Source organism: Mustela nigripes, chromosome 3 (assembly GCF_022355385.1).
Source record: "Mustela nigripes isolate SB6536 chromosome 3, MUSNIG.SB6536, whole genome shotgun sequence".
Lineage (NCBI taxonomy): Eukaryota > Metazoa > Chordata > Mammalia > Carnivora > Mustelidae > Mustela > Mustela nigripes.
The window spans coordinates 121,489,485-121,633,663 of record NC_081559.1 but is presented as its reverse complement, the minus strand read 5'-3'; the positions used below and the strand labels follow the sequence as shown (position 1 = coordinate 121,633,663).

Here is a 144,179-nt window from a genome sequence, read left to right as displayed (position 1 = left end):
TAAGAAAATTAAAAACAGGGGCTCCTGGGTGGCTCAACGGGTTAAAGCCTCTGCCTTTGGCTTAGATCATGATCCCAGGGTCCTGGGATCGAGCCCCACATCAGGCTCTCTGCTCGGCAGGGAGCCTGCTTCCTCCTCTCTGTCTGCCTGCCTCTCCGCCTACTTGTGATCTCTGCCTGCCAAAAAAAAAAAAAAAAAATTAAAAACAAAAAATACAGAAAAATCAATGAAATGAAAAATTCATCCTTTGAGATGGTCATTAAAACTGATAAACTTCTATTAGTCTGATCAAAAAAGGTGGGGGAAGATGAAAATTACAATCAGGAACTAGGGAGTAACATCTATAGATCCTACAGAACAAAAAGGATATCAAAGTTATTTTAATAACTTTATCACCATAAATGTGACAAGGTGGATGAATGACCAAATCCTTAAAAGGTACTAATTAACAAAGCTTATTTGAGAAAAATAAATAAATAACCTGAATATTCCTGTACCTATTAAAGAAATTGAATTTGTAGTTAAAAACCTTATCACAAAGATGACTACAGACTCAGATAGTTTCACTGGCACACTGTATAAAACATTTAATAGTATCAATTTTACACAGTCTTTCAGACGATAAAAGATGAGAGAATTCCTCCCAGTTCATTTTATGAGAAATCATTATCCTGACACCAAAACCCGAAAGAAAAAAAAAAAAAATACAAGAAAAAACATTACAAATTTATATCTTTCATGGACATAGGTGAAAAAAAATCCGAATAAAATATTAACAAATCTTGGGATTGAAAGATTAGTTCAACATTAGAAAATCAATGTACTTCATCATATCAAGAAACAAAAGAAAAAAATCTGATGATCTCAATAAATATGGAAAAAGGAATTGACAAAATTCAACTAACATTCATGACAATAACTCTCAGCATGGGGCCCCTGGGTGGCTCAGTGGTTTAAAGCCTCTGCCTTCGGCTGGAATCATGATCCCAGGGTCCTGGGATTGAGCCTCACATCATCAGGCTCTTTGCTTGGCGGGAAGCCTGCTTCCTCCTCTCTCTCTCTCTGCCTGCCTCTCTGCTTACTTGTGATCTCTGTCAAATAAATAAATAAAATCTTTTTAAAAATGTTTTAAAAACTCAGCAAACTGAGAATTAAAAAAGGAATTTTTAAAAACTTCCTCAAATTCACAAAGTTTGTGCACAAATAATTTATACCTTGCATCATCTTTAATAGTGAAAGATTAAATGCTTTCTCTCTAAGATCTGGAACAAGGCAAGAACGTGTATTTTCACCTCTTCCATTCATCATCATATTGGTGGCCCTCGCTAGTCAAATAATACAAAAAAAAAATGGTGAGGGGTACATACAAATGGGAAAAGAAGAAATAAAGTTGTCAATATTTGCTGATGATATGACTGTCTATAAAGAAACACACACACACACACAAAAAACACCAAAAAGCTGCTACAATCATTGATTTTAGCCTGGTTGCAAGATAAGCAGTCAACAATTTATAGAATCAATTTTATTCATATATTTTTTGAATAAAAAGAAATTGAATTTGAAAGTGTCATCTTTTATATTAACACCAAAATAAAATCATATACTTTGATATAAATCTAACAAACAGGTCCAAGATCTATATGCTAAAACATACAAAACACTGTTGAAAGAAATCAGAATCTAAATATAAAAGGAGAGGTGCCTGGGTGGCTCAGTGGATTAAGCCTCTGCCTTCAGCTCAGGTCATGATCTCAGGGTCCTGGGACTGAGCCCTGGGCCTGACTCTTTGCTCAGCAGGGAGCCTACTTCCCCCTCTATCTCTGCCTACTTGTGATCTTTCTCTCTCTTTCAAATAAATAAATAAAATCATTGAAAAAAATAAATAAAATAAAGACTCTAAGATAGCTCTAGTCATCAACATCATGTATATTTTTTATTTTTATGTATATTTTTATCCCCAGGGGTACAAGTCTGTGAATCGCCAGGTTTACACACTTCACAGCACTCACCATAGCACATACCCTCCCCAATGTCCATAACCCCACCCCCCTTATTCCAACCCTCCTCCCCCCAGCAACCCTCAGTTTTTTGTGAGATTAAGAGTCACTTATGGTTTGTCTCCCTACCAATCCCATCCTGTTTCATTTATTCTTCTCCTACCCCCTTAACCCCCCATGTTGCATCACCACTTCTTCATATCAGGGAGATCATATGATAGTTGTTTTTCTCCGAATGACTTATTTTGCTAAGCATGATACCCTCTAGTTCCATCCACGTCATCACAAATGGCAAGATTTCATTTCTTTTGATGGCTGCATAGTATTCCATTGTGTATATATACCACTTCTTCTTTATTCATTCATCTATTGATGGACATCTAGATTCTTTCCATAGTTTGGCTATTGTGGACATTACTGCTATAAACATTCGGGTGCATGTGCCTCTTTGGATCACTACGTTTGTATCTTTAGGGTAAACACCCAGTAGTGCAATTGCTGGTTCATAGGGTAGTTCTATTTTCAACATTTTGAGGAACCACCAAGCTGTTTTCCAGAGTGGTTGCACCAGCTTGCATTCCCACCAACAGTGTAGGAGGGTTCCCCTTTCTCCGCATCCTCACCAACATCTGTCATTTCCTGACTTGTTAATTTTAGCCATTCTGACTGGTGTGAGGTGATATCTCATTGTGGTTTTGATTTGTATTTCCCTAATGCCGAGTGATGTGGAGCACTTTTTCATGTGTCTGTTGGCCATCTGGATGTCTTCTTTGCAGAAATGTCTGTTCATGTCTTCTGCCCATTTCTTGATTGGATTATTTGTTCTTTGGGTGTTCAGTTTAATAAGTTCTTTAGAGATTTTGGACACTAGCCCTTTATCTGATATGTTGTTTGCAAATATCTTCTCCCATTCTGTCAGTTGTATTTTGGTTTTGTTAACTGTTTCCTTTGCTGTGCAAAAGCTTTTGATCTGATGAAGTCCCAATAGTTCATTTTTGCCCTTGCTTCCCTTGCCTTTGACGATGTTCCTAGGAAGATGTTGCTGCGGCTGAGGTGGAAGAGGTTGCTGCCTGTGTTCTCCTCAAGGATTTTGATGGATTCCTTTCGCACATTGAGGTCCTTGATCCATTTTGAGTCTATTTTTGTGTGTGGTGTAAGGAAATGGTCCAATTTCATTTTTCTGCATGTGGCTGTCCAGTTTTCCCAACACCATTTATTGAAGAGGCTGTCTTTTTTCCATTGGACATTCTTTACTGCTTTATCAAAGATTAGTTGACCATAGAATTGAGGGTATCTTTCTGGGCTCTCTATTCTGTTCCATTGATCTATGTGTCTGTTTTTGTGCCAGTACCATGCTGTCTTGATGATGACAGCTTTGCAATAGAGCCTGAAGTCCGGAATTGTGATGCCACCAACTTTGGTTTTCTTTTTCAATATTCCTTTGGCTATTCGAGGTCTTTTCTGGTTCCATATAAATTTTAGGATTATTTGTTCCATTCCTTTGAAAAAAAAAATGGATGGTATTTTGATAGGAATTGCATTAAATGTGTACATTGCTTTAGATAGCATAGACATTTTCACAATATTTATTCTTCCAATCCAGGAGCATGGAACATCTTCCATTTTTTGTGTCTTCCTCAATTTCTTTCATGAGTACTTTATAGTTTTCTGAGTATAGATTCTTAGCCTCTTTGGTTAGGTTTATTCCTAGGTATCTTATGGTTTGGGCTGCAATTGTAAATGGGATGGACTCCTTAATTTCTCTTTCTTCTGTCTTGTTGTTGGTGTAGAGAAATACAACTGATTTCTGTGCATTGATTTTATATCCTGACACTTTACTGAATTCCTGTACAAGTTCTAGCAGTTTTGGAGTGGAGTCTTTTGGGTTTTCCACATATAGTATCATATCATCTGCGAAGAGTGATAGTTTGCCTTCTTCTTTACTGATTTGGATGCCTTTAACTTCCTTTTGTTGTCTGATTGCTGAGGCTAGGACTTCTAGTACTATGTTGAATAGCAATGGTGATAATGCACATTCCTGCCGTGTTCCTGACCTTAGTGGAAAAGCTTTCAGTTTTTCTCCATTGAGAATGATATTTGCGGTGGGTTTTTCATAGATGGCTTTGATGATATTGAGGTATGTGCCCTCTATCCCTATGCCTTGAAGAGTTTTGATCAGGAAGGGATGCTGTACTTTGTCAAATGCTTTTGCAGAATCTATTGAGAGTATCCTATGGTTCTTGTTCTTTCTTTTATTGATGTGTTGTATCACATTGCTTGATTTGCGGATGTTGAACCAACCTTGCAGCCCTGGAATAAATCCCACTTGGTCGTGGTGAATAATCCTTTTAATGTACTGTTGAATCCTATTGGCTAGTATTTTAGTGAGAATTTTCACATCTGTGTTCATCAAGGATATTGGTCTGTAGTTCTCTTTTTTGATGGGATCCTTGTCTGGTTTGGGGATCAAGGTGATGCTGGCCTCATAAAATGAGTTTGGAAGTTTTCCTTCCATTTCTATTTTTCGGAACAGTTTCAGGAGAATAGGAATTAGTTCTTCTTTAAATGGTTGGTAGAATTCCCCCAGGAAGCCTTCTGGACTTGGGCTTTAGTTTGTTTGGTGATTTTTGATGACTGTTTCAATCTCCTTACTGGTTATGGGTCTGTCAGGTTTTCTAGTTCTTCCTGGGTCAGTTGTGGTGGTTTATATGTCTCTAGGAATGCATCCATTTCTTCCAGATTGTCAAATTTGTTGGTGTAGAGCTGCTCATAGTATGTTCTTATAATTGTTTGTATTTCTTTGATGTTAGTTGTGATCTCTCCTCTTTCATTCATGATTTTATTTATTTGGGTCCTTTCTTTTTTCTTTTTGATAAGTCGGGCCAGGGGTTTATCAATTTTATTAATTCTTTCAAAGAACCAGCTCCTAGTTTCGTTGATTTGTTCTATTGTTTTTTTGGTTTCTATTTCATTGATTTCTGCTCTGATCTTTATGATTTCTCTTCTCCTGCTGGGCTTAGGGTTTCTTTCTTGTTCTTTCTCCAGCTCCTTTAGGTGTAGGGTTAGGTTGTGTACCTGAGACCTTTTTTGTTTCTTGAGAAAGGCTTCTACCACTATATATTTTCCTCTCAGGACTGCCTTTGTTGTGTCCCACAGATTTTGAACCATTGTGTTTTCATTATCATTTGTTTCCATGAATTTTTTCAATTCTTCTTTAATTTCCTGGTTGATCCATTCATTCTTTAGAAAGATGCTGTTTAGTCTCCATGTATTTGGATTCTTTCCAAATTTCCTCTTGCAATTGAGTTCTAGCTTTAGAGCATTGTGATCTGAAAATATGCAGGGAATGATCCCAATCTTTTGATACCAGTTGAGACCTGATTTAGGACCGAGGATGTGATCTATTCTGGAGAATGTTCCAAGTGCACTAGAAAAGAATGTGTATTCTGTTGCTTTGGGATGAAATGTTCGGAATATATCTGTGATGTCCATCTGGTCCAGTGTGTCATTTAAGACCCTTATTTCCTTGTTGATCTTTTGCTTGGATGATCTGTCCATTTCAGTGATGGGAGTGTTAAAGTCCCCTACTATTATTGTATTATTGTTGATGTGTTTCTTTGATTTTGTTATTAATTGGTTTATATAGTTGGCTACTCCCACATTAGGGGCATAGATATTTAAAATTGTTAGATCTTCTTGTTGGACAGATCCTTTGAGTATGATATAGTGTCCTTCCTCATCTCTTATTATAGTCTTTGTCTTAAAATCTAATTGATCTGATATAAGGATTGCCACTCCTGCTTTCTTCTGATGTCCATTAGCATAGTAAATTGTTTTCCACCCCCTCACGTTAAATCTGGAGGTGACTTCAGGTTTAAAGTGAGTTTCTTGGGACGCCTGGGTGGCTCAGTTGGTTGAGCAGCTGCCTTTGGCTCAGGTCATGATCCCAGCGTCCTGGGATCAAGTCCCACATCAGGCTCCTTGTTCGGTGGGGAGCCTGCTTCTCCCTCTGCCTCTGTTGCCACTCTGCCTGCCTGTGCTCACGCTCTCTCTCTGGCAAATAAATAAATAAAATCTTTTTTTAAAAAATAAATAAATAAAAATAAAATGAGTTTCTTGTAGACAACATATAGATGGGTTTTGTTTTTTAATCCATTCTGATACCCTGTGTCTTTTGATTGGGGCATTTAGCCCATTAACATTTAGGGTAACTATTGAGAGATATGAATTTAATGCCATTGTATTGCCTGTAAGGTGACTGTTACTGTATATTGTCTCTGTTCCTTTCTGATCTACTACTTTTAGGCTCTCTCTTTGCTTAGAGGACCCCTTTCAGTATTTCCTGTAGAGCTGGTTTGGTGTTTGCAAATTCTTTCAGTTTTTGTTTGTCCTGGAAGCTCTTAATCTCTCCTTCTATTTTCAGTGATAGCCTAGCTGGATATAGTATTCTTGGCTGCATGTTTTTCTCATTTAGTGCTCTGAATATATCATGCCAGCTCTTTCTGGCCTGCCAGGTCTCTGTGGATAAGTCTGTTGCCAATCTAACGTTTTTACCATTTTATGTTACAGACTTCTTGTCCCGGGCTGCTTTCAGAATTTTCTCTTTGTCACTAAGACGTAAATTTTACTATTAGGTGACGAGGTGTGGACCTATTCTTATTGATTTTGAGGGGGGTTCTCTGCACCTCCTGGATTTTGATGCTTGTTCCCTTTGCCATATTAGGGAAATTCTCTCCAATAATTCTCTCCAATATACCTTCTGCTCCACCCCCCTCTTCTTCTGGAATCCCAATTATTCTAATGTTGTTTCATCTTATGGTGTCACTTATCTCTCGAATTCTCCCCTCTTGGTCCAGTAGCTGTTTGTCCCTCTTTTGCTCAGCTTCTTTATTCTCTGTCATTTGGTCTTCTATATCGCTAATTCTTTCTTCTGCCTCATTTATCTTAGCAGTGAGAGCCTCCATTTTTTATTGCACCTCATTAATAGCTTTTTTTATTTCAACTTGGTTAGATTTTAGTTCTTTTATTTCTCCAGAAAGGGCTTTTATATCTCCCGAGAGCGTTTCTCTAATATCTTCCATGCCTTTTTCGAGCCCGGCTAGAACCTTGAGAATTGTCATTCTGAACTCTAGATCTGACATATTACCAATGTCTGTATTGATTAGGTCCCTAGCCTTCGGTACTGCCTCTTATTTTTTATGGTGAATTTTTCCACCTTGTCATTTTGTCCAGATAAGAGTATATGAAGGAGCAAGTAAAATACTAAAAGGGTGGCAAAGACCCCAGGAAAATATGCTTTAACCAAATCAGAAGAGATCCCAAATTGTGGCGGGGAGGGAAAGGGGATAAAAAGAGGTTCAGAAAGAAAGAAAGAAAAAAGAAACAATTAAAAAAGGAAAACAAATACAGAAAAAAATATAAAAAGAGAAATATATATATATTAGATAAACTAGTTTAAAAAAACATTAAAAAAGAAAAGGGTAAAAGTTAAAAAGAATTTAGCAGAAGAAGAGAAGAAAAAATTGAAAAAGAAAAAAAAATTAAATTAACTGCAAGACTAAAGAATCATGGGGAAAAAGCCATTAGTTCCGTGCTTTGCTTTCTCCTCCTCTGGAATTCCGCTGCTCTCCTTGGTATTGAAACCGCACTCCTTAGTAGGTGAACTTGGTCTTGGCTGGATTTCTTGTTGATCTTCTGGGGGAGGGGCCTGGTGTAGTGATTCTCAAGTGTCTTTGCCACAGGTGGAATTGCACCACCCTTACCAGGGGCTGAGTAATCTGCTCAGGTTTGCTTTCAGGAGCTTTTGTTCCCTGAGCCCTTTCTGTAGAGTTCCAGAGGATGGGAATATAAATGGTGGCCTCCCAGTCTCCAGCCCGGAGGAGCTGAGAGCCCGGGGTCCCACTCCTCAGTGCGCCCTCAGAGAATAGCACCCACTTACTCCCGTCTGCCTGACCTCCGGCGGAGCTCCGAGTTCACCGAGCCTGCGACCGGTTCAAGGTAACCCGAGCTCAGAGCTCACTCGTCGGCTCTGTCTCTGTAGCCGGCTTCCCCATTCTAATACCCGCAAGCTCTGTGACACTCAGACACCCCCGATCCTTCTGTGACCCTGCAGGACCTGAGGCCATGCTGACCCCTCATGGGCTTCACCCCGGTTTAGCCTCCGGAGCGATGTCCCTCAGCGGAAAAGACTTTTTTTTTTTTTAAGATTTTATTTATTTATTTGACAGACAGAGATCATAAGTAGGCAGAGAGGTAGACAGAGAGAGAGGGGGAAGCAGGCTCCCTGCTGAGCAGAGAGCCCGATGCGGGGCTCGATCCGAGGACCCTGGGATCATGACCTGAGCTGAAAGCAGTGGCTTAACTCACTGAGCCACCCAGGTGCCCCACCGCAGAACAGACTTTTAAAAGTCCTGATTTTGTGCTCCGTTGCTCCACCGCTTGCCGGGAGCCAGCCCCTCCCCCAGCCATCCATCTTCCCCTTGCTTTGGATTCACCTCTCCACCAGTCCTACCTTTCAGAGAGTGGTTGATTTTCTGTTTCTAGAATTGTTGTTCTTTTCTTCAATCTCCCATTGGATTTGTAGGTGTTTGCAATCTTTAGATAAGCTATCTAGCTGATCTCCTGCTAGCTGAAGTAGTCTCAGCCTGCTACTTCTCCGCCATCTTGACTCCTCCCCTGACATCATGTATATTGATAAAAGGATAGACACATAGACCAATGAAACAGAAGAGTCCAGAAATAGACTCAAACACATTTGATCAATTGATTTTTCCCAAAGTTGCAAAGGATTTGCCTTTTCAACAAATGATGCTGGAAACAATAGGAAATTCATGTGTCAAGAAAAATTTCTAATAACATTGACCCATTCTCACACCCTAAACCAAAATTTACTTGACAAGCATCATAGAACTGAAGAGAAAAACCTAGAATTAAGGAAACTGTTGGAAGAAAAATTAGAAAAAAATTTTTGTGACCTTGGGTTGGGCAGAGACCCCAGATACAATATCAAAAGCATGATCCGTTGAAGAAAAAATTAATAAACTGAACTGTATCAAAATTAAAATCTCTTCTTCAAAAAGCATTAAGAAAATGAAGACAAGTCCCAAACAGAAAATATTTGTAAATACAAACCTGATAAAGGACTAGTATGCAGTACATATTAAAAACACTCAAAAGTCAGTAACAGGAAAACAATGAAATGTAAAAATGGACAAAATTAGGAAGATACTTCATCCACGATACTTGAATGGTAATAAAAGCACATGAAAGATGTTAGAATCATTAAGTCATTAGGGAAATACAATTCAAAACACAGTGAGATACCACTGCATGCCTATTAAAATCGCTGAAATGGAAAAAGACTGCAGGGACAGAAATCAAGTCACCGGTTGCTCGTTGCTAGGATTTGGGTCAAGATACTGACTACTAAAGACAAGAGGCACCTGTACAGGTGATGGAAATAGTCTGTGGTGATAATGTCGTGTACAGGGATGTATAGTTGTTATAATTCAGCTGCATACCCAAACACCTTTACTAGATGCAAAATCACACCTCCATGAACCCGACCTTTTAAAAACAGTGATATTAGTGCTTGCTGGAGAGGCACAGGCCTTAGCCAGGCCAAGGACACAGAGCCTCTTTGAAGAGGAAGATAGAATCATCTTTACCCTGGAATGGGGCTGCAGTGGTAATGGTTTGCCAGGGGATCAACAAACAACAAAGGCAGACAAAAGGTACAAAGCTGTGGAGTTATAAAACGAGAGATCTGAAGATAATGGCACAACACATAAACAACTCCTATTGACCACTTAGGATATAAGAATTCCTTTTTTGGGATGCCTGGGTGGCTCAGTTGGTTAAGCATTTGCCTTCGGCTTAGGTCACGATCCCTGGGTCCAGGGATCCTGCCCCCTGTAGAGCTCCTTGCTCCGTGGGGAGTCTGCTTCTCCCTCTGCCCCTCCCCCAGTTCGTCTATCACTCTTGAATAAGAAAACTAAACCTTAAAAGAAAACACTTCCTTTTTTTCAGATTTTATTTATTTCTCAGAGAGAGGGAGAGAGAGCGAGCACAGGCAGACAGAATGGCAGGCAGAGGCAGAGGGAGAAGCAGGCTCCCCGCTGAGCAAGGAGACCGATGTGGGACTTGATCCCAGGACCCAAGCCGAAGGCAGCGGCTTAACCAACTGAGCCACCCAGGCGTCCCAACACTTCCTTTTTTTCTTTCCCTTTAGTAGTTTCCAGGTTTCTTTTCTTTTTTAAGACTTTTTTTGTATTTATTTGGCAGAGAGAGAGAGACAGCGAGAGAGGGAACACAAGCAGGGGGAGTGGGAGAGGGAGAAGCAGATTTTCCGTTGAGCAGGGAGCCAAACTCAGGGCTGGATCGCAGGACCCTGGGATCATGACCTGAGCCAAAGGCAGACTCTTAACGGCTGAGCCACTCAGGCACCCCTAGTTTTCAGATTTTTTATTTTTCCTCTCAATTTCAGTACCTTTTCCAGATAGGTAGATGCCTTTTATAAATTAATGGCAGAGCAAATCAGTGGCTACATCACTGAAATTCAACTTAATTCTCCTGGTTCTGCGTCTAATTCCTACCATGCTGACTTTCCGAAGTGTACTTTTTCAGCAGATTCAGCAACCCTTTCATTAAGAAGATGCTGACCATATATGAAAATCTTAAGGAGAAAAGGAAGTAACATGTACAGAATGGCTACCACATCAGAGGGACTGTAAAAGAGACAATTCACAAACACAAGCGCTTATGTGCCAGACATTGTGCTAAGTGCTTTACAAGTAGTGACTTCTTCCAACCATCATCATAACTATGTGTTAGAATCTATTATTATCCCCATTTTCAGGGAAAACTGAGGCACGGAGAAGTTAAATCGTGGCCACAAGGACATTACTGGGATCTGAGCCCAAGTAAATCACTCCTGGTGGCTCTGCAAACTGGCTCTCTGGGCTTGGTGCCTCTCCACAGATAAACTCGTGGGGTCCCCAGGCACAGAAAGAGGTGGGTATTACGGGATGCCTGGGTGGCTCAGTTGATTAAGCGTCTGCATTGGGCTCAAGTCATGATCTCGGGGTCCTGGGATCGAGTCCCACATCAGGCTCCCTGAGGGAGCCTGCGTCTCTGCCTCTGCCTCTTCTCTGTCTCCCACGAATAAATAAATAAAATCTTTAAACACACACACACACAGAAAGAAAGAGGTGGGAATTATGATCCCAGCTTCACACCTCAGACAACTAAACAGGGAACTGACAGGGAAAGCTGTGCTAACTTCCACCACGCTATATGGCTCTCCAGCAAAGCATCTAGAGATACAGCCAGTTTGGGACTTGTATTAGCATTAGCATACTTTATTCTCTGACACAAAGTTGGGTTACTCTGCTGTTAGCTGACATTTTTCCTACTATTCCAGAGCCACTCCATTTTCCAATAAATGAAGAGTAACATTTAAAAAAGAAAATAGGGGCGCCTGGGTGGCTCAGTGGGTTAAGCCGCTGCCTTCGGCTCAGGTCATGATCTCAGGGTCCTGGGATCGAGTTCCGCATTGGGCTCTCTGCTCGGCGGGGAGCCTGCTTCCTCCTCTCTCTCTCTCTGCCTGCCTCTCTGCCTACTTGTGATCTCTCTCTCTGTGAAATAAATAAATAAAATCTTTTTAAAAAAATAAATAAATAAAAATAAAAAAGAAAATAAACTCAGGAACTCAATAAACAAGAAATCCACGGTAATTATTTCTGAGATATCAAAAAAAAATCTTTTTTAATGTATATCAGCTTCAACTTTTCTATAGTCTTTCATGCAAATAGGCCATTCTATATCCGAAAACAGGCTGAAGCCACACACCAGGTAAGGACTTCAATCTAGACAGAAAGTTTCTTGCTTTTCTACTTAAGATTTCCAAGAGATGTGATCTTAACAAGATAAAGCTACTCTACCATCTGCCACTGTGTTTTTGCCCTCATAATCCTTGTGCCCTCATAATCCTTGTAAATGACCAGCATTAGAGCAAGACCTGGGAGTCCAGCATTGTTACATAATTAAAATAGATTCGTGTCTCCCTGCTATATAGCAATTTAGGGACTGCCTTTGTAAGACAGAATGGACACTTTCTGCAAGGAGACTTGGCAAGAAGTTGTAGTAAAGCAGCAGCTGCTCTTGCATGTTCTGTCTTCGGCTTCAGGATGTTTCCCATGGCCGGAACCACTCTAAGTCATCTCAAAAAGAAGTCTAAAGAAATCCACTAAAGAAATCCAGGGGACCTGAATTTTGAGTTCATGAGATGTTGCAGAATTGTTTGGTAATTTTAATTTATTTGCCCTTTGAGCAGTTCAAAGCATTCCACAAAAAATGGCAAGGCAGAGCCACCAGAAAAGGACACCTGATTTTCATGACAAATATGGTAATACTGTATTAGCTAGTGGAGCCAATTTCTGCATTGCTGTGTGGGCATATACAGCAACACAAATTGGAATAGCATGGACCCTATCCTGTTGGCAGAGTCGCCCCAAAGGAATGGAGAAATCAGTAATTATCCCAATTGGTGCAATACTGGTGTAAAACCAATTCACAATTGATGGCAAGTGAAAGCACTGTGTACCCATTAACATATGGCATGATTGAAGAAATAAAGTACATTTGAAACCTTAAAAAAAAACCCAGAATGGACAGATTTTGTGGAATGTGCCTGTTTGGGCTGAGAATTATCTGCACAATTATAATACTAAGATCAGGATACAGCTGTTTGTGACTAAGCCTAGACTCACCGAATAAGTACTATCCAAGCATTACATCACCAGGCATCTGTTTCCTGTTTTCATTATTCCCTCTATCGTTCTATCCTGATTTCCCTTCACCTGTAGGCCATAGCTACAATTAAGCAAGTCTTGTGTTTGCCTGTCTCCTTTTCCATCTTTAACACAGAGTGACTTAGTCATTGTGCATGAAGGGGAAGGGGAAGGAGAACCTAAGGGCCCTCAAAAGTGCTTGTGAGGCTGAAGGGCTTTTGCCTGGGGAATTCATCTTTACATGACTTACTTCTCCCTCATTTCCAATTATGAACTTTTCCTGTTGAGGCAATACCAGCTCCTCAGAAAGAGCAGTTGTGAACTGAATCACAAAAGGAAAACATCCAGCAGCACAAATAAGTTGAGGCACTAACTTACCTAGAGCAATGTCCCCACACTCTGGCACACAAAAAATGGTATCTCTTCGCTTTGTTTCCGTATCTCATGCCCAGGTACAGAATAGATGTGTTTAAATTTAAGGAAATTCATTTCTTTTTTAAAGATTTATTTGTTTGTTTGAGAGAGGTGGGAGAGAAGCAGACTGCCTGCAGATCGTGGAGCCAGATATGGCCAGAGGGTGACCCTGTGATCCAACCTGAGCCAAAATCAACTCAGACACCCAAACAACTGAACAACCAGGTGCACCTAAGGAAGTTTCTTTCTTTCTTTTTTAAACATTTCATTTGAGAGAGAGCATGAGTGGGGGGAGAGAGGGGAGAAGCAGACTTTATCATAAGGGCATTAGAGCTCAGAGACCCTAGAGGTCACTTAAAACATCTCTTGGATTATACAAAGTGTCACTGCATTTTACACAGTTAAGGTGAAATGACTCCTCTAATGGATCCTATTTGAAAATGGTTTAAGAAAAAAGGCACAATTTTAAATACCCTAATGAAAAATACTCAGAAAAAGTGTTTTTGAAATACATTAGATGTAGTAAGCAAAGTCAGAACAGTGCAACAGGCTATCCCTTTTTTATTTAAAAATAAATAAAAGACCCTAAACTAACAGTGGTTAAGTTACCTCTGAGAAATGGGTAATGGATTTTACTTCTTATGCTTTGTTTTTACATCATTTCAAAATAAGTATCTTTCATGACAGAAAGATTTGGGGGAACTTTTCCCAGCAGTGATTTTTTAAAAAACGTTAAAAAATAAAAATGTATTCTACTCAACATTTAGTGACTCACTATAATCATTAATAAAAACATTTTCTTTGGGGGCACCTAAGTGGCTCATTCATTAAGTGTCACCTTTGGCTCCGGTTATGACTCCAGGGTCTTGGAATGGAGCCCTAAGTCGAGCTCCATGCTCAGGAGTAAGTCCACTTCTCCCTCTCTCTCTGCCCCTCCCCCTGCTTGTGCAAAAGCTCTCTCAAATAAAACCTTAAAAACCAAAACATTTTTGTACCTTGCTGTTTTTCCTTGCAACCTATCATCTCTCTTCCTCCATACATTATACTAAATATCTGTTTAGATACCTAACATGGCAAGTGTAAGAGAGATTTATTGTTAAAATGTTTAGAAAAAACAAGCACAGAGAAAAAGTACATCACTCTTTGGACACTCTTTGGAGTTTTGTCATCATTCCTTTGGAAACATTTTCCTCACCAATATTGATGAATCAATCAACTTATTGACTTAATATTTCTTACTAAACTCAGCATTCCAGAATGGTGAATATACTATTAAGCAAACTTAAGAATTCTGCACTTTTTATGTTGTCTTTCACATCAGCTAATCTCAGGGTTGAAGTTTGGTCAGTACCAAAACAGTTGTCATCCCCCTGCTGGTTGTCTGATATATCCACTCTTACTTATACATCCTAAAGGAATTTTTCAGCTAAGAACATAAGCTACCAAAGTAAAAAGTTCAGCCTCCCCTGCAGAAGAGAATTTTATCCAAGTTCTGGCCAATGAGATTTACACATAAGTTTTGTGTGGCAGCTGCTGGGACACTTTCTTAGGAAAAGTTGGCTCTTATTGATTCCTATTTGGATCATGAAGATGCACATCTCACTCTATGGGTGGGAGAGCTAAACAGGGAGAAGCCATGGGCTCTGAGACTGTGGAGCTGAGCCAGCAATCAGCTCTGAAAGGTCTCAGACTTCTGTGAAAGAAAATAAATAAACTTTTATCTCATTCAAACCACTGTGATTTGTGGTTCCTATCGGTTGAGCCAAAACTAATCCTAAAAACCCAACTCTCACTTGGAATCTCTGAAAAATAAAAAATTTTTAAAAACTTTTGCCTGTTCTTGAAATTCATAGGTGATTATCATAGAAGACGGTCCTAATAGTGATTCTTGTAAGTTCTGGTTCATGAAGAAATGGCTTAATAAGCCAAATTATACAATCCTGGAAAAAAAAATTTAAATATACATACTCTAGGTGCATATATTACTTTATAAATTGAATGTCAGATCAGCAAAATAGAAGGTAAATAAATTAACAAAACAAAATATTGTATCATTTAGGCTTTTAAATTTTTTATTTTAAGAAAATAAACAGCCAGGAATAATTTTGTTTTCCTGTGGAAAAATTATGATTACTCAAGATTTAAATTACTCAAAAATTAATTGCAGCAGGATAAATTGAGTTTTTGTATGGTCCAGGTCAACACATCTTTGCAGAACTATATAAGCTTACTGACTGCTAAATCTTTTACATTAACGGAGTTTAATTTTCACATTACCAGTTGTTTCTATGGCTTATATAATCACTGAAGAGGTTTTCAAAAATCATTTAAAATGACTGAAAAAGGGGCGCCTGGGTGGCTCAGTGGGTTAAATCCTCTGCCTTCGGCTCAAGTCATGATCCCAGGGTCCTGGGATTGAGCCCCACATCGGGCTCTCTGCTCAGCAGGGAGCCTGCTTCCCCCACCTGCCTGCCTCTCTGCCTACTTGTGATCTCTGTCTGTCAAATTTAAAAAAAAAAAAAAGGTATTAAAAAATTTTTAAAAATTTAAAAAATTTTTAAAGAAATGACTGAAAAACAAGTCTCCAGTAACAATGAAGTAAAGTATGTTAGAATTAAACACTTCTTCAAGAAAATGGTTAATGGCTTAATCATTACTGTCTACTCTTACCAGATGAGTTAAGAAAATGAATTCACGGGGCGCCTGGGTGGCTCAGTGGGTTAAGCCACTGCCTTCGGCTCAGGTCATGATCTCAGAGTCCTGGGATCGAGTCCCGCATCGGGCTCTCTGCTCGGCAGAGAGCCTGCTTCCCTCTCTCTCTCTCTGGCTGCCTCTCTGTCTACTTGTGATTTCTCTCTGTCAAATTAATAAATAAAATCTTTAAAAAAAAAAAAAAAAAAAGAAAAGAAAATGAATTCACTTGGAGTTTTCACTTCAGTTTTGCTAGTAAATATTGTACTACTTATTTACTGGGTTTAACCCTTAAGCTCATACCCCACATCTTAATAATCCAGAGTTGAAGACGTTCCACTTTGACACTGGATAGCAGAGCTTCCTTGAGGCTACTGATGAAGATGGGCCACCATGAGTAACTAACTGCTTTAACCTCTACTGAGCGGGCTTAGCAATCCATCCCATTCCAGGGGCACCTGAGTGACTCAGTCAAGGAAGTGTCTTGCCTTCAGCTCAGGTCATGATCTCAGGATCCTGGAATCAAGTCCATCTGGCTCCCTGCTCAGCCACGAGTATGCTTTTTCCTCTCCCTCTGTGATCTCTCTTGCTCTCATCCTCTCTCAAATAAATACCTTTAAAAAAAAAAAAACTATTAAAAAAAACAGTTAATCCCATTCCACCTGCACATTTATTCTGATTTGCAAGAACAGAAACACAAGACCTGGACAAAAAGATCATGAAAAAAATGAACAAGAGATACCCTAAAAGTTACCATCTTCCTCTGGCAGAAAACCAGGGAATTTGTTTCTTTAATTGAGAAAGAACTCAGACAGATTCAGTTCCCCTATGTAGCCCTTCCTTATTCCATTTTTTATTTCAATTTTAGATAAAAATAGAAGACAAGATGTCTTATCAAGACAAGATGATGAGAAATATGTATGTTTCAGTCCATTTTCTTCCAGAACTTTTACAACTCTGCTTTCTTGGAAGGAAATTCATGAACTGTAATACTTGAGGAGATTTTCATCTGTAGGTTTTAGGATTTTCTTATCTGCCATATTCACCACCCATCCAGGCGCAAGACCAAAGAAAATCTGCCTTGGATCCTTTCGAGTACTAAGCATTTTGAAGAGTTCATCTTTAGTGATATCAGGTAAAACATAGCCATACTTCTTGGCAAGTTCAAGTCTCGCCTCAGGAAATTTGGCAGGATCGGCCAGGTAACCACGATTCTTTGCATCAGTATAATACGGTACCAGTGCTTCCGGCGGAAGCATTCGTTTTGGAATGGGTTGTCCACGTAGAAAGAATGGAACAGGTTTGCACAGAATTTCTGAAAAAAAATTAAATAAAAAAGAGATACAAATAATGGCTATACACATATGATTTTATTTTTAATTATTGATTTCTGAATACTGCCAAGAACTTCATTCCAAGAACTTTTTTTTTTTATTAAATAGGTTTATCTTAAGTAAGCAAATTGATATACTTCATTTTCAAATATTTGCATCTTGAAAATCAAAGTTATCCCTGGGTTACCAACAATTACTGAATTTCTAAACACAGGTAACATCAAATGGAAGTCCCATATTTAGAAACAAAAAACTTTCTTATGACATACTGACTGAGGTATATTAGAAGAAATCACACCATTAACAGGAGGCCCTAAAACAGAAATCTGAGGTATCCAAACCACAAGTCAAAGAGCTGGGAATACTTTTAAAATCCTCAAGTAAAAGCTGGTAGGAGACAAAGAGGGAGAAGAAAGGGACTGCAGGACACCTTACCTAGACTTCTGGGGTCATAGAAAGCTGTAGTAACAACACCACCATTTTTTTCGATTGCAGCAATGGCTAATTCTGAAGCCAACTGTACTTCAATATTAACTTTTGCCGTAAAGGTGTCAGCACCCTGTAATAGGTCAAAGCAAAGTCTGTTTGTAGACAGCTTGGCTAAAAGTAAGCATGGCACGCTTCCTTTTTACACTGCATTTTCTCCTCCAAAATGCTTATAATGCAACAGTAAATACCTCTGCATTAAGGTCCTACCAAACAACATGCAGTTGTTTTTTTTTTAATATGTTTTTAAGCCACTTTGTTTTGCCAATTTTCATCCTCCATAAGCAGGGATGACTACATTTTCATCTTATCTATTTAGCAAATAGCAATATAAGCATCCATCCCCAGCACTTCATTAATAGTAGACTATTTAATCCTCCTAACAACCTAATGATGAAATTATTGCTAGGCCAACTTCATAGATGGGAACACCAAAGCACAGAAAGGTTAAGTAACTTGTCAAGATCACACAGCTAGGATTTTTTTTTTTTTTAAAGTTTTATTTATTTCTTTTAGAGAGAGAGAGAGATAAAAAGAGTGAGTCTTAAGTAGACTCTGTACTGGGCACCAAGCCCCACATGAGGCTCAATCCCAAGACCCTAAGACCAGGACCGGAGCCAAAACCATGAGTCAGAAGGCAAAACCAACCCAGGCGCCCCTCACACAGTTAGGATTCTAACACAGGGGTCTAGTCACAGCACCTGTGTTCTTAAACACAACATTCTGCCATACTGAAATGAAAAAAAACCTACCTTCCTCATCCTTTAGTTAGCAAAAGACCAAGAGATTATTAGGGGACAAGTGGGCTGGAATCTTCTGAAGAACAAAACCTTTGACAACAGGGGCACCTGGTAGGCTCAGTCAGTACAGCATATGACTCTTGATCTTGGGGTTGTAAATTCGAGTCCCATTTTGGGTATAGGGATTACTTAAAAATAAAATGTTGAAAAAAAATCTGACAACAGGGGCGCCTGGGTGGCTCAGTGGATTAAAGCCTCTGCCTTCGGGCTCAGGCCATGGTCCTGGGGTCCTGGGATCAAGCCCCACATCAGGCTCTCTGCACTGCGGGGAGCCTGCTTCCTCCTCTCTCTCTGCCTGCCTCTCTGCCTATTTGTGGTCTCTCTCTGTCAAATAAATAAATAAAATCTTTAAAAAATAAAAAAATTTTAAAAAAAAATCTGACAACAGTATCTGACGTTGGAGGGATCAGCCCACTCTAGGAAAAAAGGCATAAGAATACAACAGAGATTCACTTTACATTTGCTATTGATTTTATTACAGACTCTAAAGGACTCTAAAAGAGTCTACTTTTCCCTAGTACAGTCAATACTAAAATATATAGAACTGAACTTTCCAAAATTCTGTTTTTAGTCACTTTTATTACGATGCACCACATTTTACTCTAATTTCAAAACAGATTCTAATTAAAAGATGCTGGTATTATCACTCTTTTTGTGATGATAGAATTTTTCTGCTATTGTGGTGGTTGAAACAAGCTCGCTCCCAATCAAGTTCCTTTTATTAATTATGAAGTTTTCATGTATTTCAAAAATATTCCATCAGTGCTAAGACACATTTTCTCACATTTTTTTCCATCCATGATACTGGCCTGCATTTTCAGAATCAATGGCCCCTTTGACTCAATAAAATAAGGTCTTGTCATATTATTCGTGAATTTTAATAACTACTCTAAATTGCCCAACTATTTCCCTATTCTTGGGCATTAGAGTTAGTTCCAGCATTTTCAGTATTATAAATAGCATTTTTAGGAATGTCTTTTTATTAGTTAGATTTCTTTTACTATTCCTTGAAAACATATGTTCTGAAGTTGGTAATTTTGTGCTGAAAGAGTAAAACAGTCTTATTACCCATTACTTATTGGAAATCAAATCCAGAAAAGGTCAACCAATTTACAGAGCTACCAATGATATGTAACTAACTGTACTTACTCAATTGTTGCCCTGGTATAGTTTTCAGGATTATTTTCCTTATTTAATATAGACACATGCCTGAAAACTGTTGGAATGTAGCATTTATTGGCTAACAAAGTCAAAGATTTTTCCTTATTAATTTACATGTGTATTCCCTTATATAGCCAGAATAGAATACTGAGACTTGAGTATTTTGTATTCTCTTTTCAAATCATTTTATTTGGAAAACTTTTATCCATGAAGGTTCACTTTTTCAAAAGGACTCTAAAAGGTTTTTCCATAAGCACATGCTTCCCTCTAGTGGACACGACATTACTTACATAACTGTATTACTGACTTAGAAAAAACAAAAGTATTAATGAACAAGTTAAATTGTTGATGAAACTCTTGGCTAATTTCTATAAATAGAAAACTTTGTTGCAACTGGAACTGGATTTGATTCATTCCTTTTCTCCATAACTAATTATCATGATCCAGTATTTCCAATAGTGAAAATATAGCAATGAACCAAAGTACTTGTCCTCAAAGAACTTACATTACAGTGAAGGAGGGAATGAAAACATAAATGCCCTACTTGATAATAAAGGTCAGGTATTCATATATTCAAAGAAAAGTACTTTGGGCAAGGTAAAGCAGACAAAAGTATGACTGTTGTGGGGGGTGGAGGGCGGTGGTGAGAATTCTTTTACAAAAGGATGTCAAAAAAGATCTTCCTGATAGGGCACTTAACAGAGAACCAAAGGGACTGAGGGAGCAAGCTGAAAAGATACATGATAAAGAACCCCAGAAACAGAGTACAAAGGACCCTCAGTACAGCATGCCAACTTCCTCAAAATACAATCACTACGGGGCACCTCGGTGGCTCAGTGGTTTAAGTCTCTGCCTTTGGCTCAGGTCACGATCTTAGGGTACTGGGATCGAGCCCCACATCGGGCTTTCCACTCAGCGGGGAGCCTGCTTCCCCCTCTCTCTGCCTGCTTGTGATCTCTCTCTGTCAAATAAATGAATAAAATCTTTAAAAAAAAATACAATCACTACTATGTAATGGTGATATGACAACTCAAAAGAAAAAAATTTAAAAAGCAGAGTACTGATTATATGAAATTCAGATAAAGCCTTCTATTAACACTAAAAAATCTAGCCCAGACTTACCTCCTCTACCAGCTGGACACCATAATCCCGTTTAAGTGGCTGGACAGTCACACCTCTCCCATTGACAAGCTGAGTTAAGTCAATAGGCTGAGTAGGATCCACTCGACCCAAATCAATTAGATATTGCAATCTATTGAGACTCAAAGGCTGATACTGGCGTCTGAAGCTACAAAACAAAGTAACAATTGGAAAACTCAGTCAAGCTTATCTTCCTATAATTTCTTCAAATCAACTCAAAGCTTTGTCCTGTATTTTCCTCCATCAATTTAGATGACTTAACAAAATAAAACCCTCCTGGGACACCTGGGTAGCTCAGTGGGTTAGGGTCTTTGCCTTCGGCTTAGGTCATGATCCCGGGGTCGAGGATTGAGCCCCATGTCAGGCTCTCTGTGGGGAGCCTGCTTCCCCCTCCAGCCTGCCTCTCTGCCTACTTGTGATCTCTTTCTCTGTCAAATAAATAAAATCTTAAAATAAAATAAAATAAAACCCTCCTGAGTACAACAGAAATATAATATTGCTTCATTTTTGCTAGTGAAACAAAACTAGTATTTTTATTTCACTAAAATAACTTGCCACTCTAAGCATTTACTTCACTCATTTAAACAAATTTGTCAAAAATGTAACCCTTTATTCAAATGATGCATTAATGGAGCTTAAAGTAACAAGAGTAGTTTTCCTTTACTGAGTGACTAAAATTTTCCAAATTTTTATAAATATTGTTGCTCAGCCTCTAACCAACCACAGAAGCAGGCATTCCTATCTCCATTTGCAGGTCTGAGTACAAAGTCTGTGCTTTTTTTCCTACTAATCCAGCTGAAATTTCATTACCAAAAATGTTTCAGAGAAACAGCAACAAAAGTTTGTTTCAAAGTGAATTCAAATTTCTACCAAGCTATTTTTTTGTTTTGTTTTGTTTTGGTGACTGTCAGTGAAAATTAGGGATTTTTACTTTAAAAAACAAAGCAATCTCACCTATGACCTTCATTAAACCCATATTTTGGGATTCGAAGGTAAAATGGAGTCTGGCCTCCTTCAAAACCCAGTCTGGGCCGTGTTCCTCTCTGACGCTCTCCTTTATGGCCTCGACCACATTTTCTACCTCTTCTCTGACCTCTTCGTCTTCTTTCCTAGGAGGACAGAAGAGAGTTTTGTATGATCTGCAGCTGCATTTTTAAATTGTATTTTATCTTTTCACCAGATATTTTTTTGTGATGCCATTCATTTATTCAATCAATCAGTACTGGCTAACACTACTATGTGTCAAGCACTGTTCTCGTTTCTCTAACCCCCAAACACTCTTAAGTTAGCATCGTTGCCTCTAAAGAGGTAGTGAATTCTTGTAACCAAAGTCCAAGCTGTGTTTCAAAGGCAAAGTCCCAAGGAGGAGATGGACGTAAGAATTCTGTGATAGACTGCAACTGAAAAAAATCCTAGAATCAAACATCCCCAACAAACAAGGTTTATTCCGTATTCCAAAACATTTATTTTGGAATTGTAAATACATTAGCGTTATGCATGTATATTACTGAAACATTAATTTGTACAGAAAATATTTTTCTAAAATTAACTTTCTCTCACTTCCTGAAAACAAGGAACTGATTCCTTAAAAACGACAGTATATCCCCGTGCCTGGCTCGTCAATGGGCCAGGCAAGCGACCCCTGATCTCAAGGTTGTAAATTAAAGCCCCACATCGGATACAGAGATTACTTAAAAATAAAAGCTTTCAAAAATTAGATAAATAAAAGGCAGTATGTCAACAGCTTTTCTATGTATATCCAGTGATTTGCAGAGGCATTTACCCTAGTCAGTTAAAATCTTTCCCACGAAAATAAAGATACTAAGAACATACTTCATTTTAAATTCAATTTTCACTGAGACTATCATTTTGTAGTTTCTGTGACTTCACTCCTCCGCCCTAATTAACGTAATTATGGTTTAAAATATAAAACTTACTAAGAATTGGGGCCATATGGGAAGACTCTCCTCTATGCAGTTAAGGAGAACAAGGGCTCGGCAACTCTAGTTCATCCCAACACCCTTTTGGAAAAAAGAGCCCCCGAAAACGACGGGGAGGGAATGGCCGCTTCCATCGTCCCAGCCCCCAGCGATTCCCCGCACCGCCACCAGCTAGTTACCGGTTTCCTGGAGCCCGGATTCGGCTTTAGGTTGGCTAAGCTCACACGGGGCAGAGCCCGGAGCAGGTCCAGGGCCCGAGCCCCTGCGCCCTGCACCCTACCAGCCATTAGCAGCAGGGCCAAGCCCCTGCAAGGTCGCGGGGGTGGTCTCAGAGCCCACGTGGTCTCCCGGAGCTCCTTTACGGCCGCAGCACCGCCCCTGTCGTACCGCAGGAATTGCTGAACTTTCTGTCGCACGCCGCGCCAGTGTCCCGGAGTAATTGGATAGCTTCGGAGGTTACGCAACATTGTTGTCTCAGTGTTCCTCGGCGTTTCTAGTGTTTAGTTCACTGGTGGTGTGAGCATAGTTGCAGATCGTGCGTTGGCCCCGTCTCTGAACGTACGTTTTCTCCCGCTTCGTAAATGCACGCATTGAAAACGCTGTGCGGTAGGGAATCTTTGAGTCCGTGTTTGGCCTGGAATATTTTGTCCTGGGGTCTTGTAGTCCTTATGAGGCAGTGTGTTTTCTGAGCTCCACGTAGAGCCTGGAATAAAATAACGTGAGCGCTAAACCATTAGTTTTGAACTTCGTTTTAATTACGCGCTATGAGATACGAAAATAATACCCAAGATCCAGTTTTTTTAAATGCCTGGCAGGGGCGCCTGGGTGGCTCTGTAGGTTGAGCATCGGACTGGTGGTTTTGGCTCAGGTCACGGTCTCCCGGTCCTGGGATGAGCACCGCCCCGCCCCACCCTGGGCTCCTGCTCAGCCAGGTGTCTGCTTAGTTTTTTTCCTTCCCTCCTGCCTCTCCTCCCGCTGGAGCGCGTTCGCGCGCGCGCTCGCTCTCTCTGGAGTAAGTAAATCTTTAAAAAATAAAATAAAATGCCAACCTGTGAATAAGACTTAAACTGTACATTCTTTTCCCTGTTTACCTACAGATATTGCCTTGGCGGAAACACTGAGATAACTAACTTCACTTATTATTTAAAATGTTAGGAGCCATATGGGCGCTGTGCGTCAAATGCGTTGAGTCAGCCTGATTAGATTTCTCTGAACCAGTCCTAGAGGTAGATGTTTGTATTTTTTACACTCGGGGAAGGTAAGGCTCGGCAAAGTCAAGTAGTTGGACCAAGATCTGACAACAAACCGCAGAGCCAGGATTCACTTGCACTGCCTCCTTACAAAGTAGTAGGTTTTTGTTTTTTTTTTAATATAAAATTGCAGCCCAAAACACATACCATTATTTTCACTCAAAAAATAATCAGCTTCCCTATTTTTGTTTTAAGGGAGTATAATACAGAAGACCATGTTCCTTTTTTATTCTTTTTACATTTCACTGTCTTAATGTGGAGTTGTTCTTCTGTTAGTGATAACGAATAGTGAAGGTGAGAAATAAACGTTTGGAGGAGAAGTACTATGTTTGACTAAACCTTTTTGAAGTTATTTGAAATGAAGTGTAAAAAAAAAAGGTGCATTTATTTCTTTAAGCAATATTTATGAGCAAGTCACTAACTTGTTCCTAAGAAATATACATAGATGAAGTCAAATAGGATCTTGCTCCCAAATTTAGGAGAGGAAACTTAACAAAATTGAGTATTTTTTTTTTTTTAAGATTTTGTTTCTGAGTAATCTCTACACCCAACATGGGGCTTGAATCCACAACCCTGAGATCAAGAGTTGCTGACTCCACCAACCAAGCCAGCCAGGTGCCCCCAAATTGAGTATTTTTTAAAAGGTAAAAGAGTGCCTGGGTGGCTCAGTTGGTGAAAACTCTTCCTTCCATTCAGGTCATGACCCTGGGGTCCTGGGATTGAGACCCAGGTCCAGCTCCCAGCTCAGCAGGTAGTCTACTCCCTCTCCCTCTGCCCCTTCCCCACTTCCCCACTCGTTCTCTCTCTTTCTTTCTCACCCCCCCCCAAAAAATCTTTCTTATAAAAATGAAAATAAAAGTTAAATGAAAAATACAAATACGACCGTGAAATAATACACAGTACAGACTATATGGAAATACAAAAGAAAATACAGGAAAATAGGAGCTAGTTCCTGACTTGAAGTGCCTCAATTCAATAAATTTTATCTTTTTTGTTGTTAGAAATTTCGTACACTTCTGGGAAGGAAACCGCAAAATATGTTGCACAATATGCCCTAATCTGTAGAAAGAGTCAATTATTTTCTTCACCTAGAAAGTCATTGCTTGCATTAAGTAGAGTGTTAATACTAATAACATTTTTTAATCAGACAAAAACTTTTATTGAATAAATGAGATACAGGAAACATAAAACTATGTGCTGCATTTCTTGGAAGTAGATGTTCTTCAATGTGTAGGTTACATAATGTTATTACTAGACATCAGTTAATAGTGGAAATAATTGTTAATTGTAAGCTACCTATTTATCCCATATCCAAAATGTTTATGAAGCATATAAAACTATCAATTGGATGAGTATTATCTGTGTTGTACAAACATAAATTAAGGTTGTGTGGTAAGTCAGTCAGTCATCCTAACCTTCACCTATATAAGTATACACCATCATTATTGCATGAGAATATTTGTTAAGCACCTGCAAGACTATATTTTTAGGGGTCATTTTCAGGAATCAGTTCGTTAAGCACCTCCAGAACTGCGATATTACAAAATACCCTATTTAAATCTTCAAGTAGACCTCATAATAAGAAAACATCTCAATAACTTTTATCCTGATTTCAGCCTGAGTTAATAATGACTACTGAATCATTATATAAAAAGAATGAAATGAATCCTGTAAAGATGGTATGATTCAAAATCCCTTGGGAAGGCCTCTTTCCCACACTTCTGAATAATCTTCCTCCACTTATCCAAGGGTCTTTAACAGTCTAATACAGATTAATTCCTTTGAACTCATTTAAAATGAAAATTCTCAAAGTAAATAGAGAGTAAGAGTTGGGGGGTGAAAATAGAGGGATAAATCCATCATACAAGGTACTTTACATGAACCATATGTAATAGACTACTAAGTGAAGAATCTGATCCACTGAATTTACCTCTGTTTCTGAGATGAAAAAGTAACAAAACAAAAACATGCACATAAAACTCTCTTCCTAAGTGGAATAACACATTAAAGAGTATTTGGCAGGGATGGGAACATGAGGAAAAAATTTTTAGTTATTAGATCATTACTGACTTTTAGTATGAGCCAAGAACAAGTCATTTTTAGAATGAGCCCAAGAATAGGCTTATTTTGTGTTTATCAAAGTTGAGAATCAGAAAAAAATGGAGATGAGATTTCCTTAGTGAATAGGGGAGGAAGTCAGAGCGGGGAGTGAGTGTATCCCTTTGATATTGGGAGGAAACAGTACCCAAATGGCTGAGAAGTGGACATGGAAAGGGGATGGAAATAAATGTCACTTTGATAAAACCTACCAACTTTTATCAAAGGTTGGTCCTGACATAGGTCTTCATTCACACTTAAATAGTTCTTGCTTTAATTTTATTAAAGTATAAAAGCATACATTTGTTTGGAGAAAAATAGTATAGGAAGAGTTTCTAATGAGAAACCAGAATTCTCCATAGGCAATCACTTTTAACTTTCCATTTTTATTTCATCTGGTGATTGCCTCCACATTTATTTTATTAAAATATTTTTTATTTTTATTTATTTATTTTTTAAGATTTTATTTATTTATTTGACACAGAGAGAGAGAGACACAAGCAGGCAGAGAGGCAGGCAGAGAGGGGGCTGGAAGCAGGCTCCCCACTGAGCAGAGAGCCTGATGTGGGGCTTGATCCCAGGACCCTGAGACCATGACCTGAGCCAAAGGCAAAGGCTTAACCCACTGAGCCACCCAGGCACCCCTGCCTCCATATTTATAATTTAAACTACATCACTAATTGTTTGATCAATTTTTGACATTGTATATTCACCTGTCTTAAGATAGATGAAGACTTAGATCATTTAAACTACTTTCTAGTATTTTAGTTCTACCACGGTAAATGTATAATTCTTTTTTAAGATTTTATTTATTAGAGAGAGAGCACGAGTGGGCGGGGCAGAGAGAGAGACTCTTAAGCAGACTCTGTGCTCATTGCAGAGCCCGATTTGGGGCTCCATCCCAGGACCCTGAAATCATGACCTGAGTGGAAACCAAGAGTCAGATACTTAACCCACTGTGCCACCCAGATCCCCAGTAAGTCTGTAATTTAAATAACGTGTGTACTTTAGGGGCTCCTGGGTGGCTCAGCGGGTTAAAGCCTCTGCCTTCAGCTCAGGTCATGATCCCAGGGTCCTGGGATCGAGCCCCGCATCGGGCTGTCTGCTCTGCGGAGAGCCTGCTTCCTCCTCTCTCTCTCTCTGCCTACTTGTGATCTCTGTCTGTCAAATAAATAAATAAAATCTTTAAATAAATAAATAAATAAATAAATAACGTGTGTACTTTAAATATCTATTGCTCAAATTTTCAACTATCAAAAGTATACAGCAGCTCCTTACTCCATGTAAGATGAAGATACTGACACATCTCAGCTCTCACACTTTTTTGCTCCCTCTACTTATAACTTCTAGCTACATATTTTCTTTAACATTGTCATGGATATAAACAAGAAGCTACAACAATTACGGTACTTGCTCTTTCTATAGAGCAATTTTCAGTATTTTTCTCTTTCGGGTCCACAAAGAACTGGCTTTCAGACTGATAGGCTTTCTTTAGATTCAAGATCACAGACCCCCAAAATGGTCATCCTATCCCAGTGTTCTAGAAAGCTTACTTTTTCAGTCTCCACAATGACTATTTTGTACCTTCTTTCTCATCCAACAAATTTCACTTCTAGTTTAGAAAAAGAAGTCATGGGATAAGTCATTTTCCACATCCCATCACCAAATGTTTAATCCTTCCTTTCATTGCATATATCCTCTGTATATTAATTATACCTCAATAAAGCTAAAAAAAATTGAAACTCTGTTCTCTTAAATGAGTGCTGTGGTGCCTGGATGGCACAGTTGTTTTAAGTGCCCAGCTGTTGGTTTTGGCTCAGGTCATGATCTCAGGGTCCCAGGATCCAGCCCTGAATGAGGTAGAGTCTGCATGAGATTCTCTATTCCTCCCCCTCTTCCCCCTGCCAAATAAAGAATTTTTTTAAAAGCATGCTTAGAAGTTTTCAAGGCAGTTGACCATTTTGTCCTCAAAATACTTTCTTTGTTCGGTTTCTGGATAGCCCACATTTTTGGTTTTCTTCTTCCATCCTGGTTGATCTTTTCCCCTTTTACTAGGTCCTCCTAATCTGCCCTCTAAATGTTGAAATTTATCTTTTCTATGCAGATATTCTCTCAAGGTGATCTTAAATGATTTATTAATTCTCAGGTTTATATCTTCATCTCAAATCTAAGTTCAACTTGTATGTATCCAGCAGCTTAATTGATATCTTGACTAAGAGGTCAACAGAGGATTCTAGATTTCCAACTCTTTTCCATAGTCTCCCCCAAACTTCTTTGCCTTTATATTCTCCACCTCAAAAATGGCACCTCCACTTCCCTAGTTATTAAAGCCAAAAACCTGAGAGTCATTCTTTATGCCTATTTCTGTATTTTTCCACATGAACAAGCCTAATCTCTTTGACCCACAAATACCATGCTGATTCAACCCACCACCATCTTGCCTAGAATAATGCTACAGCCTACTGATGATCTCTTTTTACTTCTACTGCCACCTCCTTCCAGTCCATTCTCCAAAAGTAGTCAGAATGCCATTACTTTTCAGGTGCTTTACATTGCACCTGAATAAAATACAAACATCTTACCATGGCCTATGAGAATCAGACTGGTCTGATTCCTTCTTGTCACTCTATCCCCAAAATGCTGGGGATACTTCAGTGAATGAAAGAGGTAACTTATGGAGTTGTCGGGGGGTTGGGGAGGGGAATACAATAAATAAGTACAAATAAATAAAACTATTTCTGAGAATAAGGAGTACCATGGAGATAATTAAAAAGGGGATTGTATTACGGTTTAACTGGTATTTCTGGTGTCTTTTAGACTGAGTGGTCAAAGGTTGCCTCTCTGAAGGGACATTTGAACTGAATGACACAAAAGGATTTTTAACATCTTCTAAGCAAAAGTTTATTTCTTAGTTATATTATAATCTTACTGAACATCAGCTGGGAACTCTGGTCCTTATCTAGGACTAATTCTAGGACTAAGGATGAGACAGCAGACACATCCTGAAACTTGAAGGTTGCTGTGACAAATGGAAAGAGGATTCTGGAGGGTCTGACACAGAATGGAAAATTCTGGTCCGGAAGTGACACACTTTTCTTTTCCACCTACCGTGTATTGACTGGAACTACTCACATGACCTCACCACCCCCCCACCAAAAAAAAAAAAAAACTGGGAAGTGCAATCCTACCATGTCTTAGAACATAGAAAATCATAAATATTTGTTATTTATTCATTTATTTAGAGCATGTGGGAGGAGCGGAAGGAGAGGAAGAGAAAAAGTCTCCAGCAGACTCCAAGCTGAATGGGGAGCCCAACTCAAGACTCAATCCTAGACCCTGAGATCACAACCTGAACTGTAATCAAGAGTCAGATGCCCAACCAAATGAGCTACCCAGGCGCCCCCAGAAATATTTGAAAAAACGTTAACAACTACCATAGTCCTTCATGTTCACAATGGAAAATAAAAAAGAAGGCAAGGCACAGATACATGCTTGGTAGTAGCAAGAGTTCTCCCACAACTATATAATGTCATGGTATTGCTAGGTCCGGTCCCTCTGGTAGTTGTAGAATAGAAACAGAAGACAGTTTGGTGAGCCTTTCCAAATCTTTCTGGTATCCAATCCTAAGACTGAGGAAATGGTTTCTTACTATTTTATAGAGCTGGAAGAATGAATCCATAGAATGTTACCTAACTCTCCCTACTAAGGATTTCAGTTTGCTCAGATTCAGTCAAGCTGCCTTAAATTATCTAAAAGTTATGAACAGTCTGGAAATATATATACTCTCAATAACAACATTTCAGAGCAAAAATCAAATAAATGAACACAAGACTGGATCATTGATTTTTTTATGACTAATTTCAAGGCTATTTCTTGCATATTACACATACATTTGGAGAGAGAACAAAAGTTTCATTCAAGGTTATAGATGCCACTAAGACATTCATGTTGTTTCTTTTAACTTTTTCATGGTTCCTTCATCTTAAAGGAGAAAAAAAACACCTTAACCCTTTGTCCTGTTTGAACTCTTTCGATTATGAAATATTTCAAGACTGATGTTAAGTATAACAGCAAGCTGAATACCTAGGTATCTACCACCCACCTTATGAAATAAAATAGTATATATATATAGAGAGAGAGAGAGAGAGAAAGTTGTCTTTTTTAAATAGTCACATTCCTCTTTCTGCCAGCTTCCCCAGAAATAGTCACTACTCTGAGTTTAGAATTTATCCTTCCTATACATTTCTTTGTACTTTCACTATACCTCTATATATTCATTATCAATATATAATACTTTGAAATTTTGGCTTCTGGAAATGATGGGGTAAAAACAACTGAATAATAATTTTTAAAAAGAACAAGATTTTTCTTGTCAGCACACACAACTAACCAACCAGAAAAAATATACAGCATAATGGTTTTCAAATATTAGAAAACAGGCACTTCTCTGAGGAAAATGAAACAAAAGATTTGAGCTATATTATTGCTCCAACTTATAGCCTTCTTTCCAGGCTACTTGCAGGGAGAAGTACCCAAACAGAGCCCTTAGGTCTCCCAGAGGTGAAGAGACAGAGTTCATAGAGGGAAAGTTTACTAGCATTTATAGAATCAAGTATGAGGGATGAGAAAGCTGCACAGGGAGAGCTCCAAATGAGCACTGGTCACACATGTGTTTGAAGAAACTACTTAAGACCAACCCTCCACCCCCCAAAAAAAGACCAGGAGAAAGATTCAAGCAGAGCCTTTTCAGAGCTCAGACAGGGCTAGGAAAACTTTATGTTATCACTAGCACAGGCACACGTGCTTACACACACACACACAAATCTCCTACCACAAAGACTTTCTCAAAATGATACTAAGTGTTGGGACTGAATTAGTCCTATACTATAATGGACCTACCTAGCAAAACAAAAAAGCAAGCCTCAAAGAGACCAACTGAACAAGTAAATTAACTGCATTTTAAAACAAAGCCTAAAAATATTTCAGGTAAAAAAATGCAGAAACTCCAACAACTAACAAAATAACAAAAATTAAAATTCATAATATTTGGCATTTTGTAAAAAATAAAAAAATAATAAATTAAAAAAAGAAAATATTACCAGATATGAAAAGAAGCAAGAAAGACATGAAATTTCAAAACCAATCAAGGGGCACCCGGGTAGATCAGTGGATTGGGCCTCTGCCTTTGGCTCAGGTCATGGTCTAGGTCCTGGGATAGGCCCCACATCGGGCTCTCTGCTCGGTGGGGAGCCTGCTTTCCCCTCTCTCTCTGCCTTTCTCTCTGCTTGCTTGTGATCTCTCTCTCTCTGTTAAATAAATAAATAAATAAATAGTTTTTTAAAAATTAAAAAATAAAAACCAATCAATACAGGGACGCCTGGGTGGCTCAGTGGGTTAAAGCCTCTGCCTTTGGCTCGAGTCATGATCCTAGGGTTCTGGGATCGAGCCCCACATCAAGTTCTCTGCTCTACAGGGAGCCTGCTTCCCTTCCTCTCTCTCTCTGCCTGCCTCTCTGCTTACTTGTGATCTCTGTCTGTCAAATAAATAAATAAATAATCTTAAAAAAAAAAAAACCCAGTCTATATAAATAGATCCAAAGATGATAGAAATAATTGGCAAAAATGTTTAAACCTTTAGAATAAATATAGTTCATATGTCCAAGGAGGAAGGTTGAGCATTTTAAGGAGATACAAAAGAGGCTGGAAAAATCTATTTCCCAACAATGTAAATATACTTAACCCTACTGAACTGTATACTTATAATGGTTAAGATGGTAAATTTTATGTTATTTGTTTCACCACAGTTAAAAACTTTGCTAATCTAAAAGACAACCAAAAAAACAAAAAAAAAACCAAAAAAAAAAAAAAACCACAAATAAATGTCTAGAGATAAAAAATAAAATGTCTGAGAAGAAAATGGTATGGCTAACATTACCAAAAAGTTATATACTATAGAAAAAGATTTACTAACTTAAAGCCTTAATAGAAATCATCTAAAATGAAACAGAGGAAAGACAGGAAAAAAATATATCAGTGAGCTGTAGAGCAACAACAAGTATCCTAACATTAGATATAATTGCATTCCCAGAAAGGAGAAGAGACCATGGGAAAAGAAATTTTGAAGAACTAATGGATGAAATTTTTCCAAATTTAATTAAAACGATTAACTCATATGTCCAAGAAGCACATTAAGCTCTGAGCAGAATAAACTAGAAAACACTACCAAAGTACCTGATAATTATATTGCTTAAAATCAGTGATAAGGAAAAAACTTAAAAGCAGCCAGAAATACAAGACATGTACAGAAAAATGAAGGTAAGAATGACAACAGATTTCTCTTTGGAATGACTGAGAACCAGAAGACAATGAGACAACACTATTAAAATGCTCAAAGAAAAACCATAGCCACCTAAAAATCTATATGCAGTAAATACACATTTCAGGAATCAAAGTAAAATAAAGACTATTTTAGACATATCAAAGCTTTAACTCATTTGATTAAATGTTTGTACGTGATGTGAGATAGCTGTCCAACTTCATTCTTTTGTGTGTGGATATCCAGCAGACAACTAAATTTTGACAAAGATACCAAGGAAATTCAAAGAGGAAATTATAATCTTTTCAGTGACTGATGATGGACAATCAGCCAAATGCAAAAAGAAGTCTCAATCATCATTTTATACCACATGACAATATTAGTTCAAGATTGATCATAATAAATATCCTAAATATAAGAGCTAAAGTGATAAATCTTACAGAAGAAAACATAGGAGAAAATCTTAGTGATTTGGAGTTAAGAAAAAATTTCTTAAATTCTAAAATCAAATACATAAACTATAAAAGAAAAATTGATAAATTTGACTTTGTGAAAATTTAAAACTCCTACTCTTTAAAAGACATTTAAGGAATGCCTGGATGGCTCAGTTGTTAAGCATCAGACTTTGGCTCAGGTCATGATCCTAGGGTCCTGGGATTGGGCCCCGTGTGGGGCTCCCTGCTTTTGGGAGGCCTGCTTCTTCCTCTCCCACTCCTCCTGCTTGTGTTCCCTCTCTCACTATCTCTCCCTCTGTCAAATAAATAAAGAACATTTTAAAAATAAAGAAATAAAATAAAAGACACTTAAGAATTAGAAGTTCAGTCACAGATTGGGAGAAATAATTTTTTTAAAAGATTTTATTCATTTATTTGACAGACAGAGATCACAAGTAGGCAGAGAGGCTGGCAGAGAGAGAGGAGGAAGCAGACTCCCTGCTGAGCAGAGAGCCCAATGTGGGGCTAGATCATGACCTGAGCTGAAGGCAGAGGTTTTAATCCACTGAGCCACCCAGGCGCCCCGGGGAGAAAGTATTTTTAAAACATGTATCTGACAAAGTGTTTGAATCTAGAATAAATACATAATTCTTAAAACACAATAATGTTGAGACAACCCAGTTAAAACATGAACAAAAGATTTGATCGGATATGTAAAATAACTATTTTGGAAAATATTATGCCAAGTTTTTAAAGACTTAAAGCTTCACCTTCCACATGATTCAGCAGTGCCACTCCTAAAAAAAATGTGAATTTATGTTCACATGAAAACTTATATAAGATTGGTAAGATAGAAGCTTTCTTTGAAATAGCCGAAAACTGAAAACACCATAAATGCCGACCATGTGTGAAAGGTTAAACAAATCATGGTATGTAATGGAATGCTACTTAGCAATTTAAAAAATGAACAATGGATGCAACAGTATGGCTAGATCTCTAAATAGTGAGGCTGAGTGAAAGAAGTGCTAGAAAATGCAAATGAATATATTGTGACGAAATAATCAGAGGATTCCCAGGGATGTGCCACAGAGGGAAGAAACAGAAATAGATTATAAACTGGCCCAAGAGAACTTTTCTTTATTATTTTTTTTAAAAGATTCTATTTATTTATTTGAGAGAGAGCAAGCATGAGAAGGGAGGAGGCGCAGAGGGAGAGGGAGAAGCAGACTTACCCAAGAGCAGGGATGCAGAGCCCAGGTCCCTGGATCATGAAATGAACTGAAGGCCAACACTTCATGGACTGAGCCATGCAGGCGTCCTGATCCCAAGAGAACTTCTGTGTGCAATGGCTATGTTCATTATTTTGTTTGTAGTGATAGTTAGAGGAGTATATAATAAAACAAAACTCATCAAATTGTACACTTTATATATGTGCAGTTCATTGTACGTCACTTTAGATTTCAAAACTGCTGAAAGAAACAATACATTGTAACTTAGTGTGCTTTTTAAGCCTATTGTAGAGTTTTTTGTTTGTAGTTTTTTAAAAATTCAATGTTGTTTTTGAAATCTATTCATGTCACCATATTACCTATATTCATATATTTTCACCTTTGTATAACATTTCATCATATGAATATAATAGTAAATTCATCTATTTTCCTGTCAATGAATGTTTAGGTAATTATTGGTTTTTCACTCTATGAAGCGGTGCTTTTAATATTCCTATATGTCTCTCTGTGCATATATATGTAAGGGTTTCTAACAGAGTAGGGCTGTTGGTCATAGCTACTGTTAACCTTAAAAAAACAGAAACTGCTAGTTATTTTACCAGCAAAAGATGGGTTTATTCAGGAATAAAAGAGAATTATAATCTGGGACAAATAAGCTATGGCAAAACCATAGGCAAGTCCAGGGAACAAAGAAGAGGTGCCCTTTTTTAAGGAGAAAAGAGGTAGGTTGGGAAGGTTGTTATAAACTGAAAGTTCATCGAATAAATTGGGAATTTGACTTCCAGGGTCTTCTGCGTTTTTTGCACTGTTGGGTGGGCAGGGGAAGGTAAAGAAAGTGGTTCTTCCTTAGGCTGGTCTAGTAGAGGAGTATCCACCTGCAAGAGAAAGTTCCCATAAGGTCCAATCTGTGTCTTCTGTTGGGTCTGCAACTGACTAGAGTGTTAGGGCAGAGCTCCACCTGCCAAACCCACCCATTCTACTTTAGTGAAGTTTCATGTTACTAATTTTCACAATACACACATCTACAGCTTCACTAGAACTTTCCAAATTGCTCTGCAGTTTCATCCAAGTTTATACTTTCATTAGTAGTGTACACAGTTGAACCATGTTCTGTTCTTTCCCATATTACTGGTCTAAAGTAGTAAGTTGTTTTAATTTGCATTTCTTTCATGATTAGAAAAGTTGGGTACTTCCTTTTTTTAGTCATTTGGATTTCCTCTTCTGGATATTGCCTAGAATTTGCTGGGAGATGTAAGAGGAGAAATGGAGGAGCCATCTGAATTTTTTCTCAAATGTAGTCAGTTATTCTGATATCATTTGCTGAAAAACTGTCATTTTTCTACTGATTGGAAATGTCATCCTTAATGTATGTGTGTCTTTTTTTTTTTTTTTTAAGATTTAATTCTGTTCTGTTCTGTTCAAATAAATCCAAGCAGGGTAAGTGGGTGGCTTAGTTAGTTAAGTGGGTAAGCACCTGTCTTTGGCTAGGATCATGATCTCAGGGTCCTTGGTTTGAGCCCCACACTGGGCTTCCTCCTCAGCAGGGAGCTTGATTTCCCCACTCCTGCTCACCCTGCTTGTGCTCTTTCTGTCAAATAAATTTAAAAAAATCTTGAAAGAAAGAAATAGAGAAGGAAAGAAAGAAAAGAAAGATATCTGAACAAGTAAGGAAAATCATAAAATGATCCAATCTACTCATACTTTCTGACATTGGTAATTTATTACTGTAACTTTTAGATGATGTTGATGGAGAGGGAAAATACTTATCCTCTACTCTCTTAGGTTCAGTAACTGATGACTTCTAAGTTGAATTGACAAAAGACAAATTAACAGGAGAAAGAGGCTTGTTTCATATGTATATGTGGGGGTGGCTCACAGAAATGATGAGAAAACTAAAAAGAGTTGGGGCACATGGCTGGCTCAGTCAATGGTGCATGCAGCTCTTGATCTTGGGGTCATTGAGCTTAACCCCCACATTGGTCTTAGAGATCACTTAAGGAAAAAAAAACTCTAAAGAGGTGGTCAGATATGTAGGCTATGTACCATTTTAAGAAAGGTAAATAACTTTGTGGAGAAATAACAAGACAAAGGAAAAGGGTTTTGAGCTTCTAGTGTAGTAAATTAGGGAAAGGTAAATCAGTGGACAAACTAATGGAAGGCAAATGTTATTTTGCAAAGTTTGTTTGTGAAAGTCCACTTTGGTTCCAACTTTGTCTTCTGTGTGGATATAATACTCCTGCAGAAGAGATTTATGGCTGTCTTCATTTCTTTCTTTTTCTTTCGCAAAATTTTACTTATTTAGAGCAAGAGAGCATACACATGCCAGTGTGAGCTGAGGGAAGGGCTGAGGGAGAGAGTGAATCTCAACAGGCAGACTCTGAGCATGGAGCCCAACACAGAGCTTAGTATCACCACCCTGAGATCCTGACCTGAGCTGAAACCAATAGTCAAACAATCAACTGAGCCACCCAGATACCTCGGTTGTCCGTAGAAGTTTCTGTTATTCGTCAGATAAAGGAAAGTCCTAGAGGGCTTCTTTCTTCATCTATTGACTCTCAGTGCCCTTAACATAAAATAATTCATATAATAAAATGCCATATTTTCGGGTGGTATATTCTGATCCCCTTCAATGTCATGCATTTGGTAGGGTTGGTAGCTCAAATTACTGTATTTCTTTTTTAATATACCTGGATTTTCCTGCATGTCTATTCTCCCATGTGTATGAATTTTAGAATAATTTTATAAAATTGGAAAATTGGACTGGGTTATTAAAAAATAATTATTACTGTATAAGTTATTGGGATTTTAATTGGGAGTACATTGTATTGATAGTAATTCTGAACAAATTAATAACCTTATACTATTGTATCTTCCTGTTGGGTCCCCCAATGTTGGAACCCCAATGATGGGTCCGTGAATAAAGGAGCAAGACTGATACAAAGCGAAAAGTCAAGCAAAGCTTTATTTCACACCAAGCATCAAGAATCAACCCGACCGTCAAACAGACCAGTCGGGGCCACCCTTACAGAGAGGGCGACCCTTCTCTGTTTCACAGACTAGCTTTTATAGAGCAAAGGCCATGTGGTTGGGCTTGGCCATGCACAGGTGGCCAATGAAATTGTAATGCACAGAGAAAGCTACACAGTCATGCTAGGTGACGAATTGAATTACAATTTACCCTAGTAGACATCGGAACCAGCCTATCACCTTGGTTAGAATTGGCGCCCAAAAGGTGCCCAAAGGGCAGGGCCCATACCCCTTGGTAGCTAGGAGACATTATGTGCCCCCACTAATTGAATACCTCCACTGGTCTGACCCACCCTTGTATTTGGACTTTGTGACCTGGGACTGGTTTCTGGGACTTGTTTTTAAGTAAGTTCCCCAGTGGGGGGGTTGGGTGGGGGAGGTGGTCAGGGTCAATGTTAGTTTTACCACAAAATGGAAGTTTGACCGGGGTGGGGATGCTCTGGCTGAATATGCCCTTAAGATTCCCCACTTTTCTTTGGATATTACTCAAATCTTTGACTTTTCAGCCATTCTATGTCCCTTTTTAATGGCTGTTGGACTATTCTAATGACCCCAGTGTGATTTACCCAGGAACAGCATTTCTCTCTTAGGGCTGTGCAGAGCCCCCTCTTTTTAGAAATAGTATGTCAAGCCTTTCTCTATATTTCCCACCTATATTTTAACAATAGGAGCAACAATGAACTCATTGTTTCCGAGTCTTAGCTTTAGTCCATGATCGGCGGGGTCCATCAGCAGCGGCATCCATCTCTGGGGATCATCCTCATCCTTGGCTCCTTTGGTGTGACCTGCAAAAATCCAGGTCCTGATGCCTCCTACTTTCACAGCCATGGGGGGGGGGGGGTCGGGATGACAGCAAATGGTCCTTTCAGCGAGGCTCCAAGTTTCCCACTTGGTGGCAGCACATCCAAACCAAGTCCCTGGGTTGGTAAGGATGTGGCTTCACCTCCCTCTCTGTCCCAATGTGGGCAGTCCAGATCCCTGCGTGGCCTCTTTTTAAGACAAACTGCAAAGCCTGCAGTGGCTGGAGTACAGACCGATCAGTCATTTGTGCTAGGACAACCCCTTGTAGCCGAGGGCAGAACAGAGTGGTGTCTCTTGAACATTATTTCAAATGGGGTCACCTTGTTTAAGCAGGGTGTACATCGCACCCTGAGGAGGGTAAAAGGAAGGAGATCCACCCACCCACCACCAGTCTCCAGAATTAGTTCTTCCAAGGTCTCTTTGAGAGTCCGGTTCATTCTCTCTCCTTGCCCAGAGCTCTGGGGCCGGTAGGCACAATGTAGTTTCCAATTAGTGCCTGCGGCCTTGGCCAATGCCTGCGAGACTGAACTCACAAATGCAGGGCTGTTGTCAGACCCAATCGCAAGAGGTAACCCATACCTCTAGTAGCCTTTTGGCTACCACTCCTGCCTTCTCATGTTTGGCAGAAAAAAAACCTCTACCCAGCCTACCGTCCATATAGATGTTGGCGGTCTTACCTTTGGCCATCTATAGTGCCTTGGTGAACATAATCAGCTCCGCTTTTTCCGCCGAGGTTCCATGTGGCAGGGCTGTCGTCCAGAGTTCCTGCTCAGGAGAAACCACCACAGCCTCCGCGTAAGCTACTCCCTGACCATGTAGCTACTCCCATCTGTGGACAGAGTCATTTCCGCATCTGGAAGGGGAGCGTCTCTGAGATCCAGCCTTCTTCCTGTGACCTGGGTTAGGACCTCTCCGCAGTCATGTGGGTGGTCAGTCAGCATCTCTGGCAGCAACGTGGGTAGATTTGGCACCGCTGGGGGCCGGAAAGTCACTTATGGTTCTTTGAGGAGGAGGGCCTGATATCCCGTCACTCAGGCGTTTGTTATCCACCGGTCTGGTGGGGTCCGGAGAAGGCCCTCGATAGTGTGGGTGGTGATCAAGATGAGATTTTGACCCAAAGTCGATTTGCCTGCATCCTTGACCAGGATGGCCATGGCAGCAATTATGCGGAGACAAGGGGGGAACCCAGCTGCTACTGGATCTAGTTTTTCGCTAAGATAGGCTACTGGCCTTTGCCAAGGCCCCAGAGTCTGGGTCAAAACTCCCTTAGCTACCCCGGCCTTTTCATCCAAATACAAGTGGAAGGGCTTGGTAACATCTGGGATGGCCAGTGCTGGGGCACTCAGTAAGGCTGTTTTTAAGAGTCCTCCCTTAGTCAGTTCGTAGAGAGGTCGATCAATCTCCACAAACTGTGGTATCCACAGCCTGCAGTAGCCCACCGTCCCAAGAAACTCCCCTACTTGTCCGGACGTGGTGGGGCGGGGATATCGGGTGATCACCTGTATCCTGGACTCAGACAGCAAACACACTCCCTCATGGAGATCAAAGCCTATAAAAGTGGCAAGGCTCTGACAAAGCTGTGCTTTTTTTTTTTTTTAAGATTTTTTTTTTTTTAATTTACTTATTTGACAGAGAGAAATCACAAGTAGATGGAGAGGCAGGCAGAGAGAGAGAGAGGGAAGCAGGCTCCCTGCTGAGCAGAGAGCCTAATGCGGGACTCGATCCCAGGACCCCGAGATCATGACCTGAGCCGAAGGCAGCGGCTTAACCCACTGAGCCACCCAGGCGCCCCCAAAGCTGTGCTTTTTTGCTGACACCTGATACCCTTTTCCAGCAGAGTCTGTAAGAGAGCTCTCGCCACCATCACCGCCGCCCCGCCAGCATGACCCATAGTCCTCAGCGGCTATTTCCACTATTCCCACTAACTCAGTCAGATTCGTCCTTTCAAATCCTTCAATTTTCTGAAGTTTCCTCCTTTTATCTGGGGCTGACTGACTGGCAAAGGCAAGATCATCTAAACAAGCTATCGTGCAACTTCTCTGAGGTTTACCTCAAGGTATCTAGCTTAGGTAAACAAACATTTAAAGACCATCAAATCTAGAATTTAACATCTGCAAGGGTGTGTTATTAAAACTAATTTTTCTCTCTAAAATAACCCTCATTTCCAGAGATAGCCAAATCAGGACTAATTCATTTGAAAAACAAGTCCAGTTTTAAGAAACTTGGCTTAATTATTTACATAAGCTCAGCAAGAACAGTAAGTAACCATATAGATCTTTTAGAACCTGCTCTGCTGGAACTTCTTATATGAAATCTCTAGGTTGACCTTTTAGTAGCCTCTCCAGTCCAGAAGCCAAGCCATGAACTTGCCATCAGACATGGCTGCAATACCTGTTGATTTGGGCAAATTCTTCTTCCGGAGGTCCTGACCTTGCCAGGGAGTGACATTCTTTACTCACCTGGTAAGGCTGCTGGGAACTCTGTAAGCAAGGTATCAGGCCAACTGTTCCAAAGGGCTTTGTGGTTCCAGGTTTTGTAAAGTCAACCTTAGTTCCTCTAAGCTATCTGCTCATAGCTGAGTCCTTTCAAATATGCCCTTCGAGTCAAAGCCTTGGTAAAATAACCAGTGTTTCCAATGGTTTCCTGTTACAAGGAGAACAGATTCTTATTGAACTTATGCAAATGATTGATTGCCACGGAAAAATGAATACTTACTAAGACCTTTTGGTTTCAGAGGGTTCAGATAGAGAGAAAAGTTGAATGCCTTGATTCGTTTACAAATGAGTACTTTTACATCTCTGTAAGTTACAGACTTAACTTAAGAAAAAGTTTCCCTAGTCTGGAAGAGCAAACATTACAGAACCAGTCATGTTTAAAACATTAAGAGACACAACATTACAACTTCCTTCAGTTCATCTAGTCCCACATTACTAATTCTGGTTTAGGCCAAATGCAGCTTTTACTTCTGGAAATTCTTACCCATTTCAGTTCCAGGATTTTAACATATCAAAGACCTGTATTTGTCCTGAAAGTCTCCCATATGAATTTCCTTTAAAGGGCGGAATCCATCTTACAAGAGAATTAAAACAATTACTAATGAAAAAAACTCAGGATAGATATGGTTAAATATCAAGTGATGACCCTTATCAAAACATTAAAATTTTGGAAAATGTAAAGAACCTCTAGAGTAGTTACAGTATTTACCCAAATGTAACCCAAGGTTTATCATTGGTTTAGCAGTCCTCCCTGAGAAACTTAGCATCTCAAGGAAAAGCCTCATGAGTCAAAGAGATCTCATTTACAACTCTGGTCAGGCAAAGAGAAAACCATTTACATTTTTTTAGAAACACCTCAATTATTAACCAATTGTGAGCTGTTAACAGAATTCAGTTAAGCACAAAAGAGGTTTACCAACAGATTTCAAAAACACAAACCTAGTTCCAGCAACCAGCCCTCAAGCATTTTATCCCATTTGGTTTAAAGTTTCAGGTTAGCAAAGACTTTGAAAGCTACTTTAACAATTACTAATTAAAATCCTGAGACAGACAATTAACCATCAGTTTAGTCATCTCTTTGCTAACAGGTTTCAACAGATTTCAACAGGTTTTAACAAATAACACGAGCTTATTTGACCTTAAGTAAAAACTCTGAAATTTCACATTTATTACTGTTAACTCAAAAGACATGTTCATCCTAATTAACCCGTAAACTTAACTTACTTCAAATACTGATTTACGTTCCACCTGGGCCCACGCCGCTTCGAATGTTTACCTGAGACCCGGATGGGAAGATCCGGGGTGGGGGGTGTTAGGTCCGGGGGCGCTCTACTTGTTTCCCGACAGTGAAGAGCAGAACAAAGTGCCACCAGAAGGCAGAGAAAGGGTTCCCAGTTCTAAAGCTAGCTCATCAATCAGCTCCAAGAGAGGAGCAGACGCCATGCTTTCCCACCAGCAAGGGGGAGGGGCTAGGCAGTCCACATCAGGCCAGAGAAGGCAAAGAATGTCTCCGAAACAAAGTTTGTTTAGGCAGCTGCTTGGGAATGTTCCTTAAAGTCTCTGTCTCGAGTTAGACTAACCCCAGTTGGCTCCAGTTATAGCCCTTAATACACGAAATGAGGGAGGGAGAAGCCCACATCTATTAGGAGGAAAGGAGAGACGAAAGTCCGAGTCCCCTTACTCTGCTTGCCCCATTCCTTCAAACACAACAGCACAGCACAGCAGACTACAAAAAGACAAAACAAAGACAACCGCAAACCCAGCGGCCCTCACCCAGAGCCTGCCGCGGGTGGGGGTTTTCTCTGTCCCCTACAGACGCTCGCCAGTGGGGATTTTATCGGTCCCCTAGGAATGAACAACACAACAGGCAACAAAAAGACACGACAAAATCAACTGCAGACCCAGCGGCCTTCACCCAGAGCCTGCCGCTGGCGGGGGTTTTCCCAGCCCCCTACAGACGCTCGCTGGGATGAGCCACAGAACAGAACCAGAGGCCCTCACCCAGAGCCTACCGCTGGAGGGGGTTTTCCCAGCCCCCTGACCGCCTACGGCAACTCCGACCCCTAGAGACGGTCTACCAGAAGAGGGATGGGGTGTCCCCGCATCCACTCCAGCCCTGGAGAGCATGGCTGCATCCAGGTTCTCCCTGGTGGGCCATACCTGGAACTCCACAACCAGACAGACAGAACCAGTCCCAGAAATTCTGATGCTGGCTCAGTTCTCGTCGTTTAATCCCAGACGAGCCCCCAATGTTGGGTCCCCCAATAATGGGTCCCCCAATGATGGGTCTGTGATTAAAGGAGCAAGACTGATACAAAGCAAAAAGTCAAGCAAAGCTTTATTTCACGCCAAGCATCAAGAATCAACCCGACCGTCAAACAGACCGGTCCAGGCCACCCCTTACAGAGAGGGCGACACTTCTCTGTTTCATAGACTAGCTTTTATAGAGCAAAGGCCATGTGGTTGGGCCTGGCCACGCACAGGTGGCCAATGAAATTGTAATGCACAGAGAAAGCTGCACAGTCATGCTAGGTGACCAATTGAATTACAATTTATCCTAGTAGACATCGGAATCAGCCTATCACCTTGGTTAGAATTGGCGCCCAAAAGGTGCCCAAAGGGCGGGGCCCATACTCCTTGGTAGCTAGGTCCTATTCACTTACTTGACATTTCTGTGTGCTGATGGCTTCATGGTTTTCCTGATATAGGTCTGGTATATTCTTGCCCAATTTTCCTGAAAAAAAAAAAATATATATATATATATATATATATTTTAAGATTTTATTTATTTATTTGACATAGACAGAGATCAGAAGTAGGCAGAGAGGCAGGCAGAGAGAGATTAGGAGGCAGGCTCCCCGTCAAGCAGAGAGCCCGATGCGGGGCTCGATCCCCGGACACCGAGATCATGACCTGAGCCAAAGGCAGAGGCTCAACCCCCTGAATCACCCAGGCGCGCCCCTTAATTATTTATTTAAAACTTCTATCATGAATATTTTTTCTTCCATTAGTTATTCTAACCAGCTAGTATTTGTAGCTAGAAAAACTACTCATTTTTGTATATTGATTTAGTAATTAGTGATTGTTGCGAGCAAAACCCCTACGTCCCGCCAAGAGGTCACAACGTGTAAAGAAGAGATAGAGAGATGGATATGATGTAACTCACTTGATCTTCATTGGGACGAGGTCCGCACCACTATCGTGGCCCGGTCACGGTCCGCTGACGTTGTCACGGAGAAGGAGATGTTGCCTCACAATCTAGACAGAGAAGTCACCGCGGAAGTTGAGACTGAGAACCAGCGAGGGGTTGGCAACGAAACTGTCGGGGCGTCGGTAGCACCGGCGATGATGTTCTCCCGACAGGGAACTAGCTTCACCTCAGTCCAACCCGATGCCTCTTTATATACTGTGCTAAGTCTCCTTCATAAACATATTACATCACTTATTTTTCTTATGCTTACACACCAAAAACATACACACGTCGCAAACACGTTTTGGTTTACGATATTTCGCACAAGTTAAAATATTTACAACTTGGTACTCTGCGCTAATCTTATCACTACACGCATATGGTCTAGGCTTATTTGCTATGTGGTTAGTTTGTATTTTGTTCCTTTTGCCTGTTTTTCATTTAGTAGGGGTTTGCACTTACTACATATTATTTATTTATTTATTTATTTATTCATTTATTTATTACACTTTATTAAAGGTTCGTACTCACTACAGTGATATTGCATAATTTTCTTATAAATTTTAAATAGCTTTCTTAAATTTTCCCTTTGTCTGGGAAACAAAGGCAAAGAAAAAAATAAATTTTCTTATTGCCTACAGCCCCTTGACAAGTCCTGGGAAACCGGTAGAGCTACTTTCCTCTGGGAGCTCAGCTCCCTCTATGTTAAAATTTTTTGCTAAGGGCAAAAAGCAATCTTTCCTTAACATTATCCAAACCCCCAGTATCCTGTAAGTCTACTTTAACATATAAAAATTCCTTTAGAAACTTCCTTTATCTCTACACCCCTAGATACATGTTAGCGATCATTTCCTAAACATATGACCTACTGATATACATCTGAAGGGTCTCATGACTAGGGTTTTACTAGACAGTAATAAATGACCTTTTCCTAACCATAGTTAGAGCTTACCCCCTACCCCCCCCCCCCCCAATCCTTTCCCGAGGCTTTCACAAAATCACCTTTTTGCACCATATCCATCTCAAGATTTTTTCTTGGCCATCTCCTACAGACCGCAATCATTTCCTACATCATAATCATCTGAAAATAATGATAATTTTGTCTTTTTTCAATTATATTTATTTCATTCCCTTACCTGAGGAAGAGAGAGCACAAAGTTACTTAGAACACAAGTTCTAAGAACTCGTGCTTAGACACAAAGTACACAAAGTTACTTAGACAATGTAGTACTTGGGAGAACCTTGCAGGATTGGGAAAGAGGGACAGGTGACTGAAATACATCACATTGAGCTGTTCTACTCCCCACTATTGTAAGTTAATTGTTAGAACCCAGCGTGGCCCCTGGAACTCTACATACCACATCATAGAAAAATTCGCATACTAGGGAACAAGTTATGTTCACAGTAACAGCCACAGATAGCTTTTCTCTGTTTATATCGCAACCAAATACTTAAAAGCCTGACATAAACACATGTACTCCAAGGTGAAATAAGTCACATTACCATTTTCAATAAATATGCATCAATTTACCATTTTTGAATTCTCAGCACTCAAAACCACGATAAGTCATAAAAAATAGTACGAATAAGATTCCCGAAACCTTCAGCATGTGGTTATCCTGTGAATTAGAGTGAGTTTTTAAAGCCTTTTTTTTTGTTGTTCACCAACTTCCTTCCCTGTCTTATACTACCCCCTAATGATTGTATACCTCCTTTAAGTTTCTCCACTGAATCCTTCTGAAGGTCAGGGCATTTTGCCTTTAAGTGTTTCAGTCTCTTAGCCCCTCACGAATCCTACAGAGTGTTTGATGGGCTTTGAGCTCTCCCCGCGCCCCCCCCCCAACACCCAGTGTAGAAAAGGGGCCATCCAGTCTTGTCCTTAAATCAATAGAGTGTCAATACCCATCAGTCATAAACTGTGGATCCTCGATGCAACTGATTTCCCTTCCAGCTGAGGTTTAAAGGAGGGGAATCGATGAAGTTCTAGATGAACTGATGAAGTTCTAGAACTGATGAAGTTCTTGAACCTACGTGAGGTTCGGTGGGCTGAGTTCTGGAGCCGATGACCAAGAAAGAATTCTTGAGACATCTTTGGTGCAAAATGGTGGTTTATAAAAGCACGGGGACAGCGCCCGTGGGCCCAAAGAGCTGCTGCCCTGAGTTGTGAGGGATGACAGGTTGTGTACCCTGCGGTCTGGGGGAAGGTGAGGGAAAGGGAGGTTTCAATGGAGTTTTCATATGCTAAAGAGGGCCTACAAGGGACCTACAAGGTGGTATTAATATCAAGATAGTTGGGAGATGCTTGTCTTGCAGGATTGTGATCTCTGCAAGTTAACTATTTGTTTCTTGTTTATGGCGGTCAGCGGGGCCTGAGGAATGTTACACATATTACCAGGGGAGCGGGTGGACACGGGGTGCAAGGTGCCAGCTTTTGCTTTGTCCTCAGCCAGCTTCCTGCTCCCTCATCAAAAGTACACCCTGGTAAAGCCCCGAATGGAAATAAAGCAAAAGCTCGACTGGCCTTTGTGAGGCCGGCTCTTCCTGACCCTTACGAACCAGTATACACCCTACATTAGGAAACAAAGGAGTATCTGCGGCTGGATACGACTGCCTTTGGGAATAATTCTCTTCACTACGCGGCCCCAAGAGCGGAAGATAAAGCCAGGCTCCAGGGATCAGGCTACCCGCCTGGGCCTAAGAGCCTTGGGCGGCGGGGCACTCGCACCTAGCGAGCGCTGGCGGCGGAGCAGGCGAAGGTCAGCTCGGGTCGCTTCCCGTTGGCAGCCAATCAGCGGAAGGAGATGCCGGGCATTGTGACACGCGGAGGAGAGAGGGGCAGAGGCGGGGCAGGCTGACAGGCCCCTCCGAGCGCGGGCACGCGGAACCGGCGCAAGGCGGCGCGGCGCCTCATTGGCGCGCACGCGCCTGAGCGCGCGCCCGGAGGGGCGGGCCGGGACTCGCCGCTCGCACGCCCTTGGGCCAGGGCCGGTGTCCGCCTGTACGTTTTGCCTCCGACGCGCGCAGTCAGTGGAGCTGGTGTATGTGCGGCAATAACATGTCTGCCCCGCTTCCCGCCACCGTGCCCGCCGTCCGGAAAGCCACCGCTGCGGTGAGTGGCGGCGAGTAGGGTTCGGAGGGGCCTCTCGGCCCACTGCGGGCTACCGCCTTGGGCGCGGGTTTGGCGTCGCAGGCTGGTGAGCTGCCGGTGGGTGGGGACGCTCTGCCGGGCGGGGTGCGGAGCGAGTGTGGTGAGGTGGGGAAGGCTGGCCCGGCGCCGGTCGGTGCTGTCTGGGGAGAGCGCTGGCCTCGCGGCCGGGGTGGGGGATTCGCGTCCCACTCCTCCCCTCCCACCCCCCACAGGCAGCCCCCACCCCGAGTCGTCCTCCGCCTTGCGGAGTGAGTGCGGCCCGCGGGACCCCCGGACCTTCCCCACCCCCACCACGGCCCGGGCTTGGAGGCGCTGGCGTTACTGGAGAGGCGCCCTAACACGAGGTGGCTTTATCTCGTGTTTCTGTCTCGTTTGTGGATGAGAGAAGGATTTTCTTGCCTTGCACTCTCGTTCTAAATTAAAGAAGTTGGAAGATTTCGTGTCTCACAAGATCAGAGGTACTGTTTTGGTTTTTTCCCCCCTGATGTAACTTGTGTATGAGGATCTCAAACTTGTTTTTAAACGGCCCCCCTCCTTTTTGCGATGGAAAACTTCTACAGCTTTTGTGAGAGATTTCAGTGGTTTGACAAGAAAGAGACAAACTCTTTTTCTTCCAGTGTGGTTGGTGATCATTGGCACTTACAAATGTCTGAGACCTTTAAGCGCTAGAACGCAACGTTAATTATCTTAGGAATTCAAGGAGAGAAGTTAAGGATTTTTTTTAATGAAGAGGTCTGTAGCGATTAACTAACTTGCTGAGGGCAGTGCTCTCTAATTGTAGCATCCACCTTAACCAAAGCTTCAATGTGTAGCAAGAGTTCGGTGTGGGTTTATTTAGGCATTGCTTATTCATTTTTCCTCTTCTCTTATAGGTCATTTTCCTTCATGGACTGGGAGATACAGGGTAGGTACCCTTATTCGTTACAGTAATGAAATGGGGTTATGCAGCTGTATACTATGAAAAGTTTACCTAAGGACTCTAGGAATGTAGAAAAGAAGATTGGTAGTCCTACTTACAGTCCAAGAATAAGATACAACTTTTTCTTTTTCGAAAACTCCCAGAATTTTTCTCTGATCATCTTAAATTTCTCATTTTTCAACTCATGTTCCTGGAACATACTAAAATTGCAAACTCCTTGAATTGCTGTGGGTATTAGATGCCGGAGGTGGGTAGAATGTTTGTAGAGACAGTGTGTGCAACTGAGAGCTCTACAGGAGTTAAAATTTCAGGGCAGGTTGAGAAGTAGTTGATTTTGATAAGGAAGTAATAGCAATATGAGGTATAGAGCATTCTGATTGAGTGCTTAGGTATTCCCTTAAAAGAAAAAGGCAGTGTAAGTTCAGGAGAGGCCACTGAAAGATTTGGAGTCTGATAAAACGAATTATGTTGTGCTAACTTTAGATATATGATATGTCTTTCCCTTGGGCTTTTTCTCTATTGAGATGTTTTGTTTTTAATTTAAAGCTGTGATTATCAGGGCACCTAGCTGGTTCAGTTGGGAGAGCTTGCAGCCCTTGGTCTCAGGGTGGTGAGTTCAAGCCGCACATTGGGTATGGAGCAATAACAAGCAGTGATTTCCTATTTGAAACTTGGGCAAAAGTGTTGTTACAAAATTACAAAACTGGAGGAAACCTGCAGAGTAAATACATTTTAATAAAGTAGTAAAAAAAAAAAAAAACCAAAACCCAAACTATTAAATCTTTACAAAGAGGCATTGCACTAGATTGTTAAAAGTGATTCCTAATCTTATTATTTTAAGATTTTATTTATTTATTTGACAGAGATCACAAAAAGGCAGAGGGGCAGGCATACAGAGAGAGGAGGAAGCCGGCTCCCTGCTGAGCAGAGAGTCCAATGTGGGGCTCCATCCCAGAACCCTGGGATCAAGACTTGAGCTGAAGGCAGAGGCTTTAACCCACTGAACCACCCAGGCACCCCATGATCCCTAATCTTTAATGCCTACTAAGGAGAAGTACATGACACATAACCTTGTATGAAGTTAGGGAAAAGATTGCGGGACTCTTGCTGGCAATCAGGTAGTCCTGTGAAAATGACAAACCTATTTTACGATTTAACTGAAGAGAGGCTCAGAGAAGCTCTCTTTTACAACCAACCCTTCTTGTTGCTGAGAGTTAGGGAAAGTTAGGTAGAGAGTTGCTACCCTGTAACTTTCCCATCAAGGAGATCCAGACCTGAATAATCAGTCCAAGAGAAGCAAGCTTCAGTGTAGGAAGGTTCTTTGTGGATCCCAAATTAGCTGGAATTAGCAGTGCTGGAATCTGGATGGAGTCCCACATCGGGCTCTCTCTCCTCGGCAGGGAGCCTGCTTCCCTTCCTCTCTCTCTGCCTACTTGTGGTCTCTCGCTGTCAAATAAATAAATAAAATCTTAAAAAAAAAAAAAAGAAAAGAAAAAAAATATGACAGCTAAAGTGTTCCTAGTAACCTGTATAATTAACTGTGAAACTAGTATTCAAATTAATTTATTTTATTATTTATTTATTTAAAATAATTTTGTTTATTGACACAGAGATCACAAGTAGGGAGAGGGGCAGGCAAAGAGAGAGAGAGAAGGAGGAGGAAGTAGGCTCTCTGCTTGGCAGACACTGGATGCGGGACTGGATCCCAGGACCCTGAGATCAAGACCTGAGCCAAAGGCAGAGGCTTAACCCACTGAGCCACCCAGGCACCCTCAAATTAATATACTTTAGACTATTCTGTATGGCATGAGATCGATCACAGTTTTCCTTCTAAAGTAAAACCGACTTGTTGTGATTATGAAAATGTTATGTTTGTATTATAAAAAAATTCAAACTGTAAGTATGAGAATGAGAATTGATTTAAATCCTAAAACCCAGAGATGTGTTTTTGATAGCATTTAAAAAAATGTTTTATTTTGAATTATTTTCAAATTTATGGAAGAGTTCCAAGAATAGAGATTTCTCAATACCTTTTACTCAGATCCACTGATCTCTGTTTACTGAATGTGTTACTGTATTTGCTGAAATCCCTGAGAGTAAATTGCAGTTCCCTTGATTCTTTTTGTTTGTTTGTTTATTTGACAGAGATAGAGTCAGCCGGAGAGAGAACACAAGCAGGGGGAGTGGGGGAGAGAGAAGCAGGCCTTCTGCAGGGCAGGGAGTCCAGACCCGGAGCTTGATCCCTGGATCCCGGGATCATGACATGAGCCAAAGGCAGATGCTTAATAATTAAGCCACCTGGTCACCCCTACCTTGATCCTTTATTTCCACACCTTAGCATGTATTCCCTAAGAACAAGGAGAGTCTCGTGTAACCACAGAAGAGTTATCACATTCAGGAAACTTAGCCCTTAGTTAATATTATCATCTAACATACTACGTATTCAAACTTTGCAAACTGTCCCAGTAATATCCTTTATAGTAATCGCCTCTTTTGGAATCCAATTCCCAGTCACACATTGCATTTAGCTGTTATATCTCTTAAGTCAGGAACAATTCCTCAGCTCTTCTTTGTCTTTCATGACACTGACATTTGCAGAGATGAGGGTAGTCCCTGAGATTAGGTTTATTTGCCATTTCCTCATGATTAGATTCCTTAGATTAGTTTATGCACTTCTGGTACAAACTCCATATAGGCGATATGTCCTGTTCAGTGCATCATGTCAGGAGACAGATGATAGCCTTTGCCCCGTTACTGATGCTAACTTGGATCACTTGATTAAAGTGATATTTTCCAGGTTTCTCTGCTGCAGTTATTTTTCCATTGTAGTTAAAAAGCAAGTTGTAGAGAAATACTTTCAGACTTTGTAAATTGTATGATAAACTTTCATCCAATATTTTCAGCATCCATTGGTGATTCTTGTTTGACTCAATTGTTAACATGATATGATTGTCTAAGTCTGTCATACTTTATTAGTTTGCCCCTCCCCATTTAATACAGTCTATAGATTTGTGTAATGAGTTATATTTCATCACTGTTACTGTTTTAAAATTTTTTAACTTTTTCTTTTAAAGTAACTTCAAATTTACATAAATATTGCAGAAGTAGTATTCAGATCTCCTCATATCTTTTCAGATTACCCAATTAACATTTCTGAAAAAGGGGCACCTGGGTGGCTAGTGGTTTAAAGCCTCTGCCTGCTCAGGTCGTGGTCCCAGGGTTCTGGGATGGAGCCTGCATCAGGCTCTCTGCTCAGCGGGGAGCCAGCTTCCCCCCTCTCTCTTTCTGCCAGCCTCTCTGCCTGCTTGTGATCTCTGTCTGTCAAATAAATAAATGAAATCTTTTAAAAAAATTTTTTTTTCTGAAACATTTGGGCATATTGTAGAAATATTGCTTCATTACTCCATAAAATTTTAGTGTGTATTTTGTAAGCACAAGGGCATTTCCACATGACCACAGTATAACCAACCATCAGGAAGTTAACATTGATCTTATGCTATCATCAAATTTCTTGGTTCTATCACATTGTCTTGGTTTGACCCAATAATGGCCTTTTATGGGCCCAGGATCCAATCCAGGATCACATGTTGCATTCAGTTACCATGTGTCCTTTGTGTTTCCTTCAGTCTAGAGCAGTCTTTCCTTGTCTTGCATGACCTTTACGACTGTCCTTCAGCTTGGGTTTATGTGATGTCTCCTGACTTAAGCTTTTCTGACAGGAATATCACAGAGATGTTGCTATGTTCGTCTCAGAGGATTGTATCAGGTGCACACTATGTTGATTTTCGTTCCTTTACTGATAATGTTATATTTTTTCACCTGGGTAAGGTGGTGTTTGTCCCGTTTCTCCACGGTAAAATTAATAAGGGTATTTACTTAAAAATATTTTGTGGGGAGATGCTTTGATATTATGAAAACATGTTTCTTACTAAATTTTAACCTATGGATTTAGTGTCCATTAATGATTTTTATCTGTATCTATTATTGTGATAGTTCCAGATAATGATCTTTTAAAAAAAATCCTTCTTTCTAGATTTATTCATTGGCAGCTCTCCCTTCTCCTTTATTATGTATGCATGTATTTATTTATTCATATTAGTGTCAAATCAGGACAGACTCTTAGATTGCTCTTTTACCCTGAGGGTTACAAATTGTTAAATCGGTCATATTTTTGATGGTCACGTCATCCTATACGTGGCTATGAAGAAGCCCCTTCATCCTGTTCTGATATCTTTGGGACATGCCCCATCATTCTTTGAGCACTTTCTTGCTTTCCAGTGCAGCAAGGTCTTTCCCACGATCATCTTACATTTTTCCTGCTTCAGTCCTGGGATTCAACCATTTTTTTCAAGAGCCCCAGTTCCTTTCAGTAAAGAATATTTAGGACCCAATATCTGGGTGCTTTATGTGGTAATTGGTAGAATCATTACTTCTAGATCCTTTCAATGGACAGAGCGGGAGTGTAGCTACATTAACATACATGTGTAGGCACACATCTTTATCAACTTAGATATTTTCATATATTAAAATTAGAGGGTGTATTCTAATTCCTCCAGTTCTAGTCAGCACCAGGTGTATTCTAGCCTTCCCCCCTTTCCATATTTGTAATTCTTTGAGAAACCTTGCTTCTGTTCTGGCAGTTCTGGCCAGAAGTGCACTGTGGCATTGCCTCCCACCCCCTCTAGGTGTCCCAGCCCACAGCTTTGCTTCAAACTGGTAACAACTCCCTCATCTTACCCCCGTCCCAGATAACACTTGAAAGCTCAGTTTCAGTTAAGGGGAGCAGGAAGGAGAAAAGGCCAGGTGGAAATCTTGGCCTTCTTGTAAACTTACCCTTCCTTTCATATATTGCAGGAGTTTCTGGTCTATGTTACCAATCTATGTGTGAGTTTTCTAGGCTGTGGAGATTGTAAAGCTTAGAAAACAAAGTTTCAAAAGAAAAAAATGAATAAATAAAACAAAAGTTTCCAAGACAGAAACTGATTAAGTAGATTAAGCCTTACTGAGAGATCAATACAGAGAGTATTAAAAATAATATTGAATTGGCAACATGGGTATATTTTACGACCATTTGTTTGCAAGTCCTTATATAATCAAGAACTAAGAGAATTATAGAATGTTATTTGGATATCATTTAGTTATAAGGACTAGGAAACTGTTCAACTAGTTTAAGCAAAAAGCGGTATTTATGGAAGGACATAATGATAGCTGTCTTGAATATAAACTCCATGAAGGCAAAGATTTTTTTTATTTACTTGATATATAACTGACATGCTATAAAATTCACCTGAGAACACAGGTATTTTCTATTTAACTTAACACTGCATCCCCATGGCTTGGACATTACTGGATATGTAGAACATCTATCCATTGAGTAAATAAATGGATGAGGAATTAAGGGGGAAAACATAATGATAATTAGTCACAAAGTATATTGTTTTCCTAGAGCTGCCATAGTTAAAAACCATAAACTAGATGGCTTCAAGCAACAGAAAATTATTTGCACAGTTAAATAGGCTAGCAGTTCAAAATCAAGATGTCAGAAGGACTATAGAACTCCCTCAAAGGCTTTAGGGGAGAATCCTTTGCCTTTCCCAGGTTTGATGGCTCCTGGCATTCTTCGGCTTGTGGCAATATATTTCCAATCTTCTGCCTCCCTCAGACATGACCTTTTTGTTATTTATCTGTGTTCTGTTCTTTTCTTTTCTCCTTTCTTCCTTTTCTTTTTTGTTTTATTTTCCTGTTCCTTTCATCCTTCCTTCCTTTCTTCCTTTTTTATTCCTCATATCTAATAAGGACACCAGTTACTAGATTTTTTTTTTTTATGGTTGATATGTTATACTGACAGGCCATTTGAATAGCCTTTTTTTTTTTTTTCGTACAGATTTAATTTATTCGACAGAGAGAGAGAGATCACAAGCAGAGAAACAGGCAGAGAGAGAAGGGGGGGAAGCAGGTTGCCTGCTGAGCAGAGAGCCTGATGTGGGACTCAATCCCAGGACCCTGCTATCATGACCTGAGCCAAAGGCAGAGGCTTAACCCACTGAGCCACTCAGGCGCCCCTTGGATAGCCTTTAACAAAATAATCAGCTCTCCCAAACATCCAGACTTTTTTTTTCATTTTTTTAAAAAATGAAACATATATAATGTATTATTTGCCGTAGGGGTACAGGTCTGTGAATCATCAGGCTTACATACTTCACAGCACTCACCATAGCACATACCCTTGACAATGTCCATAACCCAGCCACCGCATCCCTACTTAGTTTGTTTTTTGAGATTAAGAGTCTCTTATGGTTTGTCTCCCTCCCAGTCCCATCTTGTTTCATTTTTTCCTTTCCTACTCCCCAAACCCCCCACTTTGCTTCTCAAATTCCTCATATCAGGGAGATCATGTGATAATTGTCTTTCTCTGATTGACTTACTTTGCTCAGCATTATACCCTCTAATTCCATCCATGTCATTGCAAATGGCAAGATTTCATTTCTTTTGAAGGCTGCGTAGTATTCCATTGTGCATATATACACCACATCTTTTTTTTTTTTTTTTTAAAGATTTTATTTATTTATTTGGCACACAGAGAGAGAAATCACAAGCAGGCAGAGAGGCAGGCAGAGAGAGAGGGGGAAGCAGGCTCCCTGCTGAGCAGAGAGCCCAATGCAGGACTCGATCCCAGGACCCTGAGATCATGACCCGAGCTGAAGGCAGAGGGTTAACCCACTGAGCCACCTAGGCACCCCTATACACCACATCTTTATTCATTCATCTGTTGATGGACATTTAGGTTCTTTCCATAGTTTGGCTGTTGTGGACATTGCTGCTATAAACATTTGGGCGCACATGCACCTTCAGATCCCTACATTTGTATCTTTAGGGTAAATACTCAGTAGTATGAGTAGTATGAGTAGTATGCTGAGTATGAGTAGTATGAGTAGTATGCTGAGTCATAGGGTAGCTCTATTTTCAACTTTTTGAGGAACCTCCATGCTGTTTGAGTGGCTGCACCAGCATGCATTCCTACCAACAGTGTAGGAGGGTTCCCCTTTCTCCGCATCCTCGCCAGCATCTGTCATTTCCTGACTTGTTAATTTTAGCCATTCTGACTGGTGTGAGGTGATATCTCATTGTAGTTTAGATTTGTATTTTCCTGATGCTGAGTGATGTGGAGCACTTTTTCATGTGTCTGTTGGCCATCTGGATATCTTCTTTGTAGAAATGTCTGTCCATGTCCTCTGCCCATTTCTTGATTGGATTATTTGTTCTTTGGGTGTTGAGCTTGATAAGTTCTGTGTAGATTTTGTATACTAGTCCTTTATCTGATATGTCGTTGGCAAATACCTACTCCCATTCTTTCTGTTGTCTTTTGGTTTTGTTGACTGTTTCCTTCGTTGTGCAAAAGCTTTTGATCTTGATGAAATCCCAATAGTTCATTTTTGCCCTTGCTTCCCTTGTCTTTGGTGATGTTTCTAGGAAGAAGTTGCTGTGGCTGAGGTCAAAGAGGTTACTGCCTGTGTTCTCAAGGATTTTGATGGATTTCTTTCTCACATTTGAGGTCTTTCATCCATTTTGAGTCTATTTTCGTGTGTGGTGTAAGGAAATGGTCCAGTTTCATTTTTTTGCATGTGGCTGTCCAATTTTCTTAGCACCATTTGTTGAAGAGACTGTCTTTTTTCCATTGGACTTTATTTTTCTGCTTTGTCAAAGATTAGTTGACCACAGAGTTGAGGGTCTGTTTCTCTATTTTGTTCCATTGATCTTTGTGTCTGTTTTTGTGCCAGTACCATTCTGTCTTGATGATTACAGCTTTATAATATTACAGCTTGAAGTCTGGAATTGTGATGCCATCAACTTCAGCTTTCTTTTTCCTCATTCCTCTCGCTATTCGAGGTCTTTTCTGGTTCCATATAAATTTTAAGATTATTTGTTCCATTTCTTGGAAAAAAATGATGGTATTTTGATAGGGATGGCATTAAACATGTAGATTGCTTTAGGTAGCATAGACATTTTCAGAGTATTTGTTCTTCTAATCCAAGAGCATGGGATGCTTTTCCATTTCTTTGTATCTTCCTCAATTTCTTTCATGTGTACTTTATACTTTTCTGAGTATAGATTCTTGGCCTCTTTGGTTAGGTTTATTCCTAGGTATCTTACGATTTTGGGTGCAATTATAAATGGGATCAACTCCTTAATTTCTCTTTCTTCTGTCTTGTTGTTGGTGTATAGAAATGCAACTGATTTCTATGCATTGATTTTATTTCCTGACACTTTACTGAATTCCTGTACAAGTGCTAGCAGTTTTGGAGTGAAGTGAAGTCTTTTGGGTTTTCCACATAAAGTATTATATCATCTGCAAAGAGTGATAGTTTGACTACTTCTTTGCTGATTTGGATGCCTTTAATTTCTTTTTGTTGTCTGATTAGGACCTCTAGTACTGTTTGAATATCAGTGGTGATAATGGACGCCCCTGCCGTGTTCCTGACCTTAGCAGTAGCTCTCAGTTTTTCTCCATTGACAATGATATTTGCAGTGGGTTTTTCATAGATGGCTCTGATGATATTGAGGTATGTACCCTCTATCCCTACACGTTGAAGGGTTTTGATCAAGAAAGGATTCTGTACTTTGTCAAATGCTTTTTCAGCATCCATTGAGAGTATCATATGGTTCTTGTTCTCTCTTTTATTAATGTATTGTATCACATTGATTTGATTTGTGGATGTTGAACCAACCTTGCAACCCTGGAATAAATGCCACTTGATCATGGTGAATATCCTTTTATTTTATAGATTTTATTTATTTATTTGACAGAGAGAGAGATCACAAGTAGGCAGAGAGGCAGACAGAGAGGGGGAAGCAGGCTCTGCACCGAGCAGAGAGGCCAGTGCAGAGCCCGATCCCCGGACCCTAAGATCATGACCTAAACCGAAGGCAAAGGCTTAACCCACTGAGCCACCCAGGCACCCCTGAATAATCCTTTTAATGTATTGTTGGATCCTATTGCCTAGTATTTATGGTGAGAATTTTTGCATCTGTGTTGATCAAGGATATTGGTCTGTAGTTTTCTTTTTTGATGTGTTCTTTGTCTGGTTTTAGGATCAAGGTAATGCTAGCCTTGTAAAATGAGTTTGGAAGTTTTCCTTGTATTTCTATTTTTTGGAACAGTTTCAGGAGAATGGGTATTAATTTTTCTTTAAATGTTTGGTAGAATTCCCCTGGGAAGCCGTCTGGCCCTGGGCTCTTGTTTGTTGGGAGATTTCTGAGGACTGCTTCAATCTCCTTACTAGTTATGGGTCTGTTCAGGTTTTCTATTTCTTTCTGGTTCAGTTGTGGTAGTTTATATGTCTCTAGAAATACATCCATTTCTTCCAGATTGTCAAATTTGTTTTCGTAGAGTTGTTCAGAGGATGTTCTTATAATTGTTTGTATTTCTTTGGTGTTAGTTGTGATCTCTCCTCTTTCATTCATGATTTTATTTATTTGGGTCCTTTCTCTTTTCTTTTTGGTAAGTCTGGCCAGGGTTTATCAGTCTTATTAGTTCTTTCAAAGAACCAGCTCCTAGTTCTGTTGATCTGTTCTACTGTTCTTTTGATTTCTATTTCATTGGTTTCTGCTCTGATCTTTATTATTTCTCTTCTCCTGCTAGGTTTATGCTGTTCTTTCTCCAGTTTCTGTCAGTGTAGGGTTAGATTGTGTACTTGAGACCTTTCTTGTTTCTTGAGAAAGGCTTACATCACTATATACCTTCCTCTCAGGACTGCTGTTGCTGTGTCCCACAGATTTTGAACAGTTGTGTTTTCATTTTCATTTGTTTCCATGAATTTTTTCAGTTCTTCTTTACTTTCCTGGTTCACGCATTCACTCTTTAGAAGGATGCTCGTTAGCCTCCATGTATTTGGGTTCCTTCCAACTTTCTTCTGTTGATTGAGTCTAGCTTCAGAGCATTGTGGTTTAAAAATATGCAGAGAGTGATCCCAGTCTTTTGTTACTGGTTGACACCTGATTTGTAACCCAGGATGTGATCTATTTTGAAGAATGTTCCATGTGCACTATAGAAGAATGTGTATTCTCTTGCTTTGGGATGGAATGTTCTGGATATATCTGAGATGTCCATCTGGTCCAGTGTATTATTTAAGGCCTTTATTTCCTTGTTTGTCTTTTGCTTGGATGATCTGTTCATTTCAGTGAGGGGTTTAGGGATGTTAAAGTCCCCTACTATTATTGTATTATTGTTGATGTGTTTCTTTGATTTTGTTTTTAATCAGTTTACATATTTGGCTGCTCCCATGTTAGGGGCATAGATATTTAAAATTATTAGATCTTCTTGTTGGACTGACCCTTTGAGTATGATATGGTGTCCTTCCTCATCTCTTATAGTCTTTGGCATAAAATCTAATTTATCTGATATTAGGATTGCTACCCCAGGTTCTTTTGATGTCCATTAGTATGGTAAATTGTTTTCCACGCCCTCACTTTAAATCTGGAGGTGTCTTTGGGTCTAAAATGAGTTTCTTGTCGACAGCATATTGATGGGTTTTCTTTTTTTATTCATTCTAATACCCTGTGTCTTTTGATTGGTGCATTTAACCTATTAACATTCAGGGTAACTATTGAAAGATATGAATTTTAATGCCATTGTATTGCCTATAGGGTGACTGTTATTGTATACTGTCTCTGTTCCTTTCTGGTCTACTATTTTTAGACTTTCTCTTTGCTTAGAGGACTCCTTTCAATATTTCCTGTAGGGCTGGTTTGTGTTTACAAATTATTTTAGTTTTGTTTGTCCTGGAAGCTTTTTATCTCTCCTGTTTTCAGTGATAACCTAGCTGGATATAGTTTTCTTGGCTACATGTTTTTTTCATTTAGTGCTTTCAGTATATCACGCCAGTCCTTTCTGGCCCTCCAGGTCTCTATGGATAAATCTGCTGCCAATCTAATATTTTTACCATTCTATGTTACAGACTTCTTGTCCTGAGCTGCTTTTAGGATTTTCTCTTTGTCACTAAGACTAGTAAGTTTACTATTAGATGATGGGGTGTGGACCTATTTTTATTGATTTTGAGGCAGGTTCTCTGTGCCTCCTGGATTTTGATGCATGTTCCATTTGCCATATTAGGGATATTCTCTATAATAATTTGCTCCAGTATACCTTCTGCCCCCCTCTTTCTTCTTCTGGAATCTGAATTATTCTAATATTGTTTTGTCATATGGTATCACTTATCTCTTGAATTTTCCCCTCGTGGTCCAGTAGTAGTTTATCTCTTTTTTGCTGTTTCTTTATTCTCTGTCATTTGGTCTTCTATATCACTAATTCTCTCTTCTGCCTCATTTTCCTAGCAGTAAGATCCTCCATTTTTTATTGTACCTCATCAATAGCTTTTTTGATTTCAGCTTGGGTAGATTTTAGTTCTTTTATTTCTCCAGAAATGGCTTTTATTTCTCCAGACAGGGTTTCTCTAATACCTTCCATGCCTCTTTCGAGGCCGACTAGCACTTCTAGATCTGACATATTACCAATGTCTGTATCGATTAGGTCCCTAGCCTTTGGTACTGCCTCTTGTTCTTTTTTTTTTTTTTTTTTTTGGTGTGTGGTGAGTTTTTCCACTTTGTCATTTATCCAGATAAGTATATATGAACTGGAGAACATAATACTAAAAGGGTGGCAAAGACCCCCAAAAAATGTACGCTAACCAAATCAGAAGAGACCCCAAATTGGGGGAAAAAGAAAGAAAGGGGGTAAAAAGAAATTTTTAAAAAATTTATGTATATAAAAATAAAATTTATGTATATATATTAGACTGATGAATGGAACAGAGCCACTCACTTGGTTTTGGGTGTATTTTGGTCTCTTAGAAGAAACTATCTCCCAAAATTTTAAAGAAAAAAATAATATGTATTCAAAAATAAGGATAAAGATGAACGGATGGAATATGATTGTAAAGATGAAAATTAAAAAAAAAATTGGAAAAAGAAGAAAAAAGTGAAGAGAATTTGCTCAGGCTGGAGACTAGAACAAAGCCCTGTGGTAGATTTAGGGTATATTTTGATCTATTAGAAGAAATGTATCCCAAAATTTTTTAGAAAAACAACAACAACAACCCTGTATGTATACAAGAAATAAAATTAAATACAACAAAGGATAAAATATGACTATAATAATGAAGGTTTAAAAAGATTTTTTTTAGAAAGGTATTGTTAAGATAAACTAGTTATAAAACGTTAAAAGAGGAAAGAGGAAAAGTTAAAAGAATTAGAATAAGAAAAAAAAGTTTTAAAAATTTAATTAACGGGGCGCCTGGGTGGCTCAGTGGGTTAAGGTCTCTGCCTTCGGCTCAGGTCATGATCCCAAGAGTCCTGGGATCGAGCCCCACATCAGACTCTCTGCTCGGCACGGAGCCTGCTTCCACCTCTCTCTCTGCCTACCTCTGCCTACTTGTGATCTCTCTCTCTCTCTGTCTCTGTCAAATAAATAAATAAAATATTTTTAAAAAATTTAATTAACTTGTCAAGACTAAAGAATCATGGGGAGAAAGCCATGAATTCCATGCTCTGGAATTCCACTGTTCTCCTTGATCAGTGAGCTTGGTCTTGGCGTTCTTGCCATCTTCTAGGGGAGGTGCCTGTTGTAGTGATTCTCAAAATGTCTTCGCCTGAGGCGGAATTGCACCACCCTTGCCAGGGGCCGGGCTAAGTAATCTGCTTGGATTCGCTCTCAGGAGCTTTTGTTCCCTGATTGCCCTCCTGTAGAGCTCTGGAGGACAGGAATGGAAATGGCAGCCTCCCAATCTCTGCCCAGAGTAGCCAAGAGCTCGGGGCCCTAGTCCTCATTAGGCCCTTGGAGAAAAGGGGTAAATTACTCCCATCTCCCTGGTCTCAGGCCGCGCCCTGAGCTCACCCGGCCTGTGACCGAGTGTTTCTGTCTCTGGCGCACCGCCCGGTTTGGAGGCTCCAAACCCTGTAGATTCCTGCCATGCTGCTCTTTTGGTGGAAGAAGGTGGGTCTTCCCAGATCTGCTATTTGTGGGGTCCCTGTTCAAAGAGCAGTGGTCCGACTGCCACAGATCACAGTTTAAGGTAACCCCGAGCTGAGAGCTTCCTCCTCAGCTCCATCTCTGTAATTGGCTTCCCCGCTGTGTACCTGCAAGCTCTGCTACACTCAGACACCCCTGATCCTTCTGTGACCCCGCAGGATCTGAGACTGCTGTGTCCCTGCGAGAACTCCACCCCCGCTTAGCCTCTGGAGTGATGTCCCTCAGCAGAGCAGACTTTTAAAAGTTCAGATTTTGTGCTCCATTGCTCCACTGCCTGCCAGGAGCCGGCCCCTCCCACCCCAGGTCTATCTTCCCGTTGCTTCAGATTCACTTCTCCGCTCGTCCTTTCTTTCAGAAAGTGGTCAGTTTTCTGTATCTAGAATTGCTGCTCTTCTCTCTGATCTGTTGGGTTTGTAGTTGTTGGGAATGGTTTGATAACTATCTTACTGAACTCCTCCGACCCAATGTCATCTCAGTCTGCTACTCCTCCACCATCTTGACTGACAATCCACCAGTTACTAGATTTAGGATCCATCCTAATCTTAGAGAATCTCATCTTGATCCTTAACAGATTACATCTGCAAAGAGCCTCTTTCCCAATAAGGGCACATTTTGAGGTTCCAGATGGACAATAATTTTGTGGGGACTATCCAGTCAACTACACCAAAGGTATTCTCTCTGCTGTTTGTACCCTTGTGGTCTCTCACTTTAGGTTCTTTCTGTATGTTTGCACAGTTTTCTCTGCTGACACACTTTCCTTATCACTCCCAAATGGATCAACCCAGCTCTGACTTTTTATCAACCCTAGTTCTGGTGTTTTTTTAAGAATTTGACCCATCTTGGATGCCTGTGTGGCCCACAGGCTAAGTGTCTGCCTTTGGCTTGGGTCATAATCCCAGGGTCTTGGGATCAAGTCCTGTATTGGGCTCCCTGCTCAGCAGGGAGTCTTCCTCTCCCTCTACCCCTCTTCCCACTCGATGTCTCAATCTCTCTCTCTCAAATCAATAAATTATTTAAGAAAAAAAAGAATCTGGCCCATCTTGGGTCACTCTGCTCTTAGCTAGGTAGTTGGTAAGACTCACCAGGATGTGTAAGGGTAATTCTATGGCAGTGATATGCTACTTGGACACAGATGGTGATGAGTTGTGTTTCTTGTGGAATCTTTTGAGTTTTTAGTTCCATACCATTATTACTTTGGAGTAGTGAACATTATGAAAATAGATGTAAGTTACTTTGTAGTCTTTTCTAAAAGGACAGTTCAGAAGTAAAATAGAGTGAACTTGTAATATTTCTTGGGATGTGCCTTGAAATTCACTTTCTGAACCCATAAAACCTTTGTGTGTGTCTGTTTCATTTTCTTTTTGTTTCTAATAATTAAGTGAAATATATTCTCATTGATCTAGGTTTCTGAATATTAGATTCTGTTTAACTGAAGCTCTGTGTAGACTTCTTAAATCTTGAGGTTTCCCCCGACTTTGACAATTATCAAAAGGACAAGTTATAGTCCATAATTCAGTTATAATTATAAATTATAATTCAGACTATAATTCAGTTATAGTCAAAGATTTTTATAATCTGTGAGGACCTTTGAAATCATCTAGTACAGGCAGCACAGATTATGGGTGAAAAAACTGAGAACTGGAAAGGCATTGGTTCTCATACTGTAGCATGCATAAAAGTCACATGGAAGGCTTGATTGTTGGTCCCCACCACCTGAGTTTCTGATTCACTGGGTTTGGGATTCGGCCCAGGAATTTGCATTTCTAACAAGTTCCCAGAAGATTCTGCTGGTCCTGGGGACCACACTTTTAAAAGCCAGTAGACTGAACTGGGGCCACACTTCCTAAAGGCACAGTGGGGACTAGAACTCAAGATTCCTATTCCTTTTTATTATTTCTTAGTATTTCTTATGTTCTTAGTATTTCTTGTGTAGAGGAGTAGTTGGCAAACAGTAGGCCACAGTTCAATTCTGGCCTGCCACTTTTTAAAAACTTACTTAATGTTATTTATTGATAATATGTAATTCACATCCATAAAAGTCACCCTTTTAAAATGTACAATTCCATAGTTTTTAGTATACTTACAGAGTTGTGCAACCATCATTATGTTAATTCCAGAATATTTTCAGCATTCCAAAAGGAAATGGCATACATGTTAGCAGATAGTCCTCATTCCCTTTACTGGCAACCATTAATCTCCTTTCAGATTCTGTGGATTTGTCTGTTCTGGGTATTTCATATAAATGGAATCAGGCAATATATGATGTTTTGTGTCTAAATTCTTTCACATAGTATGTTTTTCAGGTTCATTCATGTTGTAATGTGTCCTGGTATTTTATTCCCTTTATTGCCAAATAATTTTCTGTGGAGGGGTATCCATGTATTGATCTTAGGATATACCATGTTTCTTAAATTCATCAGTTGATGAACATTTCAATTGTTTCCACTTTCTGGCTATTAGAAGTAGTGCTACTCTGAACATCCATTTGTAAGAATTTACCTAAACACAGGCTTTTAGTTCACTTGAATAATTGCTGAGTCAGTGGTAATTGTTTAACCTTTTGAGGAACTCCCAGACTGTTGTCCCCAGTGGCTGTACCATTTTACATTTCTACCAATAGTGTATGAGTGTTCTGATTTCTCCACATTCTCACCAGTATTTGTTGTTACCTTTCTTTTTTTTATTATAACCATCCTATTGGGTCTAAAGTATTAATCTCATTTTGGTTTTTAATTACACTTCCTAATGACTAATAATTTGGTCATCTTTTCATGTGCTTATTTGTGATTTATATATTTTCACTAAAGAAACATCTATTCAATACCTTTGCCATTATTTTTTTTTTTTAATTTATTTTAAAAGATTTTATTTACTTATTTGACAGAGAAAACAAGAGAGAGGGAGCACAAGCAGGTTCCTTGCTGAGCAAGGAGCCAGGTGCTGGGCTCCATCCCAGGACCATGAGATCTTGACCTGAGCCAAAGGCAAACGCTTAAGCATCTGAGCCACCCAGGCACCCAGTTTTTAATCCTGATAAGTTCCGGTTGATTTTTTTTTTTTTTTTTTTTTTGGTTGCTTGTGCTTTTGGTGTTTATATCTGAGAAATCATTGTGTATCATTGGTACCAAGCTTCTCCAGTTGTTAATCTTTTATGACATTGTGCATTTGTCCATGCTCTCAAAGCTCTTTCTCTGTTTTTATATGTATACGTATATATCTTTCTCTGTTTTATATGTGTACGTATATACTTATTATTTGGTGATCAAAGTCTTTTTTTTTAAGTCTTTGAAATCAGCCTGATAGAAGCATGATCTTCCATCATCACTAATTATTCCAGTGTTGCCCACGCGTGAGGATACTGTACCTGACCAGCATACGGCACTCCAAAGTAGGAATTCAGCATTGATCCAGTACTACCATCCAGTCCAAAGAATCCATTCAAGTTTTTCCAGCTTTCTTAATTATGTTTCCTTCCTGGTCCAAGATCCTTTCCAGTAATTTGTGCTTTATTTAGAAACAGTTTATTAGCCTTTCATATCCTTCATATTTTTAAAATGTGGAGGTACCTCTGTACCTTCTATAGAGTGACCCTTAGATTGAATTTAATGTCTCATGACTGGATTTAGGTCATTTATGCCTTTTTAATTCTTTTTATAATGATTTGGGATGTAATTTGATTACCACACAATTCACCCATTTGAATTCTGAGGTGCAGTCTTTAATATATTCACAAAGCAGTGAAACCATTTTTATCACTCCAAAAGGAAACCTTGTACTCTTTTTTTTACCCCCAAGTCCCCTAGGTAACTAAGCTTTCTTTCCTTTTTTTTTTTTTTTTTAAGATTTTATTTATTTGATAGAGACACAGCGAGAGAGGGAACACAAGCAAGGGGTGTGTGAGAGGGAGAAGCAGGCTTCCCACTAAGCGGGAGCCCGATGCAGGGCTGGATCCCAGGACCTTGGGATCATGACCTGAGCCCAAGGCAGATGCCCAAAGATTGAGCCACCCAGGTGCCCACTAAGCTACTTTATCTTTATAGATTTAGCTATCCTGGACATTTCATATAAATGGAATTATAATATAATATATGGTCTTTTGTAATTGGCTTTCTTTACTTAACATAATATTTTTAAAGTTCATGCATGTTGTAATATATATAGGAATTTTATTCCTTTTTATTGTTCATCATATTCCTTTGAGTAAAATTGCTGGGTCATATGGTAGCTTCATGTTACTAGCAGTATGTGAAAATTCTGCTTTCTTCCCATCCTCATTAACACTTGTTATCGTCTTTTTGATTATGGCCATCCTAGTGGGTGTGAAGTAGTATCTCATTGTGGTTTTATTTGCATTTACATAATGACTAATAAGGTTGAGGATCTTTTCCTGTACCTGTTGGCCATTTGTATATCTTTGGAGAAGTGTCTGTTCAAGTCCTTCACCTCTACTTTTAGGTTGTCTTTTTGTTTGTGGGTTTTTTTTTTAATTTTATTTATTTATTTCACAGAAATCACAAGTAGGCAGAGAGGCAGGCAGAGAGAGAGAGGAGAAAGCAGGCTTCCTGCAGAGCAGAGAGCCCGACGATGTGATGTGGGGCTCTATCCCGGGATCCTGAGATCATGACCTGAGCTGAAGGCAGAGGCTTGACCCACAGAGCCACCCAGGTGCCCCAGTTGTTTGTGGGTTTTAATAATTGTTTATGTGTTATGGATACTGCATCCTTATTGAATATGGTTTGCAAATAATTTTCCATTCTGTAGTTTATCTTTTTCTTCATAGTGCCCTCTGAAGCATAATAGTGTGGTTTTTTTTTTTTTTAAGATTGTATTTATTTACTTGACAGAGAGAGATCACAAGTAGGCAGAGGCAGGTAGAGATTGGGGGGGGGGGGGAGCAGGCTCCCTGCTGAGCAGAGAGCCCCATGCAGGGCTCGATCCCAGGACCCTGGGATCATGACCTGAGCCGAAGGCAGAGGCTTTAACCCACTGAGCCACCCAGGCGCCCCAGCATAATAGTCTTTAATTTTGATGATTAATTTTTTTTCTTCGTTGTTTGTGCTTTTAGTGTCTAAGAAGAAACCATGGCCAAATCCAACATCACAAGATTTTCATACATTTTCTTCTAGGAGTTTTATAGTTTTATCTCTTACATTTAAGTCTTTGGTACATTTTGAGTTAATTTTTTTGTATGGTGTGAGCTAGGAGTTCAACTTCTCCTGTTGCATCCCAGCTACTTTTGTTGAAAAGATTATTCTTTCCTCATTGATTTTTCTCAGGGACACCTTTTCAGAAATAAGTTAACCATAAATGGTGGGTTTATTTCTGTATTTTCAAATCTGTTGATTTATAGATCTTTCCTTGTTTCAGTACCACTCTGTCTTTATTACTATTGCTTTATAGTAGCTTTGAAATTGGGAAGTGTGAGTCCTTCACCGTTACTCTTTTTTTAAGATTGTTTTGAGTCTTCTGGGTCTCTTACATGTGCAACTGAATTTTAGAATTGGCTTGTCAATTTCTGCAAAGCCAGCTGTGATTCTAATAAAGATTGCATTGACTCTGTATATCATTTTGGGAGTACTGCCACCTTAAGAATATTACGTCTTGGACTTCTGGGTGGCTTAATTAGTTGAGCATCCAACTTTTGATTTCCCTTAAGTCATGATCTCAGGGTCCTGAGATGAGACCCTTGTCAGGCTCCACACTCAGCAGGGAATCTGCTTGAAGATTCTCTCCCTTTACCCGTCCTGCCACTTGCACACTCTTTTTCTCTACAATAAATAAATGAATGTTTAAAAAGAAGAATATTAAGTCTTTTGGTCCTTGAACATGGGATGTACATTTATATGTCTTTAATTTCTTTCAACATTTTGGTAGTTTTCATAATGAAGCTTCATAAAAATATCTCATGTATCTACATACACATATACAAAAGACACACATGAACTCACATAAACACACATGTACACATGCAAAACACATGTACAGCTCTAGAATAGTGCCTGACTCATAGCTAGTGTTATGTGTTAAAATTAGTTCTTTGTTACTAATTTTTCTATATGTCTTTAACACTTTTGAGAAGGTGGATTAAAATAGAGAAATAGTTAATAGAAAATAATTTAACATTTATTTATTTAATTTCTAAGAAAGATTTGTTTATTTTAGAGAGAGAGTGTGCGTGTGCGAGTGGGGAAAGGGGCAGAGGGAGAGAGACTTCACACAGACTCCCCACTGAGCACAGAGCCCATCACAGGTATTGATAATGAGCTGAACCAAACCCTGCTTTAACTGACTGAGCCACCCAGGCACCACATTATTTATTTAATTTTAGTTTTTAAATTTTAGGGTTTTTAAAATTTTTAATTATTTTTAAAATTTAAGTAGGGGCTTGAACTCATGACCAATGGAGATCACATCTTCTACCAGCTAAGCCAGCCAGGCACCATTTAAGTTAATTTTACTTTATCCTTTGGTAAAAATAACGTGTTAGGGGATCCTACCTGGCTCAGTTAGTTAAGCAGCTGACTCTTGATTTCTGTTCGGGTCATGATCTCAGGGTCATGGAATCAAGCTCCACGTTGGCTCCATGCTGGTTGTGGAGATTGAGATTCTTTCTCCCCTCTGCCCCTTCCCCCCAAAATAAAAAAACTTAAAAAAAAAGTAACATGTAAAAAGTATCAGTTATAATGTCAAATGTAAACAAGCAGGAAACTGTATGTATGTATGGTATCCCATTTTTGTAAAATCTGTTATCTGTTCTTAAGTGATAAACATGAAAGAATTGGAAAGATACATCAGAAGATTAACTGCTTATTTCTGGCTTGAAGGATTCTGATGATTTTTCTAGTACTCCATTTTGAACATGTATATGTACATGATACAAGTAAAGAATGTGAAAGTTATTTTTAGAAGTGCAGTAAACATGTAGAGTTTATTTATTTATTTATTAGCATGTTGAGTTTAAGATAACGGATTTACTCCTGAGACGACTTTTGTCATTATATGGTAATTCACATTATATAATATAAATTGTATTATCTGTCTGGCCTATTTTGTTAGGCACATTGTTGTGAGATTATAAAGAGATCAGCATATCTGTGTTTTGCAAATTATAAGGCCTTATAGAAATATATGGAAGAAAACACACTGCTCTTCAGAAATCAGGAGACATCATCTTAACTTGTAGGTAAAGCTTGAGCTGTATTAGTCTTTGGGTTGTTTCTGGGTTGGTTGTGGTATTTTGCTACCATTGATGGTCCACACTTCTAAGATTTTATAAGGAGTTAACATTTATCCTTGCAAGTTTTTAAAAGTTACTGTTCTGTTACTAATTTATTGGGATTTAAAATCGTATCTAATGGCAACATTCAAATAATTTCTCTACCAGGCATGGATGGGCAGAAGCCTTTGCAGGTATCAGAAGTTCACATATCAAATACATCTGCCCACATGCGTAAGTATTTTAATCTTTACATTTGTGATTCAGAATCTGGAGAAGAATTGTGATAGCTTTACTTTCCTAGAAAAGGATTTGAATATAACCAGCTTTTATCCTTCTAAGTATTCAGTTTAAAAATAAAGATTAGTAAATATTTTAAAACTAAACTGGTAACTTGGCTACATAGAATTTTTTTTTTCTTTTTCGTTGGGAAATTTAAAATAATGCTTTTGTGGAGGTCAGTCGAACTCAGGCTTAGAAAAATTCCTTTAGATACACAAACATCTGAGATCTAAGGATATCCCAGAAGGGGATTTATTTACTTGTCAGGTTTGTGAGAGATCTTTATTTACTGTGTTGAAAACAATCCTAAATTTTATCAGCTAAAGGCAATGGGATGTACGTGGAAAGAACACAGGTTTTGAAGTCTGATAGATTTGGTTTCGAATTCTGAAAATGTTTGTGGATGTCTTGAGCAAACTCAGAAAATTGCTGAGATTGGCAAGGTTTTAGGTAAAAAGGTTGCTGAGAGACAGTAGCTGTGAAGGCAAATGGGATTAGATTCGTGCTAATAGGTTAATAATTCATCCTCAGAAGTGGTAGTAGCAGTAGAGCTGATAAATGTGAAAGAGAAAATGGAACGAGGAAAAATACCTGATGAGGTAAGAAAACTTTTTGTCCCCTTTTTATCCTGAAACAGAAGTTTTTGTTTTTGTTTTTAAAGATTTTATTTGACAGAGAGAGATCACAAGTAGGCAGAGAGGCAGCCAGAGAGAGCAGGGAAGTAGGCTCCCCACTGAGCAGAAAGCCTGATGAGGGGATCAGTCCCAGGATCCTGATTTTATTTATTTATTTGACAGACAGATCACAAGTAGGCAGACAGAGAGAGGGGAGGAAGCAGGCTCCCCGCCGAGCAGAGAGCCCGATGCCGATGCCGGGCTCGATCCCAGTACCCTGGGATCACGACCTGAGCCGAAGGCAGAGACTTACCCACTGAGCCACCCAAGCACCCCTGTAAGACAGAATTCTTGATTATGTTAGTATTTCTGCTGTATTGTTACTGGCCCCAGGATTGATTTTATTTAAGGCTATTCCCAGTCTAGGGAAATTCATGTCTTTAAAGAAATTTTTTTTTTTTTTAAACCTCTGAACTCTTTTTTTTTTTTTTTAATTTATACACTTTTTTTTCTTTTGCATGAAACAGTCTCAGTTAATGGGATGACTACACTTCAAGATTTGAACTCTGCTTTAAAAGTAATAATGACCTAGTCCAAAACTTTTAGAAATAACAATAAAGGAACCAAAAAACCTGGAAAATTCTACAGTGAGCTCCAATTAGAAAGGTCTTCAAAAGTTTTTTTTTTTTTCTCTTAACCCTTACAATGGAAGAGATATTTAAACTAATGCTCTAGATTGCATGTGCATCTTTCTTTTTCAGTTTTTCTTCTCTTATGTCCAGTAATCCTAAACTCTGATTTAACCCAGTCCTTTTTGTTTGTTTGTTTAAAGAGAGAGGAAAGGAATGCATTTTAGCTTTCCTTTGTTTGCAAAATTCAGCTGCTGACCTATCAGCCTTCCCTGTTTTCTTAAATATCAGATTGGTAGCCTAAGATTTTGTAACCTCTAAGGTAGACTTGTTTCATGAATTAGAAGGTTAGTGATGAGATGTAATTCTAGTGTATTTTTCTTTTCTTTTGTACCTAGCTATATTCAGGTTTCCAGCAGATTTTTCATCACAAACCTGTATAGTGGATGCTTAAGCAAAACTTATATTTCCCATATTTATTTAGAGATCTCTTAAATAACCACATACAGGGGTGCCTGGGTGGCTCAGTGGGTTAAGGCCTCTGCCTTCTGGCTCAGGTCATCATCCCAAGGTCCTGGGATCGAGCCCTGCGTCGGGCTCTCTGCTCAGCGGGGAGCCTTTTTTCCCCTCTCTCTGTCTGCTTCTCTACCTACTTGTGATCTCTGTCTGTCAAATGAATAAATAAAATCTTAAAAAAAAAAAATAACCACGTACGTAAATAAAACTTAAAATATAAGCAAAAATGTAATCTGACCATATGGGAATTGCTGCTACTTTATCTGTGCGGTACATTGCTTGTTTCCTTAAACCCTTAGCCAGAGTCTCATATTTTATACATTTCCAACTGTCTTGGTTACGTGTTTTCCTGGTCATGTTTGGTTTGAAAGTATTAAATAAGGGAGTTGAGAAAGGGAAGTGTTTTTTATTTGCCAAGCTTAGTCCTTTCCAGCTGTTGCTCCATCTTCAGAATACAGGATATGTAGAAAAAATGACATAGTTGTGGATGCAGTGATACAGTTCATATGTTAAAATTGTAGCATACAGTTTTGTGTAAACCTCAAGTAATTATTTGTTCTTAATTGATGAAATTTATCAGGTTTTATGCCTTGTTACATTACTCTTATTTTGCTGTTTTTTTCTTTCCCGCATAGACCAATTATGCCTGTAACGTTGAATATGAACATGGCTATGCCTTCTTGGTAAGTCAGAATTATTCAGTAAGAACTTTTTATTTGTACTTAACTTTTGTGTTTTTTGTTTGTTTTAACTGGAAGTGCTTTTGTGTGTAACAATTCTTAATTATCTTTTTAGGTTGCAAAGTTATATAATTAACTTTAAATTTAACCTTAAACCTTCAAGTTTAACCTTAAGGTTTTGTATTTTAGATTCAGGGGTAACCTTAAGGAGCTGTACCAACAGGTAGAAATACAGTAGAAAATGGGTAGACAGAAATACTGTAGAAAATAATCTCTTACTGCTTAGTAACCTTTACTCATTTCACTGACCCATCATTTGAATGATCCCGTGTGCCATACACTCTAATGAAGCAGCAGCCTCTCTCCCTTCCAATTTCTTCCCCCCCCCCCACAAATATTTATTTATTTATTTATTTGACAGAAAGACAGAGATCACAAACAGACAGAACAGCAGGCAGAGAGAGAGGGGGAGCAGAGAGCCTGAGCAGAGAGCCTGATGCGGGGCTAGAACCCAGAACCTTGAGATAGGACCCGAACGGAGGGCAGAGGCTTAACCCATTGAGCCACCCAGGCGCCCCTCCCTTCCAATTTCTTGCCTGTCTGGAGAGTTGACAAGCTTTTAAGGAAACCACTTCCTCTTCCACCCCCTCAAGATATTTTTACATTACCTTCTATGTTTTTACTTATTTTTTAGTCTCTCAGGGATCTTGTTAGTTTCTACTATGGAAGCAGGACAATAAGAGCAGCAGATTGGTAAAAGCCGCTCTTTCTCATCAAAATCTAGATCAGTGATGCTTAGTGTCATTTTAATAATTTTTTAAAATGTTTAATTTTTTAAGTTAACATATAATGTATTATTTGTTTTGGGGTACAGTTCTGTGATTCATCAGTCTTATACAAGACCCAGCGCCCACCACAACACATACTCTCTCCAATGTCCATCACCCAGCTACCCCATTCCATGCCCTCTTTCCCCTCCAGCAAACCTCAGTTTGTTTTCTAAGATTAAGAGTCTCTCATGGTTTTTTTCCCTCTCTGGTTTCCTCTTGTTTCATTTTCTTCCTCTCTCTCCTTATGATCCTCTGTCCTATTTCTTAAATTCTGCATATCAGTGAGATCATATGATAATTGTCTTTCTCTGATTGACTTATTCCACTTAGCATAATACCCTCTAGTTCCATGTACATCGTTGCAAATGTCAAGATTTCAGTTTTGATGGCTGCATAATATTCCTCTGTGTGTGTGTGTACCACATTTTCTTTATCCATTTATCTTTCGATGACATCTGGGCTCTTTCCACAGTTTGGCTGTTGCAGATATTGCTGCTATAAACATTGGGGTTAGAGGTGCCCCTTCAGATCACTACATTTGTATAAATGCCCCGTAGTGCTATTGCCAGGTTGTAGCATAGCTCTATTTTCAACTTTTTTTTTTTTTTTTAAGATTTTATTTATTTGATAGAGAGAAATCACAAGTAGACGGAGAGGCAGACAGAGAGAGAGAGGGGAAGCAGGCTCCCTGCTGAGCAGAGAGCCCGATGCGGGACTCGACCCCAGGACCCTGAGATCATGACCTGAGCCGAAGGCAGCAGCTTAACCCACTGAGCCACCCAGGTGCCCCCTCTATTTTCAACTTTTTGAGGAACCTCTATACTGTTTTCCAGAGTGGCTGTACCAGCTTGCATTCCCACCCTTGTGTGTTTTATATCAGGAAGTAGAGTCAGTTCTTTGTTCCTCTAAGCTACTTCCAGTCTATTGTCATCTTGTCTTCTCTGCTTGTTCCCACCCATATCTTACCCACCCCTTCACTTGCTTTTTATCTCTTCTGGATTCCTTGACAGCTTTCACAAGTTCCTGCCTGCTGTGCCCATTGGTTCTTTCATCTTCCCTCTCTGGCAAAATTCCCATTCAGAACAGAATTTCTGGATAATGTGGCTAGAGACCATTAATGAAAGGATGTAACTTTTAGAGAAATGGAAAGGGCCAGAGGAAACCTTCCCTTGGGTCTCTAGTTGGAGGTATCTACTATGTGTGATGAAAAAGTTTTACAGAATGTGGATAGAGCTCGGTATAATTCCTCTGCTCAATACATGTGAAGGTAGTGCATGTAAGAGTGACATGGTAAATAGCTCTGTTCCATCATATTGACTTATGATACAGTAGAAGGGGAAAGGAATGGCTGGAATTTATTACAAACTTTTTAGGGGGGTGTGTGTTGAGATTCTTGCTTGGCTGTAAGATTAGACTAGATGTTCTTACCATAAAATTATGTGGCATTATGATTTTTTAACATTAAATCTGTATCTAGTTGGTGAAAGGAACAAGTGGAATGTTAGAATCACACATTTAAGTTAATTTTTTGGCCTCTGTAGAAATTTTGTTTTGAGTTTCATTTTCATGGTTAGCCCTTTTTATCTTGAATTTAGTGAAACATACTTTTAGAATCAAATAGCTCTTTTAAGATTTTGCCTTATTTTCCAGGTTTGATATTACTGGACTTTTACCAGAGTCACAGGAGGATGAACCTGGAATTAAACAGGCAGCAGAAAATGGTAAGTACAGAAATATTTTACAAAGACAAAAAAGCATTCTTTTTTTACTAGGTTCAATAGTTTTATTGGTGTTGATAAAATAATATATAATTATCTGAACTTAGGAAGTGATGCTATTTCCTTCCTTTGTGATGACTCTCTAACTTGTTTGCCATGATGGCTACATGGACTCCCCTAACTGTAAATGAAGATGAGGTAAATGGGGAAGAATGGCCTTTATCAAACTTTATTGTATTTATTATTTCAGTTGGATACATAATTTTGCTTTGATTTACATAGACTAATAGAGAAAATAGTAATTTTCTTTCTTCATTAAGGAGACTTGAAATAAGGTTGGGTATAGTGATAGAATCATACATAACGTAATTTATATTGGGTAATTTTCATGTGGTGATAATAATAGATGCCACTGATTGAATACTTAATTGTTAAACAATCCAGGTAATTCTTGTAAATAATCTCATTTAAGACTTCTATGACATAAGTCTTAGCTCTACTTTACAGAATCTCCAAAGTGTGTTCTCTGGTTGGTATTCCATGTTTCTTATGGACGTGATAATTCCATTTATTTTTAGAGTGAAATCATAAAGAACACTAGCTAATTGGGAGAAATCTGATTTTAGAAAATGTATAGAGTCATCCTTTTATGAATGTGCTGAAGTTTTTACAAATAGATGGGATCACTGGGATTGACTTAAGAATAATCGGGTGGTGACGCAGCAGATATTGATGAAACAAGCCTGGCTGTGAATTGATAGTTGCAGAAGTGAGGTGATGTGCACCTGAGAGTTACTGCACACTTTCTATTTTTAGATTTGTTTGAAAATTTGCAAAATGGCTTAAAAACCAGTGGGATCCTTTTCAAAAATGTTAAAATGTTTCTAAAGAAGAACTCTTAAAAACTTCAAAACAGGGAAGATACACTCAAAATGCACTGGCAATTTGGTATGGTCAAACCAAGAACACTGGCTTTTAGGATCATCAAAATGTAGGTCGAATCGAGAATCCTGGAGCTAGGATTTTTTTAAACAATAATTTGATGACAAAAATAAGTATTGGGTTTGGGAGTGAGTTGTTAGATCTTGTGGAAGGTAGGAGAAGGGCAGGGCCTTGTGGAGAAGACTGGTAGGCCTAGTAATTTCCAGAGTGAAAAGTTCCACCCTAGTGATAGAGTTGGCCTGTGACATACTTGACGTTTCTTTCCTTTCCAAGGTGATGTATTACTGGAGAAAGTGAGGCTCAGACTCAGAGCTAGGAAAGAAGGGAGCCTCTGTTGGAGGCCTTTAAGAGTAAGCTCCTGAACAAAGAAAAAAAGTGCTCTGGTTAAGGTCCAAGGAGCACAGTGGTGCCCTCGCCTGTATGCAAACGGTGATTGAAATTGGGACACTACTGCTCTACTGCTGACTGCTGTCTTTGTAGTTTGTCAATATTATCTCAGTGCTTAATGTAACCTTGAGGGTTAACTAAAGCTTTGTGAAACTTGGGGGAGAAGTAGTCCCAACAGCTCACCCAGTGGCAAACAACTCACATTCCCCAGGCCCTTACTTGAACCTTCCCTCCTCACACCTCGGCCATTATTCCCTTTCTTTGGTGGTTGGGGGTGGGTGTTAAATTTGTTTAATTTATTTATTTTAGAGAGAGCATGTGTGTGTTTACACAAGCGATAGGGAGGAGCAGAGAGAGAGGGACAAGCAGACTGTGTACTAAGCACGGAGCCTGACACAGGGCTTGATCTCACGACCCTGAGACCACAACCTGAGCTGAAATCAAGAGTTGCCACCTAACCGACTGAGCCACCCAGGCACCCCCATTCTGTATCTGCAGTCACTATCTGAGCCACCCAGGCACCCACATCTGTAGTCTCTATCTGATTGAGGCTATGCAGTCTCCTGTAAATAAATACCTCACATTTCTCAGCACTTCTTTTATTTCTTAAGCCCCCTTTACTGTTCTCTAGCCCATTCTTCCATGCCATAGTCTGGGCATTACTTTCCATTCTCACTGTAACTTAGTACTGAACTCTTTATATAAAAGGAAAATAGTTTTTCATTTGGGCGTTTGGTTTTTTCAGTGTTTTAGAAAAAGCAGATTTTTATTTTTTGATAAGAAGTACGGAAGTTGGAAATTTTAATCTTTAAAAATGAAACTCCTGGTGCATCTAGGTTGCTCTAGGTTTTAAGCATCTGCCTTTGGCTCAGGTTACGATCCCAGAGTCCTGAGATGGAGCCATGTGTCTGCCTCCCTGCTCAGCGGGGTGTCAGCTTCTCCCTCTCTGAACATCACTCCTGCTTGTGCTCTTACTTGCATGCTCGCTCTTAAATAAGAGATCTTAAAAAAAAGAAAGAAAGAAAGAAACTCTTGTGCATATGTGAAAACAAGAGGACATAATCTGTAAAAGGTGTAGTTACAAAAAAAAAAAAAAAACAGGACAGGTTATAAGGAAAAAAGGAAATTCTAGGAGTCCTCGTTTTATAAAGATTTGTGTCAAAGTATTTTGCAGAAACAAAAGACTCACTTGATTTTTTCCCCCGGCATCATTTATTGGCTATAGGAAAAATTAGTACTATAGTTTTTAAAATAACAGAATGAACTTTTTAAATACTATAAATAACAAATTGTGTAATATACTTTATATTTTAAAGTGGTAACTTTCAGGTTGTTTCATTGAAGAGAGAAATATATTTATATGAGCAGAATTGACCATAGATAAAAGAATAGCTGTTGATTGATAAGAGAAAGAACTATTGTTTATAAATTATAATAGATATAATTGAACAGTTTAAACAATACCTGCAAATGAGTTTTATAATAAAAATACATTCTAATTTTGTATTTTAGTTAGTAGAGTGCTTCAAGTTTTTCACTTGTTTTGACCTATTTTATCCTATTTAAAATGGTATATTTAGGCTTAACTTTGAAGGTATTAGTGATTTAATTCTATGTTGTTTTTAGTAAAAGCTTTGATAGAGCAAGAGGTGAAGAATGGCATTCCTTCTAACAGAATTATTTTGGGAGGATTTTCTCAGGTAAGGTAAAGTTTGGGTGATATGTTATTGGTATATTTATCTAGGAGTCTGGATTCTGTCCTTTTCTATGGAGGAGTCTTTTTTTTAGTATGTTATAGAATCTGATGTACTGTTCTCTTTGTTTTTAATATATTGTTATCTTTAATGCTGAATTAAGTTTGAATGGACTAGATATAGTTAATTATGAGAATGTATTCTTTTTGCTTTTCTAGTTTTCTCTCTTTAGCAGTTGCCTTCAGTTTCTAGATTATGTCTTGAAAATTTATTAATAAGTAAATTGATTCACACTTGGAATGTATTTTCTTAAAATAATTATCACACATGTTGTTAAGGTATTTAAGTTGATGCTGTGTACCCCCTTTAAACAAAATTGTAATTTAATAAACACAGGTCTTCAGAGGAGACTACTAATAGAACAGTAGGGTAGACAACAAGAGAATTTCTTCCCTCTTTTTGTTACAGATTCCCAGTGGTTGAGACTCATAGACTCCCCTGTAGTCCCTTTGAGACACAATCCAAGTAGGGTCTCCCACAAAGTGACTTGTAATGCTTGAGGTTGCTGGTTTTTCCCCTGGAGTTCTCTTCTTCCACTGCAGAAACAAGAGGTTCTCGGAAGACTCTCTGGTGATGCTGCACTGGCTTGGGAGAGGGGCAATGCAGTCAGCATGTAGCCACTTCTCTTACCTTTTGGCATGGTCTCTTGGTTTCTGTGGTTCAGAGGGTGCCTCAGCCTCACCCTCTCCCCTCATGTGCTAAGATTCTCTTGGTGGTGTCCTGTCTATGATTAGATGCTAGTTCTTGTAGAAGGGAGCAAAGTTAGGAATGACCTGTGTCCCATCATGATGATGTCACTCTATCATCTTTCCTCTTTTTGTCTTGTAAAACAGATTTTAGATTTAAGTATGCGATTTTTGACATCTTTCTGTACTTTTCTCCTACTTCCTATACTTTTTCTGCATAGTTACCTCATATTGACTTTACATCTTTATTTCAGCTTATTGCATGTTCACCTTGTCACCCATCCCAGATTGCTCCAGCTTCTTTTTTTTTTTTTTTTAATATTTTTTATTTTATTTATTTGACAGAGAGAGATCACAAGTAGGCAGAGAGGCAGGCAGAGAGAGGGGGAAGCAGGCTCCCCACTGAGTAGAGAGCCTGATACGGGGCTTGATCCCAGAACCCTGAGATGATGACCCGAGCTGAAGGTGGAGGCTTAACCCACTGAGCCACCCAGGTGCCCACATTGCTCTAGCTTGAAATCTGTAAACCTTCTAAATCAACAACTTAGTGTTCAGACTGCCTGAATTAGACAATGTCAGAATTAGGGAATTCTTTAGAAGTTAGAATTCAGTAGAAAGATAGGTTGCCAATACAGTATAGTAAAAAGAGGTTACTGGTTTGGTATTTGTTGAAGTCAAGATAATGTCTTTTTTGTAATACACATTGTGACATAAGTGTAGGTACAGAAGTGAATGTTTGATTCGGGGAAAAAAAGCTAACATAGGAGACTATATAGTTGAGATTTGTTGATTATGATTTACAGAAAGGAATTCCTCTTGCCTTAAGCAAGAAAGAACAGATTATGAGTCTGTGGGATCACATCAGGAAAACAAAGGATGAGAATGAATCAGGGCCTCAGGAAATAGCTAAGACAATGGAAAGCCCTCATGGCTTTCTTTCTCGTCTCCTGTTTTTCTGTCCATCTGCTTTATTTGCCTTTTCATCTACAGTTGGTAGTCTACACCTTTTCAGTCTATAGCTTTTCCAGTTCTAGAATTTACAGGTTACTGTTCCAGCCACACAAAGAGACAGGCTGATAATCACTGAATCCCAATTTCAAAATCTTGAGAAAAGGAACATGACTATCTTGGATGAGAAAGAATCTCATATTTTCATGGGGCCCAGTGACCAACAGGCATGGTCAGAGTGACTTGGCATCTAGAATACTAACGGGAATGCTCTTCCCAGAGCGCAGGGTATTGTAAGCTGGGGAGACAAATACTCTGAAGGTGCCTGCTACAGAGTCCTTATGATCTTGAATTTTTGCTGTAGAAAAGATGACCAACTTAAGACTACGTTTGATTTTATACCTAAGACTTCAGAGCAGAAAATAAGTGTAAGTTTAAAATGTTCCTAAGGTGATTGTAAGTGCATTTAAATATAGTTAACTGTTTCTTGACTGATTCCGTGGTTGCTATGTTCCTAGAGTGGTATTCAGTGTAGAGAATCATGTCCTTCAGGGCATGGTGGGGTGGGGTATGTATGTATTTCTGCTAGTTTGCCTGATTTGATTTGACATCAAATATCCAGGTTGCTTTTTTTCTTTAATGGACATTATTAATAATAAATCTTTTACGTTGCTGTTAGCAGAGGATGTGTTCCATTGACTTTTCTCTGCTTATCTTTCCAGGGAGGAGCTTTATCTTTATACACCGCTCTTACCACTCAGCAGAAACTGGCTGGTGTCACCGCACTCAGTTGCTGGCTTCCACTCCGGGCTTCATTTCCCCAGGTAGCCTGACTGATACTTGTAGCATTAGATTACTGAGCTGGGAGATCACAGATAATGTTGGTGAGAGGTCATTTTTTTTAATTAATCAACTATATATTTTTAGAGCGGTTTAATAAGTTCATAGCAAAATTGAGCAGAAAACACAGAAAGTCCCTTTCTGTGCACAGGCTTTGGACACCCTGTAGCCCTGTGGTACATTTGTTAGATTGTATATCATCACCCAAAGCCCATCATTTACCTCTGTCATCCTTTCTTTATTTTTCATTTTTTAAAAAGATTTTATTTATTTATTTGACAGAGGGAGAGAGGGAACACAAGCAGGGAAAGCAGGAGAAGCGGGCTCTCCACTGAGCAGGGAGCCCAATGCAGAGCTTGATCCCAGGACCCTGGGATCATGACCTGAGCTGAAGGCAGCGGCTTAATGACTGAGCCATCCAGGTGCCCCAAGTCATCCTATTTAAAAAATAATTTTCTGAAACTTTTGCGATGTACCTAGTAGGCTTTATCTGAATACTACTATATTGTCTTTATTGTGGATTGCAGAGAATGGAAATAAGTCCTTTTGTCATAAATCTTATATTTGAAGTGTTTGGTATATTTTAAAATGTATATATAAGTTTAGGACAATCTTTTACACATAGAAATAAAATTTTCAAATGTTCAGTATTTTTACTGCTTAATAGCAAAATCTTACCATAGAACAGAATTTCTAAGTACTCACTAGTGTGTAAAGCAATATATGATACACATGGGAGAAATGGACATTTATTTTCAAATTCATCTTTAAATCTAAGATCTTTTGGGGCGCCTAGGTGGCTCAGTGGGTTAAAGCCTCTGCCTTCGGCTCAGGTCATGATCCCAGGGTCCTGGGATGGAGCCCCGCATTGTGCTCTCTGCTCGGCAGGGAGCCTCTTTCCTCCTCTCTCTGCCTGCCTCTCTGCCTACTTGTGATCTCTCTCTGTCAAATAAATAAAATCTTTAAAAAAAAAAATCTAAGATCTTTTTCATCACTATATATGGTAATTCTTCAGTGTCTTATACATACTAAATGCTAATTATTAACCATCTTATTTAAATCAGTTAAATAAGAACTGAGAAGAACATGATTCTGTTAAAGCATACCTCTTATTTCAAGATACTGTGAACATATAAAGAATAATTAAGATTGAGTCTGCTTCAAGAAACCACTTCATTGGGAAAACAGTAATACAAGACAGGGGAGGGGCACCTGGGTGGCTCAGTCAGTTAAGCATCCGACTCTTGGTTTTGGCCCGGGTCATGATCTCAGGGTCATTAGATCAAGCCCCATATCAGGCTCCATGCTCAGCTGGGAGTCTGCTTGAGATTCTTTCTCTTCTTATCCCTCTGCTACTCTTCCTGCTTGCATACTTTCTAAGTAAATAAATAAAATCTTTTAAAAAAGCAAGACAGGGTGATCATATATCCTATAAAAGTTTAACTGAAGAGTTGTGGGAGTATAGGGAGAAAAGGAATTTTATTTCTGTGGCTGAGTAAAACTTATGAAGTAACATATTATATTTGCATATCTAGGTATAGTTGTAAATGCCTGGCATATAATGCTCTATACATTTGAATAAATACTAGTGTTCTTTTATTTTTTGCAGGGTCCTATCAGTGGTGTTAATAGAGATATTTCTATTCTTCAGTGCCATGGAGACTGCGATCCTTTAGTTCCCCTAATGTTTGCTTCTCTTACTGCCGAAAAGCTAAAAACATTAGTAAATCCAGCCAATGTCACCTTCAAAACCTACGAAGGCATGATGCATAGTTCCTGTCAACAGGTAATTGTTTGGAAGCAGTGATTACAGAGATATATTTGCAGCTTTTTTCATGTGATATTTTTAACGTAAGTAGCATTTGATTGCTTGGTTATTTAAAGGAGTTAATTAATGAATTCACATTGAATCATAGGGTAGCAGGATTTAGATCAGAGTTTATTCAATTTAATTCAGCAAGCATTCACTGTTTTCCCTATTACATGCCAGCTTTGTGCATAATTCAAACGACAAAACATTCCTTTTTATTAAAGTTTAAGCCAAATTAATAAAATTTTAAATGTAATAAGAGAAAAGGATATATATCCAAATAGTTGTGGATATATATCCAAATAATCGTATAGAAAACAGGATGTGATAAGTGTTATATTTGAAGTTTTCATAGTTCTCTAAAACACTGAGAAGAGTGAGATTAATTTTATCTTGGGAAGTACTAAGAACATGAAGCAAAAGCTAGATTTGGAATTTGGATAGCAAGTGTGCAGAGAAAGGGAAAGCAAGCTATCCAGTTGAGCCATGGTCTTATGAAAAGCTGGCTGTCCTAGAGCAGGATGCCATTCATAAAGTAGGTATAAGGAACAGTTTTAGGGTAACAGGAAGGAGATAATACTGAGTTCAGTGAACATACTGAGATTGATAGGCCCCTGTGATAACAAAATGGGTTTTGGAAATACTTGTCTGAAGCTCAAGCCTGTGATAGAGATTTAGAATAATTGCCAATATTATTCATCACTGAAGAATTACCATGGGAGAATATCATGAGGAAAAAGCCAAGGAATAGAACTTGGGGGTGAGAGGAGGGATTAAAAGGAGCTAGATGTAGAACGAGAGTACAGGAGGAGAGAATTCCAGAGTGGTGGTGCACCTGGCTGGCTCAGTCGGAAGAGCATGCAACTCTTGATCTTGGGGTTGTGAGTTTGAGCCCCACGTTGGGCATAAAGATTACATACATAAACAAACTTTTTAAAAAATTGGTTAGGTTATTTAAGAAAAAAAAGAAAAAGGGGTTCCTTGGTGGCTCAATCAGTTAAGCATGTGACTGGTTCAGTTCATGATCCCAGGGTCCTTGGATTGAGTCCTGCATTGGGGCTCCCTGCTCAAGGGGGAGCTTACTTCTCCTGGTCCTGCTCCTGTTCCCCGCCCCCTGCTCATGCTTTCTCTCACTTGCTTTCACTCTATCTCAAATAAATAAATAAAATCTTTTTTTAAAAAGTCTTTTTTTCAGAGTAGAAGGGAACAGTGTCCCATGATTCAGAGAACAATTGACAAAAAATAGACCAGGAAGAAACTAACCAATAGTAAGCCATCTGTGACCTTGGATGTTTGGGGAGATGGAGCCTGCAGTGGATTGTGTAAAGTGGATAGGGAAATGGGAAAAGTAGAGGCAACATGTATTAACCTTTATTTAAAAAGTTTTTGTGAGGGTAAAAAGGATAAAAAGACTCTTTAATGGTTGGGAGGAAAAGACTCCCTTGATGAGGGAAGGAGGAAGAAAATAACGATGAAGAGAAGGTAATATCTAATAGGGGGAATCTTAGGGAAATCGAATAATGTAAATAAGTCCTAAAATGGGTAGTGCTTGCCTTCAAAGAGGAAAACAGCACTTGAGAATCCAGAAGAGAGTCAATGAATATGAACAAGGATTGGTGAGGTAGTAGTTGTTGAGAGTTCACATTAGATCCTCTTTATCTTTTCAGTAAAGTTGGAGATATGGTCACTTGATAAGAATGAAGGAGGCCTGCATCAGTTTGGAGGCTTGAAAAGGCCTAGAATAAAAATTGATTGCCAAGCACTGAGGTAGTCCTACATAAAACTGTTTTGTAACCACCCAGCCTGGCTGAATCATTTGTTTTACAGACAGAGAAAAGAGGTAGTAATATGGTTTATCCAGAAAGACAAGGGGGCCTAGGATTCTAGGCTGTTATTGAGAACATAGTTGGAACCATCAGCAAGTGCTGAATCCAGAAAACAGGTGGGCTGGCACTCCAGGTATCCAGGAGGGACTGAGAGCCTAGAGCATTGGTTTTTAAAGTAGGCTTTATGTTATAAATACCCTGGAGCTTAATAAATATTCAGACACCAGAACTCCACAAACTCCACAATTCTGATTCAGCACATTGGGGGTTAGCAGGTAAACTCAGGTATTTGTGTTTGTGTGGATGTGTTTTTAAAATAAAGCTTCAGGGGTGCCAGGGTGGCTCAGTCAGTTAAGCAGCTGCCTTGGGCTCAGGTCATGATCCCAGGGTCCTGGGATCTAGTACTGCGTCAGGCTTCTTGCTTAGTAGGGAGCCTGCTTTTCCCTCTGCCTGCCACTCCCCCTGCTTGTGCGTGCTCTCTCTCCCTGACAAATCAATAAAATTAAAAAAAAAAAAAAAAAAAAAAAAAGGATTCTGTTTACCTAATCTCTACACTCAGTGTGGGGCTGGAACTTATAACCCTGAGATCAAGAATCACTGTTGGCACACCCCAAGCATGTGACTCTTGATCTCAGGGTTGTGTGTTCAAGCCCCAAGTTGGGCATAGAGCTTACACAACAAGAAAAAAAGAAAAAAAAAGGTGATGATTTTTTGTGCAGTCACATTGGAGAATATTGGACTGAATGATGAGGAGCAGAAAGTGAAAAGAGGTAGTAAGAGGTATTGTGACCAAGAAACTTCAAGGACTTTAGAGTGTTATAAAATAGAGCACTTATGTGCTGTGGCTTTATTTTCTGATTGACTAAATTGTAAGGTTGAAGGTTCTTTGTGTTGCTAATTTGTGTGTTTGTGGAGTTAAGCCTTGAAATACTAGAGATGAGGGGCACCTGGGTAGTTGAGTGGGTTAAGCCTCTGCCTTCCACTCAGGTCATGATCTCAGGGTCCCGGGATCGAGTTCCACATCGGGCTCTCTGCTCGGCAGGGAACCTGCTTCCTCCTCTCTCTCTCTCAATGCCTTTCTGCCTACTTGTGATCGCTGTCAAATAAATAAAATGTCAAAAAAAAAAAAAAAAAGAAAGAAAGAAAAAGAAATACTAGAGATGATAGTAGGAAATTATTTGAGGGGAGTGGGAAAACCGAGCCACATGCAGGAGTCTTATAAAACGTTTTTTTTTTTTTTAATGAATACTTGATATATTCTTTTTTATCTTTCATAGGTACATGTTGTCTTTCAAATGGTTGCTTGTATGTAAATCCTTGTGAAAGGCACAAAATATTTTATGCTACGAATTTAGCATTTCATTCTAACAAGAGAAGGTTAAAATCTAGGTTTTTCTACCTGTGGTTAGTTGACCATAATTGTGTCCTTACTGATATTTCTCTGGATAGGTTTTGTTACTCCTAAGCCCCTTTCTCTCCACCCATGTTTTTTGTTCAGCTATAGCAAAGTGCAGACCATTTTCATAGGACTGCATAATAGTTGGGAGCTATCATTTGAATGTACATTTATAATCCTAATCACAGGAAATGTTCTGAAATTTCTGTTGAACTCTCATTTTTCTGTTACAACTTTTCATTTAATTGATGTAGTGAGAATATGGTTTTACCTTACCTTGGCACACCACACATTTAGTTGGTGGTATTTTAGTAGGGATTTAATTACTGATTTTGTAATTGCTTATTAAATCACTTTATTCCAAACAGGAAATGATGGATATCAAGCAATTCATAGATAAACTTCTACCTCCAGTTGATTGACGTCACTAAGAGGCCTTGTGTAGGAGTGCACACCAGCATCATTGTAGTAGCGTATAAACCTTTTCCTGTGCCCAATCTTGAAACTTCTAACGTTTGCAGTGTTCAGATGTTTTGCAAATACCCACCAATGACACCGACTACATAATACTCTCTCCTTGTGGGAAATACGGTCTTTTAAGTTTCTATACATGTATTTGTATAATAGGATTCAGAATATACTAGTATTAAAATAGGTGAAGCAGCTAAGCTTTTTCCCAAATGTAATTCAGCAAAATAAAATACTGTAACCAGATTTTTTATTACATCATTTGACAATTATTAGTATGCTTAATGAAAATTTGTTCAGGTATAAATGAGCAGTTAAGATATAAATGATTTATGCATGCTGTGACTTAGTCTATGGACTTACTCCAAAATTACTTAGTCACCATGCATTATCTGTATTTTTATAAATGTATTCATTATATACTTAATGATTGTAATACATAATAAGAATGAGGTGTTACTACATTATTCCCAATAATAGGGATAATGCTTCTTCAGTAAAGAGTAATATTCCTCTGTTAAGTTGATGGCCCTTTTAATTTGGGGACCAGGCTTTATTTTCCCTGATACCATTTCTATTGAATATTTTTTTTCCTCTCTAAAAATGTTTTCTTTTTTTTTTTTTTTATCCTTCATAACAGACCAAATATTGCTTCCTTGCCATAGACATCTGCTACCAGTACATGCTGTAATTTGACATTTTGAATCACAGATTTGATGATATTTAAAATGTATTTACTCTTACATAAAGAAACCTTTAAACTTCCTACACTTATTTCTTAAACTGCACCTTCGTCCACAGTTAGGCCTATATAGTCACTAGAATCTTCAGTCTAGATAATGGGAATAATTCTGTGGTTGTATTTTTCTGTAATTAACTGAAAGAGTATGTAGGTCATATTCTAGTCTGTCCTGAAATATTTAAGACATCTTAAAAACTAATTTCTAAGATGATTTGCTCTAAGATGATTCTCCTTGAGCATAGTTTTAGTTTACTTGGTTTGTAGATATGTTTGAAACCAACTACTGTAGAAAATAAACAGTCCATTAGAAAAATTTGCTTTATTTTTATCTGCCAATGAACTTATTGAAAACTTCACTTTAGTAGGTGGGGTTTTATTTAGTTATTGTGCAAACATAAAAGTAGCAATTACTTGATTTTAAGTAGTTGAATTTTTCAGATTATTTGTAAAGATTATTGGAGAACAAATTTATGGGTGATAAAGATTAATCACAACTCAATACATATGGTATAGTTACAACAGTTTAATATGTAGCAAAAATGTATACTTGGTATTTCTAAACTGTTGGTAGTTTTTCTGCTGTATTCCAACTGACTAAAACAATGTTAGGAATGCATCTTTATAAATGGGTGCTAATTGATAATGGAAATAATTTAGTAATGGACTGTATAGAATGTTAATAATGAAGCCATATGTTTATGTCTGGATTTAAAAATTTTAAACAATCATTTAATAAGTCATTTTGCTTGACCTTGAGGAATAAAAATTGTTGTTTTAGTTATACAAATCAGCAAGATCTAACTTATAGCAAGAAATATTCCATTGAAATGTGCTGTAATGTGGGAAAATGTAAATCTTTTTCATGATTTCTACCAATGTGAAATAAAATTTAATTCTGAGTTTTCTGTGACTGCTTTCTCATACTATTTTTAATATTTAGGTTTGCCTTTGAATGGTTGTCTATACTGAAAAGGGGGAAAATGTCAATGCAGTCATAACATACATTCAAGAGAGAATTTTTGATGATGGTATGGTTGATCTGGAATAGAACAAGGCATGAGAACTGCTTCTCTTGTTACTCAATTTGAATAAGCTAAAAAAGTATTCCTAAATTTGATTTTGTGTTTCTAACATGTTTAAGAAGTTTTGTTTACTGTTTCCAAGCCTGCTCCTCTTGTGCAGTATTCATGGGATTTTTAAATTAGTGTCATGAGGCAGTATCTAAATAATTTTTTGTCCTCTTATTTCACGGTTGACTCCTAGCATTTCCCAATAAAGGAATCCTTTCTGTCCCGTCTCTTAAGCAGTCCTTCACTTTCTGCTTCTGAGTACTTAAAATTGACCAGCTCATTTTTTTGTGAGGGAGCTTGTTCTGTTTTTGGATTACCTTAATGGTAAGGGAGTTCTGTATATATACTACAATATTGTATGCAACTTTCAGACTTCATAACAGCATCTTATTTTGTATGGTAAACTTTTATTTTGTCATCCTTTCTCAACTATTGTGTTCACAGTTAGATGTGGTCAGTGTGGTATTGTTAATCTCTATTGACAGCATTAGTGTCTTATGTATATATAAATAATTGGGGAATTTGTCTACTATTGCAATCAGTGTTATGGATGTTTTTAAAAGTAGGTACATGATGAGCTCCTGGCTAGTTCAGTCAATAGAGCATGTGACTTTGATCTTGAGGTGAGTTCAAGCCCCATGTTGGGCATAGAGTTTAATTTAAAAAAAAAGGTAAAAGTAGATACATGACACAGTTCCACCCTCTAACAACATACTACTTTATTTTGTAAAAATTATTAAAATATGAACAGTAATTTAAGTAGTTGAGATATTCTAGTCACTATACTAAACATTTTACATTCTTTATTAGTGTAATTCTCACATCAACTTTATCTTTGCTTTATAGGAAAAACTGATAGCTAAAGGGATGAACTGTTTGCCTATACTTACGGAGCTATTATATGTAACAGCCAGGATTCAGAGTGATGTGTCTGACTCCGTGGTCTGCTACCTTGCTCTTTGCCCTTGTGAGGTAATTTTAAATGCTGTAAACAAATAAAAAAGCTTATTCCATATAATTCAGAATGCTTAGAAGTAACTAAACTAGGGTAAGAACCAGCTTACCATAAAGAAATTACAATCTCCAGTGTCCAGAGAGAACTGAAAAAGAAACTAAAAACCTGCATGGTATACCTAACTTTGGGGCTCAGCAAATAACTTACCGTTGTACAGCCAGGACCCTTATAAGGGCTGCACTCTGTCCACAAAGTGAGCTAAAAAAACATTCAGTCTCTTCAGGAAGGAAGGGAAAACTTACCTATTTTGGCCAGGGCCCTGGATTAGAAGAGGGAGCTTTTCCCTTGACAATGTTTAACTAGAATTTTATATTAATATATATTTGGATTTTGAATTTATACTATTTCTGTGGCCGGGAAAACAAGCTCATAATTTAACATCAAGAATCTCCTTGAACTAGATTTGCCTGTTGAGCACTTGGAAGAAGCAAGATCTTTATGGACAGTGACATCCTCAATCTAGGCAGCATAAATTTAGTCTGCTGAGAGTGAGCTCAACTCCCCCCCCCCCAAATTCAAACCATAGGAGGGAACAGTCTGCCTGCCATAAATGATACCAGGTGACAAAAAAAGCTAAAAATCATTAGACTCTTGGGAACTTTAAGAAACAAAGTATGAGGGGTGCCTGGGTGGCTCAGTGGGTTAAGCCTCTGACTTCAGCTTGGGTCATGATCTCAGGGTCCTGGGATCGAGCCCCACATTGTGCTCTCTGCTCAGTAGGGAGCCTGCTTCCCCCACACTCTATATGCCTGCCTCTCTGCCTACTTGTGATCTCTGTCTGTCAAATAAATGAATGAAAAATCTTAAGAAAAAAAAGTATGAATGTTAAGCTGCGACGAAAGAATCAAGTGTAAACAGTATCAAATTGAAAATTGGAAAAAAAATTTTCTAGAAATGAAAAACAGTTACTCAAGTAAATATTTCAAATAAGCATTATTTATGATAAAATATTTGAAATAATGCAATGTGGAATTACAAAGCCCTTTCAAAACAAACTATCATACATTTATATAATGGGATGCTGTACAGCTATAAAGAAGAAATGAGGGTGCACTGTACTAATTTGGCAAGGATTCAGAATACATTATTGATGGGAAAATAGTGTAAAAACTAAAAGGCATGGAGGAAATAATACCTATATTTGACTTAGTTAGAATTTACATTTGTAAAACCAAATTGCTAGAAGGATATTAAGAATCCAATAAAAGTGGTTATAGAGCATGAATGGGGAAGGAATGACATGGGTAAGGACTGGAGAGGAATTAGCCTGTTACTAAACCATTAAGGAAAGAGTAAAACCACAATGGAATTATCACTATATACCTATTAGAACAAATAAAATTTAAAAAGGCCATGGCAAATCTCTCATACATGGCTGGTGGGAATGTAAAGTGGACACTTTGAAAATTTTGGTAGTTTCTTTAAAATCTATATATAATAGTTATCGTATGACCCAGCAGTTGTACTCTTGGGGATTTATGCCAGAGAAAGGAAAACTTACATCTACACAAAAACCCATACGTGATTATTTATAGCAATTTTATTCATAATATCCAAAAAGTAGAAAGAAATTATGGCGCAACCATACCATTAAATACTACTTGGCAATAAAAAGGAATGAATTACTGATGTACGCAACAGTTTTGCTGGATCTCAATGTCATTATGCTGAATAAAAATGGCTTATCTTCAAAGGTCACATATGGTCTGATTTTATATAACTTTTGTCAAAATTACAAAATTATAGAAATGGAAAACATTAGTGAGTGGCAGAGATTAGAGATGGGGAGAAGGTAGGACTATAAAGGGGCATCATGAATGAGATCTTTGCAGTGATGGAATACTTCTGTATCTTGATTGTGGTGGTAGTTACATGAATTTATACATGTGATAAAATGAAAGGAATTTGCACACAGGAGTGCCAGTTTTGGGGTTTTGATATTGTATTATAATTATGAAAGGTGTAAGTATCTCTACAATTTCTTTTCAACCTGTGAATGTTTCAAAAGGTTTTTTTTTTAAAGTACAATGGGAGAGATGATATAATTTGAACTATGCTATGGTTCGTTCCACTATTTTCTGAGAGTAGATAAGAATTAGTCATCCCCTTTAGATATTCACAATGTAAAGTCAACTAAAAACAACAAAAACAAAAAACCAAACAAATCCAAAAAGCAAAAACACATATGTAACTTCCAAACTAGGGGAGGGGATGGGGATGTCAATTTAAAAGACAAGGTAGGAGTAGAACATGTAAAATGTTAACATGTAAAATGTACAAGATATTTCAAGATATGATAGACACAAATCCAAAAGTAATAGTAATTATAATTGTGAGTGGGCTAGATTTGCCAGTAATAAGACAAGTTATCATTTTGGACAAAGAATGACATGAAGCTACATCGTAACTACAAGAGATTCTGTTTAATTACAGAAAGATTGAACATAAAGGGATGGGAAAATGCAAGAAGCAAATACTCCCTAAAGTAAAGTAAGCTGGCTTATCCTATATTAGTATGATGCAAAGTACGTTTTGAGGCCATGAACACATGTCTGCACAAACACTTGTACATGGGTGTTCATAGCATCATTATTCATAATATTCCAAATGCTCAAAGAACCTAGATGTTTGTCACTGATGAATGGATAACTGAAATGCGGCATATCCAATAGCGTAGTTTGCAGCCATAAAAAAGGAATGTTCTAACATGGGTGAATCCTGAAACAATGCCAAGTGGTAGAAACGAGTTACAAATGACATAATATTGTATGATTTCTTTTATACGAAAAAACAGAATAGGCAAAACTTTTTAAAAATAGACTTTAGGGGGCTGTCAGCACCGCCTGCCGCCGCATGTGCCGGCAACGCGATGCCCAAATCCAAGCGCGACAAGAAAGTTTCCTTAACCAAAACTGCCAAGAAAGGCTTAGAACTGAAACAGAACCTGATCGAAGAGCTTGGGAAATGTGTGGCCACGTACAAGTACCTGTAGCTCTTCTCCGTGGCCAGCAAGCCGAAGGACATCCGTTTTGTAAGCGGTTAAACTGGAAGCACAGCCGGATGTTCTTTGGCAAAAACCAGGTGATGATAGTGGCCTTGGATCGAAGCCCAGCTGACGAGTACAGAGACAACCTACATCAGGTCAGCAAGAAGTTGAGGGGTGAGGTCGGTGTCCTTTTCACCCACCGCAGCAAGGAGGAAGTGAAGGAGTGGTTTACGAAATACGCCAAAGTGGACTTCGCTCCAGCCGGAAACAAAGCAACTTTCACTGCGACCCTGGACCCACGGCCCCTGGAGCAGTTCCCCCACTCCATGGAGCCACAGCTGAGGCAGCTGGGCCTGCCCACCGCCCTCCGGAGAGGGGTGGTGACGCTGCTGTCCGACCACGAGGTGGGCAAGGAGGGCGATGTGCTGACCCCAGAGCAGGCCCGCGTGCTGAAGCTTTTCAAGTATGAGATGGCTGAATTCAAGGTCACCGTCAAATACATGTGGGATGCACAGTCCGGAAGGTTCCAGCAGATGGGAGATGACTTGCCCGAGAGTGCATCCGAATCAGCAGAAGAGTCAGACGGGGAGGACGACGGCGGACGGACACTTGGCGGGACTGTGGGATGCTGTCTTGCTGGCCAAACAGCAGGGAGGGCACGAGGGATGGACTGCTTTTTTGTAAGCGGTAAAGCTGTCTGCGGGTGGCTCCTGTGGACAGCAGAGAGGACTTTTCCGGGGCAGGGGGGGATATATTAATTTTTAACATGTATGTACCTAGTAGAGTCTCAAAGCAGGTAAAACAGAAATGATGGTGACATCAGTGAAAGAGGTGGGAGAGGGAATGTCAAAGTCCTGTGTGTCCACACAAATACCAAAAACAAACAAAACAAACCTGACCCGAACTGTCACAATCCACTCTATGAATCTCTATGAAAATAGTCAAGAGTTTTCCACCAAGCAAGTGAATGCTTGAGAAAAACTTGATTGAAACCCAGTACAAAAGCGTTGTGTCATTTTAACTTACTCTTACTTAACCCCCCGCTTCTAGGTCTTGAAGATGAAGTCCATATTCCCAACATAGGTTCCAGATAATGGAGAAAGCAAAGCAGATTTTTGGTTCCAAACAATTGTGGTTGACTCTTAGGTGGGTCCTTGAAGGACTAACACAAAGGCCTTTCCCCTCCTTTTACTTTTTTCTCTTTCTGTTTTTCTTTTTTCTTTTCTTTCTTTCTTTTTTTTTTTTCCTGCCCTAACTCAGAACTCTCTCAGGTTGGAAAAATAGCTACACGGAGGTGATTCCCCCCCAAAATATTTAAATGCAAAGAAACCAACCACTACCATAGTTGGGGCAAAAATAGATACACTGAAAAACCTGAGAAGAAAAGGCTAGGGAATGAAATGCCTTGGGGGAATAAAGACTTCGAAAAGCTTCTACATAAGTCTAGAAGGCCATGTGCATGAACGGCCAGGGTGCATGTTTAAAAAGACCTGAGAATGCTCTAAGCACTCATCTCTGGCTGATCTTGAAGCCCTGGGCAAGCAAGATATTAGAATAAAGGCAACATTTTATGCTTCCCAGCTGAATATTGCAGGTATGCCCCAAGACACATGAAGCCCAGATGTAAGTACTGGGAGTTGTTTTGTCCCCAGGCACTGAAGGAAATCTCTGTGAAATCACCAGGTGGACAGTAAGCTAAGAGATTTAGTGACCACTCATGACAATAAATTTAGTCTTTACCAAAAGGAATTCAAAGAAGTCACTAAACCGAACACAATAACTAAACAACAAAAACCAAAACCCTCAACAACAATGATGCTGATTTCCAAAGTTACATTATAATATTAAAAATGTTACGTTTTCAACAAGAAACAAAGCATGCAAAGAAACAAAATTCTAGCCCATTCACATATACTGTAAAGGAATATTAACATAAACTGCCCCTGAAGATGCCCAGACATTGGACTCACTAGACAAACGCCTTAACTGCCTTAAATATGCTCAAAGAACTAAAGTAAATAATGGATAAAGAACTAAAAGAAACCGAGGTTTGTGGGGAGATGGGGTAACTGGGTGATGGGCATTAAGGAGGGCACTGGATGTTATAAGCAACTGATGAATCACTAAAGTCTACCTTTGAAACTAATAATAAACTAAGTTAATTGAATTTAAATAAAATTTTTACAAAGAAATGAGTTGGGGGAAGGAGTTAAGATGGTGGAGGAAGAGAAGACCCTGTTTGTCTGGTCCCTGGAATTCAGCTAGATAGTTATCAAATCATTCTGAACCGGTACGAAATAAATCAAAGATCTGAGAAAAGAGATGCTGCAATTCTACAAATAGAAAAGCGATCACTTTTTGGAAGGTAGGAGGTACAGGGACATGAATCTGGGGCAATATATTGGAGGATAACATGGGGAGGAGCCTGGTTAAGGAGGTCACCACAAAGCATTATAAACAGTGGAACACAAAATCAACTTTTAAAAGTCTACTGGGGTAGGGACTTCCCTGGCTCAAAGGTGCTGAAGTGGCAAAGTGGGGCAAAATTCCAGGTGAGAGAGCATGGTCCACGGTCCCGGAGGGCACAAGAACGGGCCTACCTGAGTGCAGCAGAGTTCCCAGGCATTGGAGAAGGAAGCTGGATGAAAATAGTCTAGGCACAGCTTTCTGCTTGTTGTTGCCATGCACTGTGAACTGCTGCACAGTTGGGTGACCACTCTCTGGGCAGGGACCCAGCAAGAGGCAAAAGTGGTGAGACTCCTCCCACCCCCACTCCAGGAGAAGGGCAAGTGTTTGTATCACAGAAGTCTGTGAAGTTTAGAGAGTGGAAACTGGGTTCCATGTGTGAGATAAAAGTGCTGTCACAGGCTGGATGAACACAGAGTTTAGACAGAAATCATGGAGACAAGAGTGAGTGACTGCTTTTCTGTGAGGGCTCACTAAAGAGTCGGGGGCACGAACTTTCAGTACGGCAGCTAGAGATGGTGTGTTGCCATTTTCATCTTTCCAATCTGTGCTGAAAGACATCAGGGAGCAAAAGAGCACCACATAGTGCATTCCTGAGCCACTTACATGGAGCCTGGCCCTCCAGCAAGGGGACTGTGATTCCCCCGGGAAAAGCAGCACAACAGGCCCCTCCCCAGGAAGACCAGCAGGAACATCTGGCTAATACCAACTTTACCGATCAAATAAAACTGCAGAAGTTCAGAGCTAGGGGAAATCAGTATATAGCATGCATGTTTTTTTTTATTATTCTTTAGTTTTTCAGATTTTTTTTTCAGCTATCATTTCTTTCAAGTCTTTTAAAATTTTTATATATATGTTATATATATAGTTTATATTTGTATATTTTATAATATAAATACATATATTTATGTATTATAAAAGTATATTTTATATGTATTATAAAATATATGTATTTTTATATATAAATATATAAAATATATTTTATATATGTATTTTATGTTTCCATGTTGTATTTTATTGTAGTTTTGTATATACATGTTTTTCTTCCCTATTTTGAGATCTAGTTTCTTTTTTTCTTTTTTTTTTTTTAAAGATCGTATTTATTTATTTCACAGTGAGAGAGAGAGAGTGAGAGCAGGAATATGAGCAGGGGGAGTGGAAGAGGAAAAGCAGTCTTCCTGCCAAGCAGGGAACCTGATGCAGGGGCTCCGATCCCAGGACCCTGGGATCATGACCCGAGCCAAAGGCAGACATTTAATGAATGAGCCACCCAGGCACCCCCCAGATCTAGTTTCTTTTAACAAACAGACCAAAACACACCAAGGATCTGGTTTATTGTTTCATTCTGTTTTACTTTTTTCTTTTATTAGTATTATCTATTTTACTTCTTGTTTGATTTTTTCTTATTTTGTTTTGTTTCTATTTTCTTCTGGTTTGTTTTTTTTCTGGTGGTGTTATTTTTGCCTTTTCTCTCACTTTCTTTTATTCTTTTCTGGACATAATGAGAAGACAGAAAAACTCACCCTAAAAGAGAACATGAGGAAGTACTCCCTGCCAGAGATTTAATCAATATGGATATAAGTAAGATGTTGGAACTAGAATTCAAAACAACGATTGTAAAGATACTAGCTGGGCTTGAAAAAAAGCATAGAAAGCACTAGAGAAACCCTTATTATAGAAATAAAAGAACTAAAAATCTAATCAGGCCGACGTTAAAAATGCTATTATTGAGATGCAGTAAGAAATGGAGGCTCTAACAGCTGGGATAAATGAGGCAGAAGAGATATAGAAGACAAAATGATGGAGAATAAGGAAAGTGAGAAACAGAGAGAAAAACAACTACTAGATTATAAAGGGAGACTTCAAAATCAGTGATACCATAAAGCAAAAGAAAATTCAAGTAATAGGGGTCCCAGAAGATGAACAGAGAGAGGGGGGCAGAAGGTTTTTTGAACAAATTATAGCTGAGAACTCCCCTAATCTGTGGAAGGAAACAGGCATTCAAGTCCAGGAGAATCCCCCTCAAAATCAGTAAAAACAGGTCAATACCTCAGCATATATTTGTGAAGCCTGCAAATTTCAGAGATAAAGAGAAAAATAAATGAATAAAATCTTAAAAAAAATTATTTCTCCCAATCTGTGTCTGAACTTTTCATTCTTAAGTGTCTTTTATTTTATTTCCTTATTTTTAAAATGTTCTTTGTTTATTTGACAAAGGGAGAGATAGTGAGAGAGGGAATACAAGCAGGGGGACTGGGAGAGGAAGAAGCCAGCCCCCTGCTGAGCAGGGAGCCCAATGTGGGCCTCGATCCCAGGACTGTGGGATTATGACCTGAGCAGCAGGCAGATGCTTAACAACTGAGTCATCCAGGTGCCTCACCAGCAAATAAACTGAAGCAGTAATCAGAAATCTCCCAACAAGGGTGCCTGGGTGGCTCAGTTGGTTAGGTGTCTGTCTTTGGCTAGAGTCATGATTTCAGTGTCCTGGGATTGGACTGAATGTCAGTCTCCCTACTCAGCGAGGTGTCTGCTTCTATCTCTCCACTGCTTCTCATCCTGCTTGTTCTCTCTCTCTCTTTCAAATAAATAAAGATCTTGGGCACCTGGGTGGCTCAGTGGGTTAAGCCGCTGATCTCAGGGTCCTGGGATCGAGTCCCGCATCGGGCTCTCTGCTCAGCAGGGAGCCTGCTTCCTCCTCTCTCTCTCTGCCTGCCTCTCTGCCTGCTTGTGATCTCTCTCTGTCAAATAAATAAATAAATCTTTAAAAAAAATAAAAAAAAATAAAGATCTTTTAAAAAAATCTGCCAACAAACAAGGGTCCAGAGCCAAATGGCCTCCCAGTGGAATTCTACCAAACATTTAAAGAGGAATTAATACCTATTCTTCTGAAACTATGGGTGGCTCAGTGGATTGGGGCCTCTGCCTTTGGCTCGGGTCGTGGTCCCAGGGTCCTGGGATCGAGCCCCGTGTCGGGCTCTCTGCTCAATGAGGAGCCTGCTTCCTCCTTTCTCCTCTCTCTCTGCCTGCCTCTCTGCCTGCTTGTGATCTCTGTCAAATAAATAAATAAAATCATTAAAAAATAGAAATGGAAAGAAAACTTCCAAAATAATTTTATGAGGCCAGTAGGGTGTTATACTTAAAATATTGAAAGAAAGAATTTCAATGAACAATTCTTTTCCTGTTTTTAAAGATTTTATTTATTTATTTGACAGAGAGAGAGAGAGAGAAGGAACATAAGCAGGGGGAGTGTGAGAGGGAGAAGCAGGCTTCCCTTTGAGCAGGGAGCCCGATGAGGGGCTCAATTCCAGGACCCTGGGATCATGACCTGAGCTGAAGGTAGACACTTAATGACTGAGCCACCCAGGTGCCCCTCAATGAACAGTTCTATCTAGCAAAGCCATTCTTCAAAAATGGAGTAACTAAAACATTCACAGAAGCAAAAGCTAAGGCAGTTCAATGCCAATATACTTCCTTGATAAAGGAAGTCCTTCAGGCTGAAATGAAAGGACATTAGACAGTAAGTTGGAAGTCATATGAAGAAATAAAGAACACCAGTAAAGGTACTTACTTAGGTTAATCTAAATACCCATATTATTGTAATTTTGGCTTGTGACTTCTTTTTCTTTTCTACCTCATTTAAAAGACATGCATAAAATATTAAGTATAAGTCTATGTTACTAGGAATACATTTTGTAAAGATTTAATTTGTGAGAACTGCATAAAGGGGAAAGGACAGAGTTGTATAGTAGGAAAGCATCTGTATACTATTGAGGATGAGTTGGGGTTATTAAAAAGAGAATGCTATAATTTTAAAATGTTAATTGTACTTTCAGAGATTATGAAGTTGGGCAGATACTGGCCAGGATGAGGATATTGGATCTCACTGTCCTCTTAGCTCCTCTACCCTTCTTTGGAGCAAAAAAGGAAGGGAGAATGGAGTAAAAATGGCATACTAGAAGAAATCAATCACAGAAGAAGGCTGGAATGGAGGAACTGAGGAAAAAAAGGTATAAGATATAAGAAAAAAGTAGCAAAATGGCAGAAGAATGTCCTTAACTAATAATTATCTTTAAAGGATAAATTATTCAATTTATGAATAATTGAATTTAATAATGATTGAACAATAATTTGAATAAAAAATTACAAAAATCAGAACAGTATCTCAATATCAGAAGAAAGTATCAACAATAAAGAGATAAAAATTATAATAAGTTAACAAAATAGATATCTGGAGCTGGAAAAACAGTAATTGAAATGAAAATTCACTGTAGTTGAATTGCTCCATTCTCACTTCCTTTTTTGCCTATATTAAGTTATTTTCATAGTGGTTACTCTGGGGATTACAATTAACTTTTTATCAATCCATTTTATTGAGGGGCTTCTGGGGAAACATTAAATGACTAAATGACTAAATGAGATTTACGTCAGGAGTTCAAGAATGGTTCACTATAAATAAATCATGCAATGTTAATACAATGAAGGAAACATCTGATGCGATCATGTCAACTGACACAAACGTTTGACAAAATTTAATAACTATTCACGATAGAAATGCTCAACAAACTACTGTGTTCGACTTTCTGAGTCAGGAAACAAACCAGATTGGGTCTTGGTTCTTGAGCTTACAAACAATTTGTCTTTTAAAAAAGGGACGCTTGGGGGGCGCCTGGGTGGCTCAGTGGCTTAAGCCGCTGCCTTTGGCTCAGGTCATGTCTCAGGGTCCTGGGATCGAGTCCCACATCGGGCTCCTTGCTCGGCAGGGAGCCTGCTTCTCCCTCTGCCTCTGCCTGCCATTCTGTATGCCTGTGCTCTCTCCCTCTCTCTCTCTCTGACAAATAAAATCTTTAAGAAAAAATAAAATAAAAAGGGGACGCTTAAAGCGATCAAATCCGTATTATAAAGATTTAGGGAGACTGGGGCAGTTCTGATTTTCACTGTAGCCGCCTCCCACAGAAAAAGGGCTCGGGATTTAACTGACTTTTTTTTTTTTTTTTAAAGATTTTATTTATTTGACATACGGAAAACACTCGTAGGCAGAGAAGCAGGCGGGGGAGCAGGCTCCCTGCTGAGCAGAGCGCCCGACAGGGGGTTGGATCCCAGAAAGTTGGGATCATGACCTGAGCGGAAGGCAGAGACTTTAAACCACTGAGCCCACGCAGGCGGCCCATGCCTTTTTTTTTTTTTTTTTAAAGCCTTTTAAGAAATTTATTTATTTGACCGAGAGATCACAAGTAGGCAGAGAGGCAGGGGGGAACAGGCTCCCCGCCGAGCAGAGAGCCCGATGCGGGGCTTGATCCCAGGACCCCGAGATCCTGACCCGAGCCGAAGGCAGAGGCTTTAACCCACTAAACCGCCCAGGCGCCCCGACTTGACTGCCTTTAAAGACCGCCCGGGTTTCGCTCTCCAAAACCGCCTCGCTTCAGAGATTGGTGTGTCTCGCAGAATCTGAAGCTCACCCTGGGCGGCGACTGGGCCGGAGGCGCACGCGCGGCAAAACTCGGCCCCGCCTCCTACAGACTTTTACAACGGCCTGGCAGGAAGCCCAGCCACTGGGTTGGCGAGTCAATTCATTGACAGTGCCTCAGTCGATGCCGGTCTGGCGGGCGCCTCGGCGCGCGGCTTCCCAGCGATCGGCTGTAGATTGTCAGTGCCTGCACGGTGCGCGCGGAGCTCGATTGGCGCTGTCTGCGGGGGCGGAGTCGCTATCGCTGCCACCGCCGCCGCTGCCGCGGGCTTGGTTTGTGAGGAAGGGCTTAGGCCCAGGCCTGCTGTGGTGGGCTAGCCCAGGCGCTGGGCTCTTGTCCTGCCGTCCTCTCAGCTCCAACTTCGCCCACTTCCCGACCCAAACGGGCTGGGCACGGGAAGACTTGCGGGAACCATGGAGGATGAAGTGGTCCGCATTGCCAAGAAGATGGACAAGATGGTGCAGAAGAAGAACGCGGTGAGCGAGGCGGGTGGCGCGGGCCGGCCGGGAGGCCGGGCGGCTGGCCGGGGCCGGGCGCGTCAGGCTTCGGGCCGGGCTCTCAGGAGTTCTCGGCCCGCCCACGCAGGCCCTCTCTGCGCGGGAAGCCGGCGTGGACCGTACCCGCGTCCTGGGGAGGGCGTCGGGGAGAAGGCAGCGCGGCCTGCGGCGGCCGGCGTTACCATCGGTTCTTGGTACTTCCAAGCGTCTCCTTGCTGGTACGGCGTAGTACATCTAAGGGGGCATTTTCTTACTTTAAACTTGAGGGATTGATTGATTCGCTAATCACCTCTTCAGTTTGGCTTAAGAATTGAAGAGTGTAGAAAAGCCCTTCACAGTTTGAAAGAATTTGTTCTCTTTTCCGTGATCGCTGCCTCACAACTTGAAATAACATCACGTAGAGGTTTGTGAGATGTTTTAGACATCAAACTGGTAAGTTAAGTTTTTTGGATTTTTTTCGAAGAGTAAACATTCACTTGATTTATCTCGTCTACGCTACAGGTTTGTTTAACAATGAAAAAGGTAGAGTCTGCTAGTGCGCTTGGCAAGTCGCTAAACGTTTTTAAAACCTGGATATGGTCAGGTGCTAGTATGTCAACAGCTAGGATGCATTTGGCCAGATGTCATTGCTGGGTACTCTAAGTGGTTTACAGTTAATACCAGTGGCATTATCTTGTTGATAAAGGGTTTATGTAAACATGTTTTCTTTGTGGTTTATGTTCTGTATTTTTGTCTACCAGTGTGTGCTACTTTCAGTCCTCTGGTTCAGAGTCAACTGTTTTCAGTTGCGGCTCCATGATTGTCTTCACCTGAATCTGTGCCACGCTGCTCAGTACGTTTTCAGTATCAGCCTACCTGAAACAACTTACTCCTGTCTGTGAAATAAATTCCGTATCAAACTAATGTGAAGGAGAAAAGGGATGCTCTGATTTGTACAGCGCTTTAACATGAAAAAGCATCTGTGCAAACTTCTTTTGAGACTCACAGCACAGCCATTATCGTGTACCTATTTTGCAGAATAAGAAACTGAGCGAGATTAAGTAGTTCACCCACTTAAATTAAGTACTGTGCAATTTGGATTAAGCCACGACCCAGGTTTTCTACTGGACAGCATTCCAAAGCAGAAAATAGTGTTAAACAATGAACTTTTAAGATTTTTGTACGTAGTCTGTTCCTCTTTTAACAGGTGCATTGCTTAGCATGTAATTTCATACTCTGTTAATCAGCATTTGCAATTTTGGCCTTTTAAAGTATTTCCTGTTTGTTTTCGGTTCCAGACATTCATTACCTTTGCCATTTATTTTTCTCATTGATATAGCCTAGTGCAAGTGATGAGATCTGATTATTTGATAAGCTGAACATTTCTGTTACTTTGTTTAAATTGGAAAGTTTTTTCTTTACCTGGAGACATCCCTAGAGTCACACAGTAGAACCTCAGAGGGGAAAAGGGCTTTTGTTGGGTAATTTTTTTCTCTAACTCAGGCTATAATGTGTATCCATTAATCATGTAATGCATTAGCTGTTTCTTTCCTTTCCTTGTAATAGGTGTTTCCTAAAAATGAGTAATTCCTTAGTGGATAAGTATGGAGAAGATCAGTTTGCATTTATTTGCAGTTCTCAAGGTATAAAGGAATAATGATGAGTATGGGGAGAATGAGGATAAACTCCACAGATACTTCTCAAATCTCATTTATCTGATAGTTCAAAACTTGACCAATATGGAAACTTGCCCCTCAAAAAGAAAGATAAAATTGACTGGCTCTTTTATGTTTTTTTCTTCTCCCTTTTCCTGTGTATCTTACAGAAATTCAAATTGGCAAATGAAATAAAGAGAAGGGGAAGTGGTCTGAATGACTCTCCCTGTTTGCCTTCCAAAGCACATCAACCCACAAATAGCTTTTTAAGAGGTCAGTAATTTCACAGAGGTTGTTCTGGGGGTTGTAGGATCATGGTAGATTTGTTTCTCCCTGTGTGTGTGTGTGTGTGTGTGTGTGTGTGTTTTCCAGATTTTCTCTGTGAGCTTTTAAAAATATTTTTATACTACGAAAAAGTAAACTTTCCTTGAAAAATTGTAGTTTTCCTCTTGAATTGGCAAGTTTAGGTGCTGTTATTGCATATTTTGTTTCATAAAGCATAGGTGTCACATTTAAGTAATAATAAAAACAGCAACCATTCATTGAACTATTATTCTGAGCCAGGCATTCAGCTGAGTACTTATGCCTGGGACAGTTTTACATGATAAGTAATACCCCATTCTAAAAATAAGGAAATTATTTGGAAACTTAAGTGAATTGTCCTAAGCCAAATAGCTAGAAAGTGGGCAGATGAAGACGTGAATCTAAATCTGTTTTGCTCAAAGTGCTACTCTTTTCAAGTGCAGTGTCTCTTTAGAAGACCCTTTTTTTGGAACAGTTAGGTGAATATAAGACCAGGAAGTAAGGGTATTTGCTGTTCTTTGGGAAGCAGCTTTCCCTAGATCCCCAATCAGTATCCTGACCCTAGAACTATCCAGAATGTTGCACTATGTGTATACTTGGTCTTAAACATATTAGCAGTTTTATAAGTATATACTCTGAGGTTTTGATGAACCACATAACTTAGTTTCAAATTTTCAAGTATTAACTGCTTTTTAGGTCATTTTAACTTTTTTTTAAATTAATGTCATTTTGACTTGATGTCAGTAAGCAAGTCTGACTCCTAATTTGAGTTCAAATCTTGACTCTTCTGAACTTTAACAGTATGATCTTAGGCAAGTTCCTTAACATTTCTAAAACCACTTGAGGTGGTTTTTTGTGTGTGTGTGTGTGTGTGGTTTTTTTGTTTGTTTGTTTGTTTTTTGTAGTAAACTGGAGATAATATAGTAAATTAGATGAATCTTAAGAGTCCTTAAGATATGGCAAGGGCTAAAAAACCTTGTATATTGTTTTTATAAAGGATTTATTACGTGATTTTAGAGGGAGTAAGGTAACTTAGAATTTTCAGATTCATGGATTTTGTCAGTGGTGTTGAGCTTTGTTTTTTCTTCATTGAAGGCTCAGGGTTGAGTAGAATTAAATTTTTGGGAGAGAAATTGAACTTAGATGTTAGAAATACTAGGAACTGGGATACTTGGAATGTGTGAATTTCTAAGTCTTATAACTGGGTTGAAGAAAAAAATTTTGGTTTTCATATCAGAGTTAGATTAATTAGTATATATTGAGATTTAGAATGACTACACAATTTTTTTAACAGCCTTATTGAAATACACAGTACTGTTCTCCCTTTTAAAGTGTACAATTCAGTGGTTTTAGTTTATTCACAGATTTCTACAGCTATCCACACACTATCTAATTTAGGAACACTTTCATAACTCCAGAAAAGAAACCTGTACCCATTAAGTGGTCACCATATATCTGTGCTACCACCACCGCCCCCACCCCACCAAAATGTTTTCTGTCTCTATGGATTTACTATTCTGGACATTTCATATAAATGGAATCATACAATATGTATTCTTTTGTAACAGACCTCTTTCACTTAGTGTTTTTAGGATTCGTCTGTGTTACAGCAGGTATCAGTACTTCATTCCTTTGTATTACTGAACAGCACTACTGTACTGGTGGAGGTATCTTGCATTTTGTTTGTCATTTGTTGGACATTTGGGGCTGTTTCCATTTTTTGGTTATGAATAATGCTGCTTAGAATATTCTTGTGCAGGTGTTTGTGTAGACATATTTTTTTTTCTCTTGGATATATACCTAGGAGTAGAATTGCTGGGTTGTATGATAACTGTGTTTAACTTTTTGAGGAATTGCCAAACTGTTTTCCAAAGTTGCCGCACCATTTTACATTCTTAACAGCAATGGATGAGGGTTACCACGTCTTTATCAACACTTGTTATTTTGTCTTTTATGATTATAGCCATCACAGTGGATGTGAAGAGGTAGCTCATTGTGATTTTGATTTGCATTTCTCTGATGACTGATGATGGTGAACGTTTTTCACTTTTTGCTGGCTATTTTTGTATGTTTGGGGAAATGTTTGTTCAGATCCTTTGCCCATTTTTAAACTGAGTATTTGTATTGAATTGTAAGAATTCTTTATATTCTGAATACTAGACTCTTATCAGAGACAGGATTTGTATGTATTGTCTCCCATTCTGTGGGTTATCTTTTTACACTCTTTGATAGTGTCTTTTTGAAGTTCAAAAGCTTTCATTTTTTTATGAAGTCAAATTTATTTCCTTTCATTGCTTGTCCTTTTGGTTGAGAATAACTACAAATTTGAGATGACATAGTAAAATTATAATTACTAGTTTATAGTGATGTTGCTGAGCCATAATAAAAATATTTACAGTGTTTCCTTTTTTTTTAGATTTTTTTTTTAACAACTTTATTTATTTATTTGACAGAGATCACAAGTAGGCAGAGAGGCAGGCAGAGAGTGAGAGGGAAGCAGGCTTCCCGCTGAGCAGAGAGCCCAATGTGGGGCTTGATCCCAGGACCCTTAGATCGTGACCTGAGCAGAGGCCTTAACCCACTGAGCTACCCAGGTGCCCCTTAAGATTTTCTTCATGAGAGAGAGAGTGGGCACAAGCAGGGGGAGTGGGAGGGAGAGCGAGAAGCTGGCTCCCTGCTGAGCAGAGAGCCCAACATGGGGCTTGATCCCTTGTCTCTGGGATCATGAACTGAGCCAACGTTGACGCTTACCCAACTGAGCCACCCAGGTATCTTTGGAGCTTTTATTTTAAAAACACATTCATACAAACACAAATACCACCCAGGTACCCCTCCTTTTTTTTTTATTTTAAAGATTTCATTTATTTGAGAGAGAGCATGAGAAAGGGGGAGAATCAGAGGGGGAAGCAGACTTCCTTCTGAGTGGGGAACCTGATCTAAGATTCGATCCTGGGGTTTGATCCTGGGACTTTGGGTTCATGACCTGAGCCGAAGGCAGTCTCCTAACCAACTGAGCCACACAGGTGCCCAGTGTTTCCTTTTTAAATAGCACCTTAAGTTTTTAAATCTTGGAATCTCCTAATTCTGAGGTGTTTCAGTTGATTGAGCTTAAGTAATGCTCACTTAAAATGCTGGCTTATGGCTCTTTGAGGATATTGTTATGATGGGGGTAGATATATTTTTTATTTCTTTGTACATCTTATCAACCATCTCCTGTGTGTCAGGTACTCTATTTCAATACTTCATAGTGTTATGTTACTCCATTTGACCATTTTAACTGTTTTAGGTCAGTGTGTTATGCTCTCATACATATAAAGAAGCTGAAGCTTGGAAAGGGTAAACAACATTCCCAGGATCTTATAATTAGGAAATGGCAGTGTGTGGATTTGAATTTAGATCTGGGGTGTGTGTGTGTGTGTGTGTATATTTATATATATATATCTCATGTTCTTCATTGTATATTCTGTGTTGCTTCCTCTTCCTTATGTCTCCTTGAGGAGAAGGATGTTTTTACCCTATATGAGCTTGTGTATGCTGAATGCTCAGTACAAATTTGAATACCATATTTTGTAAAAGTACTTGTTTCTGATGATAGTACCAGCCATGTAATAAAGTCATGTTATAGCTGTTTATTATTCAGCCAGTTTGTGAACTAAATTTGACTCTGGAAGATAAGGTAGAATCTTTCTTTCTCTTGCATCATTATCTGTAGGAGATGCTGCAATCTAATAGATTTGACCTTTAGAGGCAGGTGATGATTGGGGAAGGATAGAACATAGTTTCTTGTTCGGCAGTGCTATTCACCCCAGCTCACGGATTAGAACTACTCCCAGTGGACCTATGAAATGGAGAGAACAGTGGTGTGAGGGTCAGGAGATTATAATTCTTATTCTTTTATATTACCTATCAGTTGGCCAAGTTACTTTCCTTTTCTGAGTTTGCTTCTTTGTATAATTTAGGGTTTGAAGTAGATGCTCAAAGATTTATGTTTATTTTAAATTCCCTGTAGTCAGAAAGGATTTCTGTCTTGCTCATTATCATATCCTCAGAGTTTCGTATACAGTTAACAAGTATTTGTTGAGAAGCGGTAAGTGTAACTTGACAGAACTGGGTAGGTCTCACCCTTTTTAGTTAGTAATAATCATATGACTGTGGAAGTTTCTAAATTATCTGGGTTTTCAGTTCCCCTTCTGTAAAATGATTACCTGCTTCTATAGGGTTTATTGTGAACATGAAATAATACATATATAAAGTATTTAACAGTCCTTGGCACATAGTAATATTCAAAGAAGCTTTTGTCATTGAATTAATATATGATCATCTGCTTTTGCCTTTTTGCTCATTCAGATCATCATATTTATTTCTTAAAGAACTTTGAGATATCCATCTTATTTGACTAGAGCGTAATGTAATTATGAGAAAGGTCATAGTTTCATCCCTTGAATATTATTTAGCTTTTTCTTCTTCCATAGCTTGTATTTCTGACTCCAGTCTCTTCAAAGACATCTGTGTAAAAGGAGAGTGTGGGGAAATTAATGCAAATCTATCTATTGCTTCTACTTGGAAAACAGCTTAAAACTTACATCACATTGCTGATGTGTTAGAAGAATCAACTTTATACATGATAGCATTTTGTAAGTCTAAGGACTCCTAGAAGTGTGATTCTTTATCTTCCTTTCTAATTAGTCCTAGGTAATGGATCAGAAAGTCCATAGAGACATGGGTAGAAGAAAAATGTCTATGGTAGTTGTAAGATACAAGTCTACAATCTCCTAATCAAAACCTTTAGAGCCTGATATATTTGAGAATTCCTCAATTTTCAGATTTTATTAAGATAATATGATACATATATCATATATCCTAAGCGGATCTGGGCTGTTTCCATTAATCAGACATTAACATTTCTATAGTGAAATGTATTCTCTCATGAAGTGGGATATATAGAACATAAATGACTTTACATATGTAAATTATGTAGATTAGGTGTTGCTGGCAAATGAGTTTATTGAAAATCTGTAAGAAATCTTGATTTTCTTTTTAAAGATTTTATTTAATTATTTGATACACAGAGAGAGGGCATGGACATGCACAGGCAGGAGAAGTGGGAGAGGGAGGAACCTGATGTGGGGCTTGATCCCAGGACATTGAGATCACGACCTGAGCTGAAGGTAGATGCTTAACTGACTGAGCCACCCAGGGGCCCTGTGAAATCTTGATTTTCAAAGGGTTTGATTTTTGGATTTGCAGATGGGGGATTGAAGATCCCATTTCCTCACTGAGATGTCATTCCTATAGAAATTCCTGATTACTAGTAAATTTAGTCAATGTTAGTTTTCTTATCTAGCAACTATATTGTTTCACTGTTTTTGGTTACCTCTAAATGAAAAGAATTTGTAGAATTTTAAAATCAGAAGGAATCTTTGAGCAGTATATCATTCAAGTCCTTCATAATAACCTGTTTCATAATTGCTATTGAACTTAAGTTTTTATTTATGAGGTACTGAGTGAAATTAAAATGATAGATATGTTTATTACCAGAAGAAAAGTTAATACATTTTTATTTTCCACAGCCAAGTCTGATGTCTCAATTTTAAATGGAAAAATTGACCGGAAGCCTCTATTCAATTTTATATTTAAGAAATTTGGTACCATAAGTTTCCATGCTTATTTCTTCCTTTGGGGTGCATAATGAGGGGCGTTCTCTGGGGCTTTCTATTTTCCTGGGATATGCTGTGTTTCACTGATTCATAGGCTGCCTAGTTTTCATATTTTAACATTGGAGAAAGTGGAATGAATTACACATATATTGTCAACCAGATGGTTCTTGGAATCTAGTTTCACAGGCAGAATATCAAACCCAGCATCAGCATTTTCAATGTGTCAGTGGCTTAGAAGAAACTCTGAAAAACATTAGTGGAGTGCTTGTTCTTTGAACCTCAAGGAACCAAATGGTTGAAGAGCAGTGGGGTGAAAAACAACTAGCTCTACATGCACTTCAAAGCCCGCTATGAGCTAATTTAGCTCTTTGATGGATTTTTTTTATGAAATGCTGCATTACTAGTGTTTTTGACACAACCTTTGGTGGGATAAAAACACATTATTGAATCTGAGTCAGTAAGTTATTCATAAGCATTAAGGACTCCAAACGTGACATAGTTTTAGAAACAACTTAGCCAATTTATTTTGCTTATATTTTTCTTTTATATATGTAAAAGGTGATACATGATAAAAATTTCAACTCTGAAAGAGTTAAAAAACTAGAAAACAGTGATAATACTGTGCCATAGTTTAATATTTTTTCTTTATTAGTGGCATATAGACTAATGATGTGTCTAAATATAGTACAGTGAGTATTTGACTAAATAAAATATGACTAAGTGACTATTTTTTAAAAATTTTTAAAAATATGTTTATTTATTTATTCGACAGACAGAGATCACAAGTAGGCAGAGAGGCAGGCAGAGAGAGAGGAGGCTCCCTGCTGATCAGGGAGCCTGATGCAGGGCTCAATCCCAGCACCCTGGGACTATGACCTTAGCCGAAGGCAGAGCCTTCAACCCACTGAGCTACCCAGGCGCCCCTAAATGACTGTATTGTATGAAATATGATAAATTGGAATATTTGGCCATAGGTATAGGTGATGCTGTTGCTTCTTATTTCATTCCTTTTTAAACTTTAGGTGGTTTATGTAATTCTTCTAGGAGCCTTATTTTGTTCCATCTTCATCATCAACGTGCGAGCCTTTGATTCTAGATGGCAGTGGACAGGACTGTGAGCTTAACATCTTAATTCTGAGTTTTCTCTCAGAATTTGCTTTTTCCTACTTTGTAAGAATCAGGTAGACAGCAGTGTTTTTGTGACAGACTGGGAAGATACAGAGAGACCTCAAGAGAATTCTAGTACAGATAGGTCCTTTCCCACTCTCCTTGTGTGTGAGTGAATGCTAGAGGTGCTGCAACATCTTTGGACCTCCATTGCCACTTTCTTGGGGTTGGCTCCTTAATGAGATAGGTGTTCTCTATGGAAACTTGGGATGTGTTATGTCACCATAGTAGGAAACCCAATTCAGATTTCTAATTGGGACACATAAATACTGTATGTAAAATGAACTTTAACAAAGCAGTACTTAATAAGTGCTGATCATAACCCAGTAAATGGATTTTCTATTTCTTTAATGAGTTACAACCATTATTTGGAAAACACTACCTCTCTTTCCCTTTCTCCCTTTTATAAGTACACTATTCCCACATGAATAAGTGAGCCATAGTGAGTTGTGGATAGGCAAACATAAATTTAAATCTCTAGTTAGTCTTTGCTTTGTCAGCTGGGAAGTTCAATATACAATTATTTTGTTTTATAGGCTGGAGCATTGGATCTACTGAAGGAGCTTAAGAATATTCCCATGACCCTGGAATTACTACAGGTAGGTGCTAATCTGTTTCATGATTTGAATAGATAATTGTCATACAATACCAAAACATTTTTAATACCATTAACTTTTTTGTATTGTCCTGTTACAGTGTTCTGGGCTTTTTTAAAGATGACAACATAAATCAATAATCTACTAAATTACCACTATAGAAAAATGTTGCCTTCCTCAAAAAGAATAAAACCTGAATCTGCCAAGTTTGAAATCTTACTGTGAAAGGAAATGAAGTTGGATTCTTGGCCCTGATTTGATCTCCCTAAATCTCACTTTCTTGGTCTGTTATTGATAGCTGCTGCCAGCATGAAGCTAGCCTCTGGGGTACCTTTGAGTTGTCAGTTTTTATTTCTCCCCAGTTGTACCCCTTCTTCTGCCCTAGGCAAGCACTAATCAGTCTACCTTTTGTCTCTTTAGATTTACCTATTCCAGAGATTTCATATAAATGAAGCCATACATTATCTGACCTTTTGGTTCTGGCTCCCCCCCCCCCCCCCTTTATTTTAAGTTTTTTATTTTAAATTTTAAGTGAGCTTAAATGTGGGCCTTGAACTCATGACTCCCAAGATCAGGAGTCACATGCTCTATCTAGAATGTATAAAGAACGATTACAGTGAGGCGCCTGTCTGGCTGCTTTTACTTAGCATAATCCTCAAGTTTCATCTGTGTTGTAGCATGTATTGGTACTTTATTCCTTTTTCTGGCTAAATAATACTCCATTGTATGGATATACTACATTTTGTTTATCCATTTGTCAGTTGATGGGCATTTGGGTTATTTCTCTTATTTTGGTTGTTATGACTCTTGCTTTGCACATTCATATATAGGTTTGTGTGTTTCTGTTTCTCTTGGGTAGAGATCTGAAAGAGTGGAAACGATGAGTCATAAGGTAACTTTGTGTTGAATATTTTGAGGACCTGCCAGACTGCTTTCCCAAGTGACTGTACAATTTTGCATTTCCAACAGCAAGTAAATGAAGGTTCTAGTTTATCCACATTCTTGTCAACACTTGTTATTATCTTTGAGTATACCCATCTTAGTGGGTGTGAAGTGATATCTCATTGTGGTATTGATTTCCATTTTCCTAATGACTAATTATGTTGAACATCTTTTCATATACTTCTTAACCATTCATATGTTTTCTTTGGAGAAATGTCATTTCAGAGCTTTTGCCTGTTTTCAGTTGGATAGTTTTTCTTTTTTTTTTAAGATTTTATTTACTTATTTGACAGACAGAGATCACAAGTAGGCCGAGAGGCAGGCAGAGAGAGAGAGGAGGAAACAGGCTCCCTGCTGAGCAGAGAGCCCGCCCCAATGCGGGGCACTGAAGGCAGAGGCTTTAACCCGCTGAGCCACCCAGGCGCCCTGATAATTTTATTTTTTATTAACTAATTTGTAATCGTTCTTTATACATTCTAGATACAAGTCCCTTAGTCATATATAGGATTTGCAAATATTATCTCCTATTCTGTGGGTTATTTTTACTTTCTTAGTGATGTTCTTTGAAGCACAAAAGTTTTAAATTTTGTTGTAGTGTGATTTGTCTGTTTTCTTTGGTTGCTTGTGCTTTAGATGTCAAATCTCAGTTACTTAACTCAAGGTTAACAAAAATTTATTCCTTTTTTTAGGGGGGGCTCTTTTTTAGTTCTCTGATTCATTTTGAGTTAATTTTCATGTGGTATAAAGAAGTCCAATTTCAGGGCGCCTGGGTGGCTCAGTGGGTTAAGCCGCTGCCTTCGGCTCAGGTCATGATCTCAGGGTCCTGGGATCGAGTCCCGCATCGGGCTCTCTGCTCAGCAGGGAGTCTGCTTCCTTCTCTCTCTCTCTCTGCCTGCCTCTCTGCCTACTTGTGATCTCTCTCTGTCAAATAAATAAATAAAATCTTTAAAAAAAAAATTAAAAAAAAAAAGTCCAATTTCATTCTTTTACATATGGATATCTACTTGTTTACTTTTTAATATTCTTCTGTCTAATGAATTATCTTGACATCCTTATTGAAAATGACAAAAAATGGAAGAGTTTATTTCTGGGTTCTTAAGTCTGTTCCATTAATTTGCATGTCTCTCTTTAAATAGGACCACGTTGTCTTGATTATTGTAGTTTTGTAGTAAGTTTTGAATTTGGTAATTGTGAGTCCTTCAAGTTTATTCTTCAAGATTGTTTTGGCTATTCTGCATCCCTTGTATTTCTGTATGAACTTTAGAATAAACTTACCAGTTTCTAAAAGTCTTTTTTTTTTTCTTTTTAAAGATTTTATTTATTTATTTGACAGCAAGAGAGAGAGATCACGAATAGGTCGAGAAGCAGCCAGAGAGAGGAGGGAAGCAGGCTCCCTGCTGAGCAGAGAGCCCGATGCAGGGCTTGGTCCCAGGACCCTGAGATCATAACCTGAACCGAAGGCAGATGCTTAACCCACTGAGCCATCCAGGCGCCCCAGCCTATCAGTTTCTACACAAAAGGCAGCTGGGATTTTAGTAGGGGTTGCATGGAATCTATAGTTGGATTTTATTAGTATTGCAGTCCAAACATTTAAGCCTTATGATCCATGAATATGGGATACCTTTCTATTTATTTTGGTCGTTAATTTCTTTCCACAGTGTTTTTAGTAGCTTTATATTTTTTTCCTTTAAGATTTAGTGGCTATTGGGGCACCTGGGTGGCTCAGTGGGTTAAAGGCTCTGCCTTCGGCTCAGGTCATAATCCCAGGGTTCTAGGATCCAGCACCGCATCAGACTCTCTGCTCAGCAGGGAGCCTGCTTCCCCTCTCTGCCTGCCTCTCTGCCTACTTGTGATCTCTGTCTGTCAAATAAATAAATAAAATCTTAAAAAAAAAAAGATTTAGTGGCTATCTTAAATCATCTTGGGAAGAACTCATGAGTGATCATAAAGATGATTCTTCTTCTAGAACATACAAGTCGGCTTAGTTCCCATGATGTTGACAGTGTCTCTCTTTAAAAAAAAATTTTTTTTTTTTTAAATTTATTTGACAGACAGAGATCACAAGTAGGCAGAGAGGCAGGCAGAGAGAGGAAGGAAAGCAGGCTCCCTGCTGAGCAGAGAGCCCGATGCGGGGCTCAATCCCAGGACCCTGAGATCATGACCTGAGCTGAAAGCAGAGGCTTCAACCCACTGAGCCACGCAGGCACCCCCTGACAGTGTCTCTTAATCTCACTACTCATTCCTTTCTGCCTTACTGCAAATGTGCAGCTGATTCCCTAAGTCTGCTTAATGCCTTCCCCATCTTTCCAAGGGAGTGTCTTTCTTTTTTCAAAATTTTTTTTATTTCTAAGATTTTGTTTATTTATTTGATAGAGAGAGAGCAGATGTGCACAAGCAGGGAGAGTGGCAGGCAGATGCAGAGGGAGAGGGAGAACCAGGCTCCCTGCTCAACAGAGAGCCTGTTGTGGGGCTCCATTCTAGGACCCTGGGATCAGAACCTTGGGATCATGACCTGAGCCCAAGGTAGACACTTAGTCTGGGCCACCCAGGTACCCACCAAGGTAGCATCTTTCTTTTTCTTTTCTTTTTTTTTTTTTTTAAAGATTTTATTTATTAATTTGACAGAGAGAAATCACAAGTAGACGGAGAGGCAGCCAGAGAGAGAGAGAGAAGCAGGCTCTCCGCTGAGCAGAGAGCCCGATGCGGGACTCGATCCCAGGACTCTGAGATCATGACCTGAGCCGAAGGCAGCGGCTTAACCCACTGAGCCACCCAGGCGCCCCTGGTAGCATCTTTCTAATTGCAGAATTGGTGTTTTATAAATCAGATGGCCAGACATGGGCAAAGCATACATTTTCTGTCTAGAATTTCACAATGTATAATTGATCTCAAAAACCTTCATTAGTTTTGGAGCCAAGAAGCATTTTAACTCTGTAGTTCTTTTTTGTTTGTTTGCATTATTTATTTATTAATTTTAAAGTTTTTATTTATTTATTTATTTGAGAGAAAGAGAGCTCATGCACAAGTAGGGGGAGGGGCAGAGAGAGAATGAGAAGCAGACTTTGCTGAGCAGGGAACCCCATGCAGGGCTCAATCCCTGGACCTGAGCCAGAGGCAGATGCTTAACCGATGACAGCCACCCAGGTGCCTCAGCTCTACAATCTTTTTTTTTTTTTTTTTAAAGAATTTATTTATTTATTTGACAGAGAGAGATCACAAGTAGGCAGAGAGACAGGCAGAGAGAGAGAGGAGGAAGCAGACTCCCCGCTGAGCAGAGAGCCCGATGAGGGACTCGATCCCAGGACCCTGGGATCATGACCTGAGCCAAAGGCAGCGGCTTAACCCACTGAGCCACTCAGGCGCCCCTCAGCTCTACAATCTTAATGTTATTTGAGCACACAACACTTTTTTTTATAGGCCACCTGTTAAATCCTGTAAATTATAGTATACTGATTTTAGGAAAAATCCAGAATCCAGAGAATTCTTAGAGGTACATCTAGAATTGGTTATCAAAGTAATACAGCTTAATAATCCTTTCCTCTGTTTAGTTTCTTCTACTGTTCCCCAAATACCCTTTTTAAAATGGAGGAAAAACCTACTCAGATCTTTGTCAGTCTACCTTAGCAGTCTCATTTCTTACTATTTTTTGACTAGATGATCTCTTCCTTAAATAAGCATGTTTGTTACAGATGCTTAGTCTCCATGTGGGTTTTCATGGGGTTTAAGCAGGAAATTATTGACTCTTTAGTGATGAAAACATCCCTGTGACAATTAAGCAATCACGCACAGCACACAATTTGTTCATGCTCTCCTTATATCTTTGCTTGCCTCTCCTTCCTAAAATCTCATTTTCTTTGCCAGTCTATATAAACTGCAAGCTTCAGAACTATGTTAGTAACTCAGATGATTTCCCTGATTCATTCCAAAAGTAGGTTTTTGTCTAGGTTGGTGGGGTGGGTTGTGGGCTGGTAGTGAGGAAGAGCTGTGAATGGGTGCTGGAGGAGTGCTGAAGGCATCAGAATAAGAAGCCAGACCTAACACTTGGTATGGTGGCTGTAAGTGCAAGCCTGGCTTCTAAGCAGTTAGCTGCATCCAGTAGGACAGCTCTGGGTCCACACAGTTGTAGGCTATGCCATGCAGCCCAGGCGCTTGCTTCTGGAAAGTTTTCTGTATCGAAGTGTTAGAAAAGTTCTAAAAAGTTTTAAAGTTCTCAAAGTATTTTTTTCCCTAAAAAAAGTTCTGAGAGCATTTTGTTAAAGCAATAAACCTCTTTCTTTGGGGGAAAACCCTCCCAAAACATTAATCATAAAACATTTTTGGATTTTAGAATTGCAGAGTCCCCTTTATCTTTCTATCCCTGCCGAGCAGAGAGCCCGATGTGGGGCTCGATCCCAGGATCCTGAATTTATGACCTGAGCTGAAGGCAGAGGCTTAACCCACTGAGCCACCCAGGTGCCCCCATGCTCTAAATTCTTGAACCAATTTCTGTCTTGAATCTCTTTGTTGAGAAGACTGGATAATTTAGCAGGAAACCATAAGTACACAATTATTATTCTGTCTTAAAGTTTATAGCAGGGATTCCCCCCCTTTTTTGCCACTAACAATTCCTTTTGTTTTTTTTCTTCCATTGATTGTATGTTTTGAAAGATTGTCTACTAACAACATGAACTTACTAAATAATTTACCATTTTTTATTTATCATCCTTAATTGGCCTGTCATAGCTTTTGTGTTCTTTGAGCACAATTTGAAAACCATTGATGTACAGGAAAGAGCATGGACTTTGGGGGTGGGCAGACCTGCATTAAAATCCCAGCTTTACCAATTAGTAATATTGCTGGACAAGTAGGGATAATGATCTCAACTTCATAGGGTTGTTAGGAAGATTAATGAATATATGGATGCTCCCAGCATAATCCTGGGCATAAGAATAATAATAATATTTCTGCATGATGTATTACTGTATTCTGTGAAGTCCATTTTAATTTCTGTGATTATTTGTGGGTTTGGGCAAAAAAATGCTTTTAAACCTCTATCGATGGTAATATTTGGGTATTTTCATTGAAGTCCCAGCAGGTGATTTATGGAGTAATCTATGTTGAAGAATATATAGAAACAAAGAAGTGCATATATTAGTCATGATTGCTTCAGGATGGCCTACATATAAATACAAACATTTTATGTTTTATTCTTTGAGAGATATGGAAAGACTGATTTCATTTTACTGGTTAACCAGCCTTATTATAGTAGCAACTTATATGCTTACAGATCTCTATGGTAATAACCTCGATGAGTCCAGTATTTGATCTAAAGACGCATGTATCTTAATTCTATCGTATATAAGAATATGTGTGTGTATGTGTGTGTGTGTGTGTGTGTATAATATACAAGAATATATTAATATAGTTTCAAAGAATTTAAACAACTGAGGTTTTTTGTCACAGGAAAATGGGAAAGAAGAAAATGAAACACTAAAGTGTCTGAAATAAATGACTTATACAAATTTTTTTGTCATTGTCTTGCAGTCCACAAGAATTGGAATGTCAGTAAATGCTATTCGCAAGCAGAGTACAGATGAAGAAGTTACATCTTTAGCAAAGTCTCTCATCAAATCCTGGAAAAAGTTATTAGGTATAATTGATCTTCCCTCATATATATTTATGATCTGGCTTACTCAAACATTTGGTATTTGCATTTTTTTCTGTTTACAAATATAAATGTGTTGAAATGGATGCCTTATATTAAGAGAGAGGGGCATTAGTCTGACATCCCTGAGGGTTTTACTTTTTTAAGTTAGTCAAAATTAGCTTTTTTTGTCTTTTAACACTTAGAACTGGACTTCTCTTTAAGAAGAAAATTTCTGCCCATTACAAAGTTGTCATGGTTTTTAAAAAGGTTTTTGAAATAATTTTCTTTCTTTCTTTTTTTTTTTTTTTTTTAAAGATTTTGTTTATTTGTTTGACAGAGAGTGACATAGTGAGAGAGGGAGCATAGGCAGGGGGAGTGGGACAGGGAGAAGTAGGCTTCCCACCAAGCAAGGAGCCCGATGCCGTGCTCCATCCCGGACTCTGGGATCATGACCTGAGCTGAAGGCAGGTGCTTAACGACTGAGTCACCCAAGTGCTCCTTGAAATGATTTTCTAACCTACAGAAAGTTTACAAGAATAATAAAAATAACCCACATGTGTCTTTTTCTAGATCATTAATTTTTAATATTTGCCATTTTTGTTTTGTCATATTTCTTCCCTTTCTCTGTATGTATATATTCAAACGCACAAATTACTTTTGCTAAACCATTTGAGAATAGTTTCATCTATCATCCTTTACCCTTCAGTACTTAATTGTCTATATTCTTGGAACAAGTTTTATTTTCTTATGTAATCATAATATAGGAAAGTCAAGAAATGGAACATCAGTATAGTACTGTAATCTACAGGGCAGGTTCCCGTTTTGTCAGGTGTTCCACTGATGCCCTCTAACTTGTTTTTTCCCTTTAAGAACAAGTCTAAGATCACTAGTCTTCTGCTCTGGAATAGTTCTTAAGCCTTCTTATGTTATTTATAACATTGACAATTTGAAGAATATAAGCACTCATCTTTGTTTTTCTTTCTTTCTTTATTTATTTATCATCAGTGTTTTTAATAGCAGCTTAAAATAATTCTGATTTGGACCTTTTCTGTTATTTTCTCATGATTAGATCAGATTGTGCATCTGTAGTTGGATATGAGGTTATCACATCCAGAGCCATTTATCTGTTAATTTTGATAACCTAGTCAAGGCATACACTGTACAGTTTATCATTTTTCTTCTTATATCTGATAGGCATTTTATGAGAGACATTTAAGATCCTTAAACTATCTTGCTTCTCTTTGGTCTTCTCCCCACCCCCCCATTTAGTATCAACCAGTTCTTGCCCAAATTGCTCTTTATAGTGTTAGTTGCAAAATTGTGATTTTCTAACTCTTCCACTTCTTCAGTATTTATAAATCAACGTTCTACTACTACAAGAAAGAACCCTCCTTTTACTTGCCTGTTATTTTCCTATTAGTGGATTCCTATTTTATAACATGGATTATAATTCATTACTGTTATTATTATTTTGATGTTTATATTATCCCGGATTTGACTGATGGGCACCCATTCAAACTGGCTCTTGTGTCCGTTTGACAAACCCCTTCAGTTTTATCTTTTTTTAATATTCTGGAACCAGAAAATGTGTTGGGTTCATCTGTCTTCCCTGCCCCAGCATGTAATCAAGCAGATATTAGCCTTACATGGATGAAAAATAGAAAAAGTTGAAACTTTTAAAATTTCAAGGGCAATAGTAGTAATAACAAAAAAACCCATTACTTCTAAGAGCTTAGAAACTAAGAACTAAAAATTGTAAAGCCTCTAAAATTTAAAGAGTTTAGTCTTAAGAAAATTAAATACAATATATGTTCCTGTATTGGATTCTGGACCAGAAAGGAAAAATTGCTATAAAGACCTTTTTGTAAGGTATATAGGTAAGTAAGCAGTATTGTATCATTGTTAAATTTACTTATTATTTACTGTAGTTATATAAATGAATTTTTTTCTTGAGGAATACATAGTGAAGTATTTTGGGATTAAGGAGCAGGGTATCTGCTACGGATTTTCAGATGGTTCAAAAGAAATATGTTTGCACACAATAGTGTGCGGGTTTGTGTACATATAGCACACATGTATGTGTATAGTAGGGTGCAGTGATGAATGAATAAGGAAGTGAGTATACCAAACATTAACACTTGGGGAATCTGAGTGAAGTTTTTTTTTTTTTTTTTTTTAATTTATTTATTATTTATTTTAGAGAGAGAATGTGCAGTGGGGAGGGGCAGAGGAAGAAGAGAGAGAAACCCCAGCGACTCCATGCTGAGCACAGAGCCCGACATAGGTCGCAGTCCCAGGGCTCGGAGATCACTATCTGAGCCAAAACCAAGAGTCTGGATGGTTAACTGACTGTGCCACTCAGGTGCGCCTGAGTAAAGTTTTTTGCATATTTCTAAAACATTGGTGCAAGCTTCAGATTATTTCAAAATAAAAAAACTTAAAAAAAAAAAAAAACCCTAGTCTTTAAAGACAAACTGAAACTTTATGTTTATAATTCATTTAAATTTTAAATCTTATTCCATATTCTAAAGTAATTAGGATTTGCCATAGAAAGTTGACTGAGAACCATATACATGTTTTTTATTTCTGGAAAGATGGTTTACATTTTGTGGGACATTGTAGTTACATTCATTTAATCTTAAATTTAAAGAAGTTCTACTCTTTTATACTTATTGGAGGTATCTGATCTCATTACAGGTTTTCCTTTAAAAACTTTTTTTTAATATTGAAAGATTTCCCTGTTCGTTAAATATGGAGAATTGGAGGAGGAAAAGAAGTCATTAAGTCTGTCTTTAAATACAACCATCAGTTAATATGTTATTGCATTTCTTGCCCTTTTTTTCTCCTTGTGTATGGATTTTGCTTCAACTATAATTATACTATATGTATATTTACTTATATTGCCTTTTTTAATGAAAAAAACCTATATTTTTATATCATCATTAACTAACTTTTATTGGCTTCAGAATAATCCACTGGGTGATTATGCCTTAATCACTTGCCTTAATTTAATCACTTAGATGTGTTTTTCTTAACTTTATAGCTATTATAAATAATGTCTTGATGAACATCTTTCTGCCTAAAACTTTTTCTATAGATTACTAGATAGATTTCCAGAAGATTTACTACTACTGCTACACTGCAGCATAGTTTGAATACTTAACATATGGATATATTTAACCCTCCCAGGAGCGCAGTGTACTAGGTGTCAATATATTTCCCATTTTCTAAAGAGGAATGGAGATACAGAGAGATTAAGCATCTTATGCACAGTTGGATTGGTGGTGAGGTGTAATCTGCAGATAGTCTCAGTCCGGAGCTGGCCGCCTTGTCTCTGGGTCTGCTCTGTTGGTCATGACACTATATTAAGATTCTAGGAATGCTTTTAAGGCTGTTTACATCTCTTACTGCTCTGCTTCCTCCAAGGATTTCACCAGTTCACACCGTTAGAGCTGTGTGTGGGATCTGTATGATTGCATTGTTAGGTAGTATTGCATTGTTACATCACCTTTCACATGCTTTCTACCCTTTTAGTTTTGGAGTATTTTCTAGTCCTTGTTACATTCTTTAATGTCATTAGTAATCTTTGTTTTCTACCAGCTTTAGGCTTTGGGAATGAATTGTAGAGAATAAAAAGGGGCAATAAAATGAGTAAGTGAAAACTTACACAATATTATAGGGGACTTGAATTGTATTTTGGATTTGGTAACCCTAACATTTACAAGATGAATTCCTAGAATTGTGATTTATACCATTCTCTATCAATTAGCCTCATCTAGATTAGCATATTAGAGTCCTCTGGGGAACTTTTAAAGGTTTTGATGCTTATGCTTCACTGCCAGAAATTTGGATTGAATGGATCAGAATAGGAGTTTGAGCTTTAGGTTATGCTTAAAAGTTACCTAGGTGGTCCTGATAAACAGTGGAATATGTTTATGCTCTTTTATATGCTGTACAGAGGGATATGTAGAAGTAAAGTATTAATGTACCTCTTATTAATTATGTAGGGATCAAAATGTAGATAGATAAGTGGGATAATTTATGCAGTAGATCCAAACGTTTTCTGAACCCCGCTTCAGAAAGCGGTTCTGGTTGATTTAAACATGTATATTTCTTTTCATTGTTAAACAGTTGCATTGGCCCAATCTGTTTTATACCTCTTTATCTCTTAAAGCTTGTGGACTCTATATTACTTTACAGATTATTTAAGATAGAGGAGGTGTTAGGTAGGCCTTACTACTCCTGAAGTCTTTTCTATGAAAATGTTCTTTGTTTACTATCCCAGAAATATTTATATACATTTTGGATACTACCTCAAATTTTTTGACTTCATGAAAAATTGTTAAAATTATATTGCTATATATGCTTTGCACTTTTTATTTTTAAAATGACAGTACTGATATTATTTCTATATTCTTTCCTTTGTTCTTTATATTTTTCTCCATTTCATTGATTTATTTATTTACTAGTTTTAAAAAGATTTTAAGTATATTTTTTGCCATTTTAGGTTCTCATCGGCATATGAATTTGTGCTTCCCACTAAATGAGGGAGTTTATTTGGGATTGCTAAGCATGCACTGTGAAAAATACCCAAGTACATATGCTAGTAGAATAGCTTGCATAAACTTCTTTTACTTTTGAAATTTTAGGATTTTTGTTGTTGTTGTTGTATCAATAGTTTGATAATGTGAAGTAGTTCCATTTTATAATTTTTAATTTTTATTTATTTATTTTATTTATTTTTTTAAAAGATTTTATTTATTATTTATTTGACAGAGAGAGAGAGATCACAAGTAGATGGAGAGGCAGGCAGAGAGAGCGAGAGATAGAGGGAAGCAGGCTCCCTGCTGAACAGAGAGCCCGATGCAGGACTTGATCCCAGGACCCTGAGATCATGACCTGAGCCGAAGGCAGCGGCTTAACCCACTGAGCCACCCAGGCGCCCCCATTTTATAATTTTTTAAACAAATTCTAACATCTGAGGGATTTCCTAATTTTCAGATGGACCATCAACAGATAAAGACCCTGAAGAAAAGAAAAAAGATGCTGCAATTACATCACAGAATAGCCCTGAAGCAAGAGAAGAAAGGTATGCACTTTATGGAAATTCATTTCTGTTTGAAGTCATAGTTGTATTTGACTGTCACTTCCTTCATGGTCTTATTTATGGTCTTATGTCTGTACTCCTTTTTCTATTTTCTAAATAAACAGAAAGTCAATTATGGTTTCACTTACTTGTAGAGCATAAGGAATAACATGGAGGACATTAGGAGAAGGAAAGGAAAAGTCAGTTGGGGTAAATCAGAGCGGGGGATGCAGCATGAGAAACTGTGGACTCTGAGAAACAAACTGAGGGTTTTGAAGGGGAGGCGGGTAGGGGAATGGATGAGCCTGGTGATGGGTATTAAGAAGGGCATGTATTGCATGGAGCACTGGATGTGGTGTATAAATAATGAATCTTGGAACACTGAAAAAATAAAATTTAAAAAAAAAAAAAAAAAAACCAGACAGAATTAGTAAATGTGTATAGCCAGATAGAATATTCTAAGATTTCTTACAAGATTTTCATGGAAATTTAAGAGACTTAGAAGATACTACATAAATAAGGAGAAATTACACTGTATTCAGTAAGCTTAATTGGATGGAATCCCTGGGATAGGACTAATAGAATTGATAATGAAGGTATTAAGGTATTAATTAAGGATTCAAGTGATAATTGCCTTTATTTACCACATTTCTTTTTTTAGTTTAGTTTAGTTTAGTTTTGGTTTTTTGGGGGGGGCTGGATCTGTTTCTCTTTTTATGCAAATTTCTTCCTCCTTAATTTATCTGTCTGTCATAAGAACTTAAAATGTGAAGTTCAGTAATGAAGGGTTCAAATTGTTCCTCAGTTTTCATAAGGCCTTTTGCATTTATTCTTTTCCTGTCACATGTAATGAATAAACTGTGTAGTATCTAGTATGTTGATGTTGTAGATAATATGCCTAATAGGTTAAATACAGTTACTTTGTTCTTGGGAATCTTGTGTTTTAACACTTGACTCTGTTATAGAGCAGTAGTTCTTAAAGTGTAGTCCTAGGAACAGCTGGGAACCTGCAACTTGTTAGCAAAGCAAATTATTGGGCTTCACTCTGGAACTACTGAATATGGAATTGTGGTGGTGGGGCCCAGAAATGTTTTTAACAAGCTTTTCAAGTGATTCTGATGGACTCAAGTTTTAGGCTACCCATTTTAACTTAATTTATGTCTTAGTATTTTCCCCAAAGTGATAATGTACCCCTCATTGGCTCAGTAACAGTAATTAATATTCCATACACTGTTGTCTTATGCATTAGAACTAACTAAACTTAATAATTAAAGGGTGAACATCCTTTGTTAATAAAATTTATTCAGTGTTTTCTGACTTGGGATAGTTTTAGACTCTTAGAAAATTGTAAGAACAGAACAAAGAATTCCCAGTTGCCACTCTGTGTATATCTGCATACATGTATGTGTGTGTACATACTCAGTCATGTGAATAATTTTATTTTGACTAAATGAGAGTCCTTTATATCCCTAGATACATCATTGTGTATTTACTGAGAACAAGGACTCTTTCTCATATCTAGCACGATATAGATACCAAAATCCAGAAGTTAGGATTAATACAGTGCTTTTTTCCTAATCTGTAGGGCATATTCATATGTTAGCGGTTTTCCCAATAAAGCATTTTATTGCAGAGGAAAAGATTTTTCCATAATATCATCCAGGATCACATTCTGCATTTAGCTGTCATGTCTGGTTTACTTTAATCTGGAGTAATTCTTCAGTCTGTCACTGTTTATCATGACCATAATATTTTTGAAAAGTATAGGCCATAATTTACAAAATTTTTGACAGATCTTTCAGTTGTATTATATTCAAAGTTGCTGACTTCATGTCTTGGATATAAAACATAAAAGTGTAGGCAGCTATTTTAAATAGATATTGGAGAAGGCATGAGTTCCTAGTCTATTTTTGTCTGTTTTATGTAATTGAAGTTTAGGGAGAGAGCCTATTGACAAACACATTGAAGTATCACATATGAAGTCTGACAAAATGGTTGGTGTTTATCTATACACACGCACGCTTACTCACACTCTCTTTCTGGAGAAGACAAGGCTTCAGGAAGGAAGTGATTAAATGTAAAAGGTATACAGAAGGACTGTTCTGCCCACTGGGATCAGTTTGTGCATTTTGATAGTGGGTTTTGTGGAGAAAGAGGAAGTGGGATCTCTTTGGAGGAATGCAGCAAGTTACTCTGTGGCTGGTGATTGGTGTCTTTGGAAAGGTTTGTGGCAAATACCTTCAGTGTGATAAACATTAATTACAACCCCACAGAAAATATTTTGGTGAGACTCTTAAGAAGTTAGAAGCAATTGAAATGATTAGGTTGACTGGAAAACTGTTGAGCTGTCCTGATTGAGTTGATGTTTCTAGGGAGGAATTAAAGAGACATTTTCATATTCTTTTAAAAAATTTTTTAAAAATTTTTTATAAACATACAATGTATTATTAGCCCCAGGGGAGACATTTTCATATTCTTAAAATTCATTTTTTACTACACGTTTTTTATCCAGAAGGGAGTGTTTTAAATATAAACTTCATTGGTTATCTAATTGGAATAGGGTTTTTCAAGCATTGTTTTTTCCCCTCTAGTCTTGGTTGAGAGCTTCGTATTCTCTGGTATCATCCTCTCCCCTTTCTCAAAACCCAGATCCTTGTTTTCATTTATTGTATTGAGTTGTAATGTGTATTTTCTTTATTAAAAATATTGTTTAATGTTTAAGGTAATAATCAAGGTATTTAATTGGTTAAAAAAAAACATGAAACATGTCTCAGATTTCCTAAAACTTTAACTTTTTAGAAATCTATATGCACGCAATTTCTTTTTTCATGTAAGAATTGCTGAATACGATCTTATTTACACCCCAAATTTTTGTTTGTAGAGAGTGATAGTAATGATGTTACTTTAAGAGAATTTTTCCTGTTTTCTTTTTGGTGTGTGTGTGCATGTATATGTATTTTAGTAGTTCCAGTGGCAACGTAAGCAGCAGAAAGGATGAGACAAATGCTCGAGATACTTATGTTTCATCTTTTCCTCGGGCACCAAGCACTTCTGATTCTGTACGGTTAAAGTGTAGGGAGATGCTGGCCGCAGCTCTCCGAACGGGAGGTAAGTTTAGTGTACCCTGTTTCATTTCCTGGTCCTTTGTTCTTCACCACCACCGATGCCATATTCACTTCATGTTTCTGTTTCGCCAGTGGCTTCCTCGTGTAGCTTGCACTGCTTAGTTCAGAAAGATGTGGCACATAGCGGTTAACGATGGAAGAGAGCACTAGGTATCCTGGGGCCTCTGCTTGCTACTGTATAGTTCCAAGAAGGAGATCCTTTCTAATATGTGGACGTTTCTCTTGATTCATAGTAACTTAAAGGTTTTTCACAAATCTTCTTTTCCCCCACTTTTAATCTGCAAACCCTAGTTGACCCGTGGATAACGAGTTTAAATTGCATGGGTTTACTTATAATGAATTTTTTTTCCCAAGAAAACGAGTACAATACTATAAATGTGTTTTCTCTTACAATTTTCTTAACATTCTTTTCTTTAGCGTACTCTATTATAAGAATACGGTGTATAGTACATATATAAAATATTTGTTAACTCTTTACATCATTGGTAGGCTTTTGGTTAACAGTATGCTATTACTAGTTAAGTCTTTGGGGAGTCAAAGGTTATAACCGGGTTTTTTACTGTACAGGGAGTTGACATCCCTAATCCCTGTGTCATTCAAGGGTCAACTGTAATTACTCTGCTCTCAGATTGAGCATTAATGGTATTGTATTTGGGTCCTATTGTTAAATGTTAGTATGACATATAGTATTTAAGTTTTATATTCATAATTCCATTTTTTACTTTCTTTTAAGTGGAAAAGAGATCTTGATTTATATATATATGGGAGCCTTAATTTAACTTGAAGGTATTCATTCTTATGTAAAAAAGTTTCATATATAGGAATATTTATCATCTTATACAAATTCATTCCTTTTCTTTTCTATTATACTGTACCATAGTTACTATGACCTGTTTTTCTCTTTACTCTGCCCTTTCTATTTTGGTTCCCTTATTGTTTCTTTATATATTTTTTCTTTTTTCTTCCTAGTTTCTTTTTATTTCCTTCTATCCATTTGAATATTTGCATAGGAGTCTTCTGAGTGTGTCCATATATGTGATTGGCAGATGAAATGAATGGTTTCTTTGCATTGAAGCCTGAGTCACAGGATACAAGACAGTTCTTTCTGTAACTTTCTCTACTCTCTGCTGGAGCAACCAGAATTTATGGAGTTGTGAATTGAGGAATTGCCTGCTAGATCAATTACTTCCCCACTCCTGAGGGATAAGGAGTCATCAATGCAGGAGCACTGTGGACATTAGGTGAATCCAGAGGAGGAGGCTAGTGGGTAGGAAAGAGATCAGTTTCTAATGAAACTAAACAAAAAGGACTCTTTATTAGGGCAATGGGGTTGAAGAAATAGGAATGTTAATTTATTCTGTATTGAAATTTTTTTTTTTAAATGTCATAATCGCTTATTTTTGACAATTCTTTGTGCCTGTGTTTAGATGACTACGTCGCTATTGGAGCTGATGAGGAAGAATTAGGATCTCAAATTGAGGAAGATATCCTTTGTGTGTATATTCATGACAGTTTAAATAATCTGCTAGATTAACTATTTTTCTTTCTGTATAGATTTTAGAGTTTGATTTTTCAGTTTCTGTCTTCATTGTATTATTTTGCAAGGACAAGATACAGGGCCATCCATGTTATTTTGTTCTTGTTTTCTTGTTACTCAAAATTAAAACATATGTGTTGATAGTATTTTTATTTCTCTGCCTTGCAAATTGAGAATGTGATATCTCAGATGAACTTGTGCAGAAGGAGGGCATGGAAGGCACACACACACTATACATGTGTAGTAGGGTTTCACATTTGGGGGATCTCAGCAAAGCATGTGGGGTCCCCTGAGTTCATTACGTTTATTCTGGGCGCCACGAAAGGGGATTTGGGAGAGGGGTTGTGCACATCTGGGTGACCATGTGACCATGGAACTGTCCTAGTTTTGGAAATAGCCTTGTTAGAAAGAAAGTATGCTGTTCTTTGGGCTCATCTGTTCTGTTAAGGAAAAAAAAAAAACAAAAACCCTGGTAAACTAGCTTCTTCCTGAGCTGGGGGAGGAAATGAACCTTTAGGGCACTGTGAATGATTTCTTCCCAGAGGGCCTCCAAAGGAACTATGTAGTCATCTAGCCTTTTAGGATCCTTTGTAGAATTCAGATTTGAGCAAGTGAAAGTTTATATAAATGCAGGCTTCTTTTCACAAGTTTTCTTACTCAGACTGAGTACCTAAGTTACTTTTTGAAATGTCTCTAATTTGTGTGCTACTGACCTTAAACAAGAAAGCATTGCTCATTCATAGTGTAATAAAAGTAAGATCACTTTTATTTGCCAGTTACAGATCAAGAAATGAGGTAGAAACACAGCCTGTTAGCTTAATCTAAGTTGGAAACCGTTTTGGAGAACTGCTTAGAAATTTTAGGAATTCTTACTTTGGTGAAATAAAAAAAAAATACTTCTACAATTTAACTTTTTTTCCTTAACGGCCTAGTACCTATTTATCAAGAAATAAGGAATACAGACATGAAATACAAAAATAGAGTACGAAGTAGAATATCAAATCTTAAAGATGCTAAGAATCCAAATTTAAGGAAAAATGTACTGTGTGGAAATATTCCTCCTGACTTATTCGCTAGAATGACAGCAGAGGTGAGTATATATGAACATTTCCATGGTGTGGTTCTATGATGTTAGGTGAAAACTATGTATAAATCATAAAGTACTTTATAAGTACTATATTTATAATAAATTATCATTAGCTATTTTGCTATTTTATATGTATAATGTACTAGACACATAATTTGAGGTGATTAAATCTGTTGGTATCAATACTTTGTCTCTTCCACAACTATACCATGATCTTTGGTTGATTGCCTTAAATCATTGTCTAAATTAAACTGTTTTTACTTATTTTGGATTCACGTGGAATTGAAGATTTGAGTATCTAATTGCAAACAGGCTTTTTAACCTCCAAGTTCTTTTCATGGCTAAATCCCATAAAATTGGTCACATCTTATTGACCGTTCCTTAAATTTTAGGGAATGATTGAGAAAACGAAATTCAGAGCTTGCTGTTTATAGACACAGCTGTTCGTAATCTGCAGTCTCATTATTTTATTACACATCCACGAGAGTAAATTTGTCTTTCTATATAGCTAATAAAATTATTTTATTTTTAACATTTATTTTTTTAAAACCTCATTAAAATAACATAAAACACTAGAGACCATAATGTAATGAACTTTATATCCATCACCTACGCTTCACGTATTTTCAAGAATTTGTCACCCTTGGGGCACCTGGGTGGTTCATTCGGTAAAGTGTCATGATCCCAAGGTCCTGGGATTGAGCCCCACATTTGGCTCCCTGCTCTGTGGGAAGTCCACTTCTCTCCTTTGCCTCTCCCCCTAATTTGTGCTCTCTCTCCAGCTAAACAAATAAATAAAATCTTTTAAAAAATAGAATTTGTGACCCTTTTTCTTTTTCTTTTTTTAAGATTTTATTTGACGGAGAGAGCCACAGTGAGAGAGGGAACACAAGCAGAGGGAGAGGGAATAGTAGGCTGTCTGCTGAGATGGGAGCCTGATGCGGGGCTTGATCCCAGAACCCCGGGATTAAAACCTGAGTTGAAGGCAGCTGCCTAGGTGCCTTATGACCCTTTTCATCTATCCCTTTTTTTTCCTTTTCCCCTGAGTTGTATTCAAACGAATCCCAGACATTATATCTTTTTACCTTTATAAACCTAAGAGAGATACCTTTAAAAATATAATTTTCAAAAAAATTTTTTTTCTTACATAATTACATTGTCATCACTACATCCAACAAAACTAACAGCAATTCCTAATTTATATATTAATATTTTCCTGATTGTACATTTCTTTGTATCAGGATTCCAGTCTGCACATACCTTTAGTTGGGTCTCTAAAGATTTTGTATATATGTGTTTAAATCTCTTGCAGTCTCTTCTCCTGCCCCGACCCCCTTTTTCTTCATGACACTGACCTGTTGAAGAAACCAATTTACTTCTGTATTCCACAGTATTAATGACCTCCTCCTTATGATTTTTTAAAAATTAAGATTATTTATTTATTTATTTGACAGAGATCACAAGTAGGCAGAGGGGCAGGCAGAGAGAGAGAGAAGAGGAAGTAGGCTCCTCACTGAGTGGAGAGCCTGATGCAGGGCTCGATCCCAGGACCCTGGGATCATGACCTGAGCCGAAGGCAGAGGCTTTAACCCATTGAACCACCCAGGCACCCCCTTATGATGTTATTTATTTAACTTTTCTGTCCTCTCTATTTTCTGTGAACTGGAATCTAGTTCTCTAGGTTTGATAACATACAAATTCAACTGTTTTCCCCACATAATACTTTGGAATTGGTGCTTTTTACTTTGTTTTGCATCAGGAGACACATAATGTCTTGTTGTTCTACTGTTAGCATGTTGAGCTCAATTAGTGAGTTTGGATATTAACAGTCTGAATCCTCCATTGTAAAGTTCTCCTTTGACCTTTCATCTAATACATTCATCCACTGATTTCCTTACCTGAATTGGTTAAATTACCAGGAGTTACAAAATAGTGATTTCTAAAGTTCTGTCGTCCTTTCACATATATTAGCTAGATTTCTTTGATAAAGAAGCATTTTCCATTGTAAACTCGGGCACTTGGTGACCTCTTGGTTTGGATATGAAAGGCAAGTAAATGTTGTCTGTTGTCTGAAACTCTTCCTTTAGTTAATAGTTACCAGAATGAGGAGTTGGTGCCCTAGTACCTGCCACTGGGGGCTTTTCTTGCCATTTTTGTATGGTTGTGCTCTTCTTTTCCGGTATCATCATGGGCTTGTGACATTTTTATTTATTCAGTGGGGATTGGTTCTTTACAGAAATTTATTTTGATAGCTAAAGAAATTGCCCTATCTTTGGCTAACGGGAGCTCCTTCATATTAGCCTCTCATCCATATGACTCAACCACAAGTCTTTGGTAGCTTCCATTCTTCTCTGGCACAAAAGGATGACCCTGGCTTATCCTGTGCATTTCTTTTTTTTTTCCTAATAGAGTATGAGCAGGGGGCGGGGCAGAGGGAGAAGGAGAAGAAAATCCCAAGCCCAACTTCGCATTGAGCACAGTTTTTATGGGGTTGGATCTCACAACCCTGAGATCATGATCTGAGCCAAAACCAAGAGTTGGACGCTCAACTGACTGAGCCACTCGGGCACCCCAAATCCCGTGCATTTCTTGGTTCAAAATGGGAACCAGATGCTTCTCCAAAGATCCCTCATTCCTTTTTGGGGAGAGCAATGTTACGGACAACAATCTGGGTATTAGAGGTGCTCATTGCTCTAGTATTATTTATTACATTGTTTATAAACCTTTAAGCAGTAATTAAATCTAATTTTCACATAGAAACTTAAAAGTGTTTGATGAAATTTTAAAAGAAAGCAAACTCTGAGTTCTTGGAGGAAAAATAATTTTTCACCTTTAAAACTCTAAAAGTTGGTTTTTGTTCCATTTTTATTAAGCTAATAGAACATAAAAAACATTCAGGATATATATAGGAGTTGCCTATAACTGAGTGGTATTGCCATCTCTCTCACAGGAAATGGCTAGTGATGAACTCAAAGAGATGCGGAAAAATTTGACCAAAGAAGCCATCAGAGAGCATCAGATGGCCAAGACGGGTGGGACCCAGACTGACTTATTCACATGTGGCAAATGTAAAAAGAAGAATTGTACTTACACACAGGTTTGTGATTATTTATAGATTCTTATTTTCATGTAAGAATGCTTAAGGGCATTGTGCTAAGTCAAGTAAGTCAGAGGAAGACAAATACACACACACATACACTTATTTATAGAATCTAAAAAGAAAAAAAATTGAAATACTCAGATACAGAGAACAAACTGGTGGTGGTTTTGGTGGTTGGAGAAGAAGGGTTGGGGGGTTGCATGAACTAAGTAAAGGGGATTAAGAGGTACAAACGTCCCAGTTATAAAATTTATAAGTCACAGGATGTAATATACGGTATGGAAAATATAGTCTGTAATGTAGTAACTTTGTTTAGTGACAGAGGGTAACTAAACATATAAAGATAATCATTTTATAATGTATAAAAATACCAAATCACTATGTTGTACACCTGAAACTAATATTGTATGTCAGTTATAATCCATTTAAAACTAAATAACATAAATAGAATGCTTGCAACTCCTGTTTCAAAACAAGTAGTAAAGATAATTACCAGTACTTTGATAATGCTTGCTTTCTTGCTCTCTTCTTTCTTTCTTTCTCCCTCCTTCTTTCTTTCTTTCTGTCTTTCATTTTATTTATTTATTTGACAGAGAGAGACAGCCAGAGAGGGAACACAGCAGGGGAGCAGCAGGCAGAGGGAAAAGCAGGTTCTCTGCTGAGCAGGGAGCCTGATGCAGGGCTTGATCCCAGAACTCTGGGATCATGACCTGAGCCAAAGGCAGACTCTTTTTTTTTTTTTTTTTTTTAAGATTTTTGTTTATTTATTTGACAGAGAGAGATCACAAGTAGGCAGAGAGGCAGGCAGAGAGAGAGGAGGAAGCAGGCTCTCCGCTGAGCAGAGAGCCTGATGTGGGGCTCGATCCCAGGACCCTGAGATCATGACCTGAGCCGAAGGCAGAGGCTTTGACCCACTGAGCCACCCAAGCGCCCCAAAGGCAGACTCTTAACAACTGAGCCACCCAACGCCCCTGATAATGCTTTTTTAATACTAACACATTCCAGTTAATTGAAAATAAGTTGATATATTTATACTTGCATGGAAATTGTTACTGTGAAAGCTGTATCAGGTAAAATTTTATAAAAATCATTGTAGGATTTACTGAAATGGCCATATTCTTTCTCTAATAGTTGAGCAGTTGATTATTGGTTAGTATATAAACAGGTTATAATTCTTTTTATTAGGCAGGATCATATAATTTAGAAAAGTTCTTTACTCTTCCTCACTTGGAGCATGGGTACTTTCGCTTAGCTGCTTTCCAGATACTGATTGCCTTTCTGCAACGTATTGATGACTTTTCACATATGATGCAACTAACCTTCCTTTTTGTTCTTGGACAAAAAGATAGCTGAAAACAGCCACATAATGGTTGTTTTTGTTGTATATGTGTGTGTAAAACTGGTTTATCACTGTCATTAATTTCATTTGTCAAGGAGCTATTTTTATGCTGTGTCTGTAATTTACTAAACTCAAAATTTTCTCCTTAAAGAACAACTTATAGTTAATATTGTAAGGTAATGGATTTAGGGAATTGAATTTTCTTATTGATAGAAAATTAAGCAGTTAAGGAAGTAGTACTACTAAACTCTGTAAGTTGTAGAAAGGAACCTTTACTTTTTTTTTTTTTTAAAGATTTTATTTATTTATTTGACAGATCACAAGCAGACAGAGGCAGGCAGAGAGAGAGAGGGAAGCAGGCTCCCTGCTGAGTAGAGAGCCCACTGTGGGCCTTGATCCCAGGACCCTGAGATCATGACCTGAGCCGAAGGCAGTGGCTTAACCCACTGAGCCACCCAGGCACCCTTTTTTTTTTTTTTTTTTTTTAAGAAGGTGTTACTCTCAAGATTAAAAATTCAAAAGGTACAAAAAATTGTGAGTGGAAAGTTCCCCTCCCACTTTTGCCTGCAACAACTTGGTCCCACCTCCCTGGAGATGAACTAGGTTACTAGTTTGTTTTGTGGCTTCCTATGTGTTTTATGCATACACATGCAAATATGTATGTATTTTTTGTTTTCCCTTTTTTAATATTTATTTTTTTATAATTTTTAGTAATCTCTGCACCCAGCGTGGGGTTTACATTCCCAACCCTGAGATCAAGAATTGCATGCTCTTCTGACAAACCCAGCCAAACACCCCATGTTTCCCCATTTCCTAAACACATGTGGTAGCACATTATATATAAACTGCCTCTTTTAGTTTTTAAAGGTACATAACACCCATTTTCAGATATGCTCTATTTAACCAATCCAAAGTCCTTTCTACCTTTTTGGAGTCTTTCATTTAATCATAGTTATAGATCTGATATTTCATTATTTTTTTTTGTGGAACTATTACTACTGATAGTCATTAAAATATATTAAAATATGAAAGTAGCTTCAGAAATTTCTGAGTTTGGGGATACCTGGGTGGCTCAGTTGGTTAAGCAACTGCGTTTAGCTCTGGTCATGATTCCATTGAGAGCTCCACATCAGGCTCCCTGCTTGGCTGGGGGGTGGGGCCTGCTTCTCCCTGTTGCTCAGCCACTCCCACTGCTTGTGCTCTCCTGCTCTCATTCTGCCAAATAAATAAAAATCTTAAAAAAAAAAAAATTCTGAGTTTGGATTGCTCGGTTTTCTTTTGATTAGGCAGAAACATCTCGGCAGTAAAAATTCTGTCCTGAAAATGCTACATAGCAGGAAGTATTAAGTATAAATAGAAAGGTATTTAAAGCCAAAGCTTCTTTGAAACATTGGAAGTCAGGGTGTCTGGGTGGCTTAGTTGGTTGAGCGCCCAACTCTTGATTTTGGTTCTTGTCATGATCTCAGGGTCCTGGGATTGAGCCCCATGTCGGGCTTGTGCTCAGTGTGGAGTCTGCTTGAGGTTCTCTCTCTGTCTCCATCTACCACCCTCCCCTTGCACACGTTCTCTCTCTCTCTAAATAAATAGATAAAATCTTTAAAAAAACCCATATGAAGAAGTAATATATTTATATAATCAGCTATAATAAAAAATGTTTCTTTTAATATAAAGAACCTGGTACTAAAGATGAGGTATGATTTTCTTAGTATCAGTTCCTTCAATAGATAGAAAACTTGCAACGTTGGCAAAATAAGTGCTATAATAGACATAAGTTTGACTCTTGGTTAACATGTACCTATCAGGAGATCAACATTTTTCCAAGAGAGAATAAAGTTCCTCCTATCTGTGTACTTTTAGGGCCCTAGTTAGCAAGTATCTAGATATAAATACATGAGAATATTTCAGAAGGATTTTTCAAATGATTTTTATCTGAAGGCCTTAGCCTGAATGGTATTCTTTTAAGAGTGCCTTTTCTTTATCTTCCTTTGGGCCTTTGAGTTAAAAATCATGTTGATAGTTGACAAGTATGGTGTGCTTCTCATCTTCAAGGTGGAAATATACTGGATTTCATCATCCAATACTAAATTTATTCTTTTTTTTTTTTAAAGATTTTATTTATTTATTTGTCAGAGACAGAGGGAGAGAGCGAGTGAGCACAGGCAGACAGAGGCAGGCAGAGGCAGAGGGAGAAGCAGGCTCCCTGCCGAGCAAGGATCCCGATGCGGGACTCGATCCCAGGACCGTGGGATCATGACCTGAGCCGAAGGCAGCTGCTTAACCAACTGAGCCACCCAGGCGTCCCCCAATACTAAATTTAAATTGACCTTATTCAGAATGCAATATTGTTGGTGTTCAGGTTCTTGTCTTCACCCAACTTCTTCATCTCTCCCATAATTTAAACCTTAAGAATAACTTACAACTTTAATATATATAATGCATTGTCAGCTTCATTCCAGAATGTACAGTTGAAAGAAAACCTCCTGTTTGGGGGACCTTGTTTTCAGTAGTTCTCAGTGGAGAACTTCAGAAGTCTGTTATGGTTGATAAAGTTTTAAAAAATCATATTAGCTTATTTATTATTATTTTTTCCTGAGTTCTCTTTTGTTTCAAAAATTTTAGTTGTGGCAAAATACACATAACCTAAAATTTACCACCTTAACCATTTTTAAATATATAGTTGAGTAGTAATACAAGTAATACATTATAGTAATACAGGTAATGTATTTATGGCAAATACATTTGCCACAAATTAATGTGGCAATCTCCAGGACTCTTTTTCTCTTGCAAGACTGAAACGCGATACCCATTAAACAGTAACTGTACATTTCCCTAGCTCCTGGCAACCACCAGTATCTGAATTTGACAACTCTACTTAGTCAGAGGGATAAATGGAACCACATAACAGTATTTGCCCTTTTTTGTCCCTGGCTTAATTCTGATACCTGATCTATTCTAAGATAGCAATTAGAAGCACAAAGAAATGTGTACAGATCAGCATCACTAATCATCAGGGAAATGTAAATGAAAACTATGTAGTGTTCACAAATAATCCATATTACAGCATATATCAGAATTTCCTTTTTAAGGCTGAATTATCACTGTATGTATATATTACATTTTGTTTATCCATTTATCTGTTGATGGACACTTCTACATTTTGGGCTTTTTTTTTTTTTAATATTTTATTTATTTACTTGAGAGAGAGACAGAGAGAGCATGAACGAGGAGAAGGTCAGAGAGAGAAGCAGACTCCCCATGGAGCTGGGAGTCCGATGCGGGACTCGATCCCGGGACTCCAGGATCATGACCTGAGCCGAAGGCAGTCGTCCAACCAACTGAGCCACCCAGGCATCCCTACATTTTGGGCTTTTACGAACACTGCTGCTTTGAACTTTTCAAACTTATTCAAATACCTCTTTGAGACCCTGCTTTCCATTCTTTTGGGTATTTTCTCAGGAGTGGGACTTCTTATTCCTATAAGCTTTTTTTTTTTTTTTTTTAAATAGAGGGATGGTGGGGAGATACAGAGGGAAAGTGGGGGAGAGAATCTTAAGCGGGCTCCATGCCCAGGTCGCACAACCCAAGCCAGCATCGAGTTAGACGCTTAACCCACTGAGCCACTGAGGCATCCCTATATTAGCTGTTTTAAGGCATTAAAGTACCTTTTTATAGAAAAATTGGAAAATGAAGAAAAATATGAACAAAAAATTTAAATCACCCGTTAATCTGCATTTAGAAGGAATAGTGGTTGGTATATTGGTGCCTGCAGTATTTTGTGAAGTTTTTCTAATCTAGTTGTAGCTAAATCCTATTAACCATTTTTTTAAAAGATTTTATTTATTACAGAGAGCATGAGCAGTGAGGAGAGGCAGAGAGGAAGAAACAGATTCTCTGCTGAGCAGGGAGCCTGGCATTGGGCTTGATCCCAAGACCCCGGGATCGTGACCTAAGCTGAAGGCAGATGCTTAACCAACTGAGCCACCTAGGCACCCCTTTAAACCATTTTATGTATAGTTGACCCTTGAACATCATGGGCTTAAAGTGCAGAAGTCCACTTAACATACAAATTTTTTTCAATATATTTATGTCCATTACTGTAAATATATTTTCCTTATGATTTTCTTAAAATCTTTTCTGTAGCTTGATTTAAGAATTCAGTATGTAGTAGATATGACATACAAAATATGTATTAATCAACCAGTTTGTGTTGTTGGTAAGGCTTGTAGTTAACAGTAGACTATTAGCAGTTGTGTTTTGGGAGAGTTAGTTGTGGATGTTCAACTGTGTGAGGAGTTGGTGCCCTTCGCCTCCACATTGTTCAAGGCAGAACTGTACTTCTTTTCACTTAACTACCATAATAATGTAAGGATTTTCCTTTAACTATTAAAAAAAAACCCCAAACTCAAACCCTTTGTAAACATCTTAATAGCTGTATAATATTCCATCAGATGGGTATGCTCTTACTTCATTATTTCCCTGTTGAATATTTAAGTTGTTTCCAGTGTTCCTACTGTAAAATTACACCTCAAACATCCCTGTACACACATAGCCCACCCCCAGCTTTATGAGGAATAATTGACATATAATTGAATGTTTTTAAAGTGTACAGTGGGATGGATATGATATACATATACATTGTGGAATGATTTCCAAGATCAAGATAGTTAACATCTCCATTACCGTACATAGCTAACTCTTTTTGTGTGTGTGTGGTGAGCTTCCTTAAGATCTACTCTTAACTATCGTCACTATGCTGTATATTAGATCCTCAGAAATTATTCTCCTTTACTTGAAAGTTTATATCCTTTGACCTTCATCTCTCCATTTCCCCCTTCTCCCAGCCCCTGCAACTACTATGTGTTCTCTATTCCTATGAAATCTGCATTCATTCATTTTTACGATGCCATGTATAAGTGATACCATACACTATTTGTCATTCTTTGGCATATTTTATTTAGCATGCCTTCCAGGTCCATCCATGTTGTCTCAAGTGGTAGGATTTTCTTCTTCTTCTTCTTTTTTTTTTTAAGATTTTATTTATTTAACAGAGAGAGAAATCACAAGTAGATAGAGAGGCAGGCAGAGAGAGAGAGAGGAGGAAGCAGGCTCCCTACAGAGTAGAGAGCCAGATGCGGGGCTCGATCCCAGGACCCTGGGATCATGACCTGAGCCGAAGGCAGAGGCTTTAACCTACTGAGCCACCCAGGCGCCCCAGGATTTTCTTCCTTTTTGTGGCTGAATAACCTTTCTTTATCCATTCTTGAGCTGAAAGACATTTAGATTGTTTTCATATCGTGGCTATTGTGAGTAATGCAGTGAACGTGAGTGTGTAGATAACTCTCTGAGGTATTGATTTCATTTTCTTCAGATGTATTTGTGGAATGGGATTGCTGGGTCATAAGATAGTTAATTTTTTTTTTTTTTTTTACTTTTTATGCTCGCTCTGCCTTTTTTTTTTTTTTTTTAAGTCTACACTCCAATGTGGGGCTATGACCCCAAGATCAAGAGTTTCATGATCAAGAGTTTTCATGACCCCAAGATCAAGAGTTCTGAGCCAGCGTGTGGTAGTATAATTTTTAATTTTTTGAGGATCTGCTGGCCTGTTTTTTACAATGGATAGGCCAGTTTATATTCATGTCAACAGTGTATAGGAGTTCCCTTTTCTCTACATCCTCAGCAGTTTTTGTTATTTCTTGCCTTTTTCATAGTAGCCATTCTAACAGGTGTGAGATGAAAATTCCTTGTGGTTTTCATTTGCCTTTCTCTAATGATTAGTGATATTGATCTGTACTTTGTGATCAGATACTTAGCTGTCTTTGTGTTTCCAGTTACCATCTTACAATAGATTAGATGTCAGGTTCCTAGGTCAGAGAGAATGGGTATTTGAGGCTCTTACTTTGTTGCTGCCTAACTTTTAGAAAGATTGTGACAGTTTATATTTTTCAGAATGAAATACTCATAATTTTTACATCTCTGCTAATTTATAAGAGAAGATTGATGTATCTTTTAATTAACATTTTTGTGCTTCTTAGTGATGATGAAATTTTAAAATATTTATTAGCCATTTATAAAAAGTATGTGTGACTTTAGAAGGTTTTCCCACTTATCTGGGATAAATTAGACATGAAAAGACAAACAATGACTTAGAAAAATAAAGTTTTGAAATATGTGTCCTTTTGACATTATTTAGCTTATTTGAACTTGTTTCAGGCTCTTATACATTTTATTGTGGTACTGTTGTGATTACTGTATCTCTTAATGTAGAATGTTCTTATTTAGGTCAGACTTTTTATAGTATTTTAAAAAATAATATTTTTCATTTGATTTTACTGTAGGTACAAACTCGTAGTGCTGATGAACCGATGACAACATTTGTTGTCTGCAATGAATGTGGAAATCGATGGAAGGTATATGACGCTTTCTTATATTCATATTTTATCCATTTATAATAGAATTTTTCACATCTTTTCATAAGACTACCTAGGTATCTAAATACATACATCTTCTCATGCTATCTAGTACTATTGAAGTCCATGACAAAAACCATTTGTAAAGGAATGTACTATATTGTACTGTATTAGAAATTAAGAATGTTAATTTAATTTTTCTATCTTCATATGGTTTTGGTGTGGGAGTAACAGGATTGAATCTTAGCTGCACTTACTGTATCATAGTCCTGTATACACTTATACTCATTTAATTGCTTTGACTCTTGTACTTCTGGAAACTCTGTCTTCAGAGATTTTGGGTATTACTTGTCTTCATAGATTTTGATTCTGGAAAGATTACTTTGTTGAAATCCAGCAGGATGGTTTTAGTGTTTATTTTAGGAATTAACAGATGAGCACTTTCATGGTTTGGTAGGCTTTTCACTGAGACTTCATATAGCCTATGTACTTTTGAATGAGCCCCACACAGGCAAGTGTGTGTTATTTAAATGATCCCTTTTTGAGTGATTTTTGTGAGCCACAGAAATATAATTTAAACTTGGGAGAAGAATCACTTCTGAGACCATTTTTATTGTTAATGGAGATGCGAGTGCTAAGGATATGTATTTGGGCAGACTCACGTGGTAGGGATATAGTATATAGTCTTTGGAGCCAAACAGGTTTTGAACTCTGCTTCTTATCATTAGTGAACTATAATTTTCTCACATATTAAATGTAAATAATATCTACATCATAGGCTGTAGTGAAGAGTACAGATACTATATTTAAAAAGTGCTAATTGTATTTCAAAAATGGTTGCATTTATTGGTTTTGTAGCTTGTGTGATTCTTCTTTTTTTTTAAGCTATACTTAGCTTTAGCCCTTTAATGCTCTTGAATTATTTAGCCCTTTTGAATTATTCACCTAAGTTAAAACATTTTTTGAAAGTCAGAAATGAATTAAAAGCTAGGCAATGGGGGAATATCCTCCATAAATATGGTATAGGTTTGGCCCTAGATATTATTTTAGAGGTTGAAACCAGTACTCATTTTATTATATACAAAGATGTAGTTCTGAGCTGGGAAGGTTACTGGTATTGAGAGTGTTTGGTATTGAGAGTGTTGTCATGATTTGAAATAGTGTCTCCCATCCTGAGTAGTTTTTTACATTGGTTAAAGAGAGGGACATTTTTAAAAAAATATTTTTAGTTCTGTAGAGCAAGTCTGGCTTTTCTAGATAGCTCTTAGATTTATTTTGCATAATGGATGATAGTGATGATGATGATTTCTATTATTATGGGGCATATTGCAGTTGGTTTTGAATACAGGCAGTTTGCAGCAGAATTTTGACATAGTACTTCTTGGATTTAAGAAAGGTCAATTTAATGTAGCAAGCTAATGCCCAAGGATGGCTTACTTTAGAAGTTCAAGATTGGAATTAAGTTTTTTTTTTTATTTTTTTTTTAACCTAAAAACATTAAGAAGAGGGGTACTTGATAAAAAAAAAATTGATAGTATTTCTTCAGTTATATATTCCTACTGATTATAAATTGGAAAAGACAAACATGTAGGTAGGTGTCTGTTCATGTCTGAGAAGTACATCTTTTTAAAAAATGCCTCTTTTTTATCAGTATAAGGTATATAGTATGTTAAATGGGGGGTGGGGTACACCCCATTGTCTGTATTTAAAGATCTCATGAAATACTTTTTTTTTTTTTTGACAGTTCTGTTGAGTTGGAAGAAATGGCAAAATGTCTGGACCATTAAAAAATGGATTTTGTAATTAGCTTTAAAACTAGGCCAAGCATCTAGTTTACGTGCAAATCAGATTTTTAAAGTAACATACATCCCTTTGGTTAGTCTTGGTTTTTGCCATAGCATTCCTTCCTTAAATGCCTTCTGTAGTTTCAGATCAGTAGGGAGACCACATAATAATTGTATAGTTTCTGTTTCAAAACATTTTTTTTTCATTTTTATAGTAAGTTGATATTAAACTCTTAACAGTTAAACTTCTGGCAATTTATTTTTACTTTTTTTTCTTTTGAAAGGAAAATGAACCTTAACTTTTTAAAAGTCCAAACACACAAAGTAGGAATACTCTTCTTCTCAGTTAATACATAAAAATGGAAATTACATTTTTCCCCCATATTGGCACATACATGCAAATAGTAAAGGAGGAGAAAAGGTAATATAAGTTTATCAGATGTGGTGTATATTCAGGTAATACTTGACCAGCTTATCTAAATTGTACATAATATTTGAACATATAATATTATGTTCACAAGTCTGGGATAATTAGATATTATTTTGCGTTTGTAACTAACTGTGATAATCATTTCTTGTACATGTTTATGACTTTTTCTTACTAGATTTTACTTTTGGAAACATGACTTGACTTTGTTGAAATCAGTTTGGTTTCGTTGTTTATTTACCTGTTTGACTTTGTAGTTGTACTTTAGTTTTGCAGAACACTCTTGTAGTTTGGTAGGTTTTTCATAAATCCCAGCATAGGCAAAGAATGAAAGCTTCTGACCATTTTTCCCCTCATAGGAAGACAAACTTGGAAGGAAATATTAGCATTTTAGTACAGTATAGTTACTATAAACAGATATGACTTGATTTTTGATTTGGAAATCTTTACTGACCAAGGATTAAGTTTAAGGACTATATAGATCATTAAAGCTGTGGTCTTTCCATATGGAGGTTGATAGAAAATATTTTTGTCCTGAGTTGAATTTGGTCTTTTTCTGTTATATCATGAATGAGGTTGTTCAATAAACCAAATATATGGGCTATAATGCAGTTGGTTTTACAGTACAGATCTTATACTTAAAATTTATTTTTTACATGTGTACCATTTGTTTTGTTAGGAATAAGAAAAAATGATTTCCTTAGGGAATGTTCCTTAGGGTACACTTGTTCTAGCATATCTTAAAGGCCATTTTTACAAAGGCTACATTTTATCATGCTAAATCTGTATTCTATCATACTCCTATAGGAAGACTTCAGTACATGCTTTGCACTCCCCTTTGCTCCCTTTTCCCATTTTTTTAAAATGCAAATCAATTTGATGTAATACAGAAAGCAACATTAAAGGTTCATGTTAGGACCACATATATGAGCATTGGCCCACTGGTACCATCCTATCTCTACTTTGTTATTTCACAGATTAACTTTATCACTTAAAAAAAAAAGTGCATTTTTAGAAGAATGAGTTTTGGAAGAATAAAACTAAAATAGTCACACTTTTAAATTAAGTGATCCATTTTTAAATTTGTAATTCAATAAAGTTTCTTGTTATTAAACATGTATCACTTTTTGTCATTTTATTTAGATATTGACAGCTGCTCTACCTTATGTTTCAAAGGTTTCCCCCCACAACTACTAAGATGGTTATTTATTTATTTTAGAGAGAGAGTGTGGGCATCTGGGTGTGCAGGGAGGGCTGTGAGGGGGTAGAGAGAGAGAGAAAATCCCAAGCAGCCTCCATGCTGAGTGCAGAGCCCAAAGTAGGGCTCAATCCTGTGACTGAGATCATGACCTGAGCTGAAAACAGGAGTCAGATACTTAACTGAGCCACCCAAGTGTCCCAACTACTAACGTGTTTTTAGAGGATAGTTTTAGTTAGGTGATGCCTTCCTAGTTTTAAGTAGAGACTAATACTGAGCAGTAGTGCAGAGAACATGTTTTTCCCTTCTCTTTTCCTGGACTCCTGGTGAGGGAGAGGAGTGGTTCTCAGTAGAGCATCAAGCATATCCCATGTGTGCACATACACAATATGAGACCACATAGTCTTAGTAGAGAAAAATACTAGCCAGTTGTAAAGTACTGGGAAGTAAAAGTAACTGTGTAAAATGAACATACAGAAGAATTAAATGAGACATAGGCAGTGAGAATTAATGAAGGACCATCCTAGGAAAGCAGAAAATAACCATTTTGGTTTTCTAGCTCAGAGGTGATGAGCATTGGTTTACAACTTTTGGGAAGACATGGCAAAAGTGACGAAATACTTATATAAAGATTTATTTATTAGAGAGAGAGAATGAGTTGGAGAAGGAGCAGAGGGAGAGAATCCTTAAATAGATTCCCCACTGAGTTCAGAGCCCTACTTGGGGCTTGATCCCACGACCCGTGAGATTGTGACCTGAGCTGAAACTAAGAGTCAGACAGTTAACTGACTGAGCCACCCAGGCACCCTTGAAATATTTATATATACCCAAACATTGAAATTTGTATATAACAAATGGAGAATAATTTTATTAAAAAGATACTGAAAGAAATAACATATACTTTGAATTTTTATAGGTACACAGTGATTGTTCTTAGAGGTCAAAGTGTAATTCAGCGATTGGAATTGAATTTACTTCTCAAAATAAAAACTGTAATTAGAATGTTATGGTATAAAGAATTTTAATCTGTAATTGCGCTTCTTCCTCCAGCTCTGCGCGCGCGCACACACACACACACACACACACACACACACACTTCTGCTATAGAAAATTAGCCATTTAAGAAGAGTTGAATATCCCACTGGGAAATGTGATGTGAATAGTCACTGACATAAAAACCACATATTTTAGTCAGTTTCCAAATTACGAAAAGTACCAGGATTGAAGATGATGCTTTATAGTAAATAGAACAGTTACTGATTGACAAGTTCCTAGGTAATAATGGAAGAATTATGTTGCAGAAAGGTTAACTGAAGTCAGTCAAAAGTAATAAAAGATGTGTATGGGAAGTCATGTGGCTTTACTAGATAACCAATAGCTGTTAATAAAGATGGAGTCAGTAAGTTTTTATGAGAAACTTGTTAACTGCTGTATCTTTAACACCTAGAAGTATACTTGTCACATAGTAGATGCTCAGGAAGTAGTTTTTCCTGGTTATCTTTGTGTTTGTGCATTACATTTATTCTTGACCATACAGGAGCTGAGATGTGAGGAGTATCCCATGTGTTGAGGACCTATAGAAGTAGGATAAATAGCTACTGGTTGTCAATGTTTTAGACTCCCAGCCTTAAAGGAAGAAATGTAATGAATCCAGAGTCTTGGGAGATCTCTTTTGGTACTTGAATTCTGCAAAGTGATGTAACAGTTTTTATTATATTAATTGAAAAAAGTTTTTTTTCTTTTTTCAAGTGGACCTGGGTACTCCTATACTTGTTTACCCAACTAGTGGATAGAAAATGAAAGCACAGAGGACTACCTCAAATGACTTATTCTGATTCCTCTCTCTGGGTGCTATAAAAAGATAGTTAATTATTATTTTTTCCCCTTAATGCATGCATGACATTATAGCAACAACATTTCATATATGACCTGCCATATGACCAGCTCAAAACACTTAAAACACTCAAAACACCTCAGGATTTTTTAAACCCTTAAATATGGTTTACAGTATATATCCAAATTATTTTTATAATAATGCCAATTGAAAGTATTGCTGATGTAAAATAAAAAAGCACAAACCATAAAAGCAGTGGAATGGAATGGCTTAGCTTTGCCTTTTGTCTTTTTGGCAGTAGTTCCTAGACATCTTGTCTGATTGATTTTGGGGATGCCTTCTCACTTCTGTTTGACCTTGGGGGTCTGTCATTCACTATCCTACTCTACCTCATGCCCCTTCTCTGGGGTTGCTCTCTGAAATATGATAAATGCTATCCCTACTGGAATAGCTGAACTAGCAGGAACTGCATCTGGGGCTTGTTAAACCATTTTGCCTACAATATACAGAGTCCTTTGTGTGTGGCAAAGGCGAAGGCAGTTGAGATGGAGAGAAGGTCTGGATAACACTGAGTGTCTGGATCTGAATTTGCTGTAGCTAGAACCACCCTGGACTTCCTGCTTATGCAAGCCAGTCAATTTCCTTTGTGTTTAAGCTAGTTTCAGATAGATTTCTGTAACAAGCAACTGAAAAATTTTTAAAAAATCCTAAATGTTTTGGATAAATATTTGAATTGGGTTAATGTAAAATGATTCTAAATAAAAGTACTGCTATCAGAATACAAAAAGCTTTGAGAGTACTACTGAGATATCCAGGTAATTGCAGAAGAAGCATAAGTGATCTGGAAGGGCAATTAAAGTCACAAGTTATTTATCAGCCTGATTTACCTCAGGATTTTTTCACTAATCTGTCCATTATTTCCCCTCTTAATGATTGCAGTCCTAATCCTGTTTTAAAATTCATCAGAACAAGTCCATAAGACCAAATGCTTAATCTTCTCCCTGTTAAAAACTTTATTTATTATTTATTTATTTTTTATTTTTTGTTGGGGGGTGGGAGGGTCAGAGAGACATGGAGAGAGAATTATCTTTAGCAGGCTCCATGCCCATTATGTAGCCTGATGTAGAGCTTGTTATCACAGCACTGAAATCATGGCCTAAGCCAAAATCAAGAGTGAGACACCTTAACTGACTGAGCTGCCGAGGTACCCCACTTCCCATTTTAAAAAATTTTGAAATATAATGGACATATAATATGGTGTTAATTTTAGGTGTACAATAATGATTCAGTATGTGTATATTTTGCAAAATGATGTCACAATAAGTTAACATCACTTACCACACAAAATTACAATACTTTATTCTGATGAGAAATTTTAAGATCTACTTTCTTAGCAGCTTTTAAAATATACAATATAGCATTGGTAACTATAGTCACCATACCGTTAATTTTAAAGATTTTTATGCTTAAGTAGATAATTACTCCTTTACTCAGACTTCTCATTCTTAGGCTAATAAAGTTTTAATTTCTACTTTTCTTATAATTAATATTTTGATTATTTGCTTTTCCACTGTATTCCGCTGGGACAGGTTGATAGTTTATAATGCCAAGGCCACAACTTCATCTCCCATGAGATTAAATTGGCATTATTCAGGAAGAATCCTGTTTGGTGACTGTTGTACTTTAGATGACTCAAAATAGAAGTTTTTGCTTATGCACATACTAGGAAAGAAAGCTTAGATGGTTTAGCTCCAAATTCAGTAACTAGTGGAAGAAAAAAAAGCTGCCTTATCTAAGACAGTAGTTATTGTCCATTATATATGAAGGCTGATTTTTATTTTTTAAGTTTTTTTTTATGAAGACTGATTTTTAATCAATGCTTGTCATGTTATGTTTTAAAAAGAAAAACTGGCTACCTGAGCCTTCATGAGTCATGAGGGCAGAAGAGATTGGTCAAGGCTACTTTTAACTACCACCTATGAAACTGGTTTTATTACCTTTGTCTTTTAGGTCAAAATCATGAACTAAAAATGGTCTCCCTGGCTCTGTAATTTTCTCTATGTCTGTATTTGTGTGTATGTGATCATACTAGGCTTTCTAGTTCTCTTCCTAGGGAATCAGCGTTGCATAGTAAAGAGCACAGGCTTTTCATCTGCACAGATTCGAATTTGACTACCATTTATTAGCTGTAAGACTTACAGCAAGGAACGTCACCTCTGTAAAGGGTAATACCATCTTCCCTTAGAATTGTGAGTAAGAAGGGCCAAACAATAATTTGTAAAGGCCTTGAAGTAGTACCCATCTTAGTCAGTGAGGAAATTGTTTTAGAATGGCCATTTAAAAAAAATAAGGGGGCGCCTGGGTGGCTCAGTCATTAAGCCTTTGGCTCGGGTCATGATCCAGGGTCCTGCGATTGAGCCCCGCATTGGGCTCCCTGCTTGGTGGGAAGCCTGCTTCTCCCTCTCCCACTCCCTCTGCTTGTGCTCCCTCTCTTGCTGCATCTCTCTCTGTCAAATAAATGGGTGAAATCTTAAAAAAAAAAAAAAAAAAGTCTCTGTGGCCAATGTGGGGCTCAAACTCATGACCCTAAGATCGAGAGTTGAATGCTCCACCGGCTGAAGCAGCCAGATGCCCCTCGAATGGCCATTATTAACATAAATAGGCACACATACATATCCCAAAATTTGCTTTTTTCCTTAAACAGTTGACCTAATACTGCTTCTGAGTGGATATAGATATATGGATTCATTTTCACTGTAGAGGAGTCTATGCACATATATAACATTTCCTTTAAAGACTCTTCCCCAGGGGTGCCTGGGTGGCTAAGTGGGCTAAAGCCTCTGCCTTCAGTTCAGGTCACAA

The 144,179-nt window shown here is 38.3% G+C and overlaps 4 protein-coding genes across 5 annotated transcripts; 3 read left to right on the top strand and 1 right to left on the bottom strand.

Annotated features, from left to right (window-relative positions):
* Window positions 1-16,634: 16,634 nt before the first annotated feature.
* MRPL15 (mitochondrial ribosomal protein L15) lies at window positions 16,635-23,238 on the bottom strand. The gene is made up of 5 exons (XM_059394587.1): window positions 22,936-23,238; window positions 21,771-21,925; window positions 20,799-20,964; window positions 17,665-17,788; window positions 16,635-17,210 (listed from the first exon to the last, which is right to left on the bottom strand). Exons 1-5 carry the CDS (start codon window positions 23,221-23,223, stop codon window positions 16,873-16,875), a joined length of 1,071 nt encoding a protein of 356 aa, XP_059250570.1. The 5' UTR covers window positions 23,224-23,238; the 3' UTR covers window positions 16,635-16,872.
* A 23,264-nt stretch (window positions 23,239-46,502) lies between these two features.
* LYPLA1 (lysophospholipase 1) lies at window positions 46,503-85,879 on the top strand. Of its 2 annotated transcripts, XM_059394586.1 has the most exons (10): window positions 46,503-46,703; window positions 46,955-47,200; window positions 47,615-47,646; window positions 68,070-68,135; window positions 70,578-70,625; window positions 73,103-73,173; window positions 76,126-76,199; window positions 78,610-78,711; window positions 80,337-80,513; window positions 84,128-85,879. In XM_059394586.1, the coding sequence occupies exons 5-10, from the start codon at window positions 70,585-70,587 to the stop codon at window positions 84,179-84,181; spliced, it is 519 nt and encodes a 172-aa protein (XP_059250569.1). In that variant the 5' UTR covers window positions 46,503-46,703; window positions 46,955-47,200; window positions 47,615-47,646; window positions 68,070-68,135; window positions 70,578-70,584; the 3' UTR covers window positions 84,182-85,879. The 2 variants fall into 2 exon arrangements, with proteins under 2 accessions (XP_059250569.1, XP_059250568.1); XM_059394585.1 differs by lacking the exon at window positions 46,955-47,200 and having other exon boundaries at window positions 46,505-46,703.
* A 3,569-nt stretch (window positions 85,880-89,448) lies between these two features.
* LOC132014530 (mRNA turnover protein 4 homolog) lies at window positions 89,449-90,798 on the top strand. The gene has a single exon (XM_059395504.1). It carries the CDS (start codon window positions 89,908-89,910, stop codon window positions 90,796-90,798), a length of 891 nt encoding a protein of 296 aa, XP_059251487.1. The 5' UTR covers window positions 89,449-89,907.
* Window positions 90,799-98,080: 7,282 nt separating this feature from the next.
* Window positions 98,081-139,405, top strand: TCEA1 (transcription elongation factor A1). The gene is made up of 10 exons (XM_059394584.1): window positions 98,081-98,447; window positions 107,766-107,828; window positions 114,291-114,396; window positions 119,395-119,482; window positions 122,442-122,587; window positions 124,032-124,088; window positions 125,077-125,231; window positions 128,179-128,325; window positions 136,003-136,074; window positions 137,819-139,405. Exons 1-10 carry the CDS (start codon window positions 98,385-98,387, stop codon window positions 137,825-137,827), a joined length of 906 nt encoding a protein of 301 aa, XP_059250567.1. The 5' UTR covers window positions 98,081-98,384; the 3' UTR covers window positions 137,828-139,405.
* The last annotated feature ends 4,774 nt before the right edge of the window (window positions 139,406-144,179 follow it).

Coding starts and splice junctions, on each gene's coding strand:
- LYPLA1 (XM_059394585.1), top strand. CDS start 46,635: ATGTGCGGCAATAACATGTCTGCCCCGCTTCCCGCCACCGTGCCCGCC. Junction 68,136..70,577: donor AAATACATCTGCCCACATGC/GTAAGTATTTTA, acceptor TTTCCCGCATAG/ACCAATTATGCCTGTAACGT. Junction 80,514..84,127: donor TGCATAGTTCCTGTCAACAG/GTAATTGTTTGG, acceptor TATTCCAAACAG/GAAATGATGGATATCAAGCA.
- TCEA1 (XM_059394584.1), top strand. CDS start 98,385: ATGGAGGATGAAGTGGTCCGCATTGCCAAGAAGATGGACAAGATGGTG. Junction 119,483..122,441: donor CCTGAAGCAAGAGAAGAAAG/GTATGCACTTTA, acceptor TATGTATTTTAG/TAGTTCCAGTGGCAACGTAA. Junction 124,089..125,076: donor AGGATCTCAAATTGAGGAAG/ATATCCTTTGTG, acceptor ACGGCCTAGTAC/CTATTTATCAAGAAATAAGG.
- LOC132014530 (XM_059395504.1), top strand. CDS start 89,908: ATGTGCCGGCAACGCGATGCCCAAATCCAAGCGCGACAAGAAAGTTTC.
- MRPL15 (XM_059394587.1), bottom strand. CDS start 23,223: ATGTTGCGTAACCTCCGAAGCTATCCAATTACTCCGGGACACTGGCGC. Junction 20,965..21,770: donor GGGTTTAATGAAGGTCATAG/GTGAGATTGCTT, acceptor TTTGTTTTGTAG/CTTCAGACGCCAGTATCAGC. Junction 17,211..17,664: donor CTATGACCCCAGAAGTCTAG/GTAAGGTGTCCT, acceptor ATTTTTTTTCAG/AAATTCTGTGCAAACCTGTT.